The sequence below is a fragment of the Spinacia oleracea genome, chromosome 2, assembly GCF_020520425.1.
Source record: "Spinacia oleracea cultivar Varoflay chromosome 2, BTI_SOV_V1, whole genome shotgun sequence".
Classification (NCBI taxonomy): Eukaryota; Viridiplantae; Streptophyta; class Magnoliopsida; order Caryophyllales; family Amaranthaceae; genus Spinacia; species Spinacia oleracea.
This window is the reverse complement of record NC_079488.1, coordinates 6028653-6160742: the sequence shown is the minus strand read 5'-3', so window position 1 is coordinate 6160742 and position 132090 is coordinate 6028653. Positions and strand designations below refer to the sequence as shown.

At 36.6% G+C, this 132090-nt stretch overlaps 6 protein-coding genes and 1 long non-coding RNA gene across 15 annotated transcripts; 3 read left to right on the top strand and 4 right to left on the bottom strand.

Annotated features, from left to right (window-relative positions):
- The first annotated feature begins 12364 nt into the window (after nucleotides 1-12364).
- LOC110803171 (myosin-17) lies at nucleotides 12365-34491 on the top strand. The gene is made up of 39 exons (XM_022008653.2): nucleotides 12365-12705; nucleotides 14171-14296; nucleotides 14699-14842; nucleotides 15017-15162; nucleotides 15247-15403; nucleotides 15614-15672; nucleotides 15835-15994; nucleotides 16102-16251; nucleotides 16326-16462; nucleotides 16531-16677; nucleotides 18279-18380; nucleotides 18460-18517; nucleotides 18643-18744; nucleotides 18897-18934; nucleotides 19095-19221; nucleotides 19305-19475; nucleotides 19987-20118; nucleotides 20296-20405; nucleotides 20751-20811; nucleotides 20963-21140; nucleotides 23043-23248; nucleotides 23364-23483; nucleotides 23575-23673; nucleotides 23795-24016; nucleotides 26569-26708; nucleotides 27632-27854; nucleotides 27964-28020; nucleotides 28117-28182; nucleotides 28294-28464; nucleotides 28585-28740; nucleotides 28854-29054; nucleotides 30650-30787; nucleotides 30868-30938; nucleotides 31022-31121; nucleotides 31536-31592; nucleotides 31685-31741; nucleotides 31830-31910; nucleotides 33354-33436; nucleotides 33854-34491. Exons 1-39 carry the CDS (start codon nucleotides 12703-12705, stop codon nucleotides 33978-33980), a joined length of 4683 nt encoding a protein of 1560 aa, XP_021864345.1. The 5' UTR covers nucleotides 12365-12702; the 3' UTR covers nucleotides 33981-34491.
- Nucleotides 34492-37625: 3134 nt separating this feature from the next.
- LOC110803184 (acetylajmalan esterase) lies at nucleotides 37626-46091 on the top strand. Of its 4 annotated transcripts, none has more exons than XM_056836425.1 (6): nucleotides 37626-37895; nucleotides 39283-39449; nucleotides 40389-40604; nucleotides 43646-43794; nucleotides 44625-44664; nucleotides 45605-46091. In XM_056836425.1, the coding sequence occupies exons 1-6, from the start codon at nucleotides 37678-37680 to the stop codon at nucleotides 45823-45825; spliced, it is 1011 nt and encodes a 336-aa protein (XP_056692403.1). In that variant the 5' UTR covers nucleotides 37626-37677; the 3' UTR covers nucleotides 45826-46091. The 4 variants fall into 4 exon arrangements, with proteins under 4 accessions (XP_056692403.1, XP_056692402.1, XP_021864361.1 ...); XM_022008669.2 differs by having other exon boundaries at nucleotides 37629-37895; nucleotides 44625-44898; XM_022008670.2 differs by having other exon boundaries at nucleotides 37755-37895; nucleotides 39327-39449; nucleotides 44625-44898.
- Nucleotides 46092-52802: 6711 nt separating this feature from the next.
- LOC110803194 (uncharacterized) lies at nucleotides 52803-54533 on the bottom strand. Its single transcript, XM_022008684.2, has 4 exons — nucleotides 53920-54533; nucleotides 53714-53830; nucleotides 53513-53620; nucleotides 52803-53209 (listed from the first exon to the last, which is right to left on the bottom strand). Exons 1-4 carry the CDS (start codon nucleotides 54344-54346, stop codon nucleotides 52980-52982), a joined length of 882 nt encoding a protein of 293 aa, XP_021864376.2. The 5' UTR covers nucleotides 54347-54533; the 3' UTR covers nucleotides 52803-52979.
- Nucleotides 54533-58308, bottom strand: LOC110803179 (uncharacterized). Of its 5 annotated transcripts, XM_022008664.2 has the most exons (9): nucleotides 57728-58308; nucleotides 57608-57640; nucleotides 57375-57434; nucleotides 57164-57223; nucleotides 55993-56070; nucleotides 55841-55897; nucleotides 55160-55216; nucleotides 55003-55065; nucleotides 54533-54752 (listed from the first exon to the last, which is right to left on the bottom strand). In XM_022008664.2, exons 1-9 carry the CDS (start codon nucleotides 57784-57786, stop codon nucleotides 54542-54544), a joined length of 678 nt encoding a protein of 225 aa, XP_021864356.2. In that variant the 5' UTR covers nucleotides 57787-58308; the 3' UTR covers nucleotides 54533-54541. The 5 variants fall into 5 exon arrangements, with proteins under 5 accessions (XP_021864356.2, XP_021864357.2, XP_021864358.2 ...); XM_022008665.2 differs by lacking the exon at nucleotides 55003-55065; XM_022008666.2 differs by lacking the exon at nucleotides 55993-56070.
- A 439-nt stretch (nucleotides 58309-58747) lies between these two features.
- LOC110803176 (uncharacterized) lies at nucleotides 58748-60958 on the top strand. The gene is made up of 2 exons (XM_022008658.2): nucleotides 58748-58883; nucleotides 59059-60958. Exons 1-2 carry the CDS (start codon nucleotides 58814-58816, stop codon nucleotides 60186-60188), a joined length of 1200 nt encoding a protein of 399 aa, XP_021864350.1. The 5' UTR covers nucleotides 58748-58813; the 3' UTR covers nucleotides 60189-60958.
- A 3527-nt stretch (nucleotides 60959-64485) lies between these two features.
- Nucleotides 64486-67607, bottom strand: LOC130466757 (uncharacterized). 2 transcript variants are annotated; one of them, XR_008926910.1, is made up of 3 exons: nucleotides 67480-67607; nucleotides 67330-67393; nucleotides 64486-64952 (listed from the first exon to the last, which is right to left on the bottom strand). It is a non-coding gene; the product is annotated as an uncharacterized lncRNA (long non-coding RNA). The 2 variants fall into 2 exon arrangements; XR_008926909.1 differs by having other exon boundaries at nucleotides 64486-64942.
- A 5306-nt stretch (nucleotides 67608-72913) lies between these two features.
- On the bottom strand, nucleotides 72914-73351 carry LOC110803193 (uncharacterized). The gene has a single exon (XM_022008683.1). It carries the CDS (start codon nucleotides 73349-73351, stop codon nucleotides 72914-72916), a length of 438 nt encoding a protein of 145 aa, XP_021864375.1.
- Nucleotides 73352-132090: the final 58739 nt, after the last annotated feature.

Below are 132090 nucleotides of genomic sequence, written 5' to 3'. Positions count from 1 at the left end.
ATAACTAATTAATTTATTTAATTAAATTAAACAAAGTGGAAAAGGATTTTGTTTTCTGGTATGATAGTGAAAGAAAGAGGGTGAAAAAAAAAAGTAATGAGAATATTTGACTTGAGTTTGAATCAATAAAATGGCGCCACGTATGAGAAATGGGAAATTCTGTTGGTAGGTGGCAGGGGTCAAGCCGCTACGAAACAAACACGTTTTGTCGGGTTTTGGACTGGGCGCGCGCAAATCGGTCATTTTTATGGATTCAATAGCGTTTGAGTTAGCGGGTAATATTTTAATATGGGCCTGTTCGGTAAAAGTGGTGGCAGTTAGTGGTTAGCGGTTGAGTAGTGGGTAGCGGTTAGAGTAGCGAGTAGCGGTAAATAGTAACGGGTAACGGTTAGCTATCAAAGTAGCGGGTAACTAATATGAGTGTTCGGTAAAAATAACCATAAAAAAAATTATCACACAATAATATGCATAATATATAATTAACAACAAAAAAAGCTATATTCCTACATTTACTTTCTAAACATATAATTACTTCTCATCACGCATAATCTATAACCAAAAAAGTTTATAAAAACACTAACTTTAATAAATAATTGAACCTTTTATGTTTAAAACAATATAAATAATATATATAAAATAAATGGGTGACGGATCGGGTTATAAACGGGTGATGAGTCGGGTGAATGATAAAAAAACATCACTTGTATTCGACACCAATCCATCATCCACTTCACCCGGCCCATTTAATTTGATTTTATCCGTTTAATTATAGTGGCTGACCGGGTTATTAGATCATCCACTGGATATTTCCATCCCTACCCGCTATATTCACCACTATATGCTACTCTAACCGCTATCTGCCACTTAACCGCTGCCCGATACCGCTATTTTATTTCTAAAAATAAATAAATTAAAATTAAAATAATCTAAATATGTAACGTAGAGTACTAGAATTTGTAATTCGGAGTTGCTGATTTTGGGAACTTTTAGGACGGTGCCCCTAACCCTACTAAAAACGTAAGGATGTCAACATAACCCTACTTTTAGTATTTCACTACAATTATAATTTTTTAATAAAATTATGTAGGTGTGTTATATTTTTTTTTAATTTTTTCTGTAACAATACTACTCCCTCCGTCCCGGAATACTTGACTTGTTTTCCTTATCGGGCCGTCCCTTAATACTTGACCTGTTTCTAAAAATGGAAATATTCTAACAATATTATATTATTTCTCACACCACCATATTAACCCAACTACCCCTACTCCATACAAAAAATAATTAAAAATTCAACCCCTACTCTCCACCAACCCCACCTCTTAACCCACCTCCCACTAACTACATTAAAATAATATCCCACTATCAACTATGATCTATTAAATTAAATAAGTTAATTTAAGTCCCTTAAACTCTGTGTCGGTCAAACCGGGTCGAGTATTCCGGGACGGAGGGAGTACATTTAAACGCGCTATACGAATTGAAGTATCTAGTACACTCTTAGTTTATCACCTCATTTTTATATCTAAGTTATTTTAGATCAAAGCAGACTAGAAACATAAGTTTAGATTATATCATAATAAGTTTTGAAGATCATATTAGATTAAAATACTTATTTTACAAATTATTATTCCATCCGTTTGTTTAGAATTTATATGTTATCCTTCACAAATATTAAATTAAGGAAATTAAGGCACTGTTTAGTTCACCTTATTTCAAGACCTTATTACTTATTTAGTTATTTTAGATTTAATCAGATCAGATCAGAAAAAATAAGTTCTGATCAGATCATATTATTATTATTATTATTATTATTATTATTATTATTATTATTATTATTATTATTATTATTATTATTATTATCAAATGCTAACAAAGTCAAATAATTTACAAATAGTTAGTGGGAAGCCGAGATACAATCTGGGCCCCCACACCTCTGGCTATAGCAAAGCCTATCCTGGTGAAAAAATGAGCAGCAGCACGAGCCCGTCCTGTGTCCTAGAAAACTTCTGAATCCGCTTCAGCAACCCTACAGCATCCTTATCCAGCTCCCCCAAAGAAGAGAAAGAGAACGGAAGAAAGCCATAACCAATGGCCCTGCAACGTGCTTCGTACTTGACCCGTTTCCGAATAGCCGCATCAGCCACAACCCGGCCCGGGATAAATCCATCCAACCCAGACTGTGTCAAAGGGGATGATCCCGTCAAGTCAACACACACATCACAGCCCCGATCCCAAGAGTAGAGCAACACGTCTGCTGGTCGGAGTACCCCATCGTTCACTTTAGTATTATTATTATTATTATGGGAAACCACCAAAACGTTACAAGCTTAACAAGCTACAAAGATCAATTAAACTACAAGAAGTTGGTGGGGAGCCGAGATACAATCTGGGCCCCCACTCCTCTAGCTATGGCGAACCCGATCCTGCTGAAAATGTGGGCAGCTGCCCGTGCCCCTATGTCTTGAGCCCTGGAGTACGTCTGGACCCGCTCCAGCAACGAAACAACCCATTTCTCTAACTCCCCAAAAGAAGAGAAGGAAAAAGGAAAGAAACCGTAACCCAAAGCCCTACAACGTGCCGCATACTTATCCTGCTTCCGCTGCGCAGCAACCGCCACAACCCGACCCGGAACGAAGTCTGACAACCCAGATTGCGTCATAGGTGAAGACCCAGTCAAGTCAACACACACATCTACACCGCCATCCCAAGAATAAAGCAATATATCCGCAGGACGAAGAGCTCCATCACTCTCACTAGTCAGCCCAACATCAACCTCCTTGCGAGCAGAAATCCCCGACCGATAGCAAATATCCAAAAGGGTATCACGAACAACATTATGTCGATGTTTAATACCCACAATCCCAGCACAAGACATGGCATGATCCCCATAAATGTCCCCATCGAAAACCCGAGAGCAAGCAGAACACGGCGTCGAATCAGAGGACAACGGAATACCCAACCGATAGCAAAGAACCGAACGATAAGTCTTACCGTTCATAGTCTGGCCTAAACCCGAGATGGGGACTGCCCGCAACCAAGCTGAGGAGTGATCCCCCTGCTGTGATTTCCAAAGGGCAACATGACGTGAAGATAAGGAGTAGGCGGATACCGCATCAGCAGTAATCTTCGTGAAATATATGTCTGCCAATTTCTTCATGAGAGTGGGGGCAGCGATTTCACTAGGGCTACTCATAAGGTCGGTCTCCACGATCCTATTGAAAAGACCAAGAGCATCATCAAAGGCCGGTCCCGGACCATCAACACCTGAAAGCCGAAGAAGCGAATCCTGCAAACCAGAAGACTGCAAACGGGATGCAAGAAAAGCATAATGCCGAACATCACCAGCTGAATAAACACCCAATCCTCCATAAGAATAAGGCAAGGTAGCAAGACGCCATTGCCAGTCACCGAACCCAGGTCCCGAAGCAGTCACGATACGCTCTAAAGAATCCCGAAGAGCCACATCAAAAGATAATTGGGCCGCTTCAAAAAGATGAGGCGGACAAGTGCGCATAGCAAAGTAGAGTTTAGAAACTCCAGTGCACGCACGAAGAAGCAACAACTCACACTGGGGATCATTAAGCTTAGCTACAGCATCCATCAACACAACATTCTTCGACACCCGTCGCGAAACCAACTCCTTACAAAAAGAGGAATCCGTACTGACTGGACCACCAAGCAACTTATCACCAAGCGCAGGACGAGCAATATCCGTAGGAAAGACACCCTCTAGACGACTGCGTGGGTCCTCCGAAGGCCAGAAAACCTCTGTCTTCTCAACATTAACATGGAGACCTAAATGAGGACCCTCCTCCAAAATCAACTCCAAGACCTTTCCAACCACCAAAGTGTCACCAATGATAGTGCCATCGTCCAAGTACCACGCCTGCAGAGATAGATCAAAAGAGTCCCTGATTCGACACACCAATGGATGTAGAACCAAAGAAAATAGCAAAGGGCCGAGAGGATCCCCTTGCTGCACACCTTGACAAGACCACAAGGTATGCTCCCCATAATACAACCGTGCTGGAGAAGAGTAGCAAAATTCAACCCAACGCGAAAGAGCAGGACAATATAGCCGAACCTCACGCAACAAAGCCGAACGATCAACCAAATTGAATGCATTCTGAAAATCCACCAATAACATAGAGAGGCCAACATCGGCCCCACGAGCCTCAACCAAACGATTGACAGCATGGAGAATGGCCTCACCACCTGCTGGAACCCCAACTCCAAACTGAAGCCCTCCAAAGTAGTTCCCTAAACGCGGACCAATCATAGCAGCCCCGACCTTAGAAACAAGACGCCTCCAAATAGTGCCCACAGCAATAGGCCGAATACCACCACCCGGCTTAACAAGTGGCGTAAGAGGAGCACTAGCAATATATCCACCAAGCTCAGCAGGACACTTTCCAGCAAGAAAGAGATTAACTACCTGAGTGATAGAGTCCACCAACTCATCAGAAACAGCTACAGCAGCACCACCCAAGCAATCCAAAAGGTGTTGAGCACGCAAGCCATCTCTACCGCACGAAGTACCACGCGGAAAGCCTCTAATCTGCTCCAACACAACAACGGAGGAAGCAGTAAGGTGATGATCAACTGGGATATCCGGTAAGGTAGGTTCCGGAACTGAAGGGTTATTATTATTATTATTATTATTATTATTATTATTATTATTAGTATTATTATTATTATTATTAGTATTATTATTATTTGTGGTATATATTTATATCATTGTTATTATTACTATTATTGCTTTAATAAGAAAAATGTTGTTGTCTAGATCTGAACCGATATGTCCAGATCAAAACCATTATGATTAGATCATGTCCAAATCATAACTAATATGTACATATGATGTCCAGATCAGACTCGATCTATATAGGTCATGTCCAGAGAATCGATATAGACGACTGCGTGGGTCCTCCGAAGGCCAGAAAACCTCTGTCTTCTCAACATTAACATGGAGACCTAAATGAGGACCCTCCTCCAAAATCAACTCCAAGACCTTTCCAACCACCAAAGTGTCACCAATGATAGTGCCATCGTCCAAGTACCACGCCTGCAGAGATAGATCAAAAGAGTCCCTGATTCGACACACCAATGGATGTAGAACCAAAGAAAATAGCAAAGGGCCGAGAGGATCCCCTTGCTGCACACCTTGACAAGACCACAAGGTATGCTCCCCATAATACAACCGTGCTGGAGAAGAGTAGCAGAATTCAACCCAACGCGAAAGAGCAGGACAATATAGCCGAACCTCACGCAACAAAGCCGAACGATCAACCAAATTGAATGCATTCTGAAAATCCACCAATAACATAGAGAGGCCAACATCGGCCCCACGAGCCTCAACCAAACGATTGACAGCATGGAGAATGGCCTCACCACCTGCTGGAACCCCAACTCCAAACTGAAGCCCTCCAAAGTAGTTCCCTAAACGCGGACCAATCATAGCAGCCCCGACCTTAGAAACAAGACGCCTCCAAATAGTGCCCACAGCAATAGGCCGAATACCACCACCCGGCTTAACAAGTGGCGTAAGAGGAGCACTAGCAATATATCCACCAAGCTCAGCAGGACACTTTCCAGCAAGAAAGAGATTAACTACCTGAGTGATAGAGTCCACCAACTCATCAGAAACAGCTACAGCAGCACCACCCAAGCAATCCAAAAGGTGTTGAGCACGCAAGCCATCTCTACCGCACGAAGTACCACGCGGAAAGCCTCTAATCTGCTCCAACACAACAACGGAGGAAGCAGTAAGGTGATGATCAACTGGGATATCCGGTAAGGTAGGTTCCGGAACTGAAGGGTTATTATTATTATTATTATTATTATTATTATTATTATTATTAGTATTATTATTATTATTATTAGTATTATTATTATTTGTGGTATATATTTATATCATTGTTATTATTACTATTATTGCTTTAATAAGAAAAATGTTGTTGTCTAGATCTGAACCGATATGTCCAGATCAAAACCATTATGATTAGATCATGTCCAAATCATAACTAATATGTACATATGATGTCCAGATCAGACTCGATCTATATAGGTCATGTCCAGAGAATCGATATAGACGACTGCGTGGGTCCTCCGAAGGCCAGAAAACCTCTGTCTTCTCAACATTAACATGGAGACCTAAATGAGGACCCTCCTCCAAAATCAACTCCAAGACCTTTCCAACCACCAAAGTGTCACCAATGATAGTGCCATCGTCCAAGTACCACGCCTGCAGAGATAGATCAAAAGAGTCCCTGATTCGACACACCAATGGATGTAGAACCAAAGAAAATAGCAAAGGGCCGAGAGGATCCCCTTGCTGCACACCTTGACAAGACCACAAGGTATGCTCCCCATAATACAACCGTGCTGGAGAAGAGTAGCAGAATTCAACCCAACGCGAAAGAGCAGGACAATATAGCCGAACCTCACGCAACAAAGCCGAACGATCAACCAAATTGAATGCATTCTGAAAATCCACCAATAACATAGAGAGGCCAACATCGGCCCCACGAGCCTCAACCAAACGATTGACAGCATGGAGAATGGCCTCACCACCTGCTGGAACCCCAACTCCAAACTGAAGCCCTCCAAAGTAGTTCCCTAAACGCGGACCAATCATAGCAGCCCCGACCTTAGAAACAAGACGCCTCCAAATAGTGCCCACAGCAATAGGCCGAATACCACCACCCGGCTTAACAAGTGGCGTAAGAGGAGCACTAGCAATATATCCACCAAGCTCAGCAGGACACTTTCCAGCAAGAAAGAGATTAACTACCTGAGTGATAGAGTCCACCAACTCATCAGAAACAGCTACAGCAGCACCACCCAAGCAATCCAAAAGGTGTTGAGCACGCAAGCCATCTCTACCGCACGAAGTACCACGCGGAAAGCCTCTAATCTGCTCCAACACAACAACGGAGGAAGCAGTAAGGTGATGATCAACTGGGATATCCGGTAAGGTAGGTTCCGGAACTGAAGGGTTATTATTATTATTATTATTATTATTATTATTATTATTATTATTATTATTAGTATTATTATTATTATTATTAGTATTATTATTATTTGTGGTATATATTTATATCATTGTTATTATTACTATTATTGCTTTAATAAGAAAAATGTTGTTGTCTAGATCTGAACCGATATGTCCAGATCAAAACCATTATGATTAGATCATGTCCAAATCATAACTAATATGTACATATGATGTCCAGATCAGACTCGATCTATATAGGTCATGTCCAGAGAATCGATATAGACGACTGCGTGGGTCCTCCGAAGGCCAGAAAACCTCTGTCTTCTCAACATTAACATGGAGACCTAAATGAGGACCCTCCTCCAAAATCAACTCCAAGACCTTTCCAACCACCAAAGTGTCACCAATGATAGTGCCATCGTCCAAGTACCACGCCTGCAGAGATAGATCAAAAGAGTCCCTGATTCGACACACCAATGGATGTAGAACCAAAGAAAATAGCAAAGGGCCGAGAGGATCCCCTTGCTGCACACCTTGACAAGACCACAAGGTATGCTCCCCATAATACAACCGTGCTGGAGAAGAGTAGCAGAATTCAACCCAACGCGAAAGAGCAGGACAATATAGCCGAACCTCACGCAACAAAGCCGAACGATCAACCAAATTGAATGCATTCTGAAAATCCACCAATAACATAGAGAGGCCAACATCGGCCCCACGAGCCTCAACCAAACGATTGACAGCATGGAGAATGGCCTCACCACCTGCTGGAACCCCAACTCCAAACTGAAGCCCTCCAAAGTAGTTCCCTAAACGCGGACCAATCATAGCAGCCCCGACCTTAGAAACAAGACGCCTCCAAATAGTGCCCACAGCAATAGGCCGAATACCACCACCCGGCTTAACAAGTGGCGTAAGAGGAGCACTAGCAATATATCCACCAAGCTCAGCAGGACACTTTCCAGCAAGAAAGAGATTAACTACCTGAGTGATAGAGTCCACCAACTCATCAGAAACAGCTACAGCAGCACCACCCAAGCAATCCAAAAGGTGTTGAGCACGCAAGCCATCTCTACCGCACGAAGTACCACGCGGAAAGCCTCTAATCTGCTCCAACACAACAACGGAGGAAGCAGTAAGGTGATGATCAACTGGGATATCCGGTAAGGTAGGTTCCGGAACTGAAGGGTTATTATTATTATTATTATTATTATTATTATTATTATTATTAGTATTATTATTATTATTATTAGTATTATTATTATTTGTGGTATATATTTATATCATTGTTATTATTACTATTATTGCTTTAATAAGAAAAATGTTGTTGTCTAGATCTGAACCGATATGTCCAGATCAAAACCATTATGATTAGATCATGTCCAAATCATAACTAATATGTACATATGATGTCCAGATCAGACTCGATCTATATAGGTCATGTCCAGAGAATCGATATAGACGACTGCGTGGGTCCTCCGAAGGCCAGAAAACCTCTGTCTTCTCAACATTAACATGGAGACCTAAATGAGGACCCTCCTCCAAAATCAACTCCAAGACCTTTCCAACCACCAAAGTGTCACCAATGATAGTGCCATCGTCCAAGTACCACGCCTGCAGAGATAGATCAAAAGAGTCCCTGATTCGACACACCAATGGATGTAGAACCAAAGAAAATAGCAAAGGGCCGAGAGGATCCCCTTGCTGCACACCTTGACAAGACCACAAGGTATGCTCCCCATAATACAACCGTGCTGGAGAAGAGTAGCAAAATTCAACCCAACGCGAAAGAGCAGGACAATATAGCCGAACCTCACGCAACAAAGCCGAACGATCAACCAAATTGAATGCATTCTGAAAATCCACCAATAACATAGAGAGGCCAACATCGGCCCCACGAGCCTCAACCAAACGATTGACAGCATGGAGAATGGCCTCACCACCTGCTGGAACCCCAACTCCAAACTGAAGCCCTCCAAAGTAGTTCCCTAAACGCGGACCAATCATAGCAGCCCCGACCTTAGAAACAAGACGCCTCCAAATAGTGCCCACAGCAATAGGCCGAATACCACCACCCGGCTTAACAAGTGGCGTAAGAGGAGCACTAGCAATATATCCACCAAGCTCAGCAGGACACTTTCCAGCAAGAAAGATATTAACTACCTGAGTGATAGAGTCCACCAACTCATCAGAAACAGCTACAGCAGCACCACCCAAGCAATCCAAAAGGTGTTGAGCACGCAAGCCATCTCTACCGCACGAAGTACCACGCGGAAAGCCTCTAATCTGCTCCAACACAACAACGGAGGAAGCAGTAAGGTGATGATCAACTGGGATATCCGGTAAGGTAGGTTCCGGAACTGAAGGGTTATTATTATTATTATTATTATTATTATTATTATTAGTATTATTATTATTATTATTATTAGTATTATTATTATTTGTGGTATATATTTATATCATTGTTATTATTACTATTATTGCTTTAATAAGAAAAATGTTGTTGTCTAGATCTGAACCGATATGTCCAGATCAAAACCATTATGATTAGATCATGTCCAAATCATAACTAATATGTACACATGATGTCCAGATCAGACTCGATCTATATAGGTCATGTCCAGAGAATCGATATGTCCAAATCTGATCGGTATGATCATATCATGTCCAAATCATAACAATTTGTACAAATCATGTCCAGATCAGAACCGATATATGCAGATCAGAACCAATCAGTACATAACATGTTCAGATCAGAAACGATATATCCAAATCAAAACTGATATGTATAGATCATGTTCAGATTAAAACTGATCTATACAGATCATATCCAGATCAGAACTGATATGTGCAGATCATGTCCAAATCTGAACTGATATGTCTAGATCAGAACTGGTATGATCAGAACATGTATGATTGGTATGTGCAGATCATGTCTATATCTGAACCTTCATTTACAGATCAGAACTGGTATGTGCAAATCATATCTAGATCAGAAACCGATTTGTACATCTCATGTCTAGATCAGATTCAATGTGTACAGATCAAAACTGGTATGATCGGTATGTGCAGATCATGTCCAAATCAGAATCGATATGTGCAAATCATGTCCGGATCAGAATCAATACGTACAACTCATGTCTAGATTAGAACCGATCTGTATAGATCATGTCCAGATCAGAATCGATCTATCCAGATATAAACACATAATTCCATATAAGAACCGGTGTGTCCAAATAATGTCTAAGTCAAAACCATTATGTCCATATAAAAATCAATATGTCCAGATCATGTCTCAAATTAGAACCTATCTATCCAGGCCATGTCCAAGTCTATCTAATACACAAAGTATGGAATAGTTGACTAAAGTCAAATAAATAATTTGTAATTATAGCACTATTCTAAATTTGAATTAAATTTATTTTATATGTAAGGTAGTGTTCTCTTCACCTGAATTTCACTTATCTTATCTTATCTTATTGGCCATGAACTTATCTTATTTTATCTTATCTTATCTTATTGACCCTTATCTTATCTTATCTGAACTTATTGACCCTTATTTTATCTCATCTTATCTTATTGACCCTTATCTTATATTATCTTATTGAAACTTATAGTATTACCTTATGTAATATTTACCTCACCTTATCTTATCTTATCTTATTGGCCCTGAACTTATCTTATGTTATCTTATTGACCCTTAACTTATCTTATTTTATCTTATTGGCCCTGAACTTATCTTATCTTATCTTATTGGCCCTTATTTTATCTTATCTTATCTTATCAGACCTGAAATAAGTGAAAATAAGGTGAAGAGAACAGAGCCTAAATCATTTAATATTAATAATTGCAGTTTTGTTATTTAAATTTTAATTGCGAAAAATCAGATCAGATCAAATCATAAAAAATAAGTTTAGATCAGATCAGATCAGAAAAAACAACCCAATATATTCTTTAAACAACTGACCACATATACAAAGGTAGAGCCATGAATTTTAGGAGAAAACGAGCAACTGAAATGGTGCGCAAGAAAAAAGAATAAGAAAACTGCAAGAAAAGTAGCCTATGGAGTTCGAACCTTACATCTTAAAAGCCCAACACACTTATACTTCATCGATTTTTATTTACATTACACGATTATTTAGTCATGTTTGGCAATGCACAATTTTAAAAATTAATATTTTCAATTATGGATATGATTTTATTTTTATAAAAGGTTGATGTTTAAAAATTATATTTATGAGACAAATCTAACAAGACCTCACACGACTATATTTTTTATCGATCACAAAAGGAAGTTAAAAGAGCTTGCGTGAATAGTATCTAAAACCCAATTGTGTCATGTAAATAAGAATGAAGGAAGTTATGACATTTAACCACTAGGGCAAATGAGTATTTTTTTTTTAATCTTAAGGCCCTATTTGGTTCATTATTAGTAAAGGAAAGGAAGAGAAAAGAAAGGAAGGGAAAAGAAAGGAAGGGAAAGGAAGGGAAATAGATTTTATTTTCATGTGTTTGGTTTAAAGAAAAGAAATGAAGGGAAGAGAAAGGAAATATAAATGACAGCTTTTAATTTTCTCTTTCCTTCCAAATTCCTCCAATTTTGGGAGGAAAGGAAAGTGAAAATTTTATAAAGGAGCTTTTCTTCCAATTCCTTTCATTTCCTTCCAATTCCTTTCATTTCCTTCCACTTCCCATATAATTATTTGTGCCAAATACAGGAAACCTTATTTTACCTTTCCTTTCTTTTCTTTTCCTTCCAATTTCTCCCAACCAAATAAAGCCTAAGGGGGCTGGCTGCCCCCACCAGCCCCATGTCTGATGTCTCTGCCATTTTTTAAGGACGAAGGGAGTACTTCGTAGTCCGTACTCTGGGTAACCGTATAAGAAAGTATGAAATACGGAGTAACTAGTAATTTAATTTTTACATAAAATGAGCCTTTCAAAATAAAACATTCCCCAAAAAAACCAGCCAACTATGAAGTGATGATTAAAACCATGCTAGTGTAAAAATCCCCATGATTAAGGCACAATAATACGGCACAACAGCTAATCCGCAATTAAACTCATCATCACTCAAAAATACTTCTATATAAAAAAAGGAGGGAATTCTGGATACCTTAAAAAAAAAAAAAAAAAAAAAAAAAAAAGAATGTGGGCGACCACGAACACACAAGCCCTCCTCTCCTTCTCTCTCCTCTTTTTCTTTTTTTTTTTTTTCTTTTTTTTTTTTTGTCTCTCCTCTTTTTCTTTCTTACAGCCAAACTAACTTTTTTTCTAGAGAGAGAAAGACGTTACCGTATTTATCCACCTGTAATTTTATTTTCAATTTTTTTGTCTGCTCAGAATTATTCAAAAATAATTAAAAAAAATAAAATTTCTGTTCTTCATCTTCGTCCCCCACATTCCAGCTTAAAGTTCATTGCTTTTCCATTTTACTAATTAAACCTTCCTCTTTCTTTATTTCTCTCTCTGTCTTAATTTTTATTTTATTTATTTAATTTTTGCTTTATTTGTAAAATTCTCCCAAATCCCAATTCAAAGAAAAAGACCGTCATTTCGAATTTTCTCTCTCCTCTTTCTCCAAAATCATCATCGTCAATCCACAGGAGTCGAATCGATCATCTTTACGATCTGATAATTATTTGTTATCGCAATTTCGAGCTTAAAGGTCGCCATTACTTTTTTGTAATTCTATAAAAAAAATGGTAAGTTATTTATTGATTTATGCTTACTTTTGGAATTGTTGTTTTTGTTTATGATTTTTGTTCGTATAATTAGAATTTTGAGTTGAATTTTTTTCGATGATCCGGAAATGTTTGAGAATTGCGTAGGACGAATTTTGAGCGATCTAGGGATTTATTTTTATAGTTCGTAGTGAAATGTTTGAGAATTGTGTAGGACGATTTTTGTACGGAACTACGGATTGTTTTTGAGCTGATTTTCGTAGAGGTTGATGAATTTTGAATTTGACTTTGATGTTATATTGTGATTTCGGCTGGATCAAGCTGCTTAAATTATTATACAGGTTATATTGCTGATGAATGATTAATTGATTGGAATTTATTTGAGGAACCTGTTAATTTTGGGGGATTGCTTGTGTGAAGTTATTGAGGAATTGAGTTTGAACACCCGAGACCGATTAAAGGATTGATGAATATGATGATATGTGTTGGAATGGAGTTGGGAATTTATGGAGGTTATTATTAGTTTCGGCTTGTTTTGCAAAGGGGAAATTCTGCTTAGTTGATGTGGTGGGAGATGTTAGATCAATGTATATGGATACTAACGCGATTTAAACGTGCTTTTGGCGTGGCAATGGATCAATTGATTGTTGGTGGTAGTGGTAGGGGTTGAAGTATTGGCATCTGTTAATAATGGAAGTGTTTCTATATGACCGTGGCATGATAGAAGAAGGTTCTGTTGGCTTATGGGATGAGAATTTTGCTAGAAAGTGGTACCGAAGTTTCATCCTATATGATTGAATTTGTGGCATATTGAATGTTAAGATGAAAATGTTCATGGGTTTTGAAGCTTGCTATCTTGAATTGGCTACTTGTTACGTAGAAAGCAACACAATTGGCAGTAGACTGGAAGGTATTGTTGCTCTCTCTGGTGAGATGCTTGAAGTCAAACTAGGGAATGGGCTGTCGAGCTTTCATGTTGAATTTCAAGTTTGTTGTCCATGATGCTGCTGTCACTATCACAAACGTATGGAAAAACGAAGGATGTGGTGATCTTTTGGACCTAAAAATGTGACATTTAATGAGCACTAGGTGATCGCATTTGTATTATAAGTGACAGTTATTGCGCTTTTCCCATTCTTCTTGTTTGAACATCTACCTCTTGTTTTCTTTTTAATCTTTTCTCATGGTGATATTTGCATGATTACATGGGGGTTAGTGGTTCTAGTAGGAGGATTTATATTATGTGTCTGTAAATTTATGCATATTGCAGGCTTGCTTAATCTGTGTTCTGCAATATGCATACATGTCTTCGCTTTGCTTGTACTTGTTCTTTTTTGTGGCACTCTCTTTGAATTTTCTTTCACTACGGTATTGGCAACTCAATTTTATGGTTTTAGTAATTCTGTATCAAGTCTTGCGGAACTTTTTTTTGTAATACACCATATATTTGAACTCAACCTTCTTTTGTTTTTCCTGCACTTTACAGGCGACCGAAACTGTTATAGTAGGTTCTAAAGTATGGGTTGAAGATCCAGAATTAGCTTGGATAGATGGAGAGGTCACAAAAACCAGTGGTCAAGAACTTCATGTCAAAACTACAAATGGAAAATCAGTGAGTATAACAAGTTCTATGTGATGTTTAATCCATTGTTTAATAGAATTTGTTAGTGTTTTATCTTGATCAACATCAAGTATTTGTAGGCCTTAAAGTGTTCACTTATGAGGGATCTTGTGAAACTTGCCAGTGGCAGCTATGAAATCTATAATTACGCTGTCTATACTTTAAATTATTGTGCTTGCTATGAAATCTTTTGACCTTGAATTTTAGTTGCAAGAGAGGTTTTGACATTCATTCAAGGTCGGTGGAGCGGTGTGGGTAGCCTAGGCACTTCGTATATCCTTGCTTGTTACTTACGAAGTATTAGATTGTGTTTCTTTTTTATTATGCATATGATTGCTACTTTATGTAAAATTATCAATAAATTGAAATTCTGACTAGAGTTCTTATCTTTAGATTGTCACAGAGGTCTCGAAGGTCTATCCCAAGGATGAAGAAGCTCCTGCTGGTGGTGTTGATGACATGACAAAGCTTGCATACTTGCATGAACCAGGAGTTCTGTCTAATTTGGCCATGAGATACTCAATCAATGAAATCTATGTAAGATGATTTAATGTATTCCCTTGCACTTTATTTTGATTAAGATACTACTGCAACCCCCCCCCCCCCCCCCCCCCCCCCCCCCCCCCCCCCCCCCCCCCCCCCCCCCCCATCAGGAATAGATGCTCAGTCCAGAAGTTGGTGAAGCAGCTGATGTAAATTTCTTTTCTCTAGACATATACAGGAAATATTCTCATTGCAGTAAATCCTTTTCAAAGATTACCTCATTTGTATGATACACACATGATGGGGCAATATAAGGGAGCGGGATTTGGGGAGCTCAGTCCTCATGTTTTTGCGATAGCTGATGCCTCATACAGGTTACACTCATTACCGATGTCTTTTGTCATCTTTATTTTTAAGTGCTGAATCTCTCATTGATAGACATATCTCTTGGTAAAAAGGGCGATGATTAATGAGGGCAAGAGCAATTCAATTCTGGTTAGTGGAGAAAGTGGTGCTGGTAAGACAGAGACTACAAAGATGCTCATGAGGTACCTTGCATACTTGGGAGGCCGGTCTGGTGTGGAAGGGCGTACAGTTGAACAACAAGTTTTAGAAGTAAGACTCCCTGGTCCCTATGTTTTCCTCATTAAGGTTATCGATAAATATATTCTGGTTAGGTTGTAACACAGGCATTAAATGGAACATTTCAAATGCACACTAGTTTAATTGAAATTCTATTTACTTACTCATAGCTGTTTACTGAACAAAAGATATGGTGAAAAGTGAACTTGCCTACTGAATATGCTGCCTTGGTCTATTTGACAGTCCAATCCAGTTCTAGAAGCTTTTGGAAATGCCAAAACTCTAAGAAACAATAATTCAAGGTCAGTCCAATTATCTCCCTTATTTCTTTATAATATCAGTGGTTAGTTACTGTCTGTGTGATTGGCATTGTCCATTCTTAAGCTTGTTTGAGTTTGTTATTTTGTTTAGAAACTCTAAGAAAGTTAATATGTATATGGTTTTCTTTCTGTTGTACTACACAGTCGCTTTGGAAAATTTGTCGAAATTCAATTTGACAAGCATGGGAAGATATCGGGTGCTGCTATTCGAACCTACCTGCTAGAAAGATCCCGAGTTTGTCAGGTTTCCGATCCTGAGAGAAATTATCACTGTTTTTATCTCCTCTGTGCGGCACCTCAAGAGGTATAGTACTTTTTATTTCTAACTTGTTATTTTTCTCCTTTGATAAAGAAAACTTATTTTCCATTCATATATCAAAGATCCTCTAATATTTCCTAGATGGTTTGCAGGTTCGAGATAAGTACAAGTTGGATAGCCCTGATAAATTCCATTACTTGAATCAAACCAATTGCTATAAGTTGGATGGAGTTGATGATTCTGAGGAATATCTGGCGACCCGAAGGGCTATGGATATAGTTGGGATAAGTGCAGAAGACCAGGTCAGTATCACTTGGAATGTAAACTGAAATGAGACTTGTGATGTTAATTGTCTGAACATCAAATTTTCTTATAGGAAGCAATTTTTAGAGTTGTTGCCGCAATCCTTCATCTTGGTAATGTTAACTTCGCTAAAGGAACAGAGGTAGACTCTTCTGTTCTCAAGGATGAGAAATCAAGATTTCATTTAGCCATGACTGCTGAACTACTTAGGTATTTGTTCTACCTGTTCTATACTAGCTGTTGGGTGTCTATACTTTGTTAACAATGTGCAATGGCAGGTGTGATATCAAGAGCCTGGAAGATGCACTTATTAAACGTGTGATGGTGACCCCAGAAGAAGTAATCACAAGAACTCTTGATGCTCATTCTGCACAAATTAGTAGAGACGCATTTGCTAAAACTATATACTCGCGTTTGTTTGATTGGTAACAATCTCTTCTTAAATAACTTCACACTTTTCTGAATCCGTAGATCTGCTTAACTGTGCATGGACTCAAGTCATTTTTCACACTTTCTAACAGAAAGCATATGTTGCCTAATCTTGATAGATCTTGGAGCTCAATTGCAGCATATTGTTTGTTTTCCTCTTTTCATTTCATTGGGGCGGGAGATTCGGTGGGAGAGGGGGGTTTATCTTGGTAATAGTTGTGATGGCGAGGAAGCATATGTGGGTGTTATGTTGTGTTCCGTGGTCATCGCTCCATGTATTTGAAAATTCCCCTTCACTTTTGTAATTTAAGAGTTCTGGAACATGTTTTTAATTAATTGAAAACATGGTTTTTTTAGCTCCTTATTCTGGGAAGAAAGATCAGGTTTTAAACAAGTTTTAAATTTTCTTATTTGTAATAGTATCAATGTGCATGCCGTAGAAGCTTTAATAACAAATATAGAGTTTGATGCGGTAACATGAAAATCAATGCAGGTCATTCTGATACAGTAGAATGGACATTTCATGAATTGAATGGCTTTGATTTAGTCTCTTTGTTTGAGATGCTGGGATGGTAGGAAAAACAAAAAACTGTTGGCAGATTTAATTCTAGGATTTTAGACAAATAATTTTTTAATCAAAACTTCAAAATTATGTGGCGTCTGGATTACAATGGACAAAACTAATGGCTTATATTCGTCAATGCTCCTTACTTTTTGTGAACTAGAAAATAATTAGTGAGTACTGGATCAAGCGGTCAATCGGAAACAATCTGTCTTCGATCGCAAGGGTAAGGCGCTAGATTGATCAGAATCATAGTCTAGCATTGGGATAATGTTGACATTGATATTGTTGAAACGTTTAAGAGAATGAAAAGTAATACAACCTTACCCGACCATTTTTGAAGTAAAGATCTGGAAAATCCTCCACGGAATAGAACCAAGGGGAAGCAAGGGTAAAGCAGTTTATGCCACAGGAATTCATTCCCTGTACTTCTGTACATCTAATGTGGAAATTTCTATCACTTCGCTCTGGCTACAAAAATGAAAGAATAGCTAGGCATGCTATTCTCCAAGAAACCTCCTCCCTCTACCTGTCTAAAACTTACAACAGTAATCTGCCTTAAAGAAGGAGATGTGGTTATTTGGTCTTGTGTTACAGTAACTCCGGAAGCTCAATAGGCACAAATATATGTATTTCCTGGCTGCTGAATTTGCAGATTATTATAGATGTACAACCCATTATACCTATATTTTTCATCTGACTTTCTCTTGAGATGACGACCAAGTAAGATTATCAGTTTTGGCGAATCTTGGTTTAAATCTTATTTCGACCCGTCCTCTCAATCTCGAGATGCGGGCATTGGGAAAGCTCAATTTTATTCCGACTTTTTTACATTTTTATCCAAAACAAATCATTGCACCGTGAGAACGCTGCTTAAGTAGTTTATCATTTACGTATTATATATATATTTTTTTATCTTTCAGTCCACATTAGTGATGATCTCATATTTTCATATTTTCTTTTTTTGCCTTCATAATGTAGTTGATATGTTCCACAATTTCTTCAGATATCCTTTGAAGTTTTTTCTCTGTGCAGGCTTGTGGATAAGATCAACAATTCGATTGGGCAGGATCCTAACTCTAAGTCAATTATTGGGGTTCTTGATATATATGGGTTTGAAAGTTTTAAATTGAACAGGTAAGGGCAGTGTTTAATATTCTTTCTGGCACATAATAATTACTTTTTCTTCACCTGCTTACAAATTTGTGTGATCTAGTTTTGAGCAGTTTTGTATCAACTTTACTAATGAAAAGCTGCAACAACATTTTAATCAGGTGAGCTAACTTCGACCAGTATTGGTCACTTAACTGCTCATATCACGATTTATTACTCACTTTTTTCTTTTTTGAGGGAAGATTAATCACACTTAGATTAAATGTTCTTTTGTTTGTTTCTGCAGCATGTTTTTAAGATGGAGCAGGAGGAATATACAAAAGAAGAAATTAACTGGAGCTACATCGAATTTGTCGATAATCAGGATGTTTTGGATATGATTGAGAAGGTGTGTAACTGTTGCTTGATGGTTTTATTGTATATCTCAATATAGTTACTGCAATTTACTATTCATTGAAGTTTCTTGCTTAAGATATTACTGCTTTTGTATGTATGACTACCTATGACAATATTTATAACATGCTCTTTCATGTTCTGCAGAAACCTGGAGGAGTCATTGCGCTTCTTGATGAAGCATGGTATGTGGTTTTTTCTTTTTTTGCTGTGCTTAATTTTGATGCTGACCTGCTGGTCTTTGCTACTTCTATGTGTCACAGGGTGTGGAACTCTGTATTATGTAATCATATACATCTTATACAATTTTCTCTGCTCACTGTTCCTTTTTATTTCAAAATTCAGTATGTTTCCCAAATCTACGCATGAAACGTTTGCTCAGAAGTTGTACCAGACATATGTTAAACACAAACGCTTTCAGAAACCGAAGCTTTCTCGCACCAGCTTTACTATCTGTCACTATGCTGGGGATGTAAGCCGAACTTTCCAAAATACCCTTTTTCCAGACCTCACTTTTCCTCAGTTCTGATCTATTATCTGTCTTATTTGATTCAGGTGGTTTATCAAGCTGATCAGTTTCTTGACAAAAATAAAGATTATGTTATAGCAGAGCATCAAGATCTTCTGCAAGCCTCAAAGTGTTCATTTGTAGCTTCTCTTTTCCCTCCACTTCCAGAGGAAACATCAAAGTCATCTAAATTTTCTTCTATTGGATCTCGCTTTAAGGTATTCTACATTAACATCTAAATCATGAAATAGGTTTTTGCATTAAAAAAGCTAACTTTTGTCAGTTGTACTGAGGATTAAATATTGAAGCAGTAAATATTGGATCTATTTTTCAATAAGACAACATTTAAACTCCTCTTTATATCTTTATTGCTATTACATGGATTTCTAACTTCAAGATTTGTCGATACTAAATCAAGCGTGAGATAGCAGTTGTTTCTAACTCATTTTCGATGCACTAAATAGATTGACAATAAAGGGAATCACCCTTTATTTTTTATCTGATTAGGGAAAGGGATTTGTTCCTAGAATCTAGAATACTACTTCGTATTTTCTACCTAATTTGCAGTGCGCACATTCTCGAACTTTAATACCTGTACATTCTCTAAAGGGCTTAGATTTAGGTGCATGAATGGTGAACTTAGTCTGTTTATAGTGTTGCAACTTAGCAATCTTCTGCACCGAGCTTCCATGACAATCTTCTGTTCTGACAAAAAGTGATATGTAACAGCTACAACTCCAGCAGTTGATGGAGACATTAAATTCAACAGAGCCTCACTACATCAGATGTGTGAAGCCAAATAATCTCTTGAAGCCTGCTATATTTGAGAATGTTAACATCCTTAACCAATTACGGTGTGGTGTAAGTATACTGGCATAATACTTAGTTGCTTCTTTTATACTTGTTCATTAAGTTATAGTAACTTGACTTAAAATTGTTGAGTTTGATCGCAAATTTATTAGTTTGGGTCTTGAATAATGTTCAGAGTATCTAGGACTTGACTTGAAATTTTGCGGCCCGTGTTGTTATTTTTCTTAGGGTGTTCTTGAGGCAATCAGGATTAGCTGTGCTGGATATCCTACTAGACGAACATTTGAGGATTTTCTTCTTCGATTTGGTGTTCTTGCTCCAGAAGTTTTGGATGGGAAGTAAGTTTCTCCAAATGCCTGCATAGTGCTGATGCCCACATGTTTCCTTCTCTCTTTATTCTTCCTAAATCATCAACATTTGTATAATACTTGTATCTCTATTTGACCTTTTGGTGCCCCCCTTATGAATAGTCTACAATTCCCCTGTTTATTACAAATTATATTAATTACAATCCCAATATGTAATTAAGCACACATCGCGTGCATATGGGACTAGTTGCTATAATCATAAGGAATCCTTGAGTAGTGTTAGCATGTGGTTATCAACTTTAATGTTTTTTTAACCTAGTGCAAGGATATCCTCTGGATTATACTGACTTAGAAGCGCTACTTATCCACTTGCAGATGTGATGACAAGATTGTTTGCCAGAAAATATTGGATAAAATGGGATTGAAAGGTTACCAGGTAATTGATGAATTGTCTTACATGTGAAAATTGTATTTATGCTGCTGCTGCTTTGCAGTTTGCTCTGGGTTGGATGCTTTTTGTATTATTTTTATTTTTAAATATCTCCATATTCGAAAGATTTCCAATTTTATTTTGAATGACATGACAGATAGGAAAGACAAAGGTTTTCCTACGAGCTGGTCAGATGGCAGAGTTGGATACCAGGAGAGCAGAGGTTTTAGGGAATGCTGCGAGGAAGATTCAAAGACATGGACGTACATACATAGCTCGCAAAGAATTTATTTCATATCGAAATGCAGCTATTCAAATTCAGTCTTGGTGTCGTGGTATGTTTCTATTGTTGATTTATAGTCGTTATCCAAGGACATTAAATTGCATGAAAACAAAAGTCTTTCAAGAGTTCATACTGATCTATATACAAGGACATTAAATTGCATGAAAACATATAATGTTCATTTTTTAAGTTTAAGTAGATTCCAAGAACACAAATAGATATCACGTAGTCTAGGATATCATATGCTCCCTGTTTTGAATCTCAACAAGATGTCCTGTAATATTTTATCCAATGTTATCTTTTTAATTCTACATACTATTCTAAAACTCTGTGCCAATCTCTTGTGTGAAAATGAATTTTGGGACAGTAGGTGTAATAGGAAATATTAGAGAAATATTTTAATTGAATGAGAGAAGGAGGACCCTAACTTTTGATTGAGGGAGGAAAGAGGTAACAAAATATTAGTGGGTCCATGACAATTAAATTGGGAAGAACGTAAAGGAAATTGATGATTTAATTGGGACGGAAGGAGTAATAGAGAGGCATGCTATACTCCCTCTATCCAAAAATTGTTGTAACACTTATAAGTGCTCAAAGAGTACTCCCTTCATCCCCTTTTTAAATGCATCACTTTGACCGACACACTCGCCAATGCGTCATTTGACCATTAATTATCTCTAATTTTTTGTTTGTAAAAATTATAAAAGTTTGATATTATGAAAATAGGTTTTGTTACTAATCCAATTAACGAACACTATTTTACATAATAACATTTAATTTCTATAGATTAGTAAAAATTTCATGTCTATGTTAGCATATGAATAGTGCCAAAGTCAAAGTGATTCATTTTAAAAAGGGACGGAAGGATTAAGAGATAAATTATGGTCGCCGTATCTATTGTTAGTTTAATATAAAAGTAGACGTGATAGGAGATAGTGGGGTATTGTTATTTAATGAAAAAGTAAATGTGAAAGGAGGTCGCTATTCTTTTCGGAGAGGTTAGATAATAGAAAACTGGCTGATCTACAAGAGGGACAAACTATTATGGGACATATAGAAAAGAAAAATGTTCAAAATTATTCTGGGACAGATGAAGTATGAAACTTAGGGAAATGCCACTAGCTTTTAATTCTCAATAAGAATAAGAATTTATCTGTAGTAAATCCGTGACATTATAACAATAGAGGTCAATGTACATGTAAAGGAAAAGCATAGTCTTGTGGGATATTGTTGGACTTGTTTCAATGTTTTTTTTTTTTAAATAGCGACTTTTCATAATTTAAGAGATGTGTATATTGGAGATTTGTAATAAAAGAAAAAAGGATGATAATTGTGGGACAAAGGGACTAAATCTGTGAAACTTTGGGGCTGGGGCACAGAGAAGGGAGGTGAAGTCTCACAGGTGACTGTAGTTGTTTTGGGTTGACATTTTTATGGATAAAGTAGCAAGTTACGAAAATATTACAACAAAAATTTAACAAAATAAATCACCCTATATATAATCTATAACCTTCATATACTTTTTTGTTTCTTCAAAAATATTTTTAACCTTAAAACGGTTCTGCACTTTGCGGTTTGGTTTCGTTTGATTTCAAATCTTGAGAAACCAAACCAAATCACAGAAATGCGATTTGATTGAATTTTCAAACCAAACGGCAATTTTTAAACCGGAAAATAACGGTTTGGTGTGCAGTTTAGTGTGGTTTAGACCACACTCTGAATTACCCTAAATCAGATGTATCTGCGCACATTAATTGTTTCATGATGTGGCTTAGAAATGATATGATGTGGTCAACTGGTCAAAGACATCTTAGACTTAGATGACTATATATCTATCATGGTCTTAGTCTACTTGTTCCTATCAATTGAAGTTGTTTGCTTTATGCCTTTATCCTGCCAAGTTAATACCTTTTTGTATTACTAAGTACTTTTTCTGTCCTCCTTCATCTTTTAGGTGTTCTTGCCTGTAAGGTTCATGAAGAACTATGCAGACAAGCATCAGCCATTAGAATTCAGAAGAACTTCCGTTGCTATAAAGCTAGGCAATCCTATTTGAGAGTGAGGTTGTCTGCAGTTACAGTGCAGACTGGATTAAGGGCAATGCACGCTCGGAATATGTTCAGATACAAAAAAGAAACAAAGGCTGCCATCATTATTCAGGTCTACATCTATTCTATCCTTTTTCATCTCTTCTTATCATGGATCTAAATTCCTCCATGGATAACATACCAACTTGTTCTATTGATTATATTTTGAACTCTTTTTTGTGTTTCAGACTCGCCAGCGTTGCCACATGGCATATTCTTATTACCAGAACCTTCAAAAGGCTGCTCTTGTAACTCAATGTGGTTGGAGGCGGAGAGTTGCCAGAAAAGAACTTAGACAGCTCAAGATGGTTTGACAATTAATTTGCTTCAATGTTATTGTATTTTTCTTACTTTAGGTTAAGTGCCAAAACATCAATTTAATGTCTGTCTTGGTTGTAGGCTGCGAGAGAAACAGGTCATCTGAAAGAACTGAAAGACAAGCTGGAGAAGCGTGTGGAAGATCTTACATGGCGTTTGCAATTTGAGGGTCAATTAAGGGTAATTTTTTGATCTGGTTTGGGGTTTATTTGTTATTGTTTCCATATGCAGTATGATTGTGCTAAACTGCACTACCTGAACCTTTGATATTTAATGTAATAAAGTTTTCAACTGTGAACAGAAAAACTTAGAAGAAGAGAAAGGTCAAGAAATTGCCAAGTTACAGGAAGCTTTGCAAGCCATGAAGATGCAGGTCGAAGAAGCAAATGCACGCATAACTAAAGAACGAGAGGCAGCTAAAAAGGCTGTTGAAGACGCTCCTCCAGTCATCAAAGAGGTTCCTGTTATGGTTCAAGATACGGAGAAGGTTGAATCATTAACTATTGAAATAGAGAATCTAAAGGTAAACCTTTATTTTTCTTGTGCTCCTTAGCTTGAGTTTGATTGTTAATTACTGAAAACTATCTGCTGGATAAAATATTTTCTCTTTGGAAGCTTTTATTTAATTTGAAATTAAGTGAAGATAAATAAGAGACCTATCACCTGTTATCTTTCTAGATTTTGGAGGTTACAGTTGCATGTCCCGCATGTTTTATCTTTCTATTCACACTAAGCTTATGATTTCGATCTTTCTTTCTCCTTAACTTTTTAGAGATTGGCCTGTTTCTTTCATTATTAACTAGTCTTATATGCACGCGATGCGTGCGAATATAAGAAACAAATTTGTGTTATTACATTTAAACCTGAAATAACATGTAAAATATACTCCCTCCGTCCCTTAATACTCGCACCGTTTCTACTTGACACGCTTGCCAATGCACAACTTTGACCACCAATATCTTTAACTACATATTATAAAAACTAATAAAAATATTCATATTTTGAAAATATATATTAAGATGAAGCCAACAATATATTATATACTAACATTTGTTTTCATATACTAGAAATAAAATAGGGTCAAAGTGAATTATGTGAATAGTGCGAAAAGTCAAAACGGTGCGAGTATTAAGGGACAGAGGGAGTATAATATAAATGCGATGCGTGCAAATATAAGAAACATATAAGTTAGATAGAGACGAACGCATATAAACAGATTGATCAAAAGGGTAAGAATTTATTTAAGGGGCTAGATTGATAAAATGCTTCTTTGGGCTTTTCCTATTAGATAGGTTGTCATTATATTCTTTATTCTATAATTATGGAGGGTATTTTAGTAATCCAAGGGGACACCAAAAGTGAATTTACTAAAATAACCTCATCTCTTCACTTATATAATAGAGATACTTGGGTTGTGTAGAGTGTTACCTCGTATTATGAATCTTGTATATAATGTTTGAATACTAATAAAGCTTTATTATTATTTTTCCTGCCATATGCTTCCTGGTCCTTTTATGTTTTTATTGTTGTATCTTAGATTCTTATCAAATTTCATATACAAATGTTACCTATTTGAGTTGATAACTATACCCTCTGCCACACAGAGATATCTGTTAGTGACTATGATTGGAATATTTTTCATTAAATAGCTTCTGAAAGAAAATAACTTTGCAAACAAATCTAGCGATGTCTAATCTTTTTTTCCTGTCACCTGACAAATTCAGGAGCTTGCAATTTCTGGTTGTCATTCCCTTCAGGGGACAATTGTTAAAGTTATTTTTGAAATTTTATTGACGCATGTTGAGAAGTTGTGGCTTTCCATTACATTGTGTAACTCTTTTAAATGAAAGTTTATTTAAATTGGATAATTATAATCATAATATACTACCTCCGTGTTTTTTTTATTCTCAAACCAAGGAAATTTAGAAATATGTGGGTGGGTATAAGTAAACGGTGGATAAAGTAAGAGAAATAGATTAAAAAGGTGGGTGAATGTAAGATAAATGTGGAAAGGCCAACAAAGTAAAAGAGATGAGCGGAAATGTGGATAAATTATAGGGTAAGATAAGGTGTTTACAACAACAACAACAACAACAACCAAGCCATAGTCCCCAAATGATTGGGGTTGGCTAACAGCAACCGTCCGCGGAAAGTGAAGTAAGAAAAATAAAAGGTTATGTTAAAGGGAATAAACACACAAAAATGAGAAAGTGAAGTTGAGGCTATTGAGGTACGAAAAATGCGGAACACGAAAACAAGATAGGCTGGTTTTGAAGAAGAGCTGCAACTATGTTTTGAAAAAAGAAAAGAAAAGAAAAGAGAGAAGTTTGCAAAGAAAAAAGAAAAAACACCCTCTAAACGGAAAGCGGGTAGAACCAAAAAATTAGAAGTACTATTAAAGCCACGATTGAAGCTTGAGAATCAAATTCTTAAAAGTGATATTAAATTTAAGAGAAAGTATGCTAATTGTTCTGATGGTCAAATGTATGCTTTTACACTTTGGACAATTTTTTCTTGTAAGATCCTCTTTTTTTGACAATTAAATGACACGAGAACTTGAGAAGCAGAGCATAAATAATGGTCTAAATTCTAAAATTCAAAGCCTTCTATAAGTTCATGAGAATTCCTTTACATTCCAAGCGGTGGGAAGGTCTGATTGACATCACAAACACCCATCACACCAGCAGTTTCTGGCTCAAATCTACAGAGTTTCTGTGTATTCACATGTCAAAAGTGTAATGCATAGTGATTAATCAAGAAACTCCCAAATGTACTCAACTACATGGTTTCCTATCACGATAACAATTGGGCAACTTTTTTTTTGGGACGGTGGGTGCCAATTTGAGCTAGTTCACATTTTCGAGGGAGGCTGAATTGTTTGACTGAATTTTCTGTTGTTGGTGGAGAACTGGAGAATACTTGTTTGATACCACATTGCACCATCTTTTCTTCTCTCTTTTCTTGACAATATAAACATTTGCCCTAATTTGTATTTCTGGTTAGTTTGATAAATCTAAACATCTGCCCAAATTTGGTTCTGTTGTTGGTTTGGTTAACTTCTTGACCATAATGCAGGCCTTACTAGAGAAGGAGAAGGAGGCAGCAGAAGTGACCCGAAAGTCCGTCTCAGACACCGAAGAAAGAAATGCAGAGCTTGTCAAAAAGCTGGAAGGTTCAGACGACACGATAAATCAACTTAAACATTTTGTTCAAAGGTGTGTGCCTGCTTGCAGTTGCTCTAAAATTAGTACTGGTATCTTGGTATGATGGACAAATTAGTATCATGTAAATATAACATTGCTTTCCATGTTCTGACGGTTCTGTTAGCAATGGCAGAGCCACGTCAGAAAAGGTGGGTCGAAATGAACCTATTTGAATTTTGTAAGTTTCAAAAAAGTTGGGCAAATTACATACTCCTTACATAACAAAATGTTATGGGCCAATGGTTCACATTCTAGCTTTTGTCAAACAGGTTGCAGGTTGAATGCCTACTCAAGCCATTTTTGTCATAATTTTACGTTTGACAATAAAGGTGGATATAGGCCTCAATGATTTTGTCCTTTTTATGAGTTTACTCTCATATTTCTTTTTTCTTTTTGGGGGGATTACTCTCATAATCAAGTTGACTAGTTTTTAGCCCGTACGACGGGCCAGTTGCTTCTTAATTTTTTAAAAAAATTCTTGCTTTTCTATGTAATAAATATGAAGAATTTGAAACACTGGAAGCGGATGAGTTTGGGGTTTGAGGAAAACTGTTGAAGTGAAATTGGGAGATGAAACTGATGAAAGTAATTGTTTTGGAAAGATCAAAACATAGTGAAAGAAGGGGGGGGGGGGGGGGGTAGGATATGTGGCTTGCAAACTTCCGGTTATAAAATACGAGTGATATAGATATATTGAACTCACTTGATTAAAATTCTTGCTCCACCACAATCTGTTAGATCTTTGAAAGTTCTCTATAGCCTCTATTCCCATCATCGACTGACAATCCTCGTTGTATTTACTGCATGTTTGTTCATCCTTCTTTTTTATTCATATGATGAGTAATCAAACTCACATACTCATCATATTTTACACATTTATCTTGTATTCATTCGTTAGTAATTCAGTCCTTATTTTTTTAATTTCTTTGTATCAGGATGGAGGAGAAACTTTCCAATGCTGAATCAGAATCTCAAGTACTACGCCAGCAAGGACTGGAGATGACTCAAAAACTTTCCAGTGCAGAGTCAGAAATCCAGGATATGGCAGAAAAACTTAAGAAGGCAGAGTCAGAATTGCAAGCACTTCGACAACAAGCCCTGACAATGACACCTATATCCAAATCAGCTCCGGGCCGTTCAAAGACAATGGTTATTCAGGTGCACCTACCTAAATTTCTCTGATTACAAAGCTCCCTTTTCCACTTATTTGGTCCCATATAATATTTTTATGTTCAATACGAGCTAAAATCTCTTTGCCAAATGACAGAGGAGTCCAGAGAATGGACATGTGCAAAATGGTGAAGCCAAACCCTCACCTTTACCGGTAATTTAAGCCCTGTTTTTCCCGAAGGTTCTTTTGCCTTTTTAAGATTGTGGCGTAGAATTTCTCTTAACCCTTATGTCGTCTTTGTATCCCCAGATGGCAGCCATTGATGAGCATTCACCCGAGGATAAACCACAAAAATCACTTAACGAGAAGCAGCAGGTCTGCAAGCAGCTGTTATGCTTGATATAATTCTAAAGTTCATTTTTTTTGTTTCAGTCATAATATGTTGTTTAACTCCAACACGTGCACAATGAACTTTCCCGTTTTCAGGAGTATCAGGACTTGTTGATCAAGTGCATATCAGAGAATCTTGGATTTTCTAAGGGCAAACCAATTGCTGCTTGTGTCATATACAAATGTCTTCTTCAGTGGAGGTCCTTTGAAGTTGAAAGAACTAATATTTTTGACCGTATTATACAAACTATAGGTTCAGCCATAGAGGTATGGAGTTGACTTTTTTACTTCATTTTTTCTAAGAGAAAAATGCACTACTGGTTATTGACTTCCATTGATTCAAAACATGAAGTTAAATCTATGATGCTTGGTTTCATCTTATTCAAGGTCCAGGAAAACAATGACATGTTGGCCTACTGGTTATCGAATACATCCACGTTGTTGTTGCTACTCCAACAAACACTCAAAGCAACTGGGGCTGCTGGCTTTACTCCACAGAGACGTAGGACAATGTCGACTTCTCTATTTGGAAGAATGTCATCGGTATGAATGAATATCTTTTGTTGTTTTTGACAAGGAATTATTTTCTTCTTTTTCAGAGGAAGCTTACCCCTGTAGTGCTGTTACTAACATTTCTCTTTGAATTGTCTTTGCAGCTAAGAGCATCTCCCCAAAGTCCTGGCCTATCTTTCCTTAACGGTCGCCTCAGCAAACCAGATGATGTTCGACAAGTAGAGGCCAAATATCCTGCTTTGCTGTTCAAACAGCAGCTTACTGCCTTCCTGGAGAAGATATATGGGATGATAAGAGACAATCTGAAGAAAGAAATCTCTCCGTTGCTGGGGTTATGTATCCAGGTAAAGTAGTTCTCATAGGAGAAAAAAAGTATAATATTTCCATAAAGTTAACACTTAAACTACTCATAAAAAAATACAAATAAACTACTCGTAAAAAACTCTTTCTTGTGAAATTAATTCTCCCTTAATTTCATTATTTATAGTATAGGTCTCTCCATGTTGTAGCACATAGTTTAGTACTCTTCAAACCTAGAAAAAGCCAAAATACTACAATACCTTCGTGTTCAATAACACATTAAACTATTATAAGAAGAAAAGGAGAGGTATGCAAAGGAATATGAGTGGTGTACTACAAAGTGGTAGCATGTAAAAAAAATTAAAATCAGTTCATTCACAAATTTCTCCAGAATTTAGTTTTTTATACCAAATGAGTTTCAACAGTGGAACTAGGTGATTTTAATAACGAAAATTTTCATAACTCATAAAGGACTTTTTATAGTAGGTCTTTTGTGATAAAGGACCTTTGGAAAAGGGCAAAGAAGAACTTTATCGATCTTTGGTTGTGAGATGGGCGTATGGGACCTTGACCCATTTTCCGACCATTGACTTTTGGCATTGACATTTCGCGTGTCTTGCACGTGATTCTAAAATGAAGTACTTTAATTTTTTCCCATGTTTTCACTTTTCCTCTTTCTCATGTTCCTTTAGAAATTACAAAATTATTAAACCCTAAAAACCAGGAAACCCTAAATTTCCTAATTGGAAGATTTGGAGAAAGACAAAGAGGGCTTATGATGTTACATAATTCAACTATGTATGAATTGAAATGGGGAGGAGTAGATTTAAATTTTCTGAGGGAATTTAATGGTAGAGAAGAAGCTTTATGTATTTGCAAATGAGGAGAGATAATATGCATGTATTTTTTGGGGGAAATTTAATAGGGGAATTGGAGGGGAGGGAAAGATGAGTGAAAAAAATTGTTACTAATCGCAATGTGCATGCCGCACAAGATGTCAACGTTGGAATGTGAAAGTCACTGGTCCGAAATGGCTTAAGGTTCACAACCAAAATTCGTTTTAAGGTCCTTCTTTGCCACCTTTTTCTTAAAAGGTCATGTATCAGAGCATAAAAGGTTCTTTCTGGCAAAAAAAAACTTTTTAATAAATGTTAATTGCTCCCTTTTACTCAAAATAGAGTTCTTTTTCCCTTTTGGCGCAGACATGAGTGTCTAAGTGACTATAAGTCATACTCCCTCACCCCCTTAAGATTGTCCCATACTGTTTATTTCACTTTTTTAAGAGTTGGTTCATTTGAAAGAGTATGAGGCTTTTTTATTGTCTTTTTGTGGTTACACATGGGTTGTTGAGTGGGGAAAATATTTCATAAAGGAATGGGGCAAAGTAGTAAACTCAATGGGACATTCATCTTAGGAATACAGGGGAATCTTAGTGGGGAGGAGGGAGTATTTCCCTTGTTTGAGGATGTAATCCAAACAAAGGCACATTTGTGAATACATCTAACTTTACTACGTTAAAAGAACAAAGTGGCTAGTAGGTAATCAATAACTTAATTATTTTGTGATTACATCTTTGGAATCAAGGGTTACTGCCATTGTTGCTTCTTGTAGTGACATTTGTTTTTGTAACAATTTACAGGCACCTCGGACATCACGAGCTAGTTTGATGAAAGGACGTAGTCAAGCTAATGCTGTTGCTACACAAGCTTTGATAGCTCACTGGCAAAGCATTGTAAAAAGCCTTAACAATTACTTAACGATGATGAGATCAAACAATGTGCGTGACAATTTTCTCACTCATCGACTAACTTGTCAGATTATGGGTCTTAAGATTTTCTAACTTCTTGATGTGTACAGATCCCTCCTTTCTTAGTGCGGAAGGTTTTCTCCCAAATATTCTCATTTATCAATGTCCAGCTATTCAACAGGTTCATTTCTGTTTCTATTCTTTAATATGTCTTGAGGAAGTCCTGTCGACCTTTCATTGATAACTATAAATTGAATTTTCCAGTCTTCTGCTGCGACGCGAATGCTGCTCCTTCAGTAATGGCGAGTATGTAAAAGCAGGTTTGGCCGAATTGGAACAGTGGTGCTATGATGCAACCGAAGAAGTAAGTTCTTGGTCCAAAAGGTCTTGCGCGCACAAGGTGTACAATAAATTTATTGTACACCAATATAAGTTTTACCCAGTTTTTTATAACTTTTACCTAGGTTTTTGTAACTTTTAATATGTTTTGATTAACTTTTATATTATATATAAAAAAAGTTGATAGATAGACATTTTGAAAATTAAATAATTAATTTTATTTTGAAGAAATAATTTTTATTAAAATGAAAAATTTCATCACTAAAAAATAGATAAACTTTACATATACAAGCTTAACCTTTAAGCATTTTAAGTTAACTTTTACTTCGGTGTACAATATTTATCGGACACCACTTGTAAATAAGAATAATTTTCTTTCCCCCCTTCCTCCAATCAAAATGCAAAGTTTCATTTGTTGACAAAATTTATCTTTTTACAGTATGCTGGCTCAGCTTGGGATGAGTTGAAGCATATTAGACAAGCGGTCGGATTTCTTGTAAGTTTATATTTGTTTCCTATTTTTCCGAGGCAACTTTTTTAAGTGAGTGTCTTCTGATCTAATTGATCTTGCAATGATGTCATATCCAGGTCATCCACCAGAAGCCGAAGAAAACCTTAAATGAGATCACAAAAGATCTATGTCCTGTACGTCTCCCCTTTCTTTTACGTCCTACAAATTTATATCCTGACTTCATTCTCGTCCATTCAACTGATATCTTCGGACAATTTACAGGCACTCAGCATACAGCAATTGTATAGAATCAGCACTATGTACTGGGACGACAAATATGGAACTCATACTGTATCATCTGATGTAAGTCACCCCCTGTTAGTTTTCTGTATTTCAGTCCTTTATTTTACCGGGTTGTTTGGTGGGAATGTGGGGTGGAGTCTATTGTAGACTCATAGGTCGTTAATCAGTGGCGGCTCCAGGAAATTTTCATTACGGGTTCGCAATTTTCGAACATGACACAACTTAGTTATTGGTATCATTAAAAAGGATAATATTTTTTTTTGAGGGAACAAATATAATAAAATCAAATATTTCTGTCCCAATGTTAAATTTCAATAATAATATGGGTGTGTTGAAGGCAAAAAAAAAAATATGAAAGAAATGCCGTTTTCATCCAAATGTATGAACAAAAAAACAAGAAAATAAAAAAGTTTGGGGCAAGGGTTCGAACCCGTGATCACAAAAGCAAAGGAAAACACTACTTACACACGGGTTATGTACCAGTGAGCCATCACCATTTATCTTTCATATTAAGCGTAGAATATTATTTATACTTAGCTTGTTTTCTTCAGATTTCCAGCTTTTCCCCAGATGCCAGTACGGGTTCAGTTGAACCCACTGAACCCATACTGACGACCGCCACTGCACACGGGTTATGTACCACTGAGCCATCACCATTTATCTTTCATATTAAGCGTAGAATATTATTTATACTTAGTTTGTTTTCTTCAGATTTCCAGCTTTTCCCCAGATGCCAGTAGGGATTCAGTTGAACCCACTGAACCCGTACTGGCACCGCCACCGTCGTTAATATCTGGTTAACTGCAAGCTGTAATATGACTTACCAACAATGCTAAAAGAATACTCGAATTAATAGTTTGAGTTGTGTTCAATTTTCCTAACAAGTCATTAATCATCTAAGTACCAAACAACAAATACTGCAGTTCAAAGATTTTTTATTTGGTTCTTTTGCCCGGAAAATTACAACCCTGATTCTACAGCACATTCTTAGCCAAATGGAGCTAATCTGCTTTATTTTTTCATTACCCTCTAGAAGTTGCCACACTGATCATATATTGTATTCTTTTGTTATTGCTTTCTAATCAAATATAATGCATGGAACTTTCGCTAATTTCTGTAGTGTGAATATGGAGTCTAATTACAACGAAGGAAGGTCTTGGTCACTATATATCTGCCTTTTTTGTCCCTCTAATTAACTTCAACCACAAATTAATATTTTCTTCTTGTGGGAATTATAACCTACATATTATGCTTGGAGATAGAGGAAGGGCGGAGACAATAAGAATTATCATATGAAATGAGAACATAATTGAGCTTGCCAAAACACCGGATTCTAGTCATATTTCATTCTCGAATTTCCTTGCATTTTCTTTTGACATAATCGAATTTCCTTGCAAGTACAAAAACAAAATGGTTTGTTTGTCAACGTTGATTTCATGCATACATTAGCAATCAGTAAGAATACATTAATAGAAGAATCACATAATCGTGTAAGCTACACAGGTTATTTCAAGTATGAGAGTTCAAATGACTGAAGACGCCAACAGTGCTGTGACGAATTCATTCTTACTAGATGATGACTCAAGGTAAGACGTTTACAAACTTCAATCAAAGTGACCTTTTCTTCAGGCTTTGTTTGGTAGAAAGGAATTGGATGGAAAATAAGAGAAAGGAAGAAGAAAAATATGGTTTCCCGTATTTGGTTACAAAAATTACATGGGATTTGATGGGAAATGGAAGAAAAACATTTATTTAAATCTTCACTTTCCTTTCCTCCCAAAAAAGTGGGGGAATTTGGAAGAAAAGGGAAACTTAAAAGCTGTCAAATCATTTTCCTTTCTTCCTTCGCTTCCTTACATTAAACCAAACAACGGAAAATAAATTAAGTTTCCTTTCCCTTTTCCTTTCTCTTTCGTTCCTTTACTAATGTTGTACCAAACAAAGCCTGAATGTTATGTAATTTATTTCTTTTTTAACTCATCGGCTTCCTCCAATCGATGCAGCATCCCATTCTCCCTGGATGACATCTCCAGCTCGTTGCAACAGCAGCCCGGGTCCGGTGATATAGATCCTCCACAACTATTAAGAGAACACTCAGGTTTTTCATTCTTGATTCAACATTCAGAGTGAGAGAGATAAAAAGGTTATTATATCCACAACAAGAATCTCATCTCAGTTCCTCATGGCATGTCAATCTTGTGCATATATATAGAAAGTATATTCATTGGAACTCACATGATTCTTTATATGTTGGAAGGGCATCATGGTTTGCCTTTACACACACAAAAGGGGGTAGAGTTTATTAATTCGTTTAACCGTAAGTCACTTCCTTTTAGGGTGACGCGCGGGGTTATTCTTTGAATTTACATGTCCATATTATGGGCAAAGTGTGCAAAATTGTAGTGATATGATTTTTGTGTCACACCCCCACAAAAGGGTAAGGGGGTATATTTTTTATTTTATTTTAAAGTGGTTTGGCTTTTAATTAAAAATAGGTTATCAAGTTTTGGGTAGTTGTCACTCGGGTGTATCTATAGATAGGTTTGCCGATATTTGAGGCGATTGTTTGTTGTAAGTTGTAACGAGGAATTATGTATGTATTCAAGGTTTTGTAGTATATGTAATTGCATTTTGTATTTAATACTTTGCTTCTCCTCCCTTGATATTTAGGACAATGGAGTGACACTTTTATAGGTCCGTATAGGGTAATGAAGCTTTGTAGAATGAATTGCCAAATTTTTGTGACTCAATTTGGTTTAATGAGTAAAAAATTCCGAGTGTTTTTTTTGTGCGAATGAGTCATAAAAGCAATACAAATTATAATTGGAGGCCGGGGATTCGAACATGAGACATATCGTACACAAACTCTCAATTTTAACCACTCTGTCAAGACCTTATTGGTAAGAATCCCGAATTATTTACTGTTTATTTTGTGAGTATATTGTCTCACTCGCAATATATTTGAAATGTCGATGTCATCAAATGTTGTATCCTATAGAATTGTTCCTTTCCGTTTGCTCCACCCAAGTTACTATTCACTAATAAAAATAAAGTGAAGAAAATATTGCCTGAAGTACCTTAACTTCTGTCCAAACTTCCTCCGTCTTTTATTATTAACTTTTTATATTATTTACATATTTTATTTTGACTATTAGTGGTGAGTTAGTATTCCAACATTACAAGTAAGAACGAACGGAGAAAGTATATATGAACAAAACGACTACATTAAGATCAATTTTTAATTATTGGTTGCTAGCAGAAAAGGGCCTACTCACAAAACGAATAATTGATCCATCTTTTTTTGAGGGGATTAGTTAGTTGATCCATCGTCATCTTTTATGACTCTTCGAACATGTTAAATTAAAAGATATTTTATGAAATGAACATTTTTACTCAACTATATTCACCAAAGAGTATATATTAAAAAGTAAGAATATAAATACTCTCTTTTGAGTTGACCAAACGGATTGCAAGAATGCAGTGGATTACATCAAAAACCCAAGCTCTAGCCCATCGGAAGTCACACCGCTCGTTCGGGAAATTAACACCGTAGCTAGATTAGCTTCCTTTATTCTTATTCTTAGGTTAGTAGAGCTGCAGTCTGCCAGGCCCACTGTCTAGCACATGCATAGGGCAAGAACGGATTTGTAACTTTGTTTAGCTAGTTATCCTTACATTTAAGAATGACTTAAACGATTGATTTGTGAAGTTGAGTTGACTAACCTGTTATAAATATTGCTTCAATATGGTCATCTTTCTAAACTATTAAAGAAATTGAGTATTGAAAATCTGATATGTCCAAGTTGGTTCAATAAGCTCATGTTTCTCGTGTCTATATTTGAGATATTTCATTTGATTATGCGGAGTAAAGTCCACCTAATTTTGATATTTGGAGTAAGAGAGAGAAATTCACAAACGTCCACTATTGGCATGTTTTTAAACCACGTACTATCGTTATCAATCATTTATGGTTCACCAACCTTTAATTATGTCCATTATTAAAATATTTTTCAAATCGCATACTATTAGCCATTCTTTGAATATTGCCCCGTTGGAGTCAAATTTAATAATTTGATTGCGAGTGTTCACTAATCTATTATGCATACTTGATCCGCTCTTTTTAATTTTTATGTTTGATATCATGCTCGCGATTTAACAAATAATGAACATGGTTTTTTTATATTATTATTACATCAATTAATACTATTTTTACTTTTATCAAAATCCGACATTTATTGTCTTTTTGGATAAAACGATATTGATTTTGTTCTTTAAGTACTAAAAATAATAATAAATAACTTGAATCCACTAATTAATCTAACAACCAATAAAAATGTTTTGCGAAATGAACTTCGCTTATTAAAATAATCAACTGAAACATATTTCGACAGAATGTTAGGGGCAAACTTGTCCATTTATATTACAATATAAAAAGAACTAAGTACAACTATGCGTGATCTTATTAGATTTTTTTTGAAAATGTACATATTTTTATACCATCAACTTAATTTACAAGTACAACTACGCATGATCTTATTAGATTTTTTTGAAAATGTACATATTTTATATATACGATCAACTTTTTATAAGTTTTACATATATAAAAACATGGATATATATTTATGTTTTCAATTAACCAACACAAGTTGGTGGGGAACCCCTTCTGCAACGTTATATTTAACAGTAACTCAATCGTTGACTTAGAGCATCAATTATAGGCTCATTCTTAATTTGCCCCCTTTTAGTCTCTCTCCTTGTATACTTCATCACCATCTCTTAACAAGAGTTAACTACTAAAAATACTAAGAAATAGACTAACTCTTAAACAATACCTCTTATATTATTTTTAATATTTTTTTTAATGTTATTTTTAATACAAAAAGCAACCTAAATACACCACATTCTTCCACATCACCCACTCTTATTTCTAAGAGCTACCTCTTATTTAGAGATGTCTTAATCAACCTCTAAATAAGAGGGGGCTAAGAGTTAGCTCTTATTTATTAAGAATTACCTCTTATATTTTCTCTCTCTTTAAAAGGGGATAAGAGCTCCCTATATTGATGCTCTTACGTAGTTGTATGTACTGCTGACTGTTAGATACTGGTTCAGTAGAGTGTCGATGAAGACCATTAAATTTCAGATGAGTCAATATTTAATAATGCACTGAACTAACTATTAACAAATTACTCCATTAATCCACTTGCAATTATACAAAGACTCATATCATCCACAAATACTACAATATATACTTCATTCGTTCCGGAAATATCGCACCATTTGTTTTTTTTACTCTATTCACACTAAGGCTTTGGCCATTTTTTATGATTTGTATGTAAGAAAATTTTAGTGATGTGAGGTCTTGTTAGATTCGTACCGATCTATATTTTCTAAATATTATTTTTTTTTTATAACTTTTACTTGCACACGATTTGAGATATTAAGAGTCAAAGTAATGGTTAGAAGAGTAAAAGTCAACCATGATGCGACATTTCCGAAACGGAGGAAGTATATATTTCCTCCGTCTTTTAATACTCGCAACGTTTGGACTTTTGCCACTATTCATATAATATACTTTGACTATTCTTAGTACTTTTTATATAAGATAAAACATAGTCATGTGAGATCTTGTTAGATTCGCCTCAATGTGTATTTTCAAAATATCAACTTTTTATAATTTTTACACAAAGAGAATGTAAGATATAAATGATCAAAATTATGAACATGCGTGAAACTAATAAACGTTGCGAGTATTAAAAGACGGAGGAAATATATTCCTACCATAAAAGTCCTTCAAAAAGGGAAAAAAAAAGTTCCTCCCACAAAAATGGTTGCTCGAGTTTCCATTATTCTCCCCTTGTCCTTAGTGGTAGCACTGATCCTATGCTTCGCAACCGTAGCCTTATCGTCCACCTTCACCGATGACAATCCCATAAGAGTTGTATCAGACGGTCCACATGATTTCCAATCTTCTGATGTTTTCACCAACATCGTTGACATTCATGATGATGATGATGATGATGATGATGCCCCCATTTTGCCCAGGTTATTCTCTTTCTATTTCAAAACTTGTGTTTGAACTCTATTAATTACTTCCTGCGTTTCTTAATAGATTGTTCGGAATTTTGGTCACTAAATCTATAAGTTTATGCATAATTTGGTTAGCATATGGTTGGTAATCGTTAAAATATGTCTTGAATTGGTCAAGACTCAAATAACTCCTTTATTACGGTAGGCAATAGCGGACCTTGAACGGTTTTACGATAGGGTCCGATAGAAAAAAGTTAAGCAATACACTATGTAATTATACAATTATACACAAATTTTAGGAGGCCGTAACTAAAAATGCACTACAAAATTTTTCGGCCGCGGGGACAACCCCACCCCAGACCAAACAAAGATCCGCCCCTGCTTTACTACAAACGCCCCAACACGAACTATGTTTTGGGCCTATAATCTGGACCTGTTCGCGTATGACTAGAGAGTACTATATAAATTATGTAGGTCATCTTTAGTTGTAATACCTCCATTTTATAGAGATCTTTTTAGATACTATTTGCACAAATATTAAGATAAAAGTAGAAAATTGATTAAATATAATAAATTATGAATAAAGAAAGAGAAATGTGTAAAAAGGTGGGTGTAAGAAAAATAAAATAAAATAAGAGAAATATGTAAAAATGTGGGTGAGTGTAAGAAAACAAAAAAGTAAGAAAAAGTTAGTGAAAAAATTGTAAATATTGTGGGATAAAAAGGGTAAGGTAGTAAATTTTCACGTCCAAATATAAAATAAAGTAAAGTGTGAAAAACATTATGAAACAGACTAAAACGGAAAGTGCAAAGAACATTTTGAAACAGAAGTTGTATTCTATAATCTGTATTCCTCAAGATCAATAAAACTTGAATTATTTGCGTGGACTTGGGACCTAAAGCCAACAATTTGCTATAGCACTCCTTTTACATACATAGTATTGTTCATATAGCGAGTCCATTGCTTAACAATCAAAGGCATGCTATAAATTTAAGCACCAATGTTCTTAGACGTAGTAACCATTTTTTGAATCAAAGAAACCCTATGTTTTTAAAAGAGAGTTGTGACTTAAAATCGATCACATTATTTGATCACAACATGTACTACCGAGTACCCACACCAATTTGTTATTTTTTCATAATAATTCTAATAAACACGTCAAAGTAAATTAGAATCAAGTTGTTGACTTTTTTTAGGCATGGTCCCGATAAATTTAGTGTGGATCATGTCCATTTAGGAATTAGTGACAAAACTTTTCTGCCTATGGGCGTAACCAACACATTTTTAGTGAACCACGTTGAATCGTTGTGTTCTTTATTCAAGTTTTTAATGGTTTTTCGTTATAACAATAGTAACAAAAAAAAAACTAATAATCATAATTTCATGCTTTAATTTCCATAGAAGCAATATCAAAGCCATCTATCAATTTGGAGATTCGATTTCAGATACAGGGAACTTGATACATGAAAACCCAACCTTCAAGTATGCAAGGTTACCGTATGGCATATCTTTCTTTCAAATACCCACGGGCCGCCCATCAAATGGACTTCTTATGATTGACTATTTCAGTAAGATCTACTTTCTTCGATTTTTAATATTTGCAATGTTTGTGATTTCTACACTATTCACAAATTATACTTTGACTATTGTTGGGAATTTATACTTAAGTTAAAACATAGTCATGTGGAATCTTGTTAGATTCGTCTTAATATGCATTTTCAAAATATTAACTTTTTATAATTTTTGCATAAAAGTGAATTAAAAATATTAATGATCAAAGTTGTGCATTTCATGCGTGAAAGTAACAAACTTTGCGAGTAAATATGAATGGAGGAAGTATTTCCTTGCTCTCAATTTATGATTAGCATTCTTTTCAAATGTATACTTCTTCCATTTATTTTACTCCTTATGTTTCTGAATACTTGCAACAGCTTAATGTGTCAAGACGCTAGTTTGACCGTAATTATATGCAATTACATATTGTGGAGTAGTAAAACTTTAAAAAATGATACTTGAATAACGTGCATCAAGACTAATCTAACAACATATTAACATTTGATTTTTATATATTAGTAAGAAATTTTGGTCAAAGTTGATGTATGAATAGTATAAAAAATCAAACTGTTACAATTATTCAAGAACGGAGGAGTACACTTCTTTTGTTTATTTTATGGTGGACCGTCTTACTTTTACAATATTTACCTACTTTGTGCTAACTATTTGGTTACTTATATTCAAGAAATAAAAGGGCTTGTGAAGATTTTTGACAAAATAAGTTTAGATAAGTGTAGATAATTTTGGAAAAAAATAAGTTATTTTCAGTTAATTAAGATAAGTTAACATATATAAGTTCACATCAGTTAACATAAGTTCAAATAATACTCCGTATAAGTTCAGATAAAATAAGCGAAATAGAAAGGAGCTTTATTACCCGTTCAGACGTGCAATATTATCTATCTTTGCGATATACGTACTGACATACTCTTTGTTGGTTCTTATCGATGCAGCCAAGTACTTGAAAATGCCATTCCTTGATCCATATCTTAAAAAAGATGGTAATTTTAGTCATGGGGTAAACTTTGCTGTTGCTGGAGCAGCAGCACTCAACACTTCAATTTTAGCTATGAAAGATATTGTTACATCAAATGTTACCAACAGTTCTTTACTTGTGCAACTTGATTGGTTTAAGTCCCATCTTAATTCCATTTGTTCTACTGCTTCAGGTAAATCACATGTTTTCAATTTTTGGTTTTATAATTGAATTTTTTCAAAATTACCATCTTATAAAGTCTATTTTTTCGAACTTATCACCTTATACGATTTTAATTTAAAATTACCACCTTATAAAATCACAAACCTTCAAAGTTACCACCTCGGATTCTGTCAATTTTCCCGTTAACAGGTGGTAACTTTGTAACGGATTTTGTCAATTTTCCCGTTAACAGGTGGTAACTTTGAAGGGTTATTTATGTTTTTCCTCCAAAATTTTCACTTTTGGGTTTAAAATTACCACTTTATAAAATCACAAACCTTCAAAGTTACCATTTGTTAAAGGAAAAATTGACAAAATCTGTTAACAGGTGGTACTTTGAAGTTTTGCGATTTTATAAGGTGGTAATTTAAAATTAAAATTTTATAAGGTGATAAGTTTGAAAAAGTGAACTTTATAAGGTGATAATTTTGAAATTTTCCTTTATAATTTTTAAACTCATGTGATTAAGGTTGAACAATGCACTTAATTAATATCAGTTATGCTTAGGGGTCACACACACGTTTAGTTGATCATAGGAAGTACATTTCTTAGGAATTGTATAAACATTTCCTAGAAAGTACGAAATGTTGCTTTGTTGAACGTGGAGAGTTCTTCCAATTTTCTTTTTCGAAGTGTGACTTCCTATGTTTTTTTAAACCAAACAACGTCACGATATTCCACTTCCTACTATTCCTAGAAAGTTATACTTTTTGTAATTTATTTTTTCATGTCTAACAAACAACACCTTATAATAATTATGTCGAATTTGTATCCCAAATTCTTATATGAGACTGTCCTCACCATCAACTGATGGTGAGACCAGTTCACACTTGCGAATTGAGGTATAGTTTAGACATGTTACTTTTTTTTATAATTTTAGAGGAGGTACTTTTTTTAGTTTAGGTATGTTACTTCTATAGTTTATACATATTACTTTTTTTATACGGAGTAGTTTTAGGGAAGATATCTTCTTAGTTTTAGGTATGTTAATTCTATAGTTTAGACATGTTACTTTTTTTTTTTTAATAATTTTAGAGGAGGTATTTTTTTTTAGTTTAGGTATGTTACTTCTATAGTTTAGACATGTTACTTTTTTTATACGGAGTAGTTTTAGGGGAGGTACCTTTTTAGTTTAGGTATGTTACTTCTATAGTTTAGACATGTTCCTTCTTTTTTTTTTAATAATTTTAGATGAGGTGTTTTTTTTAGTTTAGGTATGTTACTTCTATAGTTTAGACATGTTACTTTTTTTTATACGGAGTAGTTTTAGGGGAGGTACCTTTTTAGTTTTGGTATGTTACTTCTATAGTTTAGACATGTTACTTTTTTTATACGGATTAGTTTTAGGGGAGATACCTTTTTAGTTTATGTATTACTTCTATAGTTTAGACATGTTACTTTTTTTATACGGATTAGTTTTAGGTGATGTACCTTTTTAGTTTATGTATTACTTCTATAGTTTACACATGTTACTTTTTTTTTATATAATTTTAGATGAGGTACTTTTTTAGTTTAGGTATGTTACTTCTATAGTTTAGACATGTTACTTTTTTTATACGGAATAGTTTTAGGGGAGGTACATTTTTAGTTTAGGTATGTCACTTCTATAGTTTAGACATGTTACTTCTTTTTTTATATAATTTTAGAGGAGGTACTTTTTTAGTTTAGGTATGTTACTTCTATAGTTTAGATCTGTTACTTTTTTTTTTTTTTTAGGGGAGGTACGCTATTGGTTTCGCGCTCGTCACACCATCAAGTTGATGGTGTGACTGGTCTCACAGGACACGTGCTGTTTGTATTTGGTAATAAACTGGAAATTATTTTGGTGGTTTTTGTTGGATATAATGCAAAGAGCTAGCTTTTAAACTCTAGCATTTTGTGAAAACGGGTTTATCCCACATTGGTAGAAATGCAAAAGGATGGCTTTGAAGCTTATTATTTAAAGCTAATGTGGTTGTCCCACATTGAGGGAAAAAAGAAGTTTTCTTTAGTTTAAATAAAGTAGCAAGCTTTAGAATGTTTGAAGTGCACTAGAAAGAGGCATTCCCTAGCGCGCTGCCGCCGTCCGGCCGATTCGGGTTTGTGGCACGTGCGCAATGGTGCCACCTTTTTGGGCCAAGTTGTAACAGATAGTCCAGCATTTACGAGACATATCAGTTACAAAGTGCACTTCGTAATTGCCGCTTGGTTTGTGAAATTTTGGTTTCAAACATTTTGATTGCCTCATTAAAATTTTATTTTTGGTTGCAAAATCTTTGTTGCTTTACAATCAGTTTTGGGGGTTCAGTTTCAAAAAACACGAAATATACAACTCTCTCTTCCCTTCTCTTCACTTACATTATGAGTATTGTTATGAGTTCCAAATTCCTCCTTAGTTGAATGCACATTTCGGAGGAAAGCTATGTTAAATCTTGGGGGTCATCGCCATTTCCGATTGCACCATAGTCGGGGCGAATTTTGCTTCTAAGACAGTGTTTTACACCACGTCACAACTTACACTACAAGAAATTGTACTATTAACGACGGGAAATCCCGTCGCGAAAGACCAATAATCGGGTTGATTAACGACGGGATTTCCTGTCGCAAACCCGTCATAAAAGGGGGCCGTCGTTAATAGAAATCCCGTCGTAAATCCATCATAAACCCGTCGTAAAAGACATTTGCGACGGTTATTCCCGTCATTGTTTGGTTGTTAGCCCCGTCGCAAAAGGCTTTTGCGACAGAATTTTTGACCCGTCGTAATTAGGTTGTCGTTAAAGATACAAATTCTTGTAGTGTTATACATATCAAATATTCGGCCCACATTTTCTTGCCATTTTTGGATTTTACAGTACATTTTTCATGATTTTATTTTTACTTTTCGAAAAAAAAAACAGAAAATTGAAAAAAAAAAAAAAACAATAGCGAAAAAATGTAGTACATGAAGATTAATATCGGTTTGGTGTACAACAGATGTATTGAACAAATTCCTTTATGAATTATGATTGCTTGTTCTTTGGTTTTGTTCCTCAGAGTGCAAAGAAAAACTCGGAAAATCCCTTATTATGATGGGTGAAATTGGAGGGAATGACTATAATTCGGTACTTTTTGGAAAAACCAGCATGTTGAAAGCGTATGATCTAGTGCCTGAAGTTGTTCAAGTTATAAAATATGTTATAAAGGTATGTCGAAATGTTTTATACTACATCTGTTCTTGAAATTTCTATACGCCATAAAATATGCTTTCAGAATATATGAAAACTTTGATCGTAAATTCTCACTATTGAAGTACATCAAAACGTTATCATGTACTCTTGTATAATCTTGTTAGATTGGTCTCGGTATGTATTTTCAAAATATCAATTTTTATAATTATTTTCACATATGGAATTAGATATATCAGTGATTAATTATTGCATTGGAGTCTGCACAAATATTAAGTGTGCACAGAGGAATTATTTTATTTGTGTTACTTGATGTTACATGATGTTACATAGAGATGTTAATTACGTTTGGACTTTGCACGTTTATTAACGTATAATAAAGATTTTTTTTAAAATTTTAAATGCTTTAGATTCCATCATTAATCTTGATTTTATTTTTTCAAAATCTGATATTTATGTCTCTTTGAATATAGTGCAAATCAGCTTTCATTTTTTATTAAAAAAAATAAACCCAATTAAAACCTCAATCCACTAATCATTACAACAACCAATAAGATTGTTTTATTTATCAAAATGAACTAATAATGGAAAAGCACACAGATTGCTAACTCAACATACTTGGGAAATTGTAAAGAAATTTAATAAGTTGAAAAAATAGGACCAATTAAAATTAAAAGCTGGCACAAAAAATGATAGTATAATAAATTTATAAATGGAAAGGTTCTCCCACGTAACAAAGATTGTGAAACATCCTAAAAAGAATACGTAACAAACAAAAAGAAACGGAGAAAGTAGTTACTAATTATAAGCAGTATGTGTTGATTAATCATTGTTGTACGTTTATACAGGAAGTCATTAAACTTGGTGCCATTCGAATAGTTGTACCAGGTAACTTCCCTGTTGGTTGTATGGCAATTAATCTTGCCTTGTACAAAACAAATGACTCGAGGATGTATGACGAACTCCAATGTCTAAAACATTTGAATCAATTTGCTGAATTTCAAAACAATAAGTTGCAACAAGCTATAAGAGAACTCCAAAAGGATCACCCACATGTTACAATTGTGTACGCAGACTACTTCTCAGCTTTCAAAGAAATTATTAAACATGCAACTTCACTTGGTAAGTCAGTGATATTGTTAGAATATATCTTGAATCGGTCAAGTCCCCTTATATATCACAGGAATTTCGCTATCTGTTACTTCATATGCTAAACTAATGTTATCTGTTTTAGGCCTTTTCTGGGATTTTTCGCATCTATCTAGAAAGTACTATATAATTAAACTCTTTAGATAAATAAGTTTTTTTTTCTCCTCTGCTTGTGGACGTAGCTAACACATTGTTAGTGAATCACGTTAAATTTTGTTTTCTTTATTTATGTTCTTAGTTGTCTTTCTTGCTTCCATTATAACAAATTGGTATCAGAGCTGGACTTTCGACCAGTCAGGTTATTTGTTAAACACCGGTATCTGTAAGCTTATTCCAATAATGGCCCGTATGTTGGTGTCTCCTAAGTGGCTAGGGTTTAATTGTATGGATGCTTTAGCCTGTTCGTTCAAGGGGTGAGTAACTTACCCTTAAGGGGACATTTGTTAAAAAGTATATGTGAGTATTGTGCGCACATCAGAAGATGAAGCAACGAGTTTCTAGTTTACAATCTAATTAAGTGGACTACGTCTCCTTTTGTCAATTGGTTTTAGGGTGGAACCTCACTTGAGTTTTGTTCGTGGACTTTTATTTTCTCCTTGATTCCCCCGTCTTTTATAATGTTTCTTACAATTTCGTGGTTGATGCACATATTTTAACTAATGAAATTGTTCGTGTATAGGTTTTGACAAGGATGCAACAATGAAGGTGTGTTGTGGAGTTGGCGAAAATGAATACAATTTTGACATGAATAGACAATGCGGAAGTGATGGTGTTGTTGCTTGTGAACATCCTAACCAACGCATATTTTGGGATGGAATTCATTTGACGCAACATGCTTATCGAATCATGGCTAATTGGCTTATTAAATATAATTTCGACCCTATTTTCTCTATGACTTGAATTATTAATTTATTATTTGTCAAAATATAGGATCATGTACATTTCAAAATCCGAGTATGTTGTATCTAGTGGTAAAGGTTGAAACAAAGTTAGGAATTTCGATATGTAGGATTGGTTTGATTTTCTATTAACTAGGGTAACGATTTAGGTTTGCTTGAGAACCATCATTGCCAGGCTTATTTGACCTTTTAGCGGTCCATGAACATATTTATTTCAATGTTAATGCATGAAATATTTTGAAGGTATTGGATAGGTTTGTTCATCAAGCGAGTCCGTCTACACGTATGTCGCAAAAAATGGGAAATTTTCAATAATTGAAATTTGGTAGGGAAGTGCGCTTTTAAGGTGCCTACAGTGAATAAAAAATGTGTCTTTCACTTACCTTTCATCAACCTATCTAATTCTCAGCTTTACCTACTTGCAAATCAAATCAACCAATTTACGAAGTAATACAATTACCTAAAGTTTATGTACTTTCAATTTGTTGTACTTATTTAATTTAAAACACAGCAACAAGAAATCTCTTTGAATATCTAAGGGAAAAAACAGTGATGCGCTCCATAATCATAATTTCATAGGATTGTCAAATTGGATTATCGGTCGATTTTGAATCAGATATAATCTGATAATATTTTATGCGTGATCATTCTGCTTATTTAGATTGAACGATGACTTTATTTCAGGGTCATTTCTCGTCTTGTCGGAAGTTAATTGAATAGGGCCAGTTTTTGACAGTTCTAACACTATTACGGAGCATTATTGAATCATAGCCTACAAAAGATCTCCAATTCTCAGTAGTTAGAGTTGTCAATTTTCAACCCGAACCGTTGAACCCGCTGGGTTGATCCGATCGTTAAGAACCCGAACGTTAATAACCCGTGAGCCGGAAGCCAAAACCCGATCCGATCCGATAATGTTCCACCGTAACCCGAACCACCTCGAAAATGTTAACCCGATTAAGATCTGATACCCGATAACAAACCTCGAAAATATTAACCCGATCCGATCCGATACCCAATGAAGGGTGTAATGAGATTTGGGAAGAAAGGAAAGCTAAGCCCAAAATATATAGGCCCATATGATATCCTAGAAAGGATAGGAAAGGTGGCATATAGATTAGCCTTACCCATGAACTTACGTAGAGTGCACAATGTGTTCCATGTATCTCAGTTGAGAAAGTATGTCCCGGACAAGTCGCATGTACTGCAACCGGAGACCATAGAGTTAGACCAAAGTTTGACATTTGAGGAAAGACCTGTCAAGATCCTTGATAGCAAAGTGCGTAGTACACGGACTGAGGATGTTAAGATTGTTAAAGTGTTATGGTCTAACCAAGAATCTGAGGAAGCTACATGGGAAGCCGAGGAAGAAATGATAATTATTTTACAGGTTTAACACCCCACTTCATCTTGCTCATTCAACATCAATTCACCATGCATTTAATTCATATAACCTCTTCCACCCCATATCCCGATATCTCTCTTTAATACTCGATATTAATTCACCCTCTAATTTGTATATATTTTTCAACTTTCAACCCACGTACTGAAATCACAATTCCTCAACAAAATTAGCACTTTAAAAGACCGCTTAACAACCACTATATAATTTCCCGTTCATTAAACGGGCTCAGAAACTAGTTAGAAGAAAAAAGAAACCTAGTGGTATAATTGTGACAAGTGGTGCAATCAAAGCTTTTGCCCACCCTTGTCCAAAGATCATGGCTATGACCTGGGCAAAGCTTTTCTTTCTCCTAAAATGGTGAAATCTGATATTTTAAATATTTTTTTACACTATATCTCCTCATGCACAACTCTTATGGGCAACCGATGGGAGTGTTCTTAGTAAACCTCGTTAAATTATGTGTCTTATTTACCCTCTTAATTGTCTTTCTTGCTTAGGTTACAACATATACACTTCATTACTTGATGTCTAATGCTTCGTGTCACGATATTAATTATGTGATTGTTTTTATATGTAGGGTTTGATAAAGATGTTATGCAAATAGTTTGTTGTGATCATTGCGGAAGTAAAAGAGGTCCTATTTGTGAACATCCTTACAAACACGTAAGTTGGGACGGAATTCATTTGACGCAACATGCTTATCAACTTATGGCATAATGGTTGATAGAACATACTCATAGTAACATTTTTCGTGACAATATTTCTAGTGTTAAACGTTTGAATTATTCTAAGAATAAGCCAACCTTTTAGACCTATCTTCTTTTAAAAGGCTCCCTTCTACAATAACTTGCTAAAATAGGTAATATGCTACAAGATTTTTTAATCTATTTGTTAATTATATAAAGAAAAATGTTTAATTTGTGAGGTTGGTTTTCATATTACCTATTGTAGCAAGCCATTTACGAGGGAAGCCCTTTAAAAGAAGATATGTCTAGAAGGTTGTGTTATTTTTAGTTAAATGAAAAGTCAACTATTTTTAAGCAGATCGCTTAAATGTTGTATTTTCAAAATCAATTTTAAGCGATTTAAGGTATTGATAGGGATAAACTTTTACGACATATATATCCACCTCTATGGAACAAACACGACAACACGATATATATATAATGGAACTCAAATGAGAAGACACCTTATAATGAGAAGAATGAGAAGAAATCTGAACCACACAAATTAAGGGACAAGATTAAATCTGAATTCTTTACAGGTTATTTTCTTTTATTTCCTCCGATTTCTTTCTCCTAGTTTCCATTATTGAGCTTAGTTTTCTCTCTCCTCAAGCATTCAACAATGGAATCCAGCCCTCAACCTCCTTATTTTTCTCTCTCCTCTCCTCGGCCCAGCCAGACACCGCACCACCACCACCGTAATTTCGCCCAACCCTCCTACTTTATCTCTCCTCTGCTCAACCACGGGACAACCAAGTTCACCCAACTGTTTGTGCTCCATGCCACTGCTAATTTGCCGTCGATTGTCGTTGCCATCCTTCAAAGAAGATGGAGACCTTGTTACTGTTATGCGTTGTTGTGTTTCAATAACTCTATGTTTGTTGATATTAATTGATTTTGTTTTCAGACACCCAATAGCCAAGTCTTGGTTTTATTTTCCTAATCATCTAAGCTCAATTATCTCTTTCATTTTGATTGTAAAGCCCAAACCAGATTATAATTAAGCTTAAAAAATTACATTTGTCCATTTGATTTTTAAAATGCTTCATCCATTATTTTTTTTTTATATAAAAAATAGCCTCCACAATTATACGGAGTTAGTATTTTTGATTGGTCATAATTAGTGTAATAGACTTGATTTAATTGATTGATATAGTAATTCCAACTTATGTTGTTATGAAAGGAGGAAAATGAAGAGTTTGAGCGATTTAATTTGCTTATTTAAACAAAATGAGCAAAATAAACTTTGCTCATTTGAATAAATTTGTTTATTTAAAAACAATAAGCAAATGTTTAAAATCCGAACTTTAATATTTGCTTATTAGACACAATGAACAAAAGTTTAAAATCCGAAATTTAATATTTGTTCATTTAGACACAATGAGCAAAAGTTTAAAATCGAAACTATAATATTTGCTCATTTAGACACAATGAGCAAATGTTTAAAGTTCGAATTTTAATATTTTCTCATTTAGACAAAATGAGCAAAAGTTTAAAATCCGAACATTAATATTTGCTCACTTACAATGAGAAAAAAAAATTAAAATAGAAACTATAATATATGTTCATGTAGACACAATGAGCAAAAGTTTAAAATCGAAACTATAATATTTGCTCATTTAGACACAATGAGCAAATGTTTAAAGTTCGAATTTTAATATTTGCTCATTTAGATAAAATGAGCAAAAGTTTAAAATCCAACTTTAATATTTGCTCATTTAGACACAATGAGTCAATGAGCAAAATTTAAAATCGAAAATCGAAACTATAATATTTGCCCATTTAGACACAATGAGAAAAAGTTTAAAATCGAACTTTAATATTTGCTCATTTAAGAACAATGAGCAAAAATTTAATATCGAACTTTAATATTTGCTCATTTAGTCACAATGAGAAAAAAAATTAAAATCGAAACTATAATATTTGTTCATTTAGACACAATGAGCAAAAGTTTAAAATCGAAACTATAATATTTGTTCATTTAGACACAACGAGCAAATGTTTAAAGTTCGAATTTTAATATTTGCTCATTTAGACAAAATGAGCAAAATTTTAAAATCCGAACTTTAATATTTGCTCATTTAGACACAATGAGTCAATGAGCAAAATTCAAAATCGAAAATATAATATTTGTTCATTTAGACACAATGAACAAAAGTTTAAAATCGAAACTACAATATTTGCTCATTTAGACACAATGAGCAAAAGTTTAAAATCGAACTTTAATATTTGCTCATTTAAGAAGAATGAGCAAAAATTTAATACCGAACTTTAATATTTGCTCATTTAGTCACAATGAGAAAAAAAATTTAAAATAGAAACTATTATATTTGCTCATTTAGACACAATGAGCAAAAGTTTAAAATCGAACTTTAATATTTGCTCATTTAAAATCGAACTTTAATATTTCCTCATTCACACATGCAATTATAGAGCTCAAATTATTATTTAAATTTTTTTGTTAAAAGACCCAGATTCAATTGAAAACATTGGAGAAAATATTTCCTAACAAATAACCCAAAACACTAATCTATAACCAATACATATAGATCAACAATATCATCAAGTCTAGTTTAGTTTACAGATTGATTTTTTATTTATTTTTGCTGCGAGATGAGCAGGATATGCAAAAATGAAGGAGAGAGAAAAAAGAGGGGGGGGGGGGGGATTGGAGGAGAGAGAAAGAGGAAGGTGAGGGTCTGGTTCATGTAACCAGTTGTAAGTACTAAGTAATGGGTTATGCAGTTTCCCCAATATTTTACTGTTCAGTACCATCACTTCACTAGCATAAGATATTGGGTGGGGTTTTATTTTGTCGGATGTTCGGCTTGTATGATTCAAATGTTTGTTTTTGTTTTAATTATTGCACGCTGATGTTAAGCCGTTAGATTAATTTGATTGAACGGTCAATACCCCTTCTCAATCTTCTCATTTTAAGGAACTTCTCATTGGAGGTATATATATATATATATATATATACGAATCGGATACCAAAAAAGCGAGTGAGTGTTAAAAGGTTTCTAAAACGTTTAATTAAACGGGTTCACGCAATAAATTTAATTAAACGAGCCAGGTTATTGCTGAGATTTTCAATCCTGTTTATGTTTACGGAACACGTTCCCGATACGACAAGTTTGTGAAACATGTCATACAACTCGGGTACGTAGCTAAACCTTTTAGCTTTAGGAGATTCCTAGTGTGTGTATTAGTTTATTCAACTAGTATAGAACCCGTGCAATGCACAGTTTATAATCTTAACTTTAAGTGCAAAGTTAAATTAACTAGAAAAGAAATATATACAGGAAAATATGTAGATTTTTTTCATGCATCACCCATAATTTCATGTTAGGTATAAAAATTAGTTCTCATTCTATACTATGAGAGATGTCAATTCTCAACCTGAACAGTTGAACCCGATGGGTTAATCCGATCGTTTAGAACCCAAACCGTTAATAACCCGCGAGTTGGAAACCTAAACCCCATCAGATTATATTCTACGCGAACCGACCGGAAAATATTAACCCGATTAAGATCCGAAACCCGATAACACACTGTTTCGCAGCAACCCGATCCATTCAACCCGAACCGAATGGATCCGAAATCCGTTAATGACCCAATCCGTTTCAATCCGAGCCGTTTGAACCCGAGGAAAACCCGTTTACAACCCGAACTGTTTTAACCCGTAACCCGCTTAATCAGAACCGTTTACAACCCGTAACCCATTTAATTCGAATCGTGTGCAACCCATTACCCATTTAATCCCGTTTAATCCCGCTACTGATCTTAAATTCCTAACCTTTTCAAATGTTAGTTATTGCCTTTGTAAACATATCAGATTTTATAAACGTATTAAAAATTGTGATTTTATAATATGGAATCAAATTCACCTGACCCGAAGTACTGATGAGATAGGGTAGTGATTTAAGCATCATTTGAGTCGGTTTTATTCTATTTTTAGCATTTTTAGTCTTTATTTTACTCGATTTCTCATTTTAATTAATTATAGCTTAATTTAGGGTTTTTAGCTATTTTTGTTAGTTTTTAGGTCTTAGTTTCGTAATTTATTTATTTTATTTGTTTTATAATTTTATAGTTTAATTATGTTAGTTCTTGTTATTAATTTTCTATTTTATTTCTATTAATTTCTATTTAGTTGTTTCTATTTCCTATTATTTTCTATTATTTTCTATTATTATTATTATTATTATTATTGATTTATTTACTTTTATTTGTTATTATTACGTTATTCTCCCCTCGTGTTTTGGTTATGTGCGTAGGTGTCAATGTTCCCGAAGTTTGAAGCATAACATGAATTTGTGCGCAATTTTTTGGCTGCCCTCGGGTACAGCCAAGCTGGCTGTACCCCTAATCAAACGACGTCGTGTGATGCGGGTACAGCCAGCGCTGGCTGTACCCCCCCCCCCCGAAAACGACGTCGTTCAGCGTATTTTTATCCCCTTCCTGAGTTTCCTAAGTTTTCTAACTCTTTTTTTTTTGTTTCTTCTTCTTCAAGTTGCGATATATCTTGTTCTTAGGGTTTATTTCGATTTTTTCTCTCCTATTTTCTCTCTCCTCTGTTTCCATGGAGCTCGCACTTATGGAAAATTCTGAAGCTCTTTTCGAATCTAATTCTGGAATTTTAAGCACATTGATGTCAGAACGTAAGTTTATATTTTTATTATTTTCATTTATTTGTTTTGATTTCAATGTTTTTGGTTTTGATTGTTTTCGATTTTATATTTTGATTTCAATGTCTTCATCAGTTATTTTCCTTTTTGTTTTTCTTTCAGCAGGTAGGTTTGCTTTTGCTGCTGTTCTTTTTGATGCTGGAAAAGGAACACATATAAGTAAGTTTTAATAACAATTGTAGAATTTTTAATTTTATGGAGAACAAATAAATTTTAATTTTACCTATTTTTTGTCTTTGTTTTTCAAACTAAACCAACCTATCTTTCACCGGTACCGTTTTCTCTGTTGGAGAAGAACATACAATTAAGAAGTTTTGATAAACATGTAATACAATGTTTAATATTTTAGTATACTAAATATACCTTTTTGCATCTTGTTTTGTTCTTTTTCTTCTTCTTCTTCCCATTCTTCATCTTCCTCATCTTCCTCATCTTCTTCCTCTTCTTCCTCATTTTGTTCTTCCTCCTCTTCTTGCTCTTCTTCATCATTTCCCTCTAACTCCTCTTCTTCTTGAACCTCTTCTTCTTCCTTTCTTTTTTTCATTTTCCTTTTCCCTTTAACATTGACTTTTGCAAGTTTTGTGAACAGAACAAAATAGTAAAAATGTTTGAACATATTACCCAAAAATTTTGAACGAAATAGTAAGCTTTGAACATAAGATAATAAACTTGGAACATAATGGAGAAAACTTTGAACTTAATATAGAAAACTTTTGAACATGATGGAGAAAAACTTTGAACATATAACCAAATAGTTTGAATAACTGTGAGATAAAAACAGAAAGAATTTTTATCCAAACAAAAATAACATTTTATGATAACCAAATGAACGTTCCTTGAAAAAACTTTGAACAATGTTAAATGTAATACCTGTTTTCTGTTCTTCTTTCACTTCTTCAATATCATTTTTCTTATTTCTTTTCAATGCACTCCTAAGAGGAAGAATTCTTCCCTTAACAGGTGCTTTTTTTTCAACTCCTGTAAAAAAAATTACAATGTATTTAACATATTAACATTTAATCAAATATCTTAGATTATTTTTTAACAATGTTTTTTTGTAAATATGTTTACCTTTTTGTTTTTTTATTTTTATTATCTCAACATCCAAAGGCTCATCCTCATCTTCTTTCTCAGCCGCTTTCCATTTCTTTGGAGTATTTGTTACTTTGGAAGTAACTCCAGAAACATCTACATTATTAACAAATACTAAGTACAACTTACATAATAATATATTTTGAATATTTATTGAAATAAGATTGAACAATGTAAATAGTTACCTTTGCCTTCAAATTCTTCTTTGCTAACTACTTCAGCACAAACATTTTGTTGCACTTTCACTATTGATCTTGTACTTCTTCTCGGATTGTATGAATCTGATATGTTGTGCAACTTCTTTTGTAGTTCTTCATCCATAGTAATACTTAGAATGGTCTTCTTCTTGGTAGCTGTTGTCTTCTTTCCTCTTTTTGTGCCTTTACCACCAATGGTTTGAGCTTCACTCTCTGAAGCATTTACATTTTCAACCACCATGGCAATTGCTTTTGTGGCATCATCGTCTTCTTTTTTCTTTCTCTCATCTTCTCTTTTCTTTCTCTCAGCTTCTTTCCTTTCCGCTTCCTCTATCAACTCTTTGTTGTTTTTAGCCATAAGCTGGCTCATTTTTTCTTCATATTCTTTCTTTCTTTCCTCTAAATCCTTCTTCATTGCTTCAGCTTTATCTTCTTCTTCCTTCTTCTTATTAGCCTCGATCCTCTTGTTTTCAGCTTCTTTCAGCTCAGCTTCTCTTTGGGCATCAGCTGCAGATGCCTTCTCCTCATCCAGTTTTTTCGCTTCTGCATCAGCTGCAGATGCCTTTTCCTCAGCCACTCTTTTGGCTTCTTTCTCAGCTGCAGACGCCTTTTACTGAGCGACTCTTTTGTCTTCTGCATCAGCTGCAGGTGCCATTTTCTCAGCTTCTATTTGTGCTGCAACGGCAGCTGTATCTATCCTTTCGTCAGCTTCTTTGCTGGCCATTGCAGCAGCAGCAGCTGCAGCTACCATTTGTGCAGCCTTTTTTTTGTTGTTCTGCTTTATGCTCTTTGCTAAAAGTTGTTTCAGTAAGTTGTTGCCCCTGATAAACAAAGAACAAAAAAATTCAATAAATTAAACCGACAAATGTGTGATCATATATATGAAAACGTATGAAAAATATCATTTATATATAAAGTTACAAATAAAGAAGAAAGAAAGAGTTGTTCAATAATAAAGAATAAACCATAAAAAATAAAGAACAAACAATTCCAAATGAATGAACAAACAATGAAACCATTATGAACAAATATGCAGAAGAAAATGAATTGTAAAAAAATGCCAAATTCTACCTATTTTTTGTAGCAATCTTTCTTTGTACCAAAGATTTTGAAGACTCTTCTTGATCTATTTCACTGTTATTTGAATAATATATTTTTAATATACATGTTATTTTATATAAAAATTATGAACGATTCAACTAAATTGAAAATTCATATTAATTTTTACCTTGATGTTTTTTGAACTTCAGGCTGTGATTTTAATGAAGATTTCTTATCTCCTTCACTGTAATTTGAATAGTAAGGTGTAAACGTACAAGTCATTTTATATAAAATTAATAAAAAATTATTTAAAAAGCTAAAAATGGACATTATATTATACTGTGAAATTTGAACCCATGACTAAAAACTTGAACATTAGGGTAAAAAACTTTGAACATAAAGGTAATAAACTTTGAACAAAATGGAGAAAAGTTTTAAACATAATAGGTAAATTTGAACATTTGACTAAAAACTTTGAACATAAATGTTAAAAACTTTGAACAAAATGGAGAAAAGCTTTGAACATATAACCAAATAGTTTGACTGAGATATAAACAGAAAGAAAGGTTTTGAACATATGACTAAAAACTTTGAACATAAAGGTTAAAAAATTTGAACGAACAATGGAGAAAAGCTTTGAACATATAGGAGAAGCTTTAAACATAATAAGTAAATTTTTTGATCATAATTCATAAAAACTTTGAACACAAGGAGGAAATTTTTTGAACATAATTCATAAACGCAGATGAGATAAACTTTCAATTTATGAATGAATATTAAGCCATACACAATTGAACAAATAACTTTAAGAAAAAGAACATTTATATTACATGCATAATGTAGTAAAAAAATGGACATTATATTATACCTCAATGGTTTTTGAACTTCTGTCTCAGAAGTTGTACATGCCTTCCCATCTCCTTCACTGTATTTTTTATTAATATGATGTTAATGCACACATTATATTATATAATATTAAAAATCATTCAAATTTAATAAAAAATTGATATTATCTTATACCTTAATACTTTCTGAACCTCTGGCTGGGATTTAGTTGGTCTTCGCTTAAATTTGAGTATTAACCTTTGTGGTTGTTCTCTAGATTTTATAAATGTATAACTAATGAGTGTCCAGAGCAAAATTCAGTTTGAAGAAATGAATATTTTATGAAAACAAAATGAACATTTAACATAAAAACAGTTATCATGAGTTTTAATAATAAAAAGGACTGAAGAAATGAACAAAAGTTCAAACATTGAAATTATGAATATAGTAGTTGAAATAATTGAAGATTTCTAAACCAAACTTAGTATATCAGAGTAAACGAACATTTTATTAAAAAGAATTGAATATTTTAGCAAAATAAATTGAACATTTTTCGCAGATGAGTGTAGATTTAAAATTTTACTGTAGAAAAATTGAATATTAGTACAAAGAACATTTCCATTATGAATATAATACTAGAAATAATTCATAGTATATTCCAAAACAAAACTCTGTAACAAAATATATTCCAGAAAAAAAATTGAACATTTTATAAAAAAAAAATGAACTATCAAAATATATTGAATATTTTATAAAAAGAAAATGAATATTTTATCAAAATATATTGAACATTTTGGAGACAGACAGTTACCATGATTTCTGGATTTAGTTTTTGGACATATGAATGAACAAATGTTCAAATCATTTTAATTATATATATAACATTCGAAATAATTCAGTATTCCTAAAGAAAATCTCAGTAGACCAAAAAGGATATCCAGTTTGGAATATATGATCATTTTCCAAAAAGATATTGAATATTCTGCTATAATCAATTGAACATTTTGCATAAGATAGTTATCATGAGTTCTCAAGACTTAATTTATTTTACAGAGGAATGAACAAAACTCAGTGGACCAAAATGAATATCTAGCTTAAACAATATGAACATTTTACACATAAATTGAACATCTAACATAAGATTAGAAAAACTCAACAAAAGTTCATCACATTTACATTATTATAATAATATTTAAATTAATTGACATTCCCAATCCAAATTTTAATCATCAATAAGATTATTGTTAAATCTCTATGAATATGAACAATGTATCATTAATTTGTATTTGTATTGTATCAAATGTCAAAAACGGCACATTCGCAAATTAAATAGAAATAGATATTCAAAAACATAAAAATTACTTACTGGAATGTGTCTATTTGCTTTTCAGCTTCAATTTCCTTCTCAATTTCGTATTTTCCAGTTCTGTGATCAAAAAACCAATAGTTAGGGTTTGGTTAAATCATCACGCAACGAAAATGAACATTAAATTAAAAACGATTGAACATTAACATAAAATTGATTGAACATATGTAAATTAAAATGAATTTATCTACGAAAACTTAAAATAACTTACTCCTTCATGTCTGGTTGCTTTGCATTCACGATTTTTTGCTCTTCACTAGATCTTCCAGTCCTATAGCCAAAAAATCAGAAGTTAGGGTTTGCTAACATCATAAACCAAAAAATTGACCATTATAATGAAATTATTTGAACATTATAAAGAAAAATACTGAAAATAACTGAATTAAACAAATATTTAAGTAATAAAACAGTTGCATGTTCGAAATCTGAAATTAAATTACATACGTTTCCTTTTTTTCTTTCGGCATCTTCGTTTTTCTGAAATAGAACGAAAATAAGCAAAATTAGATTTCATTTTAGTTCGAAAATAAAATCGAAACATCAGAATCAATTGTAATTACTTACTTTTTGCTTTTCGGTGGATTTTGAAGCTTGTTCATGTCAATTTCGTCACGAACATCCATTTTTCTCTTTTTTTTCAGTAAAAAGAAGTCACAGATTTCTTCTCTTGATATTTTGTGGAAATTCAGCTTTAATAATGAAGATTAGTAGCGGTTTGAAGAGAGAGAAAGTTGATTGAGGTGGTTGCAGGAAGTTTAATGACGGTTTTAAGAGAGAGAAAACAACGAAGTAGAAGAGTGGGCAGAGGAGAGAGAAAATTTTTTGCGTGCTGAGAATTTGAAAGGTTTTCGAAATGATTTTCCTCTTTTTTTTTTTGTATTTATAGGCGATTCTTGCGCGAAATTTATTCCCACCACGTGCCACAATATTTGCTTACCCGCGCGTGGGTTCCACGCGCCTAACAATGGCAGGGGTACAGCCAAGTTGGCTGTACCTGGGTATTTTACCCAAACGACGCTGCGCGTCGTTTTGGGCAGGGGGTACAGCCAAGATGGCTGTATCTGGGTATAGCAATTAGGGATATGAATTTGTGAACTATGTGTAGTCAAAGCCCAACACCTCCACACCACCTCCTCTTAGCCTACACCACACCACTACCTCATCCTTCACCACCTCATTTCCCTCCTCTTCTCTCGCCCAAGATCACAGCAACAACAACACCAACAATATCATCCACCTCCAACATCTCAACCACCACCAACATCACGCAACAACGAGGAAAAATCAGCCCCAAACCGAAGCCATTAACATCGCAGAAACAGAGGAAAAACAGAGCACATTGGTTCGTTTGAACCCGTAATTAGTTCGGCCGAACCGAAAATCTAGAGTTCCTGCAAGTCTGAGGTCCGGACGAACCTCCATTGAGTTTGGTCGAACATTTGAGCGCGTTTGGTTGTACGGAATTAATGAAGGTCGACGGCTACTATTAATTGAAAATCGAGCAGCGAATTTGGTTCTTCGGATTGAATTCGACGGTGATGGATGATGTTGATCGATCGGCGATGAGGTGATGATGGATTGATGATGAAGATCAACCATTGATGATGGAAGATGCACGGTGATGATGCTGATGATGATGGGTGATGGACGATGAACGGTGGGAACGGAATGAAGCAGGAGCAGCGAAGAATGAAGAAAAGGACGATCGAAGAAGATGGGGGTTGGTTTTTTGATTTTGGGTTTTGGGCCTGACTTTACAAAGTCACGGGGGGTGTAATCTCTACTTCTTCATTTTTCTATTCCTCCTAAATTTTTTCTTTATTTCTTTATTTTCTCTTTCTTTTTCTTTTTCCTATTATTTCCTTTATTACACCATTTACTTTTTTTTGTTGAAGAGGAGCAGAAGCCGGTGCGAACCATCCCCCTCTCGAGGTCCTGGCCGTGTGACTCATATTATTGGTGGCCGACGAGTAATGGAATGTACAGCGTAAGGTCAGCATATTGGCTCGGTATGATAGGACACACTCGTACATGGGAGCTGAATTTTGGGGCAAGGGAATCGGATATGTGGTCGTGGGTATGGAGACTTGATGGGCCACCTAAGCTAAGCCACTTCATGTGGCGTGCCTGCAAAGGAAGCCTAGCTACAATGGGGGTGTTGTTTAGACGTCATATACGACAATCTATGGTATGTAATGTCTGTGGTGCACCTGATGAGTCTATCCTGCATACACTTTTTGAATGCAAACACGCACAACTGATATGGGCAAGTAGTGAGTTTGTGGATTACCTTAGGGACGCACCAGTCTCTTCTTTCGCTAAGAGATTTGTGTGGTTTGCCAGCAAGCTATCGAAGGAGAAGCTACGTTTGTTTGCTACCCTTGTGTGGGCATGTTGGTGCTGTCGCAATAAAGCAGTCTTCGAGGGAGGGGAGGTCGAGCCTGTGGAGGTGGCGGCTGGTTTTGTCCGTTTTGTGAACGACTACACGCAGTACAATGAGAGGGTGGCAGTACACGCTACTGGCCCTGTGGTTACGTCAGCTAGCAGTTGGAACCCACCACCACATGGAACAGTGAAGGTTAATGTAGACGCCCATACTTTCAGCACTGGTGTGGGGGTGGGAGTGGTGATTAGAGACTACAGGGGAGTGATACTCGCAGCTGCGGTGAAGCGCACTGACGCAGCCTGGTCAGCTGAGGTGGCAGAAGCTTCGACGGCTCTATATGGGGCTGCTCTGGCAAGGAGGCTCGGTTACGACAAGGTGATCCTTGAATGTGATGCCATGAACGTAGTTCGAACGATTGACAAAGGTGAAGAAGGTGCGGCTCCAATTTTCCTATTTTATGAGGATATCAGGAAGGTCATATCACATTTCTCTTTCTTTAAATGTATCCATGTTAGGAGAGGAGGCAATACAGCCGCCCATTTAGTAGCAAGATGGGAAGTCGAATTTGGTTCGGAACGCATATGTATGGGCTGCTTCCCCCAAAGTTTAACAACTTTGGCAGAACTTGATTTAACTTAATATAATTGCCCGTTTTTTCCCTCAAAAAAAATTAGAGATGAGTTTGAGGCGAGGTGGGGCGGAACGGGGCCTACAAACCCGTAGCTTCCTACAGTTCTCATCCTCATCCCCTTACATCCACCATATGAGCATACCTACCCCTCCCAATCCCTGTCTCGAGGTACAAAATAAAATTTATCCCCTCTTCACCACCTCCTCTCTTGTGTATACTCACTCATTTCATAAGAGTTTTGAATTTTAAAACTCTATTATAGAGTCTTGATAATTCGTCTGTCTGATTAGACTAATTGAGTAAATAAACAAAACATTATAATATGTAAGTTAGTAATAGTTATATATATATATTCATAATCAATTAGATGAGCGATTCGACGTGATCAGGTCCAATCTAAAATCCATCTCGCCCCGTCACACGCGATGAATACATTTTTTAACCCCGTCACCCACCAAAATTTCCTCCATTCCCGCCCACTTAGGGCGGATGCATGGGTAGATCTCCCAAAAAACCCGCCCTACATACAATCTGACATCCCTATGTTCGATAAATAATTCACTTTTCCTTTCAACTAACCTTTAAATATGTTGACATAATTTTATTCCGAAGTATTAAAATTGATTGAATTAGATATAATAAAAGTGACATACGTAATTAGGATTTGATTAGTGTTATCAAATCTAATCAATTCAAACTCGCTCCATCACTAAGGTGGATACATATTACCTTATACCCGCCCACCAACAACGTAACAAATCTTTATTTGTTAAGTCAACATCATTCAGTCGTATACATTTACCTTTGTCTTCATCCCAATATAGAATACAAACTCACCCCATCATCAAGTGTGATGCATCATTCACAAATATAGATTTAATTTTGCACAAATTTTTTAAAACTAATATTGCAATCATTTCCATTAACATATAAGCAATATTTTGTTTTTGCAAACATATTAATAAGGAAACTTAATCATCTAGGTTATATGATTTTGGAAATATTTGATTACGATATATTAGTCAAATTTCAATCAACATGCCTTAAGACTTCAATAATATGAACGAATAAAATTTATCATCCGTCCTATAACAATATTACGATAATGAGAATGTGACAAAATTATTTTTGATACTTAAGATTAAGTATATAAGATAGGGCTCGGCATAAAAAATGCAAAATATAGGGTTAGGGGTCTCATTTTGTTAGTTAACATTGGGCCTATAAATATTTCAGACAACCTTGTTAAATATATTAAATCAAGAATTAATGTTTGTTATATATGCATATCCTTATTCATTATATGACACAAATTGTTAAAATTTGATAGTATCCATTATGTGACACAAATGCTTAAAAATTTGATAATATTTAGTTGTTAAATCTCCACGTTGAGACCCGCCACCACCGTTAGTTTTAGTTACGATTCGACGAATACATTTTTGTTAGTACTCCCTCTGTTCTCGAATACGATTTCTATTTGGAATCTTGACGCTATTCACAATTGAAGAATTTTCTAATTTCTATCCAATACGTACTTTAAAACATATTTATGTAAGAGTTTGTTTTATTCGTCTTACTGTATAGTTTCAAAATATCAAATTTTTATCATTTTTTTAACATACGTATTTAGAATATTTACGTTTAAATGTTGAGCTGAAACAGGTGAAAAAAAGTCAAAACATGACTAAGCCCCTGTTCTTTAGAGCTGAGCTGAACTGAAATGAAACTGAACATGGCCTGATTTAAGAACCGAGCGAGGAAGAGCAACTTCAGTGGGTAAAAGAGGAACATACTAGCCACAAAAAATAAAAGCATATAAGGAGGTAGCCAACCATCGAGATATCAATGAAATAAACAACTATTAAAATCTTATATCTACTTTAAGGAAAAAAGAAATATAAGCTCATATTATGTTAGGAAAACTAATCAGATTTCTTAACAGTTCTAAATACCGTGTAGCTATAGACTATAGTAATTTGATTGGTCTAAATCTTTGCAGCTATAATAATTTCTAAATTGGTATTATTGAACAATATATATATATATATATATATATATATATATATATATATATATATATATATATATATATATATATATATATATATATATATATATATATATATATATATATATATATATATATATATATATATATATATATATATATATATATATATATATATAGAGAGAGAGAGAGAGAGAGAGGAAGGCTCATGTGAGAACACAATCTTATGTGAGAATAAATCTTGGCCTTTTGATCTTTTATAATCTAACAACTCAGAATCGAGGGATTAGTAATGACCTTTTTGTAAATTCATTGAAGAATAACCCAACCATTTCCTTCCATTTTCACGCATAATTTTTTCTCTCTCTAACCTTTGTTTTCTCTCTCTTCTCTCTCTTCACTTTGCTGCCATTAGAGAGCTCATTCAAGGTCGATTTTCGCTTCAATTTCAGTTTAATTCGCTGCGATTTCAATCAAATTCTCGAATATAATCATAGAATTTCCAGATTTTGCTTGTTTAAAGGTATGATACCAATTTTTATTTTCATGATTATGTAATTATTCTTGTGATTTTTGGCCCAATTTTGTTGAACTGAATTTTATTTTGGAGCGATTTTTTGTATTTTGATTCAATTTCGTTCTTAAGTTGTGTTTATATTCAGATTCTATCATGTTTGTGAAAGTCTATTGTTTGAAATTCTGTTCGAATTTAAATGTTCGATGATCAAGTATGTTGTTCTTTGATTCGACTTCGTATATTGAACATTGTTGTGTTTTTTTTGTTTTTTAATTTCAGATTGATGATTATTCTATCTGTTCGAGTTATGGAATTAGAAGTTCATCATACTCCGGTATCATCATTCATTGAATCTGATCAGTTTTGTTATTAATACGTCCGAGGTTTAATGTTCTGAATAATTGGTCATTGTGTTCCGAATAATTGTTTTAAATGTACTGAATAATTGTTCTTCTTGTTCTGAATAATTGCTTTTGTTGTTCTGAATAATAGTGTCTGATGTTCTGAATAATTGTTTTTCATGTTCTGAACTTGTATTCATATGTTCTATATGTTAGTATTATACATGTTCTGAATTATTTTTTTCTTTCTTTTGTAGAATCCGTTGTAAATAATGAACAACTTGCAAGTTGTTCTAATTCAAATGTGTCTAGTTGTTAAGTTTGGTTACCATGATCCGAAAATTCGCGAAAAAAAGTGAAGTGAACTTGTAAGTTATAACTTGTTATAACGTAATTTGAATAATTAGATTTCTATTTTATTTCTTTCATGTTCTGAATAAATGTTCACCGTGTTGTTCTAAAGAATACACAACATGTTCTAAGAAACTAGATCTCTATTGTGTTTTATACAATATAATATGCATATTGTTCTAAATAATATGCATCATGTTCTAAAAAATGTACAGAATGTTCTAATTTGTATATTACTTATATTATTCGTTTTTAGTTGTCTTAACACTAAATCTCTTTTGTTATTTTCAGGACTTTGTCATCGAATCAGTTTCTTCAAACAATACTTGATTTCAGTGTCGTGCAACTAGAGTTGATGATTTATTTGTTACATTTTTTTTAAAAAATTATCTAACGTTACACTCTTTGTTACATCATTTTTTTATATCTTGTTTTTAGTATTACATTTTAGTTATCATTCTGGATGGACAATGTTACGGTTCGAATTGTTATATAAATGTTATATGTTTTATTCTAATCGTATATTGGTTTTGTTGACCATGTTCTACAATTAAACACCTTTTTTCTACATATTGTTGATAATGTTCTAAATTTTTGCATATTTTGTTCTACATAGAAAAATAGAATATATTTCTTTACCAATCATTTGAACATGGTTTAGCTAATATATTTGTGAAGTATTTGACTTATTTTTAATAGATTCATTAGCATATCACATCATAAGTATTCGTCAAATTAAACTTCAAACAAGGTTAAAACTTTAAGAAAAATAATCTATTACAAGTTGATCAAAACCAACCAATATCGAAATTGTCGGTTTACTAATTTTACGAATTCAACATAAAGTATTTACAAGAAATTCAACGTAACATTGATGTTACAAAGGCACTATGATCTCGTTAAATTTGAATCTTTATTTCCCATTTCCTTGACTTTGAAATCATGATGTTCATCATTTTCCTTGTGCGCTAATATCTTGCCACAATATCTCTTCATTTTCTCAAACTGCAATGAATTAGATTTTGAATATTAGAAACAATAAAATAGCATATGTTATGAATTTATAAAGTAGATGTTCCGAATTCACAAAGTAGATGTTCTGAATTCCCAAACTAAATGTTCTGAATTCTAAAACTAGATGTTTTGAGTTCCAAACTAAATGTTCTGCATTCCTAAGCTAAATGTTTTGCATTCTCGAACTTAATGTTCTGAATTTACACAAGTACACATGAAAGAGCGCACAAACACATGCAAGTAACATGTACAATACTCAAGAGTCTAGCTTTCTCCAGCAGTCTTGATTTTTTATCCACTTCTACACAGTCTTGTGGCCCTGAACGCACCTCAACTATAGTCTTGTGCTTCTTGACATCTCTAACAATACTTTTTGTCCTCTCTTTCATCTTTTCAACATGTTTCCTTGGTTTTCAATGTTTCTGGTCCACTTCCTTAATATCGTGCTCAACAATTGGTTCCACATTATGTTGCACATCAGCAGGCCTTGTCCCCCTTTGATGAGATCAATTTCTTTATCGAGGTGAGCTTCGGTTTCCTCGCAACATATGAAATAAATTTAGTTATGTTTTAAATATGTACATATTATATTAAAAAAAACATATGTTATATGTTCTAACCAATGTACTATATGTTCTAACTAGTGAAGCAATATGTTCTAACAAGAGAAGCTATATGTTCTAACAATTAAACTTAATATGTTCTAACAATTAAACTTATATGTTCTAACAAGTGAAGCAATATGTTATGTACTTTATTCCTAAATGTTCTAATTAGTTAAGCTACATGTTCTAATCAGTTCAGCTATATGTTCTAATCAGTTAAGCTACATGTTCTAATCAGTTAAGCTACATGTTCAAATTAGAAGGAGATATATCAATCAACACAGAAGGATACAAAGCAAGAAACAAAGTCACTCCTGGAATTGTATATAAATTATGGAAGGGCATACCATTGGGCACTAGTTGATATGGTATTCTAAGACCAACATAAATGCTTCCATGAACCAACACAAATATGTTTGCATATGTGCTCATATTATTATTTCCTATAACCATTTCAAGATATTCAGGTAAAACGCATGTTCTTGAGACAAATTATATATTTCAAAAGAATTTCAGTCCAAATCTGTTTCTATTTTCATCGAGGAACACTCTTTTTTTTTTTTGCATGCCCACTTCATATGACCCAAAGAATGTCAATCACTTTCCCATAAGGACAACATTTACCAATTGACTATATGCTTTCACGGGACTTAGAAGACTTGAAAAGAAGAAGAAAAAACACTTTAGCAACTTCAATACGAAATCAACATATTAAGAAATGAAGGTTCATAATCTTAGCAACTACAGAACCCATAGGTTTTAATTTTCCATTTGGATAGTGGAAAAAAGGAGGGTTAACAAAGAGATAAAATAGACAGCTTCCAACTTTCGAATACAACAAGTAAAAAAAATTAGAATTGTGATTGATAAGTGTGTTTAGAGTTTAGACAACAATGATTGCCCCTTTTTATAAAGCGAAAGAGGCTCAAATTCTTCTAGCCAACCAAACCAACATATAAGATAGGTTTTGAAATTGAAATTTGGTTAAGAAAATATGAAGATACATCACAAAAGTTTTCTTCTTCAGAAAAAAATTATTCCTTTGCTACAAAAGGTCCAGTCTATATTTAAGAATAACTTGATAAGTTGAATTAAGCGTCTCTAGACTACTATTTATTCATGTTCCTGTGTGTGACCAACTTTCAATCTTGTCCACAACTCTTATGACACAAGATCTGGTTATTCCTTAATTCCTTTTCAGTATTTTCTAGGAAAATTATCAAAATGCTAAAGTTAACAGAGAATGTGTATGATTAGTTGTACGTTTTTGGTTACTGAATGAAGTAAAATTCTTGACAAAACTTATAAAGTATATCCCTATGCATAAAAATTAGATACAAAAAGCTAGGAAGTAATTTTGAATCAGCTTTAGGAGGATAAATTGAAATTTGTTAGTTCTGTAGCAGAGTAATATCATTATATTCACCATAATCAGAAAGAGAAAAGTAAATCCAAGAAACTCGGTAGTATTAAGCACATGATTCCTGATTAAATTACAATGTTTTCATTATAAGTACATACATATACCAAGACGATGAAACTTCAACTTATATAAAAGCGCAAACATCAAATAACCAAATTTAAATTCAAGCCAATATTTGTTGATTTGATGTTACACAGTCACACATAAGGTTCAAATATGGAAAATATAGTGAGATCACTATAAGTAACTTCCATGTTCTAAACATTAAAGAATTTTGTTCTCAATACAATATCTTCCAATATCTTCCATTTCTCAATACTTCAACCATCACTATAAGTAACTTCCATGTTCTAAACATTAAAGAATTTTGTTCTAAACAACAAACCTTCATGTTCTAAATGTTGAACCTTCATGTTCTAACGAATTGAGATTATAAAATATTACCTAACATTTACAAGTACGTCTTTCAGAAGTGCTTGTTCGAAAATAGGACGACTACATGTGCATTGTGGCTCTGATGTTTGGGTGCGTTTAATGTCATATCCGGCATTTGAATTTTGTCTATTTAAACATTCAGAACATATAACTATAAGTTTTAGAACATCATGAATTAATTCATACAATAAGCAAATAAGAAAATAAAGAAAATTTTCACAAATTAATTCAAAAAATCATAAATTAATTAATAACCTAATAATTCATAAATTCACAAAAATTCAGAACAAACTAATTATGGATTCAGAAAATAATAACAAAAACATTCAGAAAATAAGCATAAAAATTTTCAGAAAAAATATATCAAAAAACAGAACATTCGGTCAATTGATTACTCAAATTAAGGTCTAAAAACAAGAAAAATAGTGCAAGATTTGTGTATTGTTGTTTACCTTATTCCTTCGTAGGTTTTTTTCGGCTTATTTTTTGTATTTTTCTACTTCCTTCATCTTCAATCTTATAGGAATTCAAAAAATTAGGTCAAAAGTGGCGAAAATTGTAGAAGAAGAGAAGAAATATAGAAGAATTCGACAAGAAACTACCTAAAATCAGCGAATAATCGAGTGAATTGAAGCTTCATCGACATTTTTTTAAGCTTCAGTGACTGTTTTTTTCGGAGAGAGAAAATGGTGAGAGGGAGATGAAGAAGGTTGAATTTTAGAGAGAGAGAGTGAACATCTAATAATAGCTTTAGAAAGAGAAATGTCTGTCTTTTATTACTTTGGTAGGTGGGAGGTTAATCTTAGCCCTTGAATTTCATCTAATCCTACGAATTAGATTCATTCTCATATATACTAGTATACTCACATAGGGACCTATTTTCACCGGATCCCTCCCCTATATATATATATATATATATATATATATATATATATATATATATATATATATATATATATATATATATATATATATATATATATATATATATATATGAATCGGATACCAAAAAAGCGAGTGAGTGTTAAAAGGTTTCTAAAACGTTTAATTAAACAGGTTCACGCGATAAATTTAATTAAATGAGTCATGTTACTGTTGAGATTTTCAATCCTGTTTATGTTTAACACACGGATATGAATACGGAACACGTCCCGATACGACAAGTTTGTGAACCATGTCATACAACTCGGGTACGTAGCTAAACCTTTTAGGTTTAGGAGATTCCTAGTGTGTGTATTAGTTTATTCAATAGTTTCCTATCTATTATTATGGTTTTACTTTTACTTATTGTATTTGTATAAGGAAAACATTAGACTTACTCCTTTTGCAAAATCCTTTTCCCCGTATCATATGATTCATCGAAAATGGAAAAGGTCGCAACATGCGACCCTTAAATCGTGTTACAATGATGACATGGCAGACTTATGTGTCATGAATTAAATTGGAAACTAAAATATTTAACTTATATAAACTATTACACATGTTTCAAAAATGGTAGAAAAATCTTAATATTCTAATTTGTTTCCTTCTTTATATCGACTACCTTATTTACATATTTTCATAGTGAAAACATTGCATTAATAGTAAAAATATTCTGATGACGCATAGCCTACATGGGGCCTATATGTACCAATTGAACTCCGACACGTAAATATTACATTGATAGTAAAAACATTATGATGATGCATAGCTGAAGAAGTTCTATATTTAGAACTACAAATTGAGAGAAAGGGAAGAGAATTTTATTAACTAAGAATCGAGAATGATTCTTGTTACTTAACAGAAGCAAAGCACTACTGTTTTTATACTAGTGTGCTAGTTTTACAAGCCTAAACAAACACACCTAAGAGAGTTAGTTATAACTAACTATTACATCATGTAACAACCTTAGCCATGTCATCAATCTGTGTGCTGCAGTGCCACATCACCAATCTGTGCATTGTGGTCTTCTAGTGTCAGCAAACAAGTCAGCAGTGCAGTGATCAGTTTAGTTCTTGTGTTGGACTGATCTTGCTCGAATGTGTTAGTCAGTTGTTGCTCAACTGTGTTGCTGTCTTGCTTCAGTTGTTGTTCAGCTTGATTGCTGTCTTGCTTCTGATCATGATCATGTATTCCATGATCATGTTCTCCAATAGCCCCCCTCAAGCTAGGTGGGGGGTAGCATACCTAGCTTGGACAATAAATCAGAGTGTTGAGGGTATGACAACACCTTTGTTAACACATCAACCAACTGACTAGAAGTAGGAACAAAAGTCAGATCAATCAACCCTTCCAGCACTTTGTCCCTTGTAAAATGACAGTCCAGTTCAATGTGTTTAGTTCTTTCATGATGAACTGGATTCTTTGCAATGTGTATGGCAGACTGGTTGTCACACTGAAGCTTAACTGGACTTAGATTAGATATACCCATCTCTTGCAGCAATCTTACCAACCAAGTAATTTCTGAAGCTGCAGCTGCCATAGCTCTATACTCAGCTTCAGAAGATGATCTGGAGATGGTGCTTTGCTTTTTAGATTTCCAAGAAATTGGACTTGTACCAAGTAGCATAAGATAACCAGTGACAGATCTTCTAGTATCTGGACATGCAGCCCAATCAGAATCACAGTAAGCTTGTAAAACTAATTTAGAAGAAGTCTGAATGCATATCCCTTGACCAATTGTATGAGCTACATACCTAAGCAGATGATTCAAAGCATAGGAATGAGATACCTTGGGAGACTGCATGAATTGACTCAAAGTCTGTACTGCAAAGGAGATATCAGGTCTGGTATGAGTGAGGAAATTGAGTTTGCCTACCAAGCACCTATACTGAGTAGGATTAGTATATGGTTCATCTGACAAAGCAGTGAGCTTGAGTTTGACAGGAAGTGGTGTTTTGGCTAGCTTGGACACATCCATATTGCAATCTGCCAATAATTCTCTAGTAAACTTTGACTGAGACAGAAAAACACCATTATCAACTCTGGAAATTTCAATCCCAAGAAAGTAGCTCAATTCACCTAGATCTTTGATGCTAAATTTCTTGTGTAAGTGTGATTTGAGAGCAATAATCTCTGAATGATGAGGACCAGTAACCAAAATATCATCAACATAGACTTCAACTAAAGTGTGTTCATGATTTTGTGTTTTGATGAATAAAGAATAATCATTCTTTGATTGAACAAAACCAAGATGAAGCAGTTCAGATGTGAGCTTTGCAAACCACTGTCTACTTGGTTGTTTTAAACCATAAAGAGACTTTTTCAACCTGCACACTTGTTTTTCTGGGTTAGAAATCCCATCAGGCACCCTGATATAGACTTCTTCTGTTAGATCACCATGCAGAAATGCATTATTAATGTCTAGTTGATGAACAATCCAACCTTTAGTGACTGCCAAAGCAATTAAGAACCTAACAGTAGCCATTTTGATAACTGGGGAAAAGGTTTCTGCATAGTCTATCCCATATTTTTGTGTAAACCCCTTAGCCACAAGTCTGGCTTTGTGCCTTTCAATAGAACCATCCTTCTTCATCTTTATCCTGTAAACCCATTTACACCCAATTGCCTTTTTGCCTTTTGGAAGCATACACATTTCCCATGTGTTGTTGGCAGTAAGAGCTTCAATTTCTTTGTTCATTGCTGTAACCCATTCTGCAGACTGAGAAGCTTCATTGAAAGTGACAGGTTCAGAAACTTTAACAGCTTGAGATGCCAAAACTTTATGAAAAGTTGGAAAATCATTGTAACTAACAATGTTGCACCAACTGAGTTCAGAAACTGTGCATACATAATCATCCAACCATGTTGGAGGTTTGTGTAACCTTGTAGACTGTCTAGATGGCACTAACAGCTCTGTGGATGCAGAATTAGATGCATTAGGTTCAGGTTCAGAATCTGTATTTGTATTAGGAGTAGGTTCAGGTGAGGTGGTATGTGTTTCAGGTTCATTAGTTGTTTGAGAAAGTTCAAAATCTGTGCTAGGTGAATTTTGTTCTGTAGTTGGAGTATTTGGTTCAGATGGTATATCAAACACATCAGGGAAATCAAAATCAGTTTGAAGGTCAAAGGGAGTGTGAATTGGGAGAAAAATAGGGCTTGTGGTTGTGTGTTTGGTGGCTGAAATGTGGAATGGTAAGTGTTTCTCATGAAAGTGTACATCTCTGGAAACTATAATTTGTTTGGTTTCCAAATTGAGCATCCTATAACCCTTTTGATCAGGAGGATAACCAACTAGAACACATGGAATGGACCTAGGATCAAACTTAGACCTATTGGCTTTGATGGTAGAAACATAGCCAAGACAACCATAAACCCTCAAGTGATCCAACTGAACTTGAGTGTTGTTTAACCTTTCATAAGGTATGTCAAAGTTGATGCTATCTAGTGGCATTCTATTGATGAGATGAGTAGCAGTGAGCAAACATTCTCCCCAAAATCTCATTGGAAGTCTAGATTGGAAGAACAAAGCTCTTGCTGTTTCTAATAGATGCCTATGCTTCCTTTCAACTACTCCATTTTGCTGTGGAGTATCTGTACAGCTTTTCTGATGTTTGATCCCAAATTTATGATACAAGGACAAAATTCTCCCCTCACAAAGTTCTTTAGCATTATCTGATCTAAAACACTTTACTTTCAAACCATATTGAGTATCAGCAAAGGTCAAGAAATTAGACAAAATATCAACAGAATCAGATTTATGCTTCATCAAAAAAGTCCATGTATTCCTTGAATAGTCATCTACAATTGTAAGGAAAAATGTACAATTGTCATGAGTCTTTACTCTAAATGGTCCCCAAACATCAATATGAAGAAGTTCAAAACACTGAGAAGTCTTAGTATGACTAACAGGAAATGGTTTCCTACTTTGTTTTGCTTTGGGACAAATCTGGCAAAAACTATCACAATTTCTGCCAACAGAAGGCAAGGATTTATTCACTAAATGAAGTTTATCAAAAGGTAAATGGCCTATCCTTAAGTGCCATAACTTGATGTCTTCACTGACTGTAACCAAGACTTCTGAAACTGAGTTGTTCTTAAGCCTCTTATTCTCCAAATCATCCTCAACAACAGCATACAACCCTGATTCTATCTTACCAAGAACCACTGAAGCTTTCTGAGAATGTTCCTGAATCATACACTTGTCATGAGTGAAAATGATATCACAAGACAGATCTCTACACAGCTTATGAGTTGAGATAAGGTTAAAATGACAACTAGGTACATGTAGAACATTCTTAAGCACAATGTTTTTCCCAATCATAACATTACCAACATGTTTAACCTCAACTTTCTTTCCATCAGCTACTGTTATAGACCTAACATCTCCTTGCAACTCAGAATATGTATGAAACAAATCCAAATTAGAAGAGATATGATCAGTTGCTCCACTATCAATGATCCACCTTGTATTAAAAGATGTGATTAGACAAGTACCTGCCACATTTGCTGAGTGAACAGACTGTTCTTGACCATTGATGAGTGTTAAAAATTGTTGGTATTGCTCTTCTGAAATGTGAGTAACATTCCCATCACTTGGAGTATCCTCAGTACCTTGCATTACTGCTGCAAATCTTTTTCCCCTGTGACCAGGTGGATACCCATGCAGCTTCCAGCATTTTTCAACAGAATGGCCAGCCATGTTACAGTGATTACAGAAATATGAATTGCCAGCTCTTTTGTTTGAGACTGCAATTCTGTTGTTACCAGGACCTTGCAACATCTTTGGCTGATAAACTCTGTTGTTATTGTTGTTGTAATGAGTGTTCCTTCTGTCATCAGATACTGCAAACACCATTGGCTTTACATCTTGATCTTCAGACATTCTTTGTTGTTTCTCATCTTGAATAAGCAACCTGTATGCAGTTGCAATACTAGGCAAAGGGTTCATCATTAGAATATTAGTTCTCACTTGAGAGTGCTTCTTATGCAGCTTCATTAACATCTGAATCAATCTTTCTTCTTCTTTTTCTTGCACAAACTTTTGACTGACATTACAAGTACAACCACTGCAGATACAAACTGGTGTAGCCTTAGCACTATTCAATTCATCCCAAATCATCTTAATCTTGGTAAAGAAATCATAATGCTGCTATCTCCTTGTGAAATTTCACTTAAACTTTGTTGCAGACCATAAACCTGTGGTCCAGATGTAACTGAAAAACGTTCCTCCAAATCTTTCCAAATATCTCTTGCAGTTGGAAGAAAAACAACACTCTTGGCAATTGTAGGACTTAGAGATCTTAATAAGTATGCCATGACCATGCTGTTGCATCCGTCCCAAGCTTGGTAATCAGCATGATTGAGGGCTGGTTTAGGCAAGGATTCATCAATGAATCGAACTTTGTTCTTGACTGCAAAAGCTAGTAATATGCTCCTCTTCCACTCTGCATAACCTTCTCCGTCAAATTTATCAGACACCACTGCTGCATAAGGATTTTCTGATGTATATATGAAGTACACACTGTTTGGATCTTGCATTGCTTCTATTGCCATGTTGATCTTAGGAAATCAAATAGAAAATTTCAACAAATTGCTGCTTTCAATTATCAAGATTATTTTTCTGGCTTTGAATAACAAACCAGTTGAGAATTTATCAAAGAATTGCTTTTCTGTTCTTTTAACAGTTTAAAGAAATGCGGAATTTTGGAATTTTGGCAGAATCTAAGCCTGCTCTGATACCATGAAGAAGTTCTATATTTAGAACTACAAATTGAGAGAAAGGGAAGAGAATTTTATTAACTAAGAATCGAGAATGATTCTTGTTACTTAACAGAAGCAAAGCACTACTGTTTTTATACTAGTGTGCTAGTTTTACAAGCCTAAACAAACACACCTAAGAGAGTTAGTTATAACTAACTATTACATCATGTAACAACCTTAGCCATGTCATCAATCTGTGTGCTGCAGTGCCACATCACCAATCTGTGCATTGTGGTCTTCTAGTGTCAGCAAACAAGTCAGCAGTGCAGTGATCAGTTTAGTTCTTGTGTTGGACTGATCTTGCTCGAATGTGTTAGTCAGTTGTTGCTCAACTGTGTTGCTGTCTTGCTTCAGTTGTTGTTCAGCTTGATTGTTGTCTTGCTTCTGATCATGATCATGTATTCCATGATCATGTTCTCCAATAATAGCCCACGTGACATCTATATGTACCAATTAAACTCCGACACGTAAGATTATAGTTGCCGTAACGTATGACCTTTATCATCCCCATGATTCATATCCTACTCAAAATTGGAATAGGAATTGGAATACGAATCGAACACCCAAATATTTTCTACTATATATATAAACCCAAAACCCTCCCTCTAATTATAAAAATCGTTGATAACACAAGTCAATACAATAGTTGAAAACTTTAATTAAATTACAAAATATGAGAACAAATACTAATAATAATGTTACACTCGACATTGTAATTCCATGTATCGATCCATCATCCTACTCTACCATCTCCATCATCCTCTAAGAAAGTTCTCGAAGTTCATTTAATGTTGGACAAATACCAAGACTTAGTTTATTACTATACAAACGGTAAACGGTTAGTGAGTACCCGAAATACACATTCGGATCCTCAGTTTTTCAACCCGTTTTGCCATGACTGCAACTACCATGTTTTTAAAGCGGTACAATGTTATAACATGTCTTCTAATGAAGCGTATCAGACGTTGAAGAAGCTAAGGAACAAGTTACGGGATGAAGCGATTGTCACGTGTTTATCACGTGATGATAGTAGTATGAAATTCGAGATTTATGAGTGTAAGGTTGTTTGTTTTAATCTTGATGAACAAGTTTGTGATGAAGAGGAGTTTAGGGCTTGGGTTAGTGATGGAAATCGAGTTTTGGAGCAGGATGTACCAATTATTCAAGGGTTGGAAAGGGTTGATAATAATGTTGGTGATGATGTTGTTGTTGATGATGATAATTGTGGTATTTGTCTACAAAATTTGAACACCCTAGACATCGAAGATCAAGATCTCGATGGTGGTGGTGGTGGAGGTGGAGGTGGTGGTGGTGGTGGTGGTGGTGTTGGTGGTGGAGGAGGAGGTGGTGGTGGTGGTAGTGGAGGTGGAGGTGGTGGTGGTTCTGCTTGTGGTTGTGATTGTGCTTGTGTTGATGCTATACCAAAGTCGGGTTTGGCAATGTTGCCTTGTAAGCATGTCTTTCACGAGCCTTGTGTAATTTGATGGCTACTTAAAAATCATATTTGTCCTTTGTGCCGCTATGAGTTGCCGCGCCCGTATCCGCTCTTGTCAGATTATGATAGTTTCAGTCGTCCTGGTTGATCAATATTGCTAGGATCCTACTACGTATGTCGTTATTTACCGTTATGGTTTCATATATAAACCCATGGTTTATCCAACTTATGATCAAGGTTGTCAAGTTATTTTATTCAAGGAATATCGTTCCATATTTTACATATTTTAACATATTTAAACTTAATTTTTACTCTGACATACAATATTTATTGTACAACTATTTTTAAAGCCAAATTTGCTAAAAATTATAACCCAAAATTTGCAAGAAACAACATTTTTTTTTAAAATTATCCGAAGAAAGACCTAACTTAAAACAAAAATTATGAGAAACAACCAAAACCTATTTTCATGCGGTGACTCAGAAAATGCGGCAATTGATTTACCCGTGCAGGGCCCATATTCTTCATTTTGCCTATTAACACCCAATTTCCTTCCATATTCCCATATATAAGCAAATTAAAACCTTAAAAAAAATGCAAATTAACCTTTGAACTTCTTTGTTGCACCATCAAAAAAGAATCAGTCATCAATGAACATCAAATGAATATTGTAAGTCATCAATGCTCTTCTTCACTTCTTCCTGTACATAAATTGATGATTTTTTTTTTCGCTTTTGCTATATTTTTCTGACTCTTCTCACTATTCTTTTGTGCTCTTCTATGTTATGCTATGTTGTACTTCAATGGCGCCAAATTTAAGGAAAGGGAAAGGCATCAAATCAGACCATGATCAACCTTCCCAGACCCTCATTCATTATTGGCCCCATCAACCTTCATCATGCCCTTGTTCTTCTTTAACCTGTCAAGCTCTTCGGCTAGCCTTGCTCCATACATGCCAATATGTTCCTCATAATGACTAGAACAGTTGAGAACCTATGCTTTTCTGCTACAAGCACATTAGTAACATCTCTTTGCTAATCAACTATACCTTCATCAACCCAATCAAGTTTTTTGCACCCCCTTTACCCAGTCTCAGAATTGTAGAATTTGCAACCTACACATTAAAACTTCCTCCCCGGGTTTTCATGAGTCCAAGTAGTCTTCTTAGCAACAGAAAACCACATTCACATTTCACTACCTTCGTATGAGCCATAGTTACTGCAACTGCACCAATTAACAAACGCCAATTTCAGCCAAATCGATTCGATCAATTAAAAAATCTGGGGGGGGGGGGTATCTCAACTTTCTTACACTACAATTATACAAAATTAATACACAAACTTACCAAAATCTAGATGGTAAATGATTGAATTGAGAAAACAACAACCTTTGGAGCTTGCAATTTCTTCGATTTTGTATGAGCAGGGACAAAAAAGAATCGTGTTTTGGGAAGAAGAACAGAGAGAAGAGAAATGTCAGTGATTTTTTTTTGTTGTTATTTTTGTAATAGGATTGGCTTTAATAGAAAAATTGGAGGGAAAATTGGTGTGGTTAGCCAAATTGAAGAGTCAATGGCCGGAATGTTTGAGTCAACGCCTGAAAATAGGTCTTTGTTGTGTCTCGTAATTTTTTTTAGTTTACAGTCTTTCTTAGCAATTTTTTTTGAAAGGTTGTTTCTCGTAAATTTTGGGTTATAAAAAGTCGTTTTTATGAAATTTGTCGTCTTTAAACAAGAATTTACGTTTACTTTTCCGTTTACTTATTGTATAAGGAAACATGAGATTTAGTCTACATTGTACACGATGTTTAGAAAACCCTTCTAAGTCCTAATAGATTATAAAGGCATGTTTGGTACAAACTTAGGAAAGAAAATGGAAAGGAAATGAATAAGATGGGGAAAGGGTAGTGTACCATATGATGATGGGTTATTCTTGCATGGAATTGATCTACAATAATATTATCGTAGGCCTGAAGCCAACAATTTACTCTAGTACCCATTTTACGTATATAGTGACCTTTATGGTTCACATAATGACTATAATAAATTAAACATCAATTTTTTTAGTAATCATTTTTTGAATCAAAGTAACTCTATGTTTTTAAGAGAGAGTCGTAACTTAAAATCACACTATTCAAACATAACATGTACTAACGACACCAATTTGATTTTTTTTTTTTCATAATAATTATAATAAACGCGTCAAAATAAATTAGAATCAAGTTGTTGACTTTTTTTAAGGCATGATCCACAATAAATTTAGTATGTACCGGCCAAGTCTATTTACGAAATTATTGATGATCCATATCATACTCAAATTGAAACCGGAATCAAAAGGTCTTGCGCACACAAGGTTTGCAATAAATTTCTTGTACACCAAGATAACTTTTACCCTTTTTTTTTTGTAACTTTAACCTAGCTTTGATAAACTTTTATATTAGTAAAAAAAAGTTGACAGATAAACATTTTAAAGGGTTATATGATTAATTTTATACATTATTAGTAATTTTTGAAGAAATAAGTTTTACTAAAATGAAAAATTTATCACTAAAAATTAGATAACTTTTACATATATAAGCTTAACTTTTAAGCATTTTGAGTTAACTTTTACTCCGGTGTATAATATTTACTAGAATTAAGCCCGTGCGATGCACGGGTTAATAGTAAAAGAGGGAATGAATAATTTGTTACTTTTATTATGGGGTAAAACCGTGCATATTAGCTAGCGTTATACTCCGTATAGAATATGGTAGTTGACTCCTAATAAATTTATCTCATATTATATTATCTATTTTGACTCCTACCAAAATTTGTTTCTTACTCATGCGGCAATTAATCTCTTTTGGAGTTTTACTCAGTAGTTGTTCACTTGTTCATTATCGATTATGTTTAATACATCGATATAATAAAATTGAAAGATTGCACATAGTAAACCTATATTTACTCAGTAGTTGTTCACTTGTTCATTATCGACTATGTCGCTTATACCAACATAATTGGTCGATATTTAATACAATTAAGACTTCCTCTGCAGAGGTATATATACTTACACCAATCATATAGGAACTCGAGACCTCTTTCTTCCTCCCAATTTTGAGTTTTTGCAGCCAGAGCCTCCACCATCCCTATATGGAATCAAACACAATCAAAATCATACGAAATTGCTTGTTAAACCAGCCAGCAATTGATCAGTCAATTAAAAGTTTAAAACAGATATTTGCAAACACTACACACAGTTAACAGTTGAAAACCTTAAACTTGGAACTTTTGAACATCTATAGAATCATATATCAACTACATCCCTAAATATCATGTTGATCAACCAGAAATTAAACTGGCTAACCTCATATCATATCTCAACTACTACGTACATCCCTAATTATTACGATGCCAACCAGTGTTTAAGATGGTTAATCTCATACCTGTTAGCCTTAGGGGTGTGCACGGTCCGGTCCGGACCGAAGATTGGACCGGAACCGGACCGAAATTGGACCGGACCGAACCGGAACAATAGATTCCGGTCCGGTCCTCGGTCCTTGAAAATACACGATTCTGGTTCTCCGGTCCGGTCCGGTCAAAACCCGGAATTTTCCGGTCCGGATCGGTGACCCGGAATATAATATTAAAAATACAAATTTTAGATAGAAGAGCCCAATTTATAGCCCACATACATTAATCTCCTCCCGAAAAAAAAAGACTTTGAGAATTTTTGTTTATCAGTGGCCTTTATCCCCTTTAAATTAAGCTTATCATGTGATGTATGCTAAACTTAAAGAGAAATATAGGTCGTAAAAAAATAAAATTGTAAAAACAAATTGATTGTAAGATTGTAAATCGCAAAAATAAAAAAAACCGGTCCAAGCCGGTCCAAAACCGGACCGGACCTGAATTTTCCGGTCCGGTTCCGGTCCGGACCGGATTCTTTCGGGTCCGGTCCTTGGTCCGCGAATTCTGAAAATTCCGGTCCACCGGTCCAACCGGTACCGGTCCGGTCCGATCCGGTTTGGACCTGTGCACACCCCTAGTTAGCCTATCCTGTTCATTTTATTTTTAGTACATTTATAAATATTGTTCTTAAAATATACTCCGTAGTCCGTACTACGTACATATTAGTGATATAGCAAAATAATTTCATAGTCCCACCATTATGATTGGGAACTCCTTTCAGCCCTCTAACCTTTATTATGGTTCATTGTTGTGAATCATGCATTGAAAACAATGCTATCAATAGAAGGAGAGTGCCGCCAGAGTAGGTATAAAAACTATAAACTAACAAAGTGGAATTTTTTTGTTCTTTTTTATTCATAGAGGAAGCATGGCTTCAAAAGAAAACAAACCTTATTTGTGACATATAAAATGTTCTATACCTGGTAGCTTAGTAACTCTGCACATTTGATCAAAATCCCCAACTGAAGCCTGCAAAAGCCGCGCACCAATTAGTTAATTTTATAAGTATAAACTAAAACTACCATGTCAATGTAAAACTACAATAGGGGAAGCAAGGCGGTAAACGTTAGGGGAAGGGGGTGGGATTTGGGGTTGTTAGGTAGATTCATGAGCGTAAATAAATCTTTAACCTATGAATTAGCTTACAATTATGTAAAAATGTTACAGTATTTTTTTTTTTCACATATACTTTCAATTTTATCTTCAGCGCGTCTCCTGTGAGACCAGTCACACCATCAACTTCAACTTGATGGTGTGACGAGCGCGAAACCAATAGCGTACCTCCCCTAAAACTACAAAAAAAAGTAACAGATCTAAACTATAGAAGTAACATACCTAAATTAAAAAAGTACCTCCTCTAAAATTATTAGAAAAAAAAGTAACATGTCAAAACTAAAAATGTACCTCCCCTAAAACTATTCCGTATAAAAAAAAGTAACATGTCTAAACTATAGAAGTAACATACCTAAACTAAAAAAGTACCTCGTCTAAAATTATAAAAAAAGTAACATGTCTAAACTATAGAAGTAACATAGCTAAACTAAAAAAAATACCTCCTCTAAAATTATTAAAAAAAAAGTAACATGTCTAAACTATAGCAGTAACATACCTACACTAAGAAGGTATCTCCCCTAAAACTACTCCGTATAATAAAAGTAACATGTATAAACTATAGAAGTAACATACCTAAACTAAAAAAAGTACTTCCTCTTAAATTATATAAAAAAAAGTAACATGTCTAAACTATTGAAGTAACATACCTAAACTAAGAAGGTATCTCCTATAAAACTACTCCGTATAAAAAAAGTAACATGTATAAACTATAGAAGTAACATACCTAAACTAAAAAAAGTACCTCCTCTAAAATTATAAAAAAAAGTAACATGTCTCAACTATAGAAGTAACATACCTAAATTCGCAAGTGTGAACTGGTCTCACCATCAGTTGATGGTGAGGACAGTCTCATATAAGAATTTGGGTTTTATCTTAAATTTAATGTGGATATATTTTATCCGATATTTTTTTACAGAATTTTTCCACAAACTTTTCAGAAAGGCCGATCTACGATAATATATTGTGTGGCGGCTTAAAAGAGGAAGGTTATCCGCACCTATTCTGTTCTTTTAGTTACCCTTATTGATGTAATAAGTTCTCTTTATTGTAGTTATAAGTTACCTTATTTTCAAGGCATAGAAACATCTTATTAAAAATCATTAAATGACAATTTTGGGTTGGTTGGCTGGCTTTTATGGCTTAGTTTATTTGTTAGAAAAAAATACTTTTGACTTACTGTATTTGCAAAATAAACAATTATGAGTATTAATTAGACTTAATATGGATTTTGAGTTAGCCTTTTTATTATTTAGACTAATATGTATGAAGATCATTTTAGAAAATTGGCATGATCCCACTATTTTTAAAACAATCTTAAAGTTTGTTAGGAAGTCACATCTTTTCGATGGTTAGGGTCACATTTATCCTTGAGTAAGGTAACTTTAGTTCTCAAATAAGGTCACTTATATCTTTGGTCTGGTTCACTTTTATATTTGGATGTACAGTAAAATACCGTAGATCGGGGGCACACAAAAGTTTTGGAAATTTTCAACACTTATCTGAAATTATTTTTATTTTATCATTATTTTTTGTGACGTGGAAATCCTAGGTGGCTCTCATTACTCTCCAAAAAACTCCCCTTTATATATATATATATATATACACCCCTTATAAATAAGAATTTGTGATTAGTTTAATCAATAGTTTCCAATTTATTATGGTTTTACTTTTACTTATTGCATAAGGAAAGCATTATGAGATTTATTCTTTTTGCAAAATCCTTTTCCCCGTACTCAAACTGGAATAGGAATCGGACACTCAAATATTTTGGAAAATGTTTGGTTGACCCTAAGGGTTGGCAACACCTAAGATACATATAACATAAAATAATATATAAGCATGATTAATTGAAGAGAGAGAATGTTGTATGTAAAGTTTCAATGAATTTGTAGCCAATCAAAATTCAATATTAAAAGGGTTACCAACCCTTAGGGTCACTCTATCATTATCCAAATATTTTCTATATAAAACCCAAAACCCTGAATCTAATTAATCCCATTAAAATCATTAACAATAAATTAACTTAATATTTGACATTAATTAAATACTATACAATTATGAAAATAGATATTAATAATGTTCCACTCGACATTGTAATTCCTTGTGTCCATCATCTTACTCTACCATTTTCTTCTTCATCATCTAAGAAAGTTCTCGAAGTTCGATTAATACTTGACGTTTACCAAGACTTAGTTTATTATCATACAAACGGTAAACGGTTAGTGAGTAGACGAAATTCACAATCGGGTCATCTCATTTTCAACCCGTTTTGCCATGACTGCAACGACGACGTTTTTACCGCAGCGTGCTATAACAACAACAACAACATGACTGTTAAAGAGGTGAAGCAGAAGTTGGAACATCTAAAGAACAAGGTTCGAGATGAAGCGATTGTCACGTGTTTATCACGTGATGAAGATAGTGAGAAATTCAAGGTTTATGAGTATAAGGTTGTTTGTTTTGATCTTGATGAACGAGTTTGTGACGAGGAGGAGTTTAGGGCTTGGGTTAGTGATGGAAATCGAGGTTTTCAGGAGGTGGATGTACCAATTATTCAAGGGTTGGAAAGGGTTAATAATAATGTTGATGATGATGATGATGATTGTGGTATTTGTCTACAAAATTTGAAAACCCTAGACATCGAGGTGGATCAAGATCCGGATGGCCGTCATGATACTGTCACTATTGGTGGTGGTGGTGTTGTCGGTGGTGGTGTTGTCGGTGCTGGTGTTGGTGTTGGGGTTGGTGTTATTCCAAAGCCCCTTTTGGCGAGGTTGCCTTGTAAGCATGTTTTTCATGAGCCTTGTGTGATTCGATGGCTTCTTAAAAATCAAATTTGCCCTTTGTGTCGCTATGAGTTGCCACGCCCTCCCCCACTCATGTCATATTGATAGTTTCAATCGTCCTGGTTTTACACTCGATCGTATGGTTCGTGTAGCGGTACCGTTACGGTTGTGAGCTGAGGGTGTGTTAGAGTTATGGTAAATTTAGGGTTTTAGTATCTCTAGGAAATTAGAGTTGTGTTAGTTTATTTAATAAAGGGGAGTTTTTTTTGGAGAGCATTTAGAGTGTCCATGTAGGATTTCCATGTCATCATATATAATTAACTAATATTTTACGTTTATTAAAAAATAAATTAATTAATAATATTAGAGTTTTGACATGATTAAATTGGTAGATAATATGATAAAGATAGATTACAACAAAAATTTATCCTACTCCGATTCTACCTTTTTGTATATATATATCGTCTTATCACTTTTAACTCGCAAACCTATTAACTATTGTTTGGGCTCCCAATTGATTCTCAATTGGGCCACTAAGTCCAAAGCCCAATGGCTCTAAACAAACAGCATCAAACCTACCAATGGCTAGTCAGCCATCCATCAAGGCCCAAGGCCCAAAAGCAATAAATGACCTATGGGCATTTATTATGCAAACACTATAAATAGGCCGCCAAGGCTCACACCTCAAGGTACGTCCAATTTATCGCCTTAAGACTACTCTTCTAGAGAACTTCTCTCTAGAATCCGAGCATCGTTCTTACTTAGGCATCGGAGGGGCTTTCCTCGGAAACACCCCCGAGGCTAGTGACTTTGCTCTTGTGCAGGTGAATTCGGACTCTACTCATTCAAACAAGCAAGATCTTCAACACATACGAAAAGGCCTTCATTCGAAGCCCATTGTTTCCATCTTTACAACACCGGAACAATTTGGCGCCGTCTGTGGGGAAGAACACTTCAAAGCCTTTGAAAGACATCAATCACCTCTTTCCGCGAAAATGGTTAATGATGTTATTAACAACAATGATGACGATATGGTGCGGTCAGATTCAGAATCTGACCAAGAGGAGCACCCTCAATCGATGGCGAGGTCACAGCCAAGCAGAGCTACGACCGCCACAAACGCAGGACCTCCGATTCCAACTAGGGAAGAGCTCACTGCGGCCATGACCATCATGCAAAACTTCCTCTTCAATGAGAAGCAGCAAGGATTGGCAAAGGACCGCTGAGAAGAGAGGAGGACCAGGCGAAGGCTGAACGAACAGCCTAATGTAGAAGTGTCCAGACCCGAAAGAGAGCTCCTCCCCTTGACAGGAACACACCTGAAGTCGAGATGAATGGAAAGCACGTGGGACACCCAAAAAAGGGCACAACAACAGCCAGATTGGTTTGCAAGACCATCGCCTACTCCAACAGCTCTCCAAAGCGAATTGACTACTCGTAACACTCGGATCCGAAGCTCGGTGCTCAGCAGGTTGAGGCCCTCGGTCCACTCAAGGTTAAGACCTTCGATCCATACGAGACTCGGGGTAGGTGAGTCAAGCAGATCTGGCGAACGACCCGAGGTCAGTAGCCGAGAAAGAAGAAGAGACAGGAGGCATGATCGAACCCCTAGTCCCCATCGTACGCCCGAACGTTCTAATCACAGAACCTCGGCAAACGAAGGCATCAGGGCTAGACTCGGGAAAAGAATCATGACTCCCACGTCATCCCCTTTCTCGGACGAGCTGATCATGGAAGAAATACCGAAGGTAAGACTGCCAGCACACCTAACCTATAGCGGAATCACGGATCCGAGGGATCATGTCATCTCCTACGAGCAGCAAATGTTCTTGAGTCCCTACTCCGAAGCATGTTGGTGTAAATACTTCCCAACCACGCTAACCGGAGTGGCGGGAGAGTGGTTTAGATCGCTGCCGAAGGGATCGATCAAAAGCTGGAAAAAGCTGAAAAAGAGATTCTGCACACAGTTCGTGAGCAACAATCGCCCCGAGCGAACCACAGCAGAACTGACCTCAATCCAACAAGAAAGAGACGAAAGTCTAAGAGAATTCATGGCCAGATTCATGAAGGAATCAACAAACATACCAAACTTGCAGCCAGACGTGGCCATCTTCGCCTTGAAGCACGCGCTCCAGGAAGGGAAATTCCGTGACGAACTCTCAATGAAGAACCCCTCCAGAATAGCTGACGTGCTCCAAATGGCTGATGCGTTCATCAGAACCGAAGAGTTCAACAAGGCCGCTGCAAGATTGTAAGGATCGTCGGATCCGAGAGACACAAAGAATACCCAGAGCAAGCCCGAGGGCGGCTCAAGGAAAGGGAAGGAGAAAGTAGGAGCTAGAGAGATGAGCCCGAAGAAAGACGGGAGAAGGGGTGAACTTCAACCCAGATACACTAACTACACTCCACTGACTCTGCCCCGAAAAGAAATCTTTAGCCTCAACAGAAATGATGAAAAGTGGAAACTACCTGGGAAGCTCAAGTCCAACCCAGCTCGGAGAAACAAGAACAAATGGTGCGAGTTTCATGATGACTTCGGTCACCACACCGAAGAATGCAACTCGCTGAAAGACAACATTGAGGACCTCGTTCGCCGAGGCTACCTGAAACAGTACTTGTTAGACCGAAGGGAGGAAAAAGAAAAGGCCGCAAGTGGCAAACAACACGAGCAACCCCAGAAAAGGGTCTACGAAGCAACAGGGCACAAGAAGAATGACATCCTAGTGGTGTTCGGGGGACAGAAGTCTGGCCAAGCCAGCAAGAAACACCTAAGAGCCCTCTCCCATCGGGTCAACTTCAGCGCGGTGGGAGACAACCAGCCACACCCCCCGAACATGACCTTCACTGCTGATGATTGCTTCGGAGTCCAATACAAACATGACGATCCTCTAGTCATTTCCATGGACCTCAATAACCACAACGTACATCGAGTGTTAGTCGACGGAGGAAGTGCCGTCAATATCATCTTCAGAAACTGCTTCGAGCAGCTGATCCTCGAAGAACCAGAGGAAGCACTGACGAAAGTCAGTTATCCTCTGATCGGATTCAACGGATCCGCAGCTATCCCTCGAGGAAAGATCACCCTGCCAGTCACGGTGGGTGAAGGCCAAGCAGCAAAAACCCTTCGGGACGAATTTCTGGTGATGGACTGCGACTCCGTATACAACGTAATCATGGGAAGAACCATGATTCACAAGATGCAAGCAGTCCCCTCCACATACCATCAGCTGATGATATACGTCTCGGATGCAGGATTCGCCGAACGAATCAGAGGTGATCAAGAAGTGGCGAGAAGAACCTGCCACACTGCTGTCCGAAAGCCCAAACTAGGGGACGGCCCCGAGGAAGAAAAAGGAGTTACGGGAGAGGAAAGCGAGGCAAAAAGGATAAGAGCAAGCACGAGCAGCTTATCTCCCGCAGAAGTTGATGCCCGCCCCGAAACCCTATCTCCCGAACCAGATCAAGAAATGGAGGATATCTTCCTCGAAGAAGATTCAGACAAGAGCGTTCGAATAGGCAAGGGCCTAAGCTCGGGGCTCCGAATCGATTTGATCCGACTACTCAGTTATCACAAAGACATCTTTGCATGGTCAGCAGCAGATATGCCAGGGATAAATCCGAAGCTGATTTGTCACAAGCTGGACGTCAACGCTGAAGCTCGGCCAATCAAGCAAAAAAAGAGGAATTACTCCTCGGAGAAAAACAAAGCCATCGCCGAGGAGGTGAAAAAGTTGCAAGAGGCCGGATTCATCGAACCATGCATGTATCCGAAGTGGCTGGCCAACGTGGTGATGGTCAAAAAAGCGAACGGCTCCTGGCGAATGTGCGTGGATTTCACAGATCTGAACCGAGCCTGCCCCAAAGACTGCTATCCCCTGCCAAGGATAGATCAATTGGTTGACTCCACCAGCGGCCATGCACTACTCAGCTTCATGGATGCCTTTTCAGGCTACCACCAAGTGTTCATGCACCCCGACGACAGGGAAAAGACAGCATTCATCACAAGTGCAGGAGTGTTCAACTACAAAATGATGCCTTTCGGCTTGAAAAATGCCGGAGCCACCTACCAGAGGCTAGTTGATCATGTCTTCGCCGACCAGAAAGGGAGGAATGTGGAGGTCTATGTGGATGACTCCATCGTAAAAAGCATCAAGGAGGAAGACCATGTCAAAGACTTGGCAGAGACCTTCGGAAATCTGAGGAAATACAGCATGAAGCTGAACCCAAAAAAATGCGTCTTCGGGGTGAAGTCAGGGAAGTTCCTTGGATTCATGGTGAGCGAAAGAGGAATTGACGCGAACCCAGACAAAGTCCAAGCGGCATTGGATTTACCCGAGCCGAAGACCAAAAGAGATGTGCAGAGGCTAACCGGCAGGTTAGCCGCACTAACAAGGTTCATATCAAAAGCTTCGGACAAAGGAGCCCCCTTCTTCAAAGCACTGAAACCAAAGAACCTCCCCGGGGGAGAAGCAGAACCAGTCAAGAGAAAGGGGGTCCCGAGGAAGATGGATCCCGAACTGATATGGGAACAGGAGCAAAAAGAAGCTTTTCAGCAACTCAGAGCCCACCTAGCTCAACTGCCGACACTGGCCAGACCAAAGGAAGGGGAAACCCTGTACCTATATGTCGCAGTCAGCCCTGGAACCGTCAGCGCAGTGCTTCTTCGGGAAGAAGAGAAAAAGCAACAGCCAATCTACTTCACCAGCCGAACACTCACAGGGGCCGAAACTCGGTACCCGCTCATTGAGAAAGTCGCATATGCAGTAGTGGTAGCTGCGCGAAAACTGAGGCCATACTTCGACTCCCACCAAATCACAGTACTAACTGACCAACCGCTCGAGAAAGTACTCGACAAAATAGAGAGGTCAGGAAGATTGGCTGCCTGGGCCTTCGAACTATCAGAGTTCGGCATCAAATACCAGCCGAGGACAGCAATCAAAGCACAAGCGTTGGCAGACTTCTTGGCCAAGTGCTCATACCAGGAAATGCTGGATGATACGAAAAGCACTTGGGAGGTCTTCACTGACGGATCTTCCACAATAAACGGCTCAGGAGCAGGAGTTGTACTAATCCCCCCGACGGGGAAAAGCATAGAGTATGCATTGAAGTTCGGCTTCAAAGCAACTAACAACGAGGCCGAATATGAGGCCGCAATCGCAGGGATAGAGCTTTGCTTATCCCTGGAGGCCGAGCATGTTTGCCTCAAAACTGATTCCCAGCTTGTAGCCAACCAGATCCGAGGGGAGTATGAGGCCAAATGGCCCAGCATGACAGCTTACTTAGCAAAAATTAAATCCTTAACGTCAAAGTTAAGATCCTTTGAAGTCATTCTCATCCCCCGAGGACAAAACACGCAAGCAGACGCACTGTCGAAACTCGCAAGCTCAACACTCATCGACCTAAACAGGTCGGTCCACGTGGAAGTTCACCAAGAGAGAAGCATTGACTTGCTACCCACCACAGTATGCAGCTTACATACCGAACCCAGCTGGATGGACGCAGTAGTTGCATACAAAGAAAGGGGAGAGCTTCCCGAGGATAAGCTGCAGGCGAGAAAACTGAAAAGATTCAACAAGTGGTTCATCATCAGCGCCGAAGGAGAGCTCATGAGGAAATCATTCTCCGCTCCGCTGCTAAAATATGTGGGTCCAACAGACGCTGACTACATCCTAAGAGAAATCCACCTCGGGATATGCGGAAACCACATCGGAGGCAGGACATTGGCACATAAAGCCCTTCGGGCCGGATACTGGTGGCCCACTATGGTTTCCGAGGCAAAGCAGATGGCAAGGAAATGCGAGAAATGCCAAAAGTTCGCACCAGCCATCCATCAACCAGCTCAAACCCTACAATCAACACTGTATCCCTTACCATTCGCACAGTGGGGGTTAGACATCATTGGTCCCTTCCCCTCAGCTACGAACCAGAAGAAGTGGTTGATTGTAGGAGTAGACTATTTTAGCAAATGGATCGAAGCTGAAGCTGTCTCCTCCATCACTGAACCTCAGGTCCGCAAGTTCATATGGCAGAACATCATCACAAGGTTCGACATACCAAGACTGATGGTCTTCGACCACGGGAAACAGTTCGACAACACCCCGTTGCAAAAATGGTGCAAACAGTTCGGCATACACCTAGCTTACTCGGCAGTTTGCCACCCACAAAGCAACGGGCAAGCCGAAGCTGCTAACAAACTCATCCTCAATGCACTCAAGAAAAGAGTCGAGGATGACAAAAACAAATGGTTAGAAGAGCTACCCGGAACACTATGGTCCCTTCGGACCACTGAGAAAGAAGCTACCGGGCGAACACCGTTCCACCTTGTATATGGATCCGAAGCTGTCATCCCTGTGGAAATCGGAACAGAAAGCCTAAGGATCCAGGCATACAACAGGTATGATGGGCTCCAAGGAGAAAGCAACAACCAACTTCTGTCCGAAGCTCTCGATCTACTGGACGAAGCTCGGAACGATGCAAGGACACTCAACGCAGCATATTTGCAGAGGGTCAACAAGCATTACAACCGAAGAGTCAACGCCAGACCCCTAAAAGTCGGTGATCTAGTACTCAGAAACGCCGCCTCGGTTCAGAAAGGACGGATCCATGGCAAACTCTCAGCCACTTGGGAAGGACCATACATCATCCATTCCGAAAAAAGGCCAGGCACGTTTATGCTGAAGCAGTTAGATGGAACAATTTTGAAGAACCATTGGAATACCGATGTTCTCAAGAAATATTTTGTATGATCTATGTCTGTAAACCAAGTAAGTTGTTTAATGAGAAGAGGAAAGCCATCGGCACCATGTGTTTCATTAAACTTATCTCTATATTTATTGTCCCTTTATATATATATATGCAGCCTCGGATCTGATCAATCCGAGACTAAAAACAGGTTGACTTTGCCCATTCCTTGATAAAATGCAAGAAATGACCAAATCATACACTTCAGGGAATCGTCCAGAATCCTCGGATTCGCGATACCCAGATAAAACTTGTTCGCAACAAACAGTCGCTCGAATCAAGTTATAAAACTTCGGCTCAGATCCACGGATCGCCGAAGTCATAACTAAGAGGCAGACTAGCGATCTCTTGCCCAGGTTTCCGAACCACAAGAGATCGGAAGAACAATCCAGACCTCTTAGCAGATCGACGGATTTGAAGAGTCTGGAAATAAAAGAGTCTCTTACCAGATCTACGGATTTGAAGAACTCGCAAAACTAAAGAGTCTCTTAGCAGATCTACGGATTTGAAGAACTCGCAAAATAAAAGAGTCTCTTAGCAGATCTACGGATTTGAAGAACTCGCAAAACTAAAGAGTCTCTTAGCAGATCTACGGATTTGAAGAACTCGCAAAATTAAAGAGTCTCTTAGCAGATCTACGGATTGGAAGAACTCGCAAAGTTAAAGAGCCTCTTAGCAAATCAAAGAAGAAAGAGCTCGAAAAGTCTACGGATTCAAAGACTTAAAATTGCGAAAGTACAAAATTGAAAAGAAGCAGCCAAGTAACAAACATTCATTTTTCATTCAATATTTGGGGGAAGTACAAATACATTGAAAACCTCAAAAATTGAAATCAAAATGAAACAGTTAAAATCGGCAGCCATCAACAGACAATACCGGCCTACCGAAGTACTAAGAAAACAAAAAGAAATGAGTACAACGCAGCGCCGAGGCAAAAGGGGGAAAGGCAAGCACATATTCGGAAGTCCTCAACTGGAACCGACCGACTCTGAAGAAGACGACTGCCCGAATCCCTAACTCTTGGGAGTCTCAGGAGCAGCCCCCAGGGGAGCATCCTTCGAAGAACCCCCAGCAGTAGTGTCACCTTCGGAAGTCGCCTTCTAGGCCCGAGCCTCTGCAAGAGCAGCTTGGCGTTCAGCTTCAGCTTCGTCTCGATCGGCCTGGCACTCCACCAAGTGATCCTGGGCCCTCATCCAGAGCGTAACCTTCTCATTCCAAGGGAAATGAGGCATATGCTTCGCAAACATCCGCCGAGCACCCAGGATGCCATTCCAGTATTGCTCCCTACACTGATCAGCAGTGTAGAGGTCAACTCTCTCTTGCTCCAACTTCCGAATGGCCGCATCCTTCTCTCGGATCTTCAGCTGGAGAACGGGCACCTTGTCAGCTTGATTCTGAATAATCTCCCGATGCTTGACAAACTGCTGAAGCCTCGCCTCCGCTTCCTGGCTCTGCTTAGTGGCCGCCTCAAATTTAGACGTCATCTCCTTGAGAAGACTGTCTTTTTCTTCAAGTTCGCTCGCAAACTTGGCGGCCATTTCTTTCCTCTCCTTGTCGAAGGAAGCTATCTTTTCAGCATCCTCCTCAACTTGGAAAGTGAGCTTCCCAACTCCGGCCCCGATCTGCTCAGCCGACTCCCTAGCCTCACGACTGTACTGAAGGTACAGTTGCTTGACCTCCACCAGCTCGGCGAAGAGCTGCCCAGCCTTCTGGTCCAAGATAGGGATATCACGAGCATAAGCCTCCTGATATCTCCTCAGTTGTCTCTCCTCAACCGAGCTACACTCGGAAGCGAACGAGGACCAGAAAACAGCCTGGGGAAGAAGAAAAGATGAGGAAAAGTAAAAACAAAAACGGAACTCAAAAGAGAAAATCCAACACTTACCTCATTCAGATAGTATTGGGCCATCATAGCTGGGTTCCTCTCCTCAGCTCCAGGAACCCTCCACTGCGGGTTGGCCCGAAGAAGATTCTCCCGTGCAGCTTCGGGACCCACCAAAGATCCCACATGAGCCATGGGGTTCTCCCCCAAAACCGGAGCCCTAGCATAGCGACCCATCGCCTCCCTTACCTCCTCGGGGATCCGTTTCAGCGGAACATCCGAGCAAGGGTCAGCGTGGATCAGTCTATCCAAGGCCGAGGTCGAAGTAGAGCCCAAGGTCGAGTGGCGCCTCTTCCTCGTCAGACCCTATTCGGGCTGCTCCTCCTCAGCAGAAGGGACCTCCTTCTCAGCTTCGGGAACCTCAACGTGTGCTTCGGTGAGGTCCACCATCTCCTTATCTGGACTTTTCTCTCTTTCAAGAGAAACGTCAGCAGATTCCCTCTTCTGCTCGGCCACAGTAAGGACATCCGAACCAGGAACAAGGTCGGCTTCAATCGCCTCCATCACCTTGGTGATATCCTGAATCTCGATCCCTAAAGGAGCAGACGGCTTCAGAGGAGAGGGGATGGTATCTTCCTCAGCCAACGGTTGGTCCACGGGCGGCGGTTCCGCAACCACCACACTCTTTAACTTCTGCCCTGGCAAGGGCATGAAGTGAAGGAGATTCTTGGGAGGAGGCATGTCTTCCGAAACAGTTTCCTGCAAAACAAGCATTCAAAGGTCAGCTTCGGAGAAGGGAAAAACGGACAACAAAAAAAAGCATCCAAGTCAGAGCAAATACCTTCTCCGAGGACTGGGAAGCCTTCGCTTTCTTCGGATGCGCGGAAGGCCTCAAAAGAGTGCTACCCTTCCTTTTGCATTGATCCTAAAAAGGGGAGACCAAGGGTCAATAAATGTAAAAGAAGACAAAGGAAGAAATAAAGAAAAAAAAAGCGTGAAGTACCCGGTTCCTAGATAAAGAGATATCTATTCGAGCCGGAGACGAAACCGAAGGAACGGCACGCGGCACAGCGTCAGTCCCAGGACCCTAAAAAGATGGTCCAGGACAAAGACGTTAGCCGACGGCCAACCAGAAAGAAAGACAAACAAAAGACTTCGGGATATAGAAACACTCACCGGATCCAAGGTTGTCCTCAAATCAGGAAGCACGACCTTCACTGGAACAGCTTCGGGAGAGGAGGCAGAATCCCACGGATCAGCTCGAACTTCAGATATCCGAGCGACACCCGAAGGAGACAGCACGTAATCCTTCAAGCGAGGATTACGAGGATTCTCTTTCCCGAACTTGTAATCAGGAGCCGAGTCGTGAATAGTCTTCAGATCCAAAGAAATGCCCAAAACCACAGGATCAATGCAGCTAAAGCCGTACTCTGCAGAAACAAAGCACAAAACAAAGTCAATAAAACGAGACAAAAAGGAGGAGGACAAACTTACTAAAGCACGGTCCCAGCCGAAAGACACCTACCCCTGTCAAAAATCCTGCTGAGACCGGCAACAGCAAGAATGTCCTCCCGCAAGATATAGTTGAGGTTCGGGAGCCAGTTAGACGGCAGTTTGTAGTTGTCCTCCCGAGCCAAAAACCACTGGAGGAGATCCACGTAGTGGTGATGGTTCCGATCCGGAGCAGCCACGCTTCGCATATCAGGATCAGGAGTCACAAACCACTTCGGAGGGCGATAAAAATGTGGATGCTTCGGATCTGTCGGCACACGAACGAACAACCACTCCGTCTTCCAATTATGGTCAGAGCTGAGGTAAGGGTAGGCCGTAATGTAGTTCGGCTCCCCCTTTCTTCGGGACTTTTTGTTGATGATGGTCCACCAACCATACCCATCCCCCTTGGAAGCGTGATTGAAAGACAGATCGTGGAGATCCCGAAACACGGCGACAGAGCAGGGAAAGTTAACAAAATCGCACACCCATCTAAATCCGATGATGTGCCTCATAGATTTGGGGGTAAGTTGGGCCAAACTGATGTTATACGACACCAGGAGCTCGGAAATGAAGGGATCCAAGGGAAAGCGGAGACCGTTCTCCAAATGATGAGTATACACAGAGATGAACCCCCTCGGCGGATGAGTCACCCGAGGACGCTCCTGATCGGGAAGCTCGCACCAGTACCCCAAGGCGTGCTGGATTCCGTATAACTCTTCAGCCCTCCGATGGTAGTTCCCCAGCTTCGCCTCCACCAACCAGTCACCACTGACCGATTTCTCCAACGGACCATCGATCTTAGTGGTCTCATGCAGGATCGGGGCATACTTACCCTGCGGATCAGCTTCAGTCCAATGAACTGGAAACTCAGGGTAAGGACGGCGAACACCCGAAGAACCAGCTTTCTTACCAGAAGTTGCGCGTTCAGACGCGCTAGACCCGCCAACAACATCATCTTTGGAAGCGTCCCAACCAGTCGAGCGCCTCTCCACCGGCCTCTCCGAAGGCCGACCCCTCGAAGTTTTCGGTAACCTTCCCGAAGGCACGTTCTCCCTCTCACTAGAGGAGCCAACGACGAACTTGCTTTTGCCCCTATTCTTTGCCATGGTCGCGAATTCTCGATCTAGGGTTTAGATTGAGGGGTAGAAGGAAAAACGAAGAGGAAAGGAGAATTCAGAAACAAATTACCTTTTTCCGAAGCGGAATTCGCCGATAAAACGAACAACCCAAGTTCCCGAAGTCTAAAGCTGGCCGAATTTCGTAGATCTGAAGAAATTTGAAAACTGCGATCGCCGGAATTTAGAGAGAGAATAAGTTTGAAAGAAGGAGTAAAAAGTTCGAAAGGAGCAAAGCACCCAGTATTTATAGAAAAGAAAGGGGGCGCATCAACTTCCTCAACCCATGATCTCCACGACACAATACAAATCCCCACACTTGTCATCAATGCAAGTCGTCTCTTTTCAAAAAAGAGAGGGAACTTTTGGACTTCTGACAGCTGGAAACCCACCCATTTAATTCTAAATGGACCGGGTCTGGGGGGCATGTTGTTTGGGCTCCCAATTGATTCTCAATTGGGCCACTAAGTCCAAAGCCCAATGGCTCTAAACAAACAGCATCAAACCTACCAATGGCTAGTCAGCCATCCATCAAGGCCCAAGGCCCAAAAGCAATAAATGACCTATGGGCATTTATTATGCAAACACTATAAATAGGCCGCCAAGGCTCACACCTCAAGGTACGTCCAATTTATCGCCTTAAGACTACTCTTCTAGAGAACTTCTCTCTAGAATCCGAGCATCGTTCTTACTTAGGCATCGGAGGGGCTTTCCTCGGAAACACCCCCGAGGCTAGTGACTTTGCTCTTGTGCAGGTGAATTCGGACTCTACTCATTCAAACAAGCAAGATCTTCAACACATACGAAAAGGCCTTCATTCGAAGCCCATTATTTCCATCTTTACAACACCGGAACAACTATCTTCGTATTTTTTGAGGGTTTTGGAATGGAATTCCTTCCCGAGAGCCCCCATCCAAATCATTGTATTAACTTTGGTTGTGTATTTTTGTATTAACTTTTTATTGTTTAATCAATCAAAAGATGAATGAATAGAAGCTTTTCTTTGATTTATTGCCAAAGTTCAAATCTTTTTGGCTGATTTTGATATTTGGGTAGTTTGTAGAATGGTTTTTTGATGTGATTGTATTAAATTGTATTACCATTTGTATTATATTCGAGGCGAATTAATAGTTTATAAACGAGATTTCTTGCCAAATTGTCTGCTAACATGTAGCATTTTGTGTTTGCGTAAGTAGTATTGGGTTGTATTATTGCTTTCTACGAATTCTACCGTCTATATATCATAATTTTCAAGGTTTCTATTCTGGAATATTCATGGAGGAAATAACATTCATGCTAAAGGAATAAGTTGCGTTGCTGAGGTCTTGAAAGATAATGATGTTATTACAACAGTAAAGCTCCTCCTATTACCTTTTACTATTTTAGATGTTAACTTATGATATTATCTGGTCATATGTTGCAGATTGGACGAAAAGGTGCAGAGTACATATGATAAAAGTATAATACCACCATATCAACACTTGTCACTTGACTTGAGAGCAAACGGATTGATGGATGAAGTATTTTCTTACTTAAATTTATGCTCTGAGCTTCCTGGATATACTACAATAGCCATGCTTGATATCTCCTTTTTCACGTTGTAATATTTTCAATTACATTTTTCATTGCAGGGCGTAGTTTGTTTAGCACAGAGCTTGAAAGTGGTGAATGAGGCCCTAACTTCATTAGATTTGGGATTAAAAAATATTATTTTAGATTATTTTAGATTTTTAAAAATTAAAAATAGATAAATAAATACCGGATAAAAGATAATAAGAGATAGAGATAAATAAAACTCTAGAGAAAAATCAAATAGATATAAAAACCCAGTAAAAAATAATAAAAGATAAGATAAATAAAACTCAGAAAAAATAATAAGAAAAAAATAAAAATAGATAAATAAAGAACTGGCAAAAAATAATAAGAGATAAGTTTTGATTTTTTTTTAAAAGATAATAAGAGAAAAATAAAAATAGATAAATAAGGACCGGTAAAAGATAATAAGAGATAAATTTTGAAATTCTTTAATAGAAATAAGTCCGTTAAAACTGTCATACTCATTGATTATAAAAGAGTTGAAAAAACAAATCTCATAATAAAAAAAAGAATTAACCCGTGCATCGCACGAGCTTTAAATCTAGTATAATATTATTAGGATCTTATGTCGTTAATTATGCCCAATTTTTTGGCTGCATAGGTATGCACGCATCTCAGCGTGCATACGAGCCTAAACGCAGCGTTTTACTCCTATGCGTCGTCGTTTTGTCCTAAACTCATCTTCCTTCTTTGGTTTCCTTCTAAAGCTTCTGACAGCGTTGATTTCGTTTTTCCCCTTTGATTTCCTTTCCTTCTTGATCACGACATTAATTTTAGGACTTATTTTTGTTAATAATAAAAAATATTCTCTCTCCTCTTCGTTTTCGCCATTAACGCAGAGCTCCAATCTCATCCATGGCTCTCTCTGTTTCTACATTATGCGCTGCCATTGATTTTTCCAGCAAATCTTCCATTGATGATTGTAGACACCTACTTTTGTCCCCATTCCCGAAAGGGAAAGGTTCGATGATGAGAACATAAATCTCCACTTGACAACGCATCTCCTATAAAATAAACGAATCTCAATTCCCCTTTTCATTTCACCCGAAACCTGCTATTTATAGAAACCTGCTAAAAATAGTAATTGCCGTAAAAGGTAGCTTCAAAAAGTGGCAAGTCATAAAAGATAGAAACCTGTCAGAATTAGGTGTTGCACTCCAACATAAATCCTAAATGAGATAGAAAACTGCGAGAATCCTATTCCTAATATGATTCGGAAATAAGAGTTACGTATTAATTAAAATCCTAACGAGCCTAGAGTTCATAACGGGCCCAGACGCATTCCGTCATGAAATTGATACGCACTAAAAAACTCGATTAAGTCTCAAACATTACGGATTCTAGGAATCCGAATCTGACAAAGAAACGACCCAATCATCAATTTCAACGCCCAGCCCTAGGCGCTGAAATTGCATGGATCCTATTTCCAACGCCCAGAGCTGGGCGCCGAAATCTTTGACGCCCAGCCCTGGGCGCTCAAAATACCTGGGTACGTGTTTTTTCCTAATTCCTCGAGGATTAGAGTTCTACAATTCTATCTTTCCACGAACTCTTTTCTATAAATAGGGCCCTAAGTTCGACGTGAATAAACACACAACAATAACAACACACAATTAATATTATGAGTATTGACTCCAACCCTTAGCCTAAGCCTCACGCTGCGAAATTGTTCACGCGTTCTGTCGCATTCGATCCATAAATCGAACAGAACGTATCCTGTCCCATAATTGAGATTCGCTAAATAAAAAGGAGAAATAGCAAAGTCAAAGTGGTTAGTTTTCTGAGAACCGTGACGCACCTCTCAAGGGTGCGTCGTAATGTGCCCCTTCTCGATGATTTAATTGCTTTCCTCGCCCTTTTTATGAACTGTTAAACTAACTAAATCTGATTGTTCTATCACGCCTAACAAATATAATATTTTTGGGAAATTGGATTATCATGCTAGGTCCCTTAATGCTATCTAAATCAGATAATCGCAATCAACCTAGTATTATATGTTGCATATTATTAAAATCAACTCAGATTAGTTTAATAGTTAACGTATGTCCCTTCAATTATTTATGCCGAGCTAGTAAGGATATCCTGCCTCTGGAGTTATCGACGAGCGAAGTACTCCTCTCGGTAGTTACAGTCCCCCGAACCCTCAATCTCTACCTTGCGGGTGTATGTTGAGAGATCCCCACACCAGGGATCACAAGGGAACCTACGGCCTTCGTGGTCAAACATAATTGCACTCCCTTTATGTCACGATAACCGGGTTTTGTCAGTTTTTCTCATTGTCGTCAAAAACTGAATGGCGACTCCTATATTACTAGTCAATTGGGTGTAAACTCACAGGAAATCCAATTACACTTGATTGAATAAAAAGAATCGTCACACCCACGAGGGACGAGGTCACGCATTAGCCTCGTGCTTTTTCGACCCCCTCACAGTGGTGACGCCACTGGGGATAGTGAAGGAAATACTCGTGCTTGTAGGTAATCAAAATAGCCGAAGGGTGAAACGATCCTACCCCGCGTCTATTTCCCCATCAAGTTGGGACGACCTGAAAATCAGCATATTAATGTGAACGGGCAGAACCGCATAACGAATCTCGACTCCCTCGGGAGTTGGGAATAAGGATACCTTTTTTCGCCAATAGGGGGGTGCATACGCCGCGCATGTTGCCCACTCGGTACTTGTGCAGGTAGTACACCTATCCCGAACCTAATCGCTCGCTCATTAGGTCCCTCTCGCCTGCATGCCCCCTTGGCTTGCACTTGCGGGTTTGCCTCTTGGGCGAAATTCGTCTGTTGAAGACACTACCTCGACCGGGGCATGTGTTGGATCTACGATAGAAGCGGTACCAAGCCAGGCGCAAATAACTACCCATAGAAGCCTATCATAAACTACATGACATGTTATTATCGCCTCATGATGAATGTTAGTTATGTGTAGCGAAATATGTGATTATGTGTAACAAACTATCCTAGAAAACCAACGACCTTAAAAATTGCCCAAACATTCATAGACTAATTTGCCAAAGAGTTATACCAAAATACGCGTTCCGCAAACCCGAATGATCGCCACAAAAATAAGCGACGCTCGGGATGGCCTGTAACGAATCCCACAAACGCTGCACAACGCGTAAAGGACGTTATTAGGCAAGCACGCAAAATCAAGTCGCATAAACAAAAAATATACGCAAACAGAAATCGAGCACCAGTCAGGGACGCATTTTCAGCGCCCCTGTCTGGGCGCCAATATTTCTAACGCCCACTGCTGGGTGCTGAAGTTGCTGCCTGGCCTTCTGGTCAGGCACAGCAGCCTCGGTGCCCACGCATGAAGAAAATACGTAGCAAAAAAAACTTTTCGTGAAAAAAAAGTTGCTGCGAGGGCGTATGAAAAGCACTCGATTCTAAAAGCGACTTAAAAAAAAATAAATAACTCTTTGTGTCGTTGTTAGACCTCCTACGACGACGATGTTCGGCACCAAAACCGAGCATGCTAATTAAACCTTGAATGTCACATGGGCAAAGTATTCAAAAAATAATGTTCAAATGAAGTTTTCAAAGTAAAATAATGTTCGAATAAAAAAATAAATCCGAGTCTAGACTAGGCTATGCCAAAGTACAATCTAAATCCTAAGTCTTAGTTGTCTTATCCATAGAATCGGTCCTAATGCTTGGTGTCGTTCTGCAAGTTAAAAGGTTAAACCATATTGAGTCTCCTCTCCTAACATTTAAATCAATAAGCACCCATATGTAATTGTCATCCTTTGCTAAGAATCAACGTCCTTAATACTCTCTCTCACCAATAAAAAGAATATATTATAGTATTTGCAAAATGGAAACAGTTACATTCTGAAAATCATTCCCCCATAGTCGCACAACCCCGAAAGTGAACCTAAGGTGTCAATACCATTAGCACAAAATTAATGGCCTCAAGGCTCATGATCACATTGGGTCACGACTATCATAGTCCTCTTGAGCCACTCGCTCCTTGAAGTACCCCTAAGTACGGACTAAAAAGATTTTCCATGAATACAACATGACAAACCATGAAAATACCCAAATCGGCATGCCATAAGGCTACCATTGGGGTAAAGCAATACACGCTAAGAGAGAAGCCGCACTAATGATTCTAGTCTTGCAAAAATAAAAATCCGATCTCCCCAACTAACTACCTTGCCAACATTAAGCAAAATGGCGCATGACAAATGAACACCCAAGGGTTAAAATCTAAAGTGTCAACCAACGAAAGTTATGGTCCAATTAGCCTAAGTCTTAGAGTCGCTGGGTCAAGTATTATAGGCTTACGCCGCGTCATTATTTTGAGTCTAGGCCACCTCCTTATATTCATGCCCTGGTTATAATCAGAAAGATTAATGAAAGTTTGAGTCTAAATCACAACTTCCAATTAAATCCCAGAAACTGGAATCTGAAAAGAAACAAAAAATTATTTTCGATGTAATTCTTTCGTTAAATTTCAATAAGGTAAAAACAACATTTTGAATCTACGCTATTTGCACATTTTAAACGACTAAATACGCTTGCAAAGTAAGACAATTTAAAAGGTCCACCCTAGGCCTACTAAAATTATAGGTCCACCCTAGGCCCACTAAAATTAAAGGTCCACTATAGGCCTACCAAACGAGGCTCACTCAGTCTCGCCTCGTGACTCAAAGAACACAACCATCCACCCTTTTAGCCCAAATAAAAAATTTGAAGTATTTATGTTGGGGAGAAATCCCAAGCAAAAAGGAAAAAAATAAAAAGAGAATAGGGAGAGCGAAAAGAGCGAGCCATGAAATACTTAGCCCGTACCTCCCAAAGTGCAAAATTTACCCAAGTAGACGAAGGAAAAGAATTGAGTCAACCAATCCAAATCATGCCACAAAGACTACATAAAGTTCTACGATGTTTACCCTTTCCAATCCTTATGCTCTTAGACGCCTTCGCTCTGGGGTCCCTGTTCAGCTCATTTAACCCATCCATGTTCTCATTGCCATAACCCAAGAAACCATTACTTCAACTCTTGTTTCTGAACTTGTTATCAACTGCAAACCACGCACGACCATTGACACGTGCGTCATACCCATTATTTCCAAAGTCCAAACCTGTTCTTACACCACCATTAGCATAATGACCATATAACTTGTGTGGATACATCCTGTTGATATACCCTTGAGCCGTCCCCATACTACTCATTGGCCTTGGTTGATTTAAACTCGTGACACTAGCTTGAGGCTGCAAATTGTGAGTCCTAGCAGATATAATCCTCATGCTTGACCAATGCCTATACAAATTATCCTACCTCATTCAACCCATCTTTCAAACCGTCTTGAGTCACGAGTAAAAAAGGAAGACAAATGAAAAGTACAAAAAAAAAAAAATAATAATAAAAAAGCAAACTTTGCAAAGCGCCTTTAAAAGTTTGTCTAAAAAGAAAAAGAAGCATTTAGCGCACCAAAAAAAGATCCGCCCAGAAATTATTTTTAGCGCCCACAGCTGGGCGCCGAAATCTTTAGCGCCCCAGCCTGGGCGTTGAATCTCTCTGCTTGCCAAATTTTGTCCAGAATTGCTCGTCATTTTATCCGCACATACACGAAAAAATAACGAACACTTGGGGGGTACAACATGTATTCAGATATACTACCACCAAAGAAATACATGTACTCAATCAAAAAAATATAAAACAAATTTTTGGCTTACGGCAAGGCAGCAGATTAAAATAATAATAAACTTCACTTATTCTACCGTTTCAAATAATATGTTTCCACCTCAGAACATACTTATCAAATTCGGCATTCTAAGAAACCATTTTCTAGGCTATGAACTACGCAAGACCTGATTCCAAATTAAATCTATTTAAGGCGGATACGTAGGCAATCCATGATTCGGTCCAACCAATTTGCAAAGATGTTAAAGCCTATAGAATAACAAGAATAAAAAGTCCCTTATTGAAGTTTAATTACTTGCAATCCAAGTCGAAAGAAAAATTTAAGTCAAAGCAAGAATCCAAGTCATCAAAATGCCAAAATTAATGAGCACACATCGAAAAATAATAAGGGCACATACCCTTGCCAGAAAGAGAACTCACACTCCTAGGCACCTAGCCAAGACTCAAAAGATCGCTTTGCCTCAATTAAGTGGGGGCTAGCGCAAGCGTCCATGACCTCTAAAGTACTCGACTTAACCCTCCCTAAAAGCGAACTAACTCACTTAAAGACTTTCTTTCACCACTAGACATAGTCGTTCGCTTAAAGACCTTCTTTCACCACTAGACACAGTCATAATCGCCAACAAGTAGTAAAGGCAGTAAGCTTGCAATAAAGAGAATTGTTCTACGGCATTGCCCCATCGTTCCTTCGAACTCAGGGCACCCGTTCATGGTAATTCAAATGCTTGCGAATCCCCTTTGAAAAAAACAGACATTGTCAATAGGACTTGGCACTTAACCACGGCTCACCCTACTCAGACATATGACACGGGCATCTAAAATCGAAATCTGAAAACATTATTAATGGGAAGACATAAACAGCAACTGGGGGCTAAAAATTGAAATGAAAGAGATAGGGAAGGAACTAAGTATACCTCGACCTTTTATACAGACATACACCAAGTAAATCTAAGTCGATTTGAAAACGGTTTATATTCCCGCAATTTTGGAAAAGATGGCCCTAAAAGCCTAAAGTATATGCCAAACGGGCACAAGTATACCTTGACGCCTGCACCTTGGCTTCCAGTTAATCCTTAGACAAGCATTCCAAAAATCGTAACAGTATTTTGATTCACTCATGTAATCCTGTACGAATCCTTCTATAAGTCAACTTACTTAGGACACCTCGGATTGTACACAGTAGGACTCAGACTTCAAATAATTTTCAAAGACTTCTTTGAACATAATAAAGTGTCGTTGGTTTAGGCTAAGTATGCGTTTATCTCAATGTTGCAAGTGAGTCAAAAGATTTCTAAATATGATTATGGGTAAAGAAAGGCATCTAGCTTTTGGTCAAGGCACACTTCAACATGTGACTACCTTGACCATAGCAATGTCGCACAATACGACATTTACAAGAGAAGTAGCAAAATCACTACTCGAACATACCTCGCACTAAATGAGTCTGGTTCAAACTATTCATGATCTATGTCACCATGAATGCACAAAAACGTATGCAAGGCATTATAGCACCAAGCCAATCCCGTAGCTACAGTTGGAGGCTTGAGAAAAACACTCTAAAAATTCTCGACGCTCATGCTATACATATGTCATAGGGGCACAATCCTAAGCTTTAATCGTGTAAAAGAACCTTAGAATGGCTACAACCCCTCCCAAATTCTAAAGCACTACTTAGAATATATAAAGTCACCCCACTAACAAGGGTAACTGAAAATCGCGAGTCACCAAAACTCCGATCAAACTACTGCACATAACGCTCGCCCTACTAGCGCCTGTTACACAGCCTACCTCGTTCCAAAGCAAAAGCGAAAGAAAAAAAAAATCAAGGATAAGAACTGTAAAAATATACCCAGAAATCATTTTCAACGCTCAGAGCTGGGCGCCTATATCTTTAACGCCCCAGCCTGGGCGCTGAATCTTTCTGCTAGCCAAGTTTTGCCCAGATAAAAAAAAGAGGGGAAGAAACACCTATGAATCCTCACATCGAATGAAGTAATAAGCCGTGCAAACCCACGCAGAAGATGCTACACTTGTTCGAACACCTGAACGAGGCATGATGAAGTACTCCAATGCAAAAAATAATGATATCCCAACACCTGGAGAAATTTTCTAATACATGTTGTTAGGCCACACAAGCCTACGTCGCACCATAAGTTCAGCCATCCCACGGTGCAAGTCTAAAAAACGAGGGTAAGGCATATTGCACTAATGTAGGCACGACCAAGAGCACGTGTAAAAGAGGCAAAGACTACTTATCGCCCAAATTCAAAATGCAAGCCACAGGACTTCTACAATAAGGATTAAAGGTAGCAAAATATTACCTACCACGGAAGGGATAGCTCGCACCTACACGAGCGGAACCCCAAGGCATCTTTCTCGAAAGAACCTACCAAAAATCGTACGCCAAAAGGAAGCATCCCAACATCCATACTTGGGGGCTCCAAGCTACGAAACAACCATAGCAAAATAAAAAAAATCTCGGAGCAAATGTTCGAACAATCGAAAGGGCGATGTTTGAGCCCACTTCATGAATGAACCTGACCCCTATCAAGCTGCTAAGCAAACTATTCAAAATTAGTCATTGTTCAAAAAAATGATTCAAGCAAACTGATTAATGGACCGCACACGACGGCCATTCTATGAACGCTCGTTCGCACATACATATCATCATTCTAAGTATCAAACATTCACGAACGCGTTCAAAAGAAAAAAAATATATATACAAGAGCGATCAAAATCTTACGCCTCGAGGTATGTTCCTCGGGCCAAATAGACTCGCCCAACTATTGCAATAACTGTACGCCTTAAGAGCAACAGTTCCTTAAAATAATCGCCCCAAAGCGACAAGCACCGTAGTCCACCAATCGGCTACGGCTTCTCAAGAAAATCATCACGTTCTAAAAATAAAGAGAAAAACAAAAGAGAAGAGAATACATAGAACTTCCAAACGAATGAGCAATAGGCCAACTGTGTCATCAAAAGACCAGCCCAAACAACACTTTCAACGCCCCACCTGGGCGTGAATTATTTCGACGCCCAAGCCTGGGCGCCGAAAATGAACCCAGGCTCAAAAAAGGCCCTAATTTCTATTGGGCCCTGCCGCATCCATTTGACTCGAAAATTATCGATTTCCTTACTGAAAGTCGCACCTCACGACTTTGTCAAGAGTAGCACACCACTACAAAGATCGCTCGCATTTACGAGTACAATCCCAAACATGATCAAGGACGTCACAAATTGCGTATCCCCAAGGAACCCCTTTGACAAGAAATGACCGTCAAGCACGAATGCTTGGGGGCTCAAAAGAAAATATACATTTCAAAAGAGAGTATGCAAAGTTAAAACAATATTCCTAGACTACGCTGTACGAAGTCCCGTGTTTGGATGTCTCAAAAAAATAAAACCAGTTTACGACCTCAAGACAAAGGTCGTCGTTGATACTTATACATAGTCCCCTAATCAAGGACCCAGGTAGTGGCAAAATTGAGCCAAAAAGACTAGCTCAAAACCATGAAAAGGTGATGACCACGAGACTATGGTCCATCTAAACACATTGTCAATCCACATTCAGGTTGCAACTAAATTCGAGCATCCCTCGGAAGAATTCACTCCTATAAGAATGAATAAAAAGAAATTCTCAAAAGAAATCACAAATGAAATAGGGACTTGCCCACCTCAATCGGGCAAGATCGCGACACGCAAATCCCAAATCGAAAAGACGAATTCAGGTTCGCTCACCTCCAGCAAGCGGGGCGTCCACCCTTAGCGGACAGGGCTCGCCCATCTTCAGCGGGCGGGGTCTGCGTCACTAGCCGCCCAGGTCCTCAGTTTTCGAAAAATAAAGTCTTCAAATTCAAAATAGGCTCGCCATCTTCAGCCGGCGGGGTCTACATCACAAACCGCGTAGGTCCTTATTTTCAAAAAAAATAAACGAACTTCAAAACAGACTCGTCCACTTCTATCGGACGGGGTGTCCACCCTTAGCGGACAGGCTCGCCATCTTTAGCCGGCGGGGTCTACGTCATAAACCGCGTAGGTCCTTATTTTCAAAAAGCACAAACAAATTTCAAAATAGATTCGTCCACTTCTATCGGACGGGGTGTCCACCCTTAGCGGACAGGCTCGCCATCTTTAGCCGGCGGGGTCTACGTCACACGCGTAGGTCCTTATTTTCAAATTTCAAAAACAGATTCGTCCACTTCTATCGGACGGGGTGTCCACCCTTAGCGGACAGGCTCGCCATCTTTAGCCGGCGGGGTCTGCGTCACTAACCACGCAGGTCCTTAGTTGCTGCAGCGATAACTTTTTTCGGTTTTCCCTTTTTCCAAAAATTAAAAGGATTGGTTTTCCGTTTTTTCCAAAAAAGATGGATGTGCTGGATTTTCCTTCGTTTTACGTCCCATAAAAACAAGGGGGTTTTCTCGTTTAGCTAGCCCTGAAAATGAGAATCTTTAAAAACATTTTTACCTCGTGATTGGGCTTGGCCAGGCCCAATTACACTTTATAGCTTTGATTTCGAAAACATCTGTAGCTACTCCCAATGACAAAGTGAGGGAGTTTCTACGCACCTTTAGATCCTTCCAATGACAAAGTGAGGAAGTTTCTATACTATCAGTTGACAAATCCCAATGACACGTGAGGGATATGTCGACATTTCAAGTGATGACCCTTAAGTCAAATGTTATCACTCGGGGGCTCGTGAGACCCTCGCAAAACAGGTCACATACACCATGGTTTGTGTGACGCACTCCGTCTAGTACTTTGACCATCGTCTTACTCCAAGACTCAGTCAAAGTGGGGGCTAACTGTAGACACCTACTTTTGTCCCCATTCCCGAAAGGGAAAGGTTCGACGATGAGAACATAAATCTCCACTTGACAACGCATCTCCTATAAAATAAACGAATCTCAATTCCCCTTTTCGTTTCACCCGAAACCTGCTATTTATAGAAACCTGCTAAAAATAGTAACTGCCGTAAAAGGTAGCTTCTAAAAGTGGCAAGTCATAAAAGATAGAAACCTGTCAGAATTAGGTGTTGCACTCCAACATAAATCCTAAATGAGATAGAAAACTGCGAGAATCCTATTCCTAATATGATTCGGAAATAAGAGTTACGTATTAATTAAAATCCTAACGAGCCTAGAGTTCGTAACGGGCCCAGACGCATTCCGTCATGAAATTGATACGCACTAAAAGACTCGATTAAGTCTCAAACATTACGGATTCTAGGAATCCGAATCTGACAAAGAAACAGCCCAAACATCAATTTCAACGCCCAGCCCTGGGCGCTGAAATTGCATGGATCCTATTTTCAACGCCCAGAGCTGGGCGCCGAAATCTTTGACGCCCAGCCCTGGGCGCTGAAAATACCTGGGTACGTGTTTTTTCCTAATTCCTCGAGGATTAGAGTTCTACAATTCTATCTTTCCACGAACTCTTTTCTATAAATAGGGCCCTAAGTTCGACGTGAAACACACAACAATAACAACAAACAATTAATATTCTGAGTATTGACTCCAACCCTTAGCCTAAGCCTCACGCTGCGAAATTGTTCACGCGTTCTGTCGCAATCGATCCATAAATCGAACAGAACGTATCCTGTCCCATAATTGAGATTCGTTAAATTAAAAGGAGAAATAGCAAAGTCAAAGTGGTTAGTTTTCTGAGAACCGTGACGCACCTCTCAAGGGTGCGTCGTAATGTGCCCCTTCTCGATGATTTAATTGCTTTCCTCGCCCTTTTTATGAACTGTTAAATTAACTAAATCTGATTGTTCTATCACGCCTAACAAATATAATATTTTGGGGAAATTGGATTATCATGCTAGGTCCCTTAATGCTATCTAAATCAGATAATCGCGATCGACCTAGTATTATATGTTGCATATTATTAAAATCAACTCAGATTAGTTTAATAGTTAACGCATGTCCCTTCAATTATTTATGCTGAGCTAGTAAGGATATCTTGCCTCTAGAGTTATCGACGAGCGAAGTACTCCTCTCGGTAGTTACAGTCCCCCGAACCCTCAATCTCTACCTTGCGGGTGTATGTTGAGAGATCCCCACACCAGGGATCACAAGGGAACCTACGGCCGTCGTGGTCAAACATAATTGCACTCCCTTTATGTCACGATAACCGGGTTTTGTCAGTTTTTCTCATTGTCGTTAAAAACTGAATGTCGACTCCTATATTACTAGTCAATTGGGTGTAAACTCACAGGAAATCCAATTACACTTGATTGAATAAAAAGAATCGTCACACCCACGAGGGACGAGGTCACGCATTAGCCTCGTGCTTTTTCGACCGTTCTTGCTGAAATTAATGCCGACAATTCTTCAATTCTCTCTGCATTGATGAAGGAATTTGAGTTTTAATTTTTATTTATGAGTTTCAATTCTATTGATTTTGTTATTTGCGATTTTGATTCGATCATTTTTAAAAAAACGTTAGTTCGGTTCTGTTATTTGAGATTTTTATTCAATTATTATAAAAACAATTGTTAGTTTTGATTCTTTTTACGTTAATTTTTTATTTAGGTTTACATTGTGAACAATTGTTGATCGGATTTTGTTTTCATTTTTCAGTTTTATGTTTTATGATTTTGAACATATATTACTTATATGTTGAACATGTTTTTCGTTATTTAATACGTTCGTAGATATTATTGTATTAAATGTGAACATGTAGTTTTAGAAGTTGCACATGATTATGTTATTATTAAAAATATGTATTGTATTTCGTATTATGAACATGTGATTTTAATAACTGCACATCATACATTTTTTTTTTATTTGAACATCCCTCTTTTTGGCTGTTTTGTATTTCACTTTATGAACATGTGGTTTTAATATCTGAACATTGTTTATTTATAATTGAACATGTCTCTTTTACTTGTGTTTTAACAGTGTCCAAAGAAGTTGTTGTGGTTCAAGAAGCTCCTGAATCAGCATTAATGTTAAAAGAAGTTAGGAATGATGATGAAGGTTATGAAATGTATAATAACTATGCATTTGAGAAAGGTTTCAGTATCCGGAAGGGATTAATTAGGACTAGTCGTAGAACTGGTTTGTGGAGTATGCGTAGATTTGTTTGCTCCAATGCTGGTTTTAAAGATGTTAAGAAGGAATCATCTAGGAAGTATGAGAGGTATGAATTGCGTACAGGTTGTACTGCGTTTGTTCAGTTTTTTATTACCAAGGATGGTGTTTGGACTGTTGTCAGGCATAACATGACACACAATCATCCTATGATTCCAGTTGACAAGAGATATTTGCTTAGGTCTCAAAGAGAGATTACCGAGGAGCAGCTGAAGTATCTTAGTGAAATGAAAGCTAGTGGTTGTCGAGTGTCTGATCTGCTTCGTGCAATGAGAAAAGAAGTTGGTGGATCTCCTAATCTAGGATTTATTAGTGTTGATGCTTACAATGCTTTATTGACTGAAAAGGCAATGAAGCTTGATGGTAAAGATTGTAATCAGTTAATTAGGTATTTTGCTCAAAGACAAGCTTCTGAGAGTGATTTTTATTATGATTTTGAGTTAGATGAACATGGATTGCTAATTAGTTTCTTTTGGAGGGATGGGAGGATGAGAAGGGATTATGAATATTTTGGTGATTTATTGGTATTTGATACGACATATCGGACAAATCGGTATGATATGATTTGTGCGCCATTTGTTGGAATGAATCATCATTGCAACAATGTACTTTTTGGTTTGGGTTTTATGGTCAATGAGCGTATTCCTTCTTTAATTGCCGCTTTTTAATTATAGATGCTATTTTTGCTGAACTGGGAAATTCCTTCCTGTTGAACATGGTCATTATAAATTTGAACATCAAACATAATAAATTGAACATGGAAAACTGAAAATGAATATGAGACATAAGAAATTGATAAATTTGAACATCAAACATGAGAAATTGAACATACAGTTTTAACAATTTGAACATATGTTTTATATTTTGAACATGAACATACAATTTACAATTTTACTTTTTGAACATACAGTAGAAGTTGAACATTTAACCTAATAATTTGAACATTGAACTTATATAGTTGAACATGGAACCTAAGAAAATGAACATGGCCCTTGAATTGAATATGAGACTTGAGAAACACAATAACATTCAAGTTGAACATGAAACTAAAGAAACTGAACAGAAAACGGAAGTTGAACATAAAACCTAAAAAGTTGAACATGGAACTTAAGAAAATGAACATGGCATGGAGATTGAATATCAGACATGAGAAACACTCTAACTCCCAAGTTGAACATGAAATTAAAGAAACTGAACAGAAAACAGAAGTTGTAGCTTCTTGTTCCTTTCTCTTTTTTTTCCATTAGGATTGCTAATGGAATATCTTCTTCATCAATCCTGCAACAATCAATCATACAATCAGCCTTCTGAAGTCAATCACTACCATACATATTTGAACATTAAAATTCACTCACGGTTGAGAAGCTGAGTCAGATTCTGCCACTGGTTTCTTTGAATTCAATGGTTTCGGTTTTCTGGAAGAGGAAATATTTGAAATATCAGCATTCAAAAATTGAACATAAAGTTTTACATTTTGAACATGACCAATTAAGTAAGAAACAATACAATATTGAAGTAACATATATTGAACATCATCATAAGCATTTGAACATATTTCATAAACATTTGAACATATTCTATAAATATTTGAACATGATCAATTTGAACAGAATCACAACAATATTACATTAGCAATAACTCTGAACATGTTTTTATAGAAGCAATATAATGTTAAACATATTTCATAATTATTTGAACATCTGTTATATAAAATTGAACATGATCAATTTGAACAGAACACAACAATTTTTCATAATTTGAAATGATCAGTTATATAAAGAAGAACTGCAAATATCTCATCACCAGTTCAATTTTGAACATCTAGTTTTAAAATTTGAACATGATCAATTATGTACAAAAGATCTACAATATTGCTAACAATCAATATTGAATATCATTCATTAAAAGTTGAACATTAGTAATTTTCAAAAAGTTTCACATGCAAATTCAAATTCAGTGAAAGCGACACTTTCAGATCTACTCGTATCTTATTATGAACATGTAGAAATAAAATATGAACATGATTAAAATTACTTCTAAATTCATAAACAATTCGAAATTCAACAAAAAAACGATTTCAAATGTAAATTCACTTACAATGTAGCAGAAGTCTCACTCGATTCATCTTGATTTCTGCGAAAAATCTATTTATCAAATTATTTCTAGTTAATGCAAAAAATTATGTACATTATAAACAAAAATGCTTATATTATACTTAATTTCGTCTCCTTCCTCTTTTGAAAGTAACTTTTGATTTACTCAAGATTAATTCCTCGCGCACGTCCATATTTAGAGTTTCGAAATTTTCGAAATCCTTTGGAATTAGTACAATGTCACTGAATTGTGGTTTAATTAACTGCAATTGAAGGTTTTATAGCACAAAAATGGACGGTTAAGGTGAGAGTGGGCGGTTTGAGGAGAGAGAGAGTGGGCGGTTTTAGTGAGAGAAAATGGCGAGAGCTCAGAGGAGAGAGAAAATTTCAATAGCATTAAATGACGTCAGGTTGGTAATTTATACCTGTTGCTTGTAATTATATAAGAAGATCACGTGAGCTGCACATGCGATTCCAATTGCAGCGTTGATTTCCAATTGATGGAACGATGGCGTTTTGCTTCATATGCATATATAGATAGGTGCATACCTATCTATATATTAATAATTAGTTAATTATGTACTGTTATCTCCATTATATAAGTGAGCTCCTGAGGTTATTTTAGTAAATACACTTTTGGTGTCCCCTACAAAATAGACTAAAATACCCTAAACTACTTCACAATTTTAATTCAATAAAAAGCTATGTATTTAATACTTTTTGATCAAATATATTTAATATTTAAAACTGATTGGTATAATAATTCGGTAAAACAAAAAATATGTCACGCTTAATTATGGCACTCTAACGTCAAAAAGTCAGGCAATAAATTTGTACAAGAACATGCAATCTCTCATTTTCCCTTTTTACTTCAGCCAAAACAATAAATTCTCTCTATAAAAGTCAAAGAAAATAAAATACAAATCTTATTTCAAATTTATTACAATTGCCAAATTACACAATGTATATTTGACATTCAATTTACTGCATACCTAATGCTACGTGAAAATTTTCAATTCTAAGAAAACAAAGTAAATCACACAAACGAGTTCATCACAAAATCTCCACCACGGTTTCTCTTGAAGTCGCGTCGATACATGTAAGGATATTCTTCACCTAAATTCATACACCTATTAAAACAGAAAATGTGTTATTGGGGCTGTAATTGAACAATTGATGATTATATAATATATATCCGACAGAATTTGCATTGTTGCTAGGTAAAATATGAATATGCCGTACTCAAACAGTTGCATCGATCTTTATGTAGATTATATAATCAGTCATTGCAATCAATAACCACCATCGAATCACTTTCAAAAGATAAGCTATGTTTTACATCGTCCCAACTTACTAAAATTAACTATTCCTGAATTTTTAAGGTTGAGATGTCCAATTTCATGTATACACTTTCGATGTTCGATTTTTATGCAGGCTTTAAGTTCGGTTAAAGTTCTTCACCGCATACAATAACCACCGGCATAACTCAAAAGGTATGTTTTCTATTAATCTCTTAATTAAACAAAAAAGTAAAACGTAATATGCATGCTTTTTTATTTTTGACTTTAATTCTTGGTTATATGTTTTTTATATGTAATTTAATGATTTAAAAAAAGAATTCAATCCACTAATAAAAAGATTTTTTATTTTGAGGGAATATAAAAAAGAATATCAAAATAAAAGAAACAACAACAACAAATGGAGTATGCATTGTGCATGAAAAGACAAAGACTTGAAATTAGATTGCATTAACTAAAAAACAACATAATACTTCCGTTGTCATAGGATTACTTTGTGTATTCTCCTTTTTTGTTTAACAATGCAACAATAACTCTATTCTATAAGAGAATCCATGAGATCATTATCGTAAATGATCATTTGATGTCCTCTTGTGTAATAGACTGTATTATCCTTGGTAACTTCACAATTTAATTGAAATGCAAATCACAAAATTTCAAACACCATAGACCATAGGAAACAAGAAAACAAAAGGTAAAAAACGTCACAAAATAATCATCAAAAAAGGTCACAAAATCATATAAAAAAAACGTCAAAAGTCTATATTTAATGATAGATGCAAATCACCAACTCATAATATATGGAAATTAAGGCTGAAATAATATTAGTCAATCTCACAATAATTCCTCTGGTTTAAATCTCTCGATTAAAGTCAATATTGACATAAAAAAAATAATACTCTCGAAATTATTAAAACGACAATATCCATCAAGAAAACTTGCCTAATTACTTCAAGAAAAACCAAAATGGAATTTACTAAGTGGCTTGACTTATGACTAGCTACCTTAAATTAAATAGGTTACGAGTTATGGGCCTTATGACCCTTAGGCCTTTCCTCGTGGGAGTTATCAAATTGAGTGTGCGGGAATAAGGTATAATCATTTTATTTTTTAGAATTGATATTTTTTGAGCAAATTTTGGTTTATAAGGTGAAATATATACTCCGTATTAATAAGGTTATAATAATGTTTCCTTCAATAAAAAGGTTACTCCGCATGATAATTAGCTCATATTATATTTGAAATTAGAAGGGAAATAATTTACATTTATGCAACCTAATTGACGTAATCAAGTCAGGAAAAAATATTTTCAACCTTCGAAAACAAAGGTTTTTCTCGGGTGTTACCTCCACCAACAATTAAAGAATTCAATCAAGAACATTTTTATAATGTTAATATGTTCTGCAAATCGATTGGGAGCACATGTGGTTAGGAAAATACATTGCGAGCAATAAAAAAGCGAAACACACTATTTTATACTCATGTACTACGATTTAGATTTATCGTCATGTATATTTAATTAATAACATTAATTTGGTACTACGATTTAGATTTATCGTCATGTACTCATGTAAGGACATGCGTATTACATTGTTTCAGTATTTAGATTTTTTTAAATAGAGAAGATGTCTAAGTTTTCATTATGTGCCTGTTATATATATTTATGGTGATTAGTTACAATAACACAATTTTTAATTATTATATAATCTCGCACGCATAGCGTGCATATAAGACTAGTGGTTTCATATACAAACCCATGCTTTATCCAAAAAATCTAGTTTATGGTTTAGGTTTTGATTATTTTATAGTTTAGGCTTAAACTGTAATTCTATATGTATATCTTCCAAAAAGTACCTAGGATTGTTTTATATTTTAAGCATATGAACCATTTTTATATTGGCCTATCCCTTATTTTGGGTACTAAATATTAGAATTGTTGTGTACATGGTACCCAACAAGAGAGTCGTCCCGAAAATTGAGAACCGGAACCCGTTGCAACAGATTCTCAATCTTGTTACCCGATTTGAGAACCTGTTGCAACAGATTCTCAATTAATCTTGTTACCTGGAACCGAAACTTCAGGTTGCGGAACCACAAGTTCTTAATAGGTTCTGGTTCCGATTTAGAGTACATGATTTTTGCTGGGAGTGTGTGACCCTAATTTTTTGGTATATATATATATATTGTGAGGTCATTTTTAATATGTTGCAAAAAAAGTTCCCTCTAGGATTTCCTTGGGAGGGTTTTCGTTCCTAGCAACCTACTAGGGTTTCGTTCTTCAATCTCGAAGGTTTTCTTCTCGAAATCCGAGAAATTACAATCTCAATAACATAGTAATGGCATCCTCAAGCACAAAGATGAGAAGCCATAATAAGGAGGATATCACCACGGAGGAAGAGGAGGAGGTTGAATGGAAAATTGACGGGGAATAGGAGGAGGAGGCAAGGGAGGCACTAGGGGTAATAGGTAAATTATAGACAGACCGTAACATCAATGCTAATGCCCTAATCACAATGATGAAGCAGATCTGGAACCCCAAATTCGGCCTAGAGGCAAATTGCGTAGAGAAAAACACCTTCTTTTTCCAATTCCACCACTGGAAAGACAAGGAATTCGTGATGGAGGCACAACCATGGACGTTTGAGAAACATGTCTTGGCCCTATGTTGAAGGAAATAACTCCCTTGGTCCAAGTATGCATATAATATTAAGTCTAATAAATGCGGTTCAGTATTAATTAACAAGTTAATAATCCAGTGAGATCAAGTGAGCTGAATGCCTAGCTAGAGGCCGCTTCAGTTCAAGTGGAATTAATGATATTAATCCACAGCTTACTCTTGACTGAACCCGTAGGGTCACACAAATAGTACGTAAACGGATCAAGTATTTAATGGCATTAAATACTCCATCTATGGATATTCGGAATCGACGGATCTTGGTTTCAGTGGGAACTGAGATCGTCACAGGCAAGAAATGAATACTCCGGAAACGATGATATTGCCGGAAACGGAAATATGGATCGTATCGGAAATATAAATATTATCCAAGTCGTAGATGTTGCCGGAAACGGAAACATGGTACGTATCGGAAAATATTATCGGAAATGGAAATATTGCCGGAATCGGAAATATTGCCGGAAACGGAAATATTGTCAGAATCGGAAATATTATCGGAATCGGAAAATAATTCCGGAAACGGAAATATTAAATATTTGTTCGAAACGGAAATTGATTCCGGAATCGGAAATATTAAATATTGTTCGTATCGGAAATGAATTCCGGAATCGGGAATTTAATCGGAAGCGTATCGTACGAATTAGCATCGGACGAGGCCCGCTAGACGAAGGCCCAGCACGAAGCCAGGCCATCGCCCAGCGAGCCAACACGCACCATCGCATGCCAAGCCTCGACCAGGCCCAGCGCAAGGCCAGGCCCAGCCAAGGCCTGGGGCGCGCGCGCGAGAGCACAACAGTGGGCCGAGCGCTGTGCGCCTAGCGTGGGCCGCAAGGCTTGCGCGGGTGTACGGTGCTCGTGCAATGCTTGTGCGGGAATCCTGAAGCAATCAGGATTCGAAGTGTGATTAAATCCTAAAACTATTAGATAATGATTATTTAATTAGAGTCCTAGTAGGGTTATAATTAAATAAATTAGTATCCTAACAGGATTCCAAAACCCTTTCCATAACTCTATAAATAAGTGCCTAGGGTCACATATTTTCAGAGATTATTCAAGTATTCAAAGTGAGTTTTTGAGAGAAAATCCAGTCACATTTCTTGACCATAAGTGCCGAAAATCTTTAGTACCTTAAGGGCGATTCTAGTTGGTCAATCTTAAGGCGGATCCGGACGTGCTGTGGACTATCTACGGAGGGACGACACTTGGAGTCCTAAAGACTTGTTCTTGTTCGGTTCGGGCGCAGCTAGGGAAGGCACGCAACAAAGAGTATGCATCTAAACTATGCTATATGATTATGTGTAAATAATATGTATTCCTGGCTAAATGGTTTTTCCGCATGATTTATGAATTGTCATATGTATCATAACCTAACAGTTGTATCACGAGCCTCTTATTATTTTCATAATCTAAATTGCATAAACATGGTTAAATATTACAAATTTGCAAGAATTAAAAGGGGTGATTAATTTTCGTAATTGTTAATTAATTGCAAATTGCGTTTATTTAATTATACATACGCAGTTTTTCGGCAGTTTCTTCGTTACTCATCCAAATCGAGTGATTTTTGTGTCAATTCCGCATGTAAAAGGCATTCTAAAATTTTGACAAAACTACTAGTTTTCGGCCGAACCCAGAATTCTCAAATTCAAAGCCTAACTATGACTTTTAGGAGGTTTTAGTTTTTCGAATGCAAAATTTCGTAAATTTAAGATGTTAAATTAAATATTTGCGATTCTTGTTGATAAATCTTGAATTTTTGATTGACCTACTGTATATGTTTAACAAGTTTGAATGCCTAGCCTTGTTAATTATGCAATCTAATTTGTAATTATGATTAATTTGTTGAAAATTAGAATAATTTAGAATTAATTTGATTTTCATAATTAATTATAATTTAATTAGATACCTATGATTAAAAACCACCATAAAAATTGTAAATTTATGTTAAATTTTAAATTTTATGACATAGACTTGAATCCATGTTAATCGAAAATCAATTGAATAATAAATTTTCGATTTTTCGCCCTAAAATTATGAAATTAATATTAATTTATTAATTTGTCATTAATCTTAAATATAAATTTTTTAAATTTTATGCGATTCGTTCATATAACTTGCACGCACAAAGCAATGGACGCTACGTGTTACCCTTAAGGGGTGTTGTATAGTGCGGGTATGCGACGACGAGCAAGGGAGCTCGTCGCCCATGCGGCACGAATGCAATGAGCAAGGGCATGGTGCACGAGCACAAGGCAGCAACCCTGCCTTGTGTCGTGGGCTATGAGCAATGGACGAATGGGCATGGGTGAAGGCAAGGCACGGCAGTCGCGTGTGGGCAGCAAGCGAGCTGCGCCACAACGCGCACTGCCTCGCGCAAGCGCGCGCAGCGAGTGCAAGCTCGCGTGCCACGAGTGCTGCGCCCAGCGTCGATGCCGCGCGCAGCGAGCGCTGGCTCGCACCAAGCGAGCGCTAGCGAGCGCGCACAGCATGCGCTGGCGAGTGCACGAAGCGAGCGCTGGCTCGCTTGCATCGAGCGCTGGCGCGCGCGCAGCGAGCACATGCTCGCGTGCATCGAGCGCTGGCGCGCGCGCAGCGAGCACCAGCTCGCGCGATTGCTTGCGAAGGGTAGAAGCAGCAGCTATGCGACGCAGCGCATGGGCTGCGCGCACATGGCCAGCGATGGCTGTGTGCGTGTGGCCCATGGGCGTGCAATGCGTAGGGTGTTTGCGTTGCGATTAGATCGTTTTGAATGTTTAATTTGAAATTTTCAGTTTACGTAATTTTAATTAATTTTAAAATTAATAATTTAAATTATTTTCTTGGATTTTAATTTTGAATATTGTAATTATAATAAATTTTTATTTATTCTAATTATTTTACTAAAATTAAAATCATGAATTAATTTAAATACGACTGAAATTAAATTAAACTTTTGGATTCAATTATAAATTTATATGAGCTTTAAATTTTAATTAAATTTGTATGTTTCCGGTTAGACTAGAAATACATTTTTATGTTTAAAAATTAGTAAAGCATATGAATTTATTGGTTTGAGTGGGAGCCCTTTTTAGTCATAAACTCTTGATTAGGTCTACAAATCCTTAAGGTTAAAACAACTTGATTAGAATTAATAAGGACTGAATAATTGGTAGATTATTGGTGCCCTTGATTAATTGCTGCAAATGTTTACGTGATGCATAATGTGTTTTACTAACCAGCTATGTGGGCCATTCATGATAATGAATAGGTGAATGGTATATATTGTATATGTACTGTTTTGCAGGTTATGAAGTGACTAGTATGGCCCAAATAGGATAGAAAATACGGTATGCGTACCATTAATTTGAATGTAATTGGTCTAAAATACCAAAGTTGTTTTTCAATTCAAATATGGTCTGCGTACCATCAAATAGTTGTAATTAGTTTTTGTTAGGTTATGATACATATGACAATTCATAAATCATGCGGAAAAAGCATTTAGCCAGGAATACATATTATTTACACATAATCATATAGCATAGTTTAGATGCATACTCTTTGTTGCGTGCCTTCCCTAGCTGCGCCCGAACCGAACAAGAACAAGTCTTTAGGACTCCAAGTGTCGTCCCTCCGTAGATAGTCCACAGCATGTCCGGATCCGCCTTAAGATTGACCAACTAGAATCGCCCTTAAGGTACTAAAGATTTTCGGCACTTATGGTCAAGAAATGTGACTGAATTTTCTCTCAAAAACTCACTTTGAATACTTGAATAATCTCTGAAAATATGTGACCCTAGGCACTTATTTATAGAGTTATGGAAAGGGTTTTGGAATCCTATTAGGATACTAATTTATTTAATTATAACCCTACTAGGACTCTAATTAAATAATCATTATCTAATAGTTTTAGGATTTAATCACACTTCGAATCCTGATTGCTTCAGGATTCCCGCACAAGCATTGCACGAGCACCGTACACCCGCGCAAGCCTTGCGGCCCACGCTAGGCGCACAGCGCTCGGCCCACTGCTGTGCTCCGCGCGCGCGCCCAAGGCCTTGGCTAGGCCTGGCCTTGCGCTGGGCCTGGTCGAGGCTTGGCGTGCGCTGGTGTGCGTTGGCTCGTTGGGCGACGGCCTGGCTTCGTGCTGGGCCTTCGTCTAGCGGGCCTCGTCCGATGCTAATTTGTACGATACGTTTCCGATTAAATTCCCGATTCCGGAATTCATTTCCGATACGAACAATATTTAATATTTCCGTTTCCGGAATTATTTTCCGATTCCGATAATATTTCCGATTCTGACAATATTTCCGTTTCCGGCAATATTTCCGATTCTGGCAATATTTCCATTTCCGATAATATTTTCCGATACGTACCATGTTTCCGTTTCCGGCAACATCTACGACTTGGATAATATTTATATTTCCGATACGATCCATATTTCCGTTTCCGGCAATATCATCGTTTCCGGAGTATTCATTTCTTGCCTGTGACGATCTCAGCTCCCACTGAAACCAAGATCCGTCGATTCCGAATATCCATAGATGGAGTATTTAATGCCATTAAATACTTGATCCATTTACGTACTTTTTTTGTGACCCTACGGGTTCAGTCAAGAGTAAGCTGTGGATTAATATCATTAATTCCACTTGAACTGAAGCGGCCTCTAGCTAGGCATTCAGCTCACTTGATCTCACTGAATTATTAACTTGTTAATTAATACTGAACCGCATTTATTAGACTTAACATAGAATGCATACTTGGACCAAGGGCATTATTTCCTTCAGTCTCCCACTTGTCCTTAGGGACAAGTGTGCATTTCCTAATTCCTTTGTCGCTCGATGCTTGCTCTTGAACATAAGGTTAGAGTTGTCATCCTTATTATGTCCAGAGGTGTTCCTCGGTTTCAGAGTTCAACTGATCAAATAAACAGATAATCATAGCCTATGATTCATCCGAGCACGGCCATGCATTTCACAGTTTCTAGCTCTCTGAGTGGCCTTGTACAACTTTTAAGCATCTCATCCCGATTTATGGGAGGACAATCCCAATCTTGCGATCTTGAGATTAGACTTCGTTTGATAGGTGATTACCTGAGCGTTGCCTTTATAGCCTCCTTTTACGGTGCGACGGTTGGTCAACGTCAAAGCAACCAGTTCTCAAACAAGTAATCTCAAATCACTCATGTATTGAGGATTTAGTGTCTAATAATTTTAATGAAATTTACTTATGACAGATTTTTATCTCTTACAGTAAAGTTTCATAGGTCTTGTCCGATACTAGTCTTCCCAAAGTAAGTATCTATGCAAATGATTATGACATTGCCATGTCCACACAGTTCAAGAAACAGAACTACTAGTCATCTTGCATTCTAATCGTCTAACGTTTTCTATGCGTCCAATTTTATAGAAAACTCCGACTAGGGACCATTTTCAACCTTTGACATTCAAGTTCACTTGATAGACATTTCTTATTCACAGGACTGGTCCTGACAGTCTATCTTGAATATATCGTCAAATTGAAGGGACTCATCATTTAATACTAAACCAAGATTAAATGGAATATGAAAATACATTTCATATATGATAAATGTTCAACCTCATTGTTTTACAACCATGGGCCTCAAACCCATCTTTAAAACAGTTCATGGAATTCAAAGCTATGCTTGATTTCCAGTGCTACAACGTGAGTGTTGCTTCTCACTTGTTGCATAGGTTTAGTTATCACGCTTTGCCAATCTTAACATCCTTTTCATCGAATGTTCTTCGAGATATGATGATAAGAACTTTTGAGTATGTTTATTTTGTGATCTAGTCTTTCTTGCTACATTAGTGGTTCTACGCATTTTGCAATGAAGAACCATTAAGTCAACAGACATGTGATCTTCCCAAGTTCAATGAAGAACTCATATAAACAACTCTATTTTATTGCTTCTTAGGCAATAATTACTTTTACTTCAACTGTATAGGTTGCTAGTGATGCTTTGTTTGGATCTACTTATCCAAGCAGTTCACAGATATGTGGAAGACTCTCCAACTATATCTTAGAACATAGAAATTATTATTTTAATTTCCCACGCAACAACTCATGGTCTTCAATCCATGTTGCCATTTCGAAACACGATGCTCTTTAGCTCGTCCTTGTCAATGGTTAACTCCAAAGGGTCTTGCTTGATCCTTTTCCAGTGTTTATGCGTGTAGCATCAATATTTAGCATATATTTATTTCCTTGAATCAAGAACTATTCCTATGTACCTTTTCAAGTACCATAAGTGTTCTTGATCTCAATCTAGTTGATCTTCACTTAGATCAATAGAGATTGGTATATGTTCGTCATGCCTAAAGTCATACGATACGTTTTTGGCGATCCTCATATTATATTATATACATGATAAATTCTTTTGCAGAATAATTCCCAATTGAATTCTATTCATGTAACTTTAGCTCATTCAGTTACAGTAGATACTGAATCCAACTAAATTCTTTGACATATAATATAGGTGAAGAATCTCATTAGATTCTTTGATGTTTAACTTAGTAAATTCTTATACATAGTTCAAACATTCATTACTTAGATTTATTCATATGGTTCGAATATCTCCAATGGAGTCTTTCGTGTTTGATTTAGTAAATGCCATTACTAAACAGATCTTAATACCCAGACCATAATTTTGAATATTGTAATTATAATAAATTTTTATTTATTCTAATTATTTTACTAAAATTAAAATCATGAATTAATTTAAATACGACTGAAATTAAATTAAACTTTTGGATTCAATTATAAATTTATATGAGCTTTAAATTTTAATTAAATTTGTATGTTTCCGGTTAGACTAGAAATACATTTTTATGTTTAAAAATTAGTAAAGCATATGAATTTATTGGTTTGAGTGGGAGCCCTTTTTAGTCATAAACTCTTGATTAGGTCTACAAATCCTTAAGGTTAAAACAACTTGATTAGAATTAATAAGGACTGAATAATTGGTAGATTATTGGTGCCCTTGATTAATTGCTGCAAATGTTTACGTGATGCATAATGTGTTTTACTAACCAGCTATGTGGGCCATTCATGATAATGAATAGGTGAATGGTATATATTGTATATGTACTGTTTTGCAGGTTATGAAGTGACTAGTATGGCCCAAATAGGATAGAAAATACGGTATGCGTACCATTAATTTGAATGTAATTGGTCTAAAATACCAAAGTTGTTTTTCAATTCAAATATGGTCTGCGTACCATCAAATAGTTGTAATTAGTTTTTGTTAGGTTATGATACATATGACAATTCATAAATCATGCGGAAAAACCATTTAGCCAGGAATACATATTATTTACACATAATCATATAGCATAGTTTAGATGCATACTCTTTGTTGCGTGCCTTCCCTAGCTGCGCCCGAACCGAACAAGAACAAGTCTTTAGGACTCCAAGTGTCGTCCCTCCGTAGATAGTCCACAGCACGTCCGGATCCGCCTTAAGATTGACCAACTAGAATCGCCCTTAAGGTACTAAAGATTTTCGGCACTTATGGTCAAGAAATGTGACTGGATTTTCTCTCAAAAACTCACTTTGAATACTTGAATAATCTCTGAAAATATGTGACCCTAGGCACTTATTTATAGAGTTATGGAAAGGGTTTTGGAATCCTGTTAGGATACTAATTTATTTAATTATAACCCTACTAGGACTCTAATTAAATAATCATTATCTAATAGTTTTAGGATTTAATCACACTTCGAATCCTGATTGCTTCAGGATTCCCGCACAAGCATTGCACGAGCACCGTACACCCGCGCAAGCCTTGCGGCCCACGCTAGGCGCACAGCGCTCGGCCCACTGATGTGCTCCGCGCGCGCGCCCAAGGCCTTGGCTGGGCCTGGCCTTGCGCTGGGCCTGGTCGAGGCTTGGCGTGCGCTGGTGTGCGTTGGCTCGTTGGGCGACGGCCTGGCTTCGTGCTGGGCCTTCGTCTAGCGGGCCTCGTCCGATGCTAATTCGTACGATACGTTTCCGATTAAATTCCCGATTCCGGAATTCATTTCCGATACGAACAATATTTAATATTTCCGATTCCGGAATCAATTTCCGTTTCGAACAAATATTTAATATTTCCGTTTCCGGAAATATTTTCCGATTCCGATAATATTTCCGATTCTGACAATATTTCCGTTTCCGGCAATATTTCCGATTCTGGCAATATTTCCATTTCCGATAATATTTTCTGATACGTACCATGTTTCCGTTTCCGGCAACATCTACGACTTGGATAATATTTATATTTCCGATACGATCCATATTTCCGTTTCCGGCAATATCATCGTTTCCGGAGTATTCATTTCTTGTCTGTGACGATCTCAGCTCCCACTGAAACCAAGATCCGTCGATTCCGAATATCCATAGATGGAGTATTTAATGCCATTAAATACTTGATCCGTTTACGTACTATTTGTGTGACCCTACGGGTTCAGTCAAGAGTAAGCTGTGGATTAATATCATTAATTCCACTTGAACTGAAGCGGCCTCTAGCTAGGCATTCAGCTCACTTGATCTCACTGAATTATTAACTTGTTAATTAATACTGAACCGCATTTATTAGACTTAACATAGAATGCATACTTGGACCAAGGGCATTATTTCCTTCAGTTTTAATTATAGCTTATCCTATTTGAAGAAAATGGTGCCTCCCACGGAGATTTTCAAGACGGACTTTGAAGTTAAAGCTTCAAGATGAAGTCGGGCCATACTAGATCACATTTATCTTATGCATGTTTTAAGTTATTTATTGCTTTTAAATATGTCTTAAAATGCATGAGATCAATAGCTTGATTATGTTGCATGATTAAGGATTTTAGTTCACTTAAAATCTAACCAACATAGTAAGAGCCTTCAGTTCCAAACTTAAAAATTGAGTTAAAAGGTGCCATGCCAAAATATACACTTGCTTGGATATCCTTTACATCAATCTAGTAATAGTTTTCGCTCAGCGAGGTGTTACTTATTGGTCCTAAAGGGGCAAGGTACACAAATAATTGTGAGTACATGTTAGTTTTGGTGAAACTCAACGATATAAGTAAGGAGTCCTTTTATGTCGTGGCAAAATCGATAGGTTTACCTAATAAGTTCTTAGACGTACCTATCAACCAAGAATAGTTTCTAGACTATTAGCAAAAGGCTTTTGCTTACCTAAGATGTTTTAGGATTAAGTCGACAAACTGTGCTTAATTCTTCAATGATTTTAGGATCTTGGAATCATTTTATTCACACCTGCCGGAACAATAAATTCGAATAAAATGCTAATAACTTGTTAAAATTGCATGATTGCTTTAATTTTCAAGTTATTACTCATGATAAATGTTTAGACTTTGCATGCTTCAATGTATGTCTTAATTATTGTTTATAATTAAATATCTTGCACTGCAGTAAATCCTTTTAGAAAGGTAACAGTAAATTTCCTCGATTGGTAGTGAATCCAAGAACGATTCACGGAAATGAGAGAAAGTGAGCAATTTAAAATGTACGTTTCTTATAGAGACTTTTATGGTTGTTTTCGAACATCAAAGTTGAATGGCAAACTAATTGGTGCTTGTGAATTGAAAATACACTGTAGTTTTGAGATCATAAAGCATTGAGTTTAATACGCTCAGCTTTACCAATGGTTAACAACCTAATATCTTTGTCCATTTAATTCTCGAATGAGTCTAGTCCCTAGACATTCGAATAGATCGATGCTTAGAGAACTTTAGAAGCTTCTAGTAAGATCATCTAGTTGAAACTTAATATTCAACATAAATTAAATGGTAAGAACCTTGTTGGGGTGACATTGGACATGTCTAACAAAGTATAAAAGTCAACACTAAAGAATTCAATTCTTAAGACTATAAGAAAGGGTACAAGAAATAGGAAAACAAAGGAACAAATGAAAGGAATTTATAATTCCGTTTCTACCTATAAGTTTATGTTTAAAGAGAAGTGACCTAGCAATCAAACTTCCTTGGTATCATATACCGCTTGAGGTTCTTACTTCGGTAATAACTCAAACAATGGAAGCTAGGATACTCTAATGACCTACAAGTGGGAAATGAAGCATAGCAATGCTACATTAGTTGTAGGATCATCTAGTTTGTTTTAAGTCCTTTCAAAGGCTGGAACTTAATGGCTATTTTGTTCCATAATCAGCATACCTAAATTTCTGCTTCAAACACAGAAAGACTCACATTCAGAAGAACGAAAACAATGCTTGTTTGTTTGTTTATTTGAATGAAATGGTCATTTACGGTTTGAGTCAATATGCTTGATTAAAACTAACAACTCTTTAAATAAAAACTTTACTAGGTTCAAATCAAACCCTTGATTTGAGTTCCATTAATCTTTGGCATTGTTGCTTAGACCATATCAACAAGTTAACATTCACAAGCTCTATTTTAATGGACTTTTGAAAGTTGGTTGATTTCTAGATCAACTTAAGACAAGCTAGTCTTACTTGTTGAAAGTAACAAAGAATATGAACTATTGTTAGAACGCCTAGACAATAGAGTTCAAAGCTAAAGAAAGATTTTACGACTTTATTATTTCACATGGATTTGAGTGAATATAGGTTTATTTACGCAATGTGATATAAGTTTGAATCTGTTTGGCTAGTTCAAAGATTCAGAAGTATAAAATCCACTTGGCAAGAAATCATAAAGATCTAGGTTAGATCATGTTGATGATTACTTGAGACCAAATATGATCATCAATGATTGTGTGTTGTAATTTCACAATCTATCTCCATAAGATATGGCATATCTACGTTGGAATAATCGAAGTCAATTAGTACTTGATTCGATCAATGGTGGATCATAAAGACTTTTCCTATAATTTCTAAAACAAAATGCTCAACTACCACCAAACTAAACCAAATTCGTCAAAGTTATTGAAAAGTAATTTCAGAATAACTTTTCATAAAATATATCTAGAGAGTTCCTAAACTCAGTGGGAGCTTTGTGTTTGTTATTCAACAAACTAAGGCCCAAGTCTAGATATATGTTTCATTGTGATTTATTCAAATGAGACACAAGGGTATTGTTTCTACCACGAATTTTTGAGAACATAATGTTTGTTTGCTCGAAATAATGTCCTTTTGGAGATTCGTTTCCAAAATGACAAGTGGGAGAAAATAGACCTCGAAAGTCTTCGAGGCGAACAACAAACATAGACGGACATTCTGGAGGCTTTTCGAAGTTCTTTAGAAAATCCGAACACGTATTCTTTAAGGACTTTAGAAGTGGCTTTTAAAGAATAGACATCTCTTAGAAGACTTTACAAGTGCTTCAAGGAGAACAGAATATTCAAAGGACTTTCAAGTGGCTATTGATATTCTATTTGTTTGATGTTCTATACCCAAAGTAGGCATAGATTTCAAGTCACTGGAACTATGATATTCTTCTATTGGATAGTGAATAAACATGGAGTTCAGGTCACTAAAGCTATGCGATTCTTCTATTAGATAGTGAAGAAACCTACAACTTACAGTCAAACTATTATCATGTAGATTAATGAGTTTGTGACCTGTAAGAAAGCTATGACGAAACCCAGATTCCCTAAAATGGTTAGAGGCCATATATAGACTCAAATGTTTTAAATGGTTAGAGGCCATAAAACATACTCAATGTTTTGATGACAAAATTGAAATTTTGTTGATTTGCAAGAATAGTTTCACACCTATTGGTTGCAAGTCTGTTTTAAGGATAAAAACCATCAAACATGAAATTGTGTTCACAACACAAAGCTAGATTAGTTGCTAAAAGGTTACAAGCAAATTCATGGCATGGATTGTGTTGAAACCTCATGCATAATCGTAATGCTCAAGTCTATAAATCAAGCAATGATTGCATATTGGTACATATGGCAATTGGATGACAAAACATATTCCTCAATCAAATGTTGGAAGAAAACTATGTACATGGTATGTCATAGGATTTGTGGATCCAAATAAATGCTTGAAAAGAAAGCTAGTTTATAAAATCTAAGTACAGATTTAAGCAAGCAATTAGGAATTAGAAATGTATTTTAGTGAAACTAATAAGTATTTTAGTTTCATAAAATGTACATGATTCTTATAGATATATAAGAAGTTTAGTGGGAGTACTTAAAACTTAATTGGTCCTATGTGTATTACACACATATCTCTCTATTGTGAAACAACATTCAAATACTAATGACTTAGATTTGAAATTATTCATCAATGATGGACCATGGCGAAACTTAGTACATACTGGGTATTAAGATCTATATACAAAGATCTTATGATATTGTTTTGGATTAAGTAATGGCATTTACTAAATCAAACACGAAAGTCTCCATTGGAGATATTCGACCCATGTGAATAAATCTAAGTAAAGGATGTTTGAACTATATATAAATCTACCAAGCGTTTCTTATTCCATTGGAGATATTCGACCCATGTGAATAAATCTAAGTAAAGGATGTTTGAACTATGTATAAGCATTTACTAAGTTAAACATCAAAGGATCTAAATAAGATTCTTAACCTATATTATATGTCAAAGAATTTAGCTGAATTTAGTATCTACTGAAACTAGATAAGCTAAAGTTACATGAATAGAATTCAAATGGGAATTATTCTGCAAAAGAATTTATCATGTATGATATAATATGAGGATCGCCAAAAACGTATCGTATGACTTTAGCCATGACGAACATATACCAATCTCTATTGATCTAAGTAAAGATCAACTAGATTGAGATCAAGAATACTTATGGTACTTGAAAAGGTACATAGGAATAGTTCTTGATTCAAGGAAATAAAGATATGCTAAATATTGATGCTACACGCATAAACACTGGCAAAGGATCAAGCAAGACCCTTTGGAGTTAACCATTGATAAGGACGAGCTATAGAGCATCGTGTTTTGAAAATGGCAACATGGGTTGAAGACCATGAGTTGTTGCGTGAGAAATTAAAATAATAATTTCTATGTTCTAAGATATAGTTGGAGAATCTTCCACATATCTATGAACTGCCTGGATAGGTAAATCCAAACAAAGCATCACTAGCAACCTATACAGTTGAAGTAAAAGTAATTATTGCCTAAGAAGCAATAAAACAGGGTTGTTTAAAGTTCTTCACTGAACTTGGGTAGATCACCTATCTGCTGGCTTGATGGTTCTTCATTGAAAAATGCGTAGAACTACTCTTGAAGCAAGAAAAACGTCTGCTAACTTGATGGTTCTTCATTGCAAAATGAGTAAAACCACCATCAAAGTAAGAAAGACTAGATCACATAATAAACAAACTCGAAAAGATCTTATCATCATATCTCGAAGAACATTCGATGAAAAGGATATTAAGATTGGCAAAGCATGATAACTAAACCTATGAAACAAGTGAGAAACAACACTCACATTGTAGCATTGGAAATCAAGCATAGCTTTGAATTCCATGAACTGTTTTAGAAGATGGGTTTGAGGCCCATGGTTGTAAAACATTGGGGTTGAACATTTATCATATATGAAATGTATTTTTCATATTCCATTTAATCTTGGTTTAGTATTAAATGATGAGTCCCTTCAATTTGATGATATATTCAAGATAGACTGTCAGGACCAGTCCTGTGACTAAGAAATGTCTATCAAGTGAACTTGAATGTCAAAGGTTGAAAATGGTCCCTAGTCGGAGTTTTCTATAAAATTGGACGCATAGAAAATGTTAGACGACTAGAATGCAAGATGACTAGTAGTTCTGTTTCTTGAACTATGTAGACATGGCAATGTGATAATCATTTGCATAGATACTCACTTTGGGAAGACTAGTATCGGACAAGACCTATGAAACTTTACTGTAAGAGATGAAAATCTGTCATAAGTAAATTTCATTAAAATTATTAGACACTAAATCCTCAATACCTGAGTGATTTGAGATTACTTGTTTGAGAACTGGTTGCTTTGACGTTGACCAACCGTCGCACCGTAAAAGGAGGCTATAAAGGCAACGCTCAGGTAATCACCTATCAAACGAAGTCTAATCTCAAGATCGCAAGATTGGGATTGTCCTCCCATAAATCGGGATGAGATGCTTAAAAGTTGTACAAGGCCACTCGGAGAGCTAGAAACTGTGAAATGCATGGCCGTGCTCGGATGAATCATAGGCTATGATTATCTGTTTATTTGATCAGTTGAACTCTGAAACCGAGAAACACCTCTGGACATAATAAGGATGACAACTCTTACCTTATGTTCAAGAGCAAGCATCGAGCGACAAAGGAATTAGGAAATGCACACTTGTCCCTAAGGACAAGTGGGAGACTGAAGGAAATAATGCCCTTGGTCCAAGTATGCATTCAATGATAAGTCTAATATATGCGGTTCAGTATTAATTAACAAGTTAATAATTCAGTGAGATCAAGTGAGCTGAATGCCTCGCTAGAGGCCGCTTCAGTTCAAGTGGAATTAATGATATTAATCCACATCTTACTCTTGACTAAACCCGTAGGGTCACACAAATAGTACGTAAACGGATCAAGTATTTAATGGCATTAAATACTCCATCTATGGATATTCGGAATCGACGGATCTTGGTTTCAGTGGGAGCTGAGATCGTTACAGGCAAGAAATGAATACTCCGGAAACGATGATATTGCCGGAAACGGAAATATGGATCGTATCGGAAATATAAATATTATCCAAGTCGTAGATGTTGCCGGAAACGGAAACATGGTACGTATCGGAAAATATTATCGGAAATGGAAATATTGCCGGAATCGGAAATATTGCCGGAAACGGAAATATTGTCAGAATCGGAAATATTATCGGAATCGGAAAATAATTCCGGAAACGGAAATATTAAATATTTGTTCGAAACGGAAATTGATTCCGGAATCGGAAATATTAAATATTGTTCGTATCGGAAATGAATTCCGGAATCGGGAATTTAATCGGAAGCGTATCGTACGAATTAGCATCGGACGAGGCCCGCTAGACGAAGGCCCAGCACGAAGCCAGGCCATCGCCCAGCGAGCCAACACGCACCATCGCATGCCAAGCCTCGACCAGGCCCAGCGCAAGGCCAGGCCCAGCCAAGGCCTGGGGCGCGCGCGCGAGAGCACAGCAGTGGGCCGAGCGCTGTGCGCCTAGCGTGGGCCGCAAGGCTTGCGCGGGTGTACGGTGCTCGTGCAATGCTTGTGCGGGAATCCTAAAGCAATCGGGATTCGAAATATGATTAAATCCTAAAACTATTAGATAATGATTATTTAATTAGAGTCCTAGTAGGGTTATAATTAAATAAATTAGTATCCTAATAGGATTCCAAATCCTTTTCCATAACTCTATAAATAGGTGCCTAGGGTCACATATTTATACAGATTATTCAAGTATTCAAAGTGAGTTTTTGAGAGAAAAATTCAGTCACATACCTTGCCTAAAAGTACCGAAATTATTAGTACCTTAAGGGCGATTCTAGTTGGTCAATCTTAAGGCGGATCCGGACGTGCTGTGGACTATCTACGGAGGGACGACACTTGGAGTCCTAAAGACTTGTTCTTGTTCGGTTCGGGCGCAGCTAGGGAAGGCACGCAACAAAGAGTATGCATCTAAACTATGCTATATGATTATGTGTAAATAATATGTATTCCTGGCTAAATGGTTTTTCCGCATGATTTATGAATTGTCATATGTATCATAACCTAACATAATCGCCAACAAGTAGTAAAGGCAGTAAGCTTGCAATAAAGAGGATTGTTCTACGGCGTCGCCCCATCGTTCCTTCGAACTCAGGGCACCCGTCCATAGTAATTCAAATGCTTGCGAATCCCCTTTGAAAAAAAAATCAGACATTGTCAATAGGACTTGGCACTTAACCAAGGCTCACCCTATTCAGACATATGACACTGGCATCTAAAATCGAAATCTGAAAGCATCATTAATGGGAAGACATAATAGCAACTGGGGGCTAAAAAATTGAAATGAAAGAGGTAGGGAAAGAACTAAGTATACCTTGACCTTTTGTGCAGACATACACCAAGTAAAATCTAAGTCGATTTGAAAACGGTTTATATTCCCGCAATTCTGGAAAAGATGGCCCTAAAAGCCCAAAACATGTACCAAACAGGGCACAAGTATATCTTGACGCCTGCACCTTGGCTTCCAGCAAATCCTTAGATAGCATTCCAAGAATCGTAACAGTATTTTGATTCACTCATGTAATCTTGTACGAATCCTTCTATAAGTCAACTTACTTAGGACACCTCGGATTGTACACAGTAGGATTCGAATTTTAAATAATTTTCAAATAATTTTCAATGACTTTTTCGAACATAATAAAGTGTCGTTGGTTTAATCTAAGTATGCGTTTATCCCAATGTTGCAAGTGAGTCAAAAAGATTTCTAAATATGATTACGGGTAAAGAAAGGCACCTAGATTTTGGTCAAGGCACACTTCAACATGTGACTACCTTGACCATGGCAATGTCGCACAATACGACATTTACAAGAGAAGTAGCAAATTACTACTCGAACGTACCTCGCACTAAACGAGTCTGGTTCAAACTATTCATGATCCGTGTCACCATGAATGCATAAAAACGTATGCCAAGCATTATAGCATCAAGCCAATCCCGTAGCTACAATTGGGGGCTTGAGAAAAACACTCTAAAAATGCTCGAAATGACGATTTTATCGCAAATTCTCGACGCTAGTGCTATACATACATCATGGGGGCACAATCCTGAGCTTTAATCATGTAAAACGAACCTTAGAATGGCTACAACCCCTCCCAAATTCTAAAAGCACTACTTAGAATATATAAAGTCACCCCACTATCAAGGGTAACTGAAAATCGCGAGTCACCAAAACTCCGATCAAACCACTACACATAACGCTCGCCCTATAAAGCGCCTGTTACACAGTCTACATCGTTCCAAAGCAAAAGCGAAAGAAAAAATCAAGGATAAGAACTGTCAAAATATACCCAGAAATTATTTTCAACGCCCAGAGCTGGGCGCCGATATCTTTAACGCCCCAGCCTGGGCGTTGATTCTTTCTGCTCGCCAAGTTTTGCCAAGATATAAAAATAAGAAAGAAACACCTATGAATCCTCGCATCGAACGAAGTAATAAGCCGTGCAAACCCACGCAGAAGGTGCTACACTTGTCCAAACACCTGAACGAGGCATGATGAAGTACTCCAATGCAAAAATAATAATGATATCTCAACACCTGGAGAAATGTTCTAATACATGCGGTTAGGCCACACAAGCCTACGTCGCACCATAAGTTCAACCATCCCACGGTACAAGTCTAAAAAAGGAGAGTAAGGCATATTGCACTAATGTAGATACGACCAAGAGTAAGAGGCAAAGACTACTTATCGCCCAAATGCAAGCCACACGACTTCTACATTAAGGATTAAAAGTAGCAAAATGTTACCTACCACAAAAGGGATAGCTCGCACCTACACGAGCGGAACCCCAAGGCATCTTTCTCGAAAGAACCTACAAAAATCGTACGCCAAAAGGAAGCATCCCAACATGCATACTTGGGGGCTCCAAGCTACGAAACGACCATAGCAAAATAAAAAATCTCGAAGCAAATGTTTGAACAATCGAAAGGGTACGATGCTTGAGCCCACTTCATGAATGGGCCTAAACCCTATCAAGCTTCTAAGAAAACTATTCAAAATCAGTCATTGCTCAAAAAAAAAAATGAAACAATTCAAGAAAACTGATTAATGGACCGCACACCACGGCCATTCTATGAACGCTCGTTCGCACACACATATCATCTTTTCTAAGTATCGAACATTTACGAACGCGTTCAAAAGAAAAAAAACGGACGAACAAGAGGCCGGCTGTGTCATCAAGAAACCTCGCTAGAAATTATTTTTAGCGCCCAGCGCTGGGCGCCGAAATCATTCCAGACCCAAAAAACAGCTCTGACTTCTATAGGGCCCTGCCATATTTATTCGACTCGAAAATTGCCGATTCCTTTACTGAAAGTCGCACCTCACGGCTTTGTTAAGAGTAGCACACCATTACAAAGATCGCTCGCACTTACGAGCACAATCCCAAACACGATCAAGGACATTACAGAATGCGTATCCCCAAGGAACCTCTTTGACAAGAAATGACCGTCAAGCACGAATGCTTGGGGGCTCGAAGGAAAATATATATTATGCAAAGTTAAAACAGTAT

Bases quoted from the DNA above. Each gene is read 5' to 3' on its own strand.
- LOC110803171 (XM_022008653.2), top strand. The intron at 23,484-23,574 runs GTTTGACAATTA...TCTTGGTTGTAG, and splicing joins AACTTAGACAGCTCAAGATG to GCTGCGAGAGAAACAGGTCA. The intron at 23,674-23,794 runs GTAATTTTTTGA...AACTGTGAACAG, and splicing joins AATTTGAGGGTCAATTAAGG to AAAAACTTAGAAGAAGAGAA.
- LOC110803184 (XM_022008669.2), top strand. From the start codon at position 37,678: ATGGTTGCTCGAGTTTCCATTATTCTCCCCTTGTCCTTAGTGGTAGCA. The intron at 37,896-39,282 runs GTTATTCTCTTT...TAATTTCCATAG, and splicing joins GATGCCCCCATTTTGCCCAG to AAGCAATATCAAAGCCATCT. The intron at 39,450-40,388 runs GTAAGATCTACT...TTATCGATGCAG, and splicing joins TCTTATGATTGACTATTTCA to CCAAGTACTTGAAAATGCCA.
- LOC110803194 (XM_022008684.2), bottom strand. From the start codon at position 54,346: ATGAAGAAGGATTTAGAGGAAAGAAAGAAAGAATATGAAGAAAAAATG. The intron at 53,831-53,919 runs GTAACTATTTAC...TTAATAATGTAG, and splicing joins AGAAGAATTTGAAGGCAAAG to ATGTTTCTGGAGTTACTTCC. The intron at 53,621-53,713 runs GTAAACATATTT...TTTTTTTTACAG, and splicing joins AAAAATAAAAAAACAAAAAG to GAGTTGAAAAAAAAGCACCT.
- LOC110803179 (XM_022008664.2), bottom strand. From the start codon at position 57,786: ATGGATGTTCGTGACGAAATTGACATGAACAAGCTTCAAAATCCACCG. The intron at 56,071-57,163 runs GTAAGTAATTTT...TATAAAATCTAG, and splicing joins AAGCAAATAGACACATTCCA to AGAACAACCACAAAGGTTAA. The intron at 54,753-55,002 runs GTAGAATTTGGC...TTTGTTTATCAG, and splicing joins AAGATTGCTACAAAAAATAG to GGGCAACAACTTACTGAAAC.
- LOC110803176 (XM_022008658.2), top strand. From the start codon at position 58,814: ATGAACGGTGGGAACGGAATGAAGCAGGAGCAGCGAAGAATGAAGAAA. The intron at 58,884-59,058 runs GTTGGTTTTTTG...TTTTTGTTGAAG, and splicing joins GACGATCGAAGAAGATGGGG to AGGAGCAGAAGCCGGTGCGA.
- LOC110803193 (XM_022008683.1), bottom strand. From the start codon at position 73,351: ATGGCAATAGAAGCAATGCAAGATCCAAACAGTGTGTACTTCATATAT.